This window comes from Pan paniscus, chromosome 4, assembly GCF_029289425.2.
Source record: "Pan paniscus chromosome 4, NHGRI_mPanPan1-v2.0_pri, whole genome shotgun sequence".
NCBI lineage: Eukaryota > Metazoa > Chordata > Mammalia > Primates > Hominidae > Pan > Pan paniscus.
The window spans coordinates 76,045,583-76,189,761 of NC_073253.2; the positions used below are offsets into that span (position 1 = coordinate 76,045,583).

At 37.1% G+C, this 144,179-nt stretch overlaps 1 protein-coding gene and 1 pseudogene across 1 annotated transcript; one reads left to right on the forward strand and one right to left on the reverse strand.

Annotated features, from left to right (window-relative positions):
• Nucleotides 1–53,873: 53,873 nt before the first annotated feature.
• LOC103785458 (beta-glucuronidase-like) lies at nt 53,874–107,164 on the forward strand (annotated as a pseudogene).
• LOC129397790 (putative POM121-like protein 1-like) lies at nt 75,009–87,846 on the reverse strand. The gene is given in 2 exon segments (XM_055112461.2): nt 75,009–78,763; nt 78,766–87,846. Coding segments are annotated over 2 exon segments (1,887 nt in total). The 5' UTR covers nt 80,617–87,846; the 3' UTR covers nt 75,009–78,727.
• Nucleotides 107,165–144,179: the final 37,015 nt, after the last annotated feature.

Consider the following 144,179-nt stretch of genomic DNA (forward strand, 5'->3'; position numbering starts at 1 on the left):
TCACAGATGCATACAATGAAACCTAGAGGACATCATGAAGGCAGGTCCATAAATACAACACCTTTCCAAATACTTGATCTCTTGTCTCATATTCTCACTTTTTAATTTCAGTAATTAATTAGAACATAACTTTAACATAGGTGCACCAACTGAAGGCTGAAAGCACAAAGAGCTATTTTCAGGAAAGACTCAGAATATTTATTGCCTTCTGCACTGTTCCACTTTCTCTTGCTGTTGCTTTGTGAATAGAAAAAAATTTGTTTTAATGTTGCAAACATTTTAATAATATTTTCTTCACAGGAGGAATTCCGGGACATAGAATAGATGGAATTCATAGTCATAGGAAAAATTGGCAAGAAAAGATTCTTTATAGCTTTTGACAGCATGGGAATGAGAAATTAGAAGGAAAACAATGATGACCAAAAAAATGCTGCTTATTCTTTAGTAAACATGGGCAGAGTGCTGCATAATTGATGCCTATGATTTAAATGTGGAAGAAGAAAATAATTCTGCCAATCCAATCTTTGCTAATTTCATCTTTTTGCTTGGCTATACTTTTAATGAATAGTTAACCTAAATTATAATCTTAGAAAAGCAGATAAATGCAAAGACCAAATGCTCTTTTTTGTGCTAAATCCATGAACCTTAGCTAAAATCCCATATCATGTAGAAAAGTATCTATGGTAAAAATATGTCCCTCTGCCACTTATTTGTCCAGATAACCTGTTTACATATTTTTGGGTGGTATTTAGACAATTTTACAGGTTTTAACTTTATCTTCCCATTTTTATAATTGAAATAATTTTAATAAGAATATATATAAAGCAGATAAGATAATCATTTTTTCTCAGTGTCTATTGATTCAGTTATGTATTTTACTATTCGTATTTATTCACTTTTTACTGCTTATTTTATTTTTTCACTTTAGAAACAGGAAAACAACACTCTTTGGATGATGTATTCAGATAATGTAACATCAGAAGCCATGATGATCTGCATAAACTTCATTATTTTATATAAATCATTTTATAATCTACAAGAAAACTTTCATTTTCAGATTATTACATAAAATTATTACACTTGCTAAATCAAGGAAACTTCTAGGTGATTTATTCTTAAAGTTACCAATAAATTCAGTCATCAAATTAGTTCAAGATAACTTCCTAAAACTTTTCTGTGATTATTATGTCCTTATATAAGAATACCCTTGAAGTTAAATTAATAATCTCAAACATTCATAAACATTTGACAAAGATATAGCTTTTTAATTTTTTGGATAATGTGGATTGAGATGTAGTTTGTCCAGGTTTTATATCCCAGAACAATCCATATTTAAGTCAAGCTTTAGAAGAAAATTAGGGAAAACTTCTTCAAGATAACATTTTGTGCCTATGGAGTCCTATGAGAATTTAGGGAAGAGATGCCTGTTTAATTTTCTTGATCAGGTTGGAATCAGGAGCACTTATTGAGGGTGAAGTTGTAGAGATATAGAGGAATCTTGAAGTCAGGGGTGACATTTTGCATTTGTTTTTCTTCAGACATTTGAACAAAATGGTAAGCAAAGTCTAAAAGGGGAATGTCAATGGTTCAAGTTATTTTGGAGATCATGACTTTGTAGTTTCCCATGTTATAGACCTGGAGTGGCCTTTTCTATCCAATTCTTCCAGTTTCTAGGTGTATAAACAGGGATTCTGAATTTAAATATCAATCTGAAGAGGCTTTCTGTGAGGGTAGATTAGAGTATAAGAGATTAGACAAAAACTGGTGACAGAGAAGTTCAAATTAGAACCTGTGGTTCTGAACCTAAAGGGGCAGGAAATGTTGTTATAGAAAATGTGAGACACTTTGAAAGATAATAGCTGAGATGACAGAGAGAGAGGGTTTTAAATTTAACATACTGAAGTAGAAAACCCTTGGGTGGTTATAAGATTTATAGTGAGAAACATTGTAAAAATAACTAAAAGGGAATGGAGATGAAAATCACTTGAGTGAAAAATAATTAAGATTAGTCACCTAATTGTAGGGTTATCTCATTTTTTTTTTGACATTGAAAACTTATGGTACTGTTGAAGTATTTACAGTGAAAAAGAAGGAAGAGAGTTGGGGATGAAATAACAAGGAGATTGTCTTAGTTGTTTTCACACTGCTATAAAGAACTTCCTTGAGACTGGGTAATTTATAAAGGAAACAGGTTTAATTGACTGACAGTTCTGCACAGCTGGGGAGGTCTCAGGAAACTTAAAATCATGGTGGAAGGGGAAGCAGGCACCTTCTTCACAAGGTAGCAGGAGAGAGAGAAGGACAAAAGAGGAATTTCCACAGAGTTATAAAAGCACCGGATCTAGTGATAACTCATTCACTATCACGAGAACAGCTCGGGGGTAAGCAGCCCCATGATCTAATCACCTCTCTCCCTTGACATGTGAAGATTACAAGTCCCTCCCACAATAGGAACACGTTGGAATTACAATTCGAGATGAGATTTGCAGAACCAAAATTTATCAGAAATCAAAAGCGTTTTAACCTGGGAAAAAAATATGTTATTTTATCCTTAAAAGGACATAAGACATTTCTGGAGAAGGCTGAAATAGTATCATTTTGAAAACGCAAGTGATAAACCGTGGGAAGTTATAGGCCTTCTTCGGTGAAATCAAGATGACACAGGGTAGAATGTGTAGTTTAAAATTAGGTAAACTACATGAAAATAAGATGAATCTTCAGAAAATTCTAGGATTCAGCTAAGAAGCTGGCACTTATGATACTCTAGGTAAAAATAATACTTTGATTGTATTTACAATTGAATAAAGTTAACAGTGGGGATAGCATGGTAAGTTATAGGTGGAACCTATTTATATTATAAACCAATTACACTTAATCTTCCAAAGGAATAATATATTTCTTATACAACTAAATGATTTTGTACATCCAAATAAAAAAATTATGCTAGAGAGGTAGAAAGAGAATGTTGGGAGCCTTCATTTGATAGAAAAGTAATGTTTCCAATCAAGTTGTAGAGTGGACACAGATTATTACAGGTAGTTAGATGGCATGAGCATGGCAGGAAAGGGCTCTGACCCCACCCACTAGGTACATCAGGTGATGGTTTGACAATTATCACACTACTTCTTCAAAGCCAGGGAGAAACAATCTCCTGATGCTCCACAGCTGTTAACACTAAATTATTGATTGAATGCAGATTCCAGGGAGAAGAAACTTCCTGGGTATGTGCACTAGGAGACAAGATGGTGACATATGACCTTCCAGGGACACTCCACTAGAAAAAAAAAAATGAAGAAAGCCTCAGATAGGCATGCACACAAATTTCTAAACATACTGTGTGTGTTCAATTCCCAAAGGTAGGAAGGACACTGCGCATGAGGGAAGCCCACCTTAAGGGAAGAATCATGGTAAAGAGGCAAGCCTATAAAAGCCCTAGGATCAAGGTTAAATGCCCCTTTTCTTTCTTTGACCTTCAGGTGCCCTCTTGGATCTCTTCCAAGTAAATCTTCCTTTCTTTCCTATTCTAAAGCTTTTTACATAACCTTCCACTTCTGCTCTGAAACTTGCCTTGGTCTCTCTGCTTTATGCCCCTCGGTCGAATTCTTTCTTCTGAGGAGACGAGAACTGAAATTGCTGCAGACCCATAGGAATTTGGAGTCAGTAACTCAGGGTAACTCAGATCTCCTACACCGGTAACAAGATGACATTAATTCCTTCAAATATGCTTTGCTTAACTCTTCCACACATTTTTTTCCCAAGTAAATTTATAACAGCTTCAAATACTTCTCTGGAATAACTTTCCACATTTGCCCATAGCTCTCTTTAGTATTTTGCTTACATGAGGCAGCACAAAAGTAACCACAAGGCAATCCAGTAATCTCACCTTAAATTATCTCTCACCTTTGAGGTGGTTTAAAACCACGTAGATTTATGGACTCCATCCCCATTTCCCAGTTCATTGGGACATAGAATAAATATCACAGTGAGCATTCCACATTGCACATCAAAGCTTAAGCCCACTGTATCAGTGGCTTATTCCTTTTTTCTTTCATGTTTTTCCTATTCCTCTTGAGATTACTGTGATGAAACAACTAATAAATAAACCCTGACATTTTTATGGGCTCAATATCAAGTCTTCCTGAGTAGTTCTATGGTATGAGGTTCATTGTTTTATGAAGTTCATTCAGTAAGAAACAGGGAGTTTCCACAGTTGTGTGAGAAATCTTGAGAAATAAGCAGGTCAAAGAAGATAGCTCAGTGGTTACATCAATAGAAACAGATTGAAGAGAGAAAAGAACAGCAAAGACAGCAGTTAAATTTAATGTCTGTAGCTCAATAACATGAAGAGAAGAAACCACTCTAAGAACTTTTTGTGAATTAAAGAATAAATTGATTCTAATTTATCCCAACATGTTGAAAGAAGTAAATGGGAGAAAATATAGGATGATGACCTGGAAACAGTTAAAATAACTACAATGGTTTGTTGCTGAGATGGATGATATCCCTTAATTCCTTTCACAGTTTAAATCTGAGTCTCTGATGGAGGTTCTTACTTTATCTAATGCACAGTGGTAGCCAGAGAAGCTACTAGGGAGAGTAAAAGAAACAGAAAGACATGGGAGCATGAGCACAAAATATGTGTGTATTAATACAAAAGTTATTATAGGTCACTTTTTTTTTTTTTTTTTTGAGACAGAGTCTCATGCTGTCACCCAGGCTGGAGTGCAGTGGCGCAATCTCTGCTGACTGCAAGCTCTGCCTCCTAGGTTCAACGTTTCGCCTGCCTCAGCCTCCCAAGTAGCTGGGACTACAGGCACATGCCACCACGCCCGGCTAATTTTTTGTATTTTAGTAGAGACAGGGTTTCACCATGTTGCCCAGGCTGGTCTCGAACTCCTGAGCTCGTGATCTGCCTTGGCCTCCCAAAGTGCCAGGATTACAGGCATGAGCCACCACGCCCGGCCTTAAAGGTAACTTTTTATTGGAAAGTTTGCATTACATTGACTACTTCTAATGAATAAATTAATTTTTAAAATACAACTCTAGTTAGGTGAGTGTTAGGGTATTGATATTATAAATATGATAAGCAATATAGAATGTTAGTGCAATTTTGGAAGTGGGTTTTATGACAATTAGTTCACATATATTAAAATTTTATTTGAAGTATTAAGAGAATCACAAAGGTCTGCAGATAATGGAATAAAGAACTGGAGTTTGGGGGTGGTCAGGAATATTTAGGATTGGGGAATAAGGAAGAATTTATTGGGAGTGGCATCTGAACTGTGTTTTGACTTTAGGTATGTGTAATGGAAAATCGAAACCAATCATGGGGCATAAGGAGGAATATTACATAGGTCAGATTTAAAGAATGTCTCTGAGGGAAAATAGTGGAAAGTTCTAAAGGAAGGTAGGTTAGATTCAGAATTGTTTACTTAAATGACACAGTAATGAATTTTAACTTCATTCCCTACACTATGATATAAAACTACAAATAGATTAGCCTGTACACCACCTACCCTCCCATTTATGAATGGTTATACTTTAATATAAATTCTTTATTTCTAGCAGAGATACAATGAAAGACATTCAAACTTGAAATCTGTGTATTAGAAAATGTGTCTGTTATGTTCTTCAATATTTGTATCAGATAATGAACTACATTACATTTTTTTTGAATTTAGTGAAATGAAAAATGTCTCTGGAAGATCATTTATAAATTATTTTTCTTAAAATAAAGACAAGCATTTGGCTTTTCAGCCATGGCTGAATTCCTCTTCCATCTGATTCTTTAAAAAAAAGGTTTTTAATAAAAAAGGATTTTTTTTCCATTTTATTGATTTCAGAGAGTTGTTCCCCAAAGCAATTATTGTGTATGTAAATTTTTTCAGATAGTTGTTTTCTCTCACCCTATACACTGTGCTTTTAATTTATGCATTTTTCCTCCTAATGCATGTAGATAATATATACCAAATTCATAGACTTAGGAATGAAGAAGTATGATATAACACAGAAAATTCCACAGAAATAATTCTGGCTTTGTGGTTTTTATAATTCTAAATTTTGTCTTGAGGTAAAAGATGTAGAAGAGTCATGGTTATTTTAGTTGATTTCTGCTCATGTCTGGATACAAATAGAAAAAAAAAATGTACTAGGGAAGAGGTTAGAACCATTACTATTGGTGGATCAATTAGATATACCTTACAATACAACCTAGATAGGTGGGGATCTGAGAGCAGACTGTGAGTTGCTCAAAATTAGAATTGAAAAAGCAAATTCACTCATACCACCATGTAAAAAATTGGTGACAATTTATTTATTTTTTATATTGAGCTGACATGCAATAATTGTACATAATTGTGGGTTACAGAGTGATATTTTGAAACAAATATACAATATGTAATGATCAAATCAGGGTAATTAGCATATCTGTCAACCCAAGTACTTATCATTTCTTCATGTTGTTAACATTCAAATTCCTCTCTTCTAGCTTTTGGAAAATATACACTAAATGATTGTTAACAATGTTTACCTTACACTGCTACAAAACACTGGAAGTTTTTTCTTCCATCTAGCTGTAACTTTGTGTTCATTAACCAAATTCGTCTTATAATCCCCTCCCACTAACTTGCCCAACTTCTAATGACCACAATTCTATTCTCTATTTCTATGAGCTCTTTAAAACAACAACAACAACAACAACAACAACAACAACAACAACAACAAAAAGACTCCCATATCCAAGTGAAAACATGCAGTGTATTAGTCCTTTTAACTGGGGTGTGATGATTTCTCATTGTGGTTTTTATTGCATTTCTCTGATGATTAGTGATGTTGAGCATTTTTAATTTACTTCTTGGTCATTTATATACCTTTTATTTTTTTGAAACGGGGTCTTGCTCTGTCCCCTAGGCTGGAGTGCAGTGGTGCGATCTCGGCTCACTGCAAGCCCCACCTCCCGGGTTCACACTATTCTCCCTCCTCAACCTCCCGAGTAGCTGGGACTACAGGCGCCCGCCACCACGCCCGGCTACTTTTTGTATTTTTAGTAGAGACGGGCTTTCACTGTGTTAGCCAGTATGGTCTCGATCTCCTGACCTCGTGATCTGCCCGCCTTGGCCTCCCAAAGTGCTGGGATCACAGGCTTGAGCCACTGTGCCCAGCCTATATGCCTTCTTTTGATAAATGTTTATTAGATCCTTAGCCAATTAAAAAAATCTATTTTTTCTCTCTTTTTTTGGCTAAGTTGTTTGACTTACATGTATATTCTGGATATTAGTCCCTTGTCAATGAATAGATTGCTTGTGTTTTCTCCCATTTTACAGGTTGTCTCTTCACTCTGTTGTTTTCTTTCCTGTTTAGAGCTTTTTAGTTTGATGTGGTCTCATTTATCTATCTTAAGTTTTGTTGCCTGAGCTTTTGAAGTCTTACCCATAAAATCTTTGCTTAGACCAATTTTCTGAAGCATTTCCTCTTTGTTTTCTGATACCAGATAATTTCAGGTCTTATGCTTAACTCTTTAATCCATTTTGAGTTGATTTTTGTGTTGAGATGGAGATCTATAATAGTTTCACTCTTCAGCATAGGAATATTTAGTTTCTGTACCACCATTTATTGAAAACAATGTTCCTTCCCCAAATCATGTTCTTGGTAGCTTTGTCAAAAATCAGTTGGTTAAAAAGCATAGATTTATTTCTGGGTGCTCCTTACGTTTTATTGGCCTGTGTGTTTGTTTTTCTACAAAAACCGTTCTTCTTTGGTAACAATAAATTTGTAGCATATTTTGAAGTCAAGTAGTATGATGCCTCCATCTTTCTTCTTTTTGCTCAGTATTGCTTTGGCTATTCAGAATCTTTTATGTTCTCATAGGAATTTAGTATTGTTTATTTCTGTGGAAAAAAGTAGATATTTCATAGGTCTTTCATGTAATCTGTAGTTGCTTTGGATAGTGTGTTCAATTTATCAATATTAATTCTTCCAGTGCATGAGTATGGGATGTTTTTCCATTTTTTGTGTGTATTCGCTTCAGTTCCTTTTCATCAGTGTTTTGTAGTTTCTGTTGTAGAGATCTTTCATCTCCTTGGTTAAATTTATTTCCAGTATTTCATTTTGTTTTGTAGATATTGTAAATGTGATTGCTTTCTTGATGATTTTCATTATTGGTTTACAAAAATGCAAATAAATTTTGTATGTGATTCTGTTTCAGGCAAATTTACTGAATTTGTTTATCAGTTCTAAGAGTTTTTTGCTGGTCTTTAGGTTCTATGTAAACGTATGATGTATGAAGAGGGAAAATTTGAATTCTTCTTTTCTAATTTGGATGCTTTTTTATTTCTTACTTTTGCCTAGTTGCTCTGGCTAGCACTTCCAGTACTATTTTGAATAACAGTGGTAAAATTGAACATCTTTGTTTTGTTGCAGCTCTTGAAGAAAAGGCTTTCAGTTTTTCCCCATTCAGTATGATGTTAGCTTAAGTTGGTTATATGTAGCCTTTATTATGTTGAGGTATATTCCTTCTATACCAAATATATTGAGAGTTTTTATCATGAAGTGGTATTGAATTTAATCAAATGATTTTTTGCATCTATTGAAATGATCATATGCTTTGTGTCCTTTATTGTATTGTGATGAATTACATCTGATATTTATATGTTAAACCATTCTTCCATTCTTGAAATAAATCCTACTTGATCATGGTGTATTATCTTTTTGATGTGTTATTGGACTTAGTTTGTTAATATTTTGTTGAGGATTTTGCAGTTATGTTCTTCAGGGATATTAGCCTTCAGTTTTTGTTGTTGTTGTTCTGTCTTTGTCTGATCTTAGCAATGGCAGCCTCATAAAATGAGATATGGATAATTTTTTAAAAATAGTTTCAGAAGAATTGGTGCAAGTTCTACTTTAAAAGTTGGGTTTAATTTAGCAGTAAACCCCTGTGGTCCTGGCATTTTCCTTTTGGGGAAACTTTTTATTATGAATTCAATCTAGTTACTGGTTATTGTTCTGTTCATGTTTTCTATTTCTTTCTGATTTAATCTTGATAGGTTTCACGTGTACAGAAAATAATTTTCTCTTGGGTTTTTAATTTTTTGGCATATAGTTGTTCTCACTAGTGTCTAATGATCCTTTGAATTTCTGAAGTATCAATTGTAATGTCCCTTTTTTCACTTCTGATTTTATTTATTTGGGTCTTCTCTCCTTTTTTCTTAGTCAAAATAGCGGTTTGTCTTTTTTTATATATTTCAAAAACCAACTTTTTGTTACATTGATTTGTTCACATTATATGTTAGTCTACATTTTGTTTAGTTCTGCTCTAATCTTTATTGTTTCTTTCCTTGTACTAATTTTGAGTTTGGTTTATTCTTCCTTTTCTAGCTTCTTAAGGTGCATTGTTCACTTATTTGAATTATTTCTGCTTCTTTGATGTACATTTTTATTGCTACAAACTTCCCCCTTAGCACTGCTTTTGCTGTATCCCATTAAGTTTTGAAATGTTTTGTTTCTACTTTCATTGATTTCAATCAATTTTTTTATTCTTTTTTGATTTCATCATTGAAACACTGAACATTTAGGGACATATTATTGAAACTTTCATGTGTTTATACAGTTTCCAGAGTTGTTCTTGTTATGTTATTAATTTCTAGTTTTTTAAAATTGTGGTTTGAGAATATACATTTTATTAATTTAAGTTTTTAATGTAATTGAGATTTCTTTTGTGGTCTAACATATGGTCTATGTGTGTTTATGAGAAGAATGTGTGTTCTGCAGCTATTGGATGAAATGTTCTGTACTTGTTAGGTTAATTTGGCCTGTAGTGCAGTTGAAATCCAATGTTTCTTCATTGATTTTCTGTAAACATGATCTGTCCAATGCTGAAAACGGGGTGTTGCAGTTCCCTACTATTTTGTAGTTTGGTCTATCTCTCTCGTTTGCTCTAAAAATATTTACTTCATATATCTGGATGCTTCAGTCTTGGGTGCATAAATTACAGTTGTTATATCTTCTTCCTGAGTCATGCCCTTTATCATTGCATAATAACCTTCTTTGTCTCTTTATTGTGGTTTTTGCCTTAAAGTCTATTTTGTCCAATATAAGTAGAGCTCCTACTTTATGCTGCTGTTTTCTGTTTGTGTGGAGTATCTTTTTCCATTCTTTACTGTTGCTCTGTCTGTCCTTACATAGAGAGAAATAAGTGTCCTGTAAGCAGCTTATAGTTGGTTCGGTGTTTTTCATCCACTGAGCCAATCTATGTATTTTAATTGGGAATGTCAATCATTTAAATTTTTAATTGTTATTTGTAGGTGAAGACTTACTTTCATCATTGTGTTAGTTGGTTTCTGATTTTCTTTTATATCCTTTATTTTTTCTTCCTCTCTTATTGTTTAGTGTTGTAATTTGGTGGTACTTATAGTGATAACATGATTCCTTCCTGTTTTTTATTTGTGTATCTGCTCTAAGTTTTACACTGTCATGTTTACATAGTGATAGATATTGTCCTTTTGCTTTGAGATGTAGGATTCCCATAAGCATTGTTTTGTAGGTCATGATAATGGTGATGAATTCTTTGTTCTTGTTAGTCTGAGAAAAACTTTATTTCTTCTTTATTTCTGAAGTTAATCTTTGCGGTGTATAGTATTTTTAGTTGACAGAGGGTTTTTTTTTTTTCTTTTTTCCACAAATACATTATGCCATTCTTGCCTGGCCTGCAAGGATTTTGCTGATAAAGGCTGTTAGTCTAATGGAGATTCCCTTATATGTGATTTGATACTTTGTTCTTTGCTGTCTTTAGAATTCTCTTTGACTTTGAAAGATTGATTATAATGTGCCTCACAGAGGAACTTTTTGAGTTAAATCCATTTGTAAGTCTTTCATCCGTATTAGTCAAAAGCTGCATTAGCCCCTAACAAGAGAGTTAGCTTATCCTTTGAAGTTTGAAGTTAGGTATTCACTTCTCTAGCTATGAAAGTTCTAGATGGCATCTTCTTCCAATAAAAGGCCGTTTTGTCTACGTTGAAAATCTGTTGCTAGTGTAACTACTTTCATCACTTATCTTAGCCAGATAGACTTTCAGGATAACTTGTTGTAGCTTCTACATCAGCATCTGCTACTTTGCTTTGAACTTTTATATTATGAAATGTTTTTTTCCTTGAATTTTATTTACCAATCTTTGCTAGCTTCAACTTTGTGTTTGCAGATTCATCACCTCCCTCAGCATTCAGAGAATCTAAGAGAATCTGTTTTAGCCTTCTACATGCCTTCCTCACTAAGCTTAATTATTTCTACCTTTTGATTTAAAAATGAGAGATGTTTTAATTTAAAAAATGAGAGATGTTCTTTGTTTCACTTGAACACTTAGAGGCCATCACAGGGTTATTATTCAGCATAATTTTAATTTTTTTGTGTCTCAGTGAATAGGAAGTTTTGAAGAGAGGAAGATATAGGGGAATTGCTAGTCAGTGGAGCAGTCAGAATACACACACTCTTTTTTCAATTAAGTTCACCACCTTATATGAGTATGATTCATACTGCCCCCAAACAATAACAATAGTAACATCAAAGACACTAATCATAGATTCCCACAAAATATATAATAATAATACAGAAGTTTGAAATAATGTGAGAATTACTAAACTGTGGCACTGGGACACCAAGTGAGCACATACAGTTGGAAAAGTGGCAATGATAAACTCACTCAATGTGGGGTTGCCATAAACATTCACTTTGGAAAAAATTAAATAACTCCATGGTGCAATAAATGAAGCACAATAAAACGAGGTATGGCTGTACCAGCTAACTGTGGTCTATAGTTTAGTAAGTTGGGTGATAAAATCTTTGAGAAGCCATGCTTTTCATTGGAACTACAACCTACTCCAGACAGAGAAAGAAGATAATAAACTTCTACAAAATACAGATATAGCCAACCACTTATGCTGAAGAGGATGACATAGAAAAAAAGGCAGATGGGGAATTAAAAGTTTTTGTTTATTTTAATCTTTCCTTGTTCATCAGTAAATCAAATGTAGAAGATACTGTTAGAATGTGCATATGTCAAGAAATGAAATAAAAACAGTTGAGATAGTTGCAGCATCCCCACTGTTCTTGTAGTTAGCTCATTGGATCTGATATTGCATGATACAAATGAATGATAAAATCCTTGGTAATAATTCTAATTTAAATTTTCTTTACTTACAATTATATTAAATAGCTAAAAAATTACCATTATAAGGTTAAGAAAGAGAGACCAGGATATACATTTAAAGGTTTTATATTTTAGTATATTTAATGTACTTTTTCTGCTTTTCTAGCTTTTTAAAGAGATCTCAATTTTTAGTTAGCTTTGGTCCCTCCAAATTGTATAATGAACTTAGTGTCACATGAATGTGTATTTTAAAAGATGAGAAAAATATTTGTCTTTTTGATCTTTAATTTTTTGTGCCAATTGGATTGAGTCAAGTAACTTCAGAGTAAACATTATTTCCGGATGTGTCCATAAGGGAGTTTCCCAGTGAGAGTAGCATTTGAATCAGTGGACTAAATAAAGGTGGCCTCCCTGTTGTTGGTGGGTATTTTTTTTTTTTTTTTGAGACGGAGTTTAGCTTTTGTTGCCCAGGCTGGAGTGCAATGGTGCAGTCTTGGCTCACTGCAACTTCCGCCTCCCAGGTTCAAGCAATTCTCCTGCCTCAGCCTCCCAAGTAGCCATGATTACAGGCACTCGCCACCATGCCTGGCTAATTTTTGTATTTTTAATAGAGACAGGGTTTCACCATGTTGGCCAGGCTTGTCTTGACCTCCTGACCTCAAGTGATCCTCCCGCCTCGACCTCCCAAAGTGCTGGGATTACAGTCATGAGCCACCATGCCCAGTCAGTGGTTATTTTTAAGGATCTGAATATAACAAAAGACAGAGGAAGGAAAACTTTGCACTTTTCTCCTGCGTAATTGCTTGAACTGAGTTACCTCATCTAAGATTTACATCATTTGTTCCTTTGTTTCTCAGGCCTTTGAGCTTATACTGAATTATACCACCAGCTTTCCTAGGTCTTGAAGCTTACAGACAGCAGATCTTAGGACTTCTCAGGCACCATAATCAATCATGTGAGTCAATTCTTCATAATACAGTTGACCTTTGAACCATTCAGGAGTTAGGAGCACTGACCCCCAGCACAGTAAAAAATCTGCATAATAATTTTGACTCCCCCAAAACTTAACTACTAATATCCTACTGATTACCAGAAGCCTTACTGATAACATAAACAACTAACTCATATTTTGCATGTTATATATCTATTATATACCATATTCTTACAATGAAGTGAGCTAGAGAAAAGGAAATGTTATTAAAAACTATGAAAAAGAGAAAAGATATTTACTATTTATTAAGTGGAAGTGGATCATCATAAAGGCCTTCATCCTCATATTTTTCACATTGAGTAGGCCGAGGACGAGGATAAAGAGGAAGGATTTCTCTTGCTGTACTAGGGGTGGCAGAGGTAGAAAAAAAATTGCATATAAGTGGACCCATGCTGTTAAACTCATGTTATTCAAGGGCCAACTGTACATCAATAATGTATATGTATAGGTATTATATATAATGTTATATATGATAAACTATTTGTGTGTGTGTGTGTGTGTGCTGTGTGTGTTTTCTGTTTTTCTAATGGACAGTGACAATACAAATTTTTGGTTTGGTTTCTCTGAAAAACCCTGACTAATATAGTCCAAATATGAAATATATATTTCTAATTAACAAAAACTTTATTTCAGCAAACAGAGAAACCATATTTCAGCAAAACCAAGGGAATTGATTTTCCTATGAAATTATAATATAATGGCTTAGGATAGAACTTTTGTAAGAATTACCTAGAAAACACAGAGGTAATAAAATTGCGGTGGTATATTTACCTGTACTTTTAAAAATTGCCATTCTTTCAAGCAGCAAAAATCCCCCACTTTACATTATATTTCATTAATCTCTTTCTAAAAAGAACTTGAAATACATCAATTGCTTTAGCAGAATGTTATACATGGAATCTAGAGGATTATTTGAATATATTCATATAAATTTGTTCATTTATTTATGCTTTTGTCAACAATTGGTAATAAAATGAATAAGCAATCTTATATTAGTATCCCAGTTGTAACAATCAAATCAAATTAATAGATGTGGTTCATATCACCTCAATTAAGATAGTAACATAGAGTATTGTTCACATACTAAGACTTCATTGCCAAGGTAAGGAAATAAGATACCTTGATATTGTTTTTGAATTTTACCCAAAAGATATACAATTTTCTCATGTCCTAGATAAAGAAAAATCAAAGTAAGAGACCTATTCGAGATTTACAGAGGAAGACAATCTTTTCTTCTCACCTTGGTACCAAATAGACAGTAAAAGTCTGCATAAAGATGTTTCCATTAAGTCTATTGAAATCAATTTTGTTTTAAAGTTTAATGTGTTTTCTTATGTGATAAGATTGTTGACCAGTGATAAGATTTTCTGGCAGAGTAAAGTTTTAAGAAAAACAGGTATTGACTTTCAAAGACTCTTCCTGGCTGTCTTCTATTGTATGAGTATCTTCACGTAGAATCTCAAAGATAAGAAGAAAAGAAGCAATTATTGAAGATATAGTAGATTTTTTTAACTAGCTAACAAGCTGTGCAAGTAGTGGAATATCTCAAAACTAACAATGAGAAGAGGAAGTCATTATCTGAGATAGCTAATCAAAGTGACCACACTTCTAAACTGACCACGCTTAATTAGTTATGGAAAGCATATTTTTCAACCCGCTATGTTAACTTTTACAGAAAAAATATCATTGAGTTAGGACCCTATGGCACATAAGAATATTTTTTACAATAGTTAAACAAAGCATCTAGTAAAAGTAAAATTGCATAAATTTTGTAGGTTTTATTACTGAGGGATAGCAGGATAATGCAGTTATAATGTGAATTTGTTACAAGAGGGCAAATGTAAAATTGTTGAATATATACAGAAATAAACGATTTAATTATCATCTTCACTTTTTGTTTTAATTTGTATTTCATATGTCTTTTCTAACAGAGATAAATGATCCAATGATTCGGAACTTGAAAAGTGGTAGCTTTATGAATTCTCCTTAAGAAGAAACCTGTGCCCTGATCTTGCCTACTCACCCAAAGGCACTGTGAGGTAAAGAACAGGAGTGTGGATGGAAAATCAATGGAAAGTGAAAAGTATGGAAATTATAAAACCTCAAACACATTTAAGAAAAATACTAAGTAAAGGAATATGGGTATTTGGTCTAGGGACACAGACATGTAATTTATTTCAATATTAAAAAATTCACTTTCCCATGCATGATGTATAGTGACCGCCATATGAGTTTTTAAAAAGGTGCAGGATTTTTTTTTCTTGGCTTGATATACAGAAGAAAAGAGAACAAAAATTATGATAACCTTCTGATGCTAATTGACTGTTAATAATAAGCTTGTATATCAGGAAATTCATTCCACTCTTTTTGTGCTTAGAAACACAGAAAAACCACATTCCCAACACTTCTTTGAAGTCAGTTTGCAGGCCATGCAACCAAGTTCTGGACAATGGAATATAAAGAAAAGTGAAGCAAGTCACTTCCAGTTGGGCCTTTAGAAAATTCTGTGTGCTACCTCCGTTCCCTTTCCCCCTTCAAAGCTTCCTTGGAAGCACTGAGTTAGATGGTAAAGTTACAAGAAGGAAGAAGTCACAGAATCATCATTTAATGGAGAAAGCTGTGGAAAGCTGTGAAGTGATCAACAAATAAAACATTAATGAGCAAAGACACAGGGATTTAGCAGTTTATTGCCACAGGATAGTTTAGAATATTCTGATCATGAAATAACTTTATACAGGAGTGAGGTGCTACACCATGAAAAATCTAACTTACATTGCAAAACATTATTTTCATGTCTTATATAGGAAGGCAGCAATTATAAAAGGGACTGCAAGTCAAGACATGTAAGAGACTGACAAATATAAAGACAACCTACTGTAAATTGGGAGGCAGATGACATACTTACAAAACAGAGAATTAAGAAAAATGATAGTATGTATTTGTAGCCATTGGTGAATTTTTAAATATATGAGAAGAAATATTAGAGAGACTCCAGAAATTCAAGGCCTTCCAAGAGTAAGAGAGAATATGTCTGACATAAGATTTTATACAAAATAGGCCAGTAAAAGAATCTTGGTCTAGTAAAGTGACCCCCAATGAAAGATCAAGTTAATGATGGTCCTCCTATCTTTTTTTTTTTTTTCCAGATAGCATCAAAGGAACAGCTAGTAAGAGACACAGAGCCAGAAATCAGGGAAGTAAAATACACTTGACATCTACATTCGGAAAGAAATTTTAGGAGGCAGAAGCAAATGGATCAGAAGCTGCTTATATTTTTGCAAGATTACCAAAGAAACCATTGGTGGAGAAAGTTCTGTGACCAACTTGTCTGAGTCTAGTAAGATTGAACGCTCACACACAAGTTTCATGAAGTGGGTTTGATACTTACAGATAAGCAGCAAGGACCAACAGAAGCTGATGATCTATGGTGAACTTTTTCCCAAGGCTCCGGAAAGCTGCCTAAAGTAGATGGAGTCTTCTCTGTGTGTGCCCCACTGGTCCTGCAGTTGAAGGATCCGGTAAAGCAGCCTGCCCTGGGTTTTATACTCCAGAGGAACGTGATTTGCTGGACTAAAGCATTGAAGTGCATCCTGTTTCCGGGGGGCACTGGAACAGAGCCTGGTCTGTTCTAGCCAGTCCCTTTCTATTTCAGGATGTTGCATTCCCAGTACATTCTACAGTTATTCTTGAGAACTATAATCAAATAAGCAGGGAGAACTGGGTAAGTCCAAGGCTTATCTATACAAGCCTTTACATATTCAAGACCAAAAAAAAAAAAAAAAGCCTTGGTTCTTATCTTTCTTTCAGGAAAGCAGAGGCTCATTGCGGAACCCTCAAGGAGCATGTGGTCGTCTTCATCCCTCAGTTTATAAATGGCCAAGGAGAGTAATGCAACAAAAACTTCTCAGAGTTAAGAGCCAGAGTTCCTAAAGAACCATGGACAAAGGGTTCTGTCTAGTGGGCAGAATTCATCCAGCGAAGGTGCTTACTGCACTCCCAGCATGTGCTTGGGAACTTTATTAAAATTCCTTCCTATTGAGATTTAAATTGCTGTCCAGAATTATACAATATAATGAATGGGGGCATTCATTATGTGTATTCTATGCCTTCTCCATCATTGCATATTCAGTCCTCGTGCTAGAGAGAGGCAGATAATCTACCTTTTAAATTTATAGGTCTCCTAACTACAGAGGGTCACATCTGGATCTGATGGCACCTACAGAACTTGGACTCTGAGCGACAATCAGTGACCAGGTGTGACTTTATATTATCTCTGTCAGGGAAGGGTGAGAGTGTTCAATGTGTGAACATAGAATAAAATGGTCTGGTGACCAAAAGCCTCTATTAAAGATAATATGAGATGTTCAAAACACTGGCTATTTTCTTGGGAACAAAAGTTGAACTTCTAAATCTTTCTCACAGATTGTAGACCAAAGGAATGAATTCTGATTGGCAGAATATAAGCCTACGTAATATAAAAAAGACTTCCAGGTTTGGCCCTCTGAGTCTTGACTCATTACACACCATCTCACAGCCTTATTTTTCCTTTCAGCAGGAAATTTGGAACCTAGGTTTTCCCAACCTACATCTACAAAATGGAATGGGTCTGATTCGCAAGTTTTCAGAGAAAGAAGCCAACCTTAATCAGACTGTGATATGATGAGGAAATAAAAATTGCTGTGCTAATCAACTGATACTGGGAAGCATGTTTATTATAATAACATAGTCTATGCTTAACTTTTCTAAGAAACTAATGATCTGGAATATCGATAAAAAGAAAAAAGAAAGAAAGCAAAAGGACAGAAAGTTTTAGTGAGAATATGTCACTAAAAGAAAAATACAAAAATCTCCAGGTAATTGTTCTTGTCTGTCACTATAATCAAAGTGGTATTTCACCCCCCATCAGTTGTCCCTGCTTTGATGAGTGAGAATAGAAGAGCAGTTCCTGGTTACATGTTGGCAACAGGAGGATATAAATATCAAATTGCCTTAAGCACTGGCAAAGGCTTAAGAGTCCATCCTAAATTGAGGGATTATCCAGTACCCTGTTTAGAATGGAAATAAATCCTTGCACAGTACTTTCAACTCAATAACTGAAAAAATGCAGACAGCAAATTCAACAATTTGTATTACCAACAGCCAGCTGAGTCCAACTTTCTAAATCCATTGGAAAACAGAAAAGCAGAAAAGCGGAAAAACAGGCATCAGTAACTGCCCTAAAAAGTGAAGGACTCAGGAGGCTGAGGCAGCAGAATCACTTGAACCCGGGAGGCAGAGGTTGCAGTGAGCCGAGATGGTGCCACTGCACTCCAGCCTGGGCGACAGAGCGAGACTGTCTCAAAAAAAAAAAAAAAAAAAAAAATGTGAAGGACTGAGGGAAAGAAACAGAATAGACCATAATGAGTCAGATGCGAGATAAGAGAAACAGGGCCCGGAACATATGCCCTCAGATAGAATAAGAACAATATCAAAGATGAAAATCCAAGAAAACACCTTGAGGAAAATAAGATGATAGTAATACTAAATATATATGTTAAAGGACTAATTTTAATGAGATACATTCACATAGGTAGAAAGAAAAATAAATTCAATGTGCAGATATTCCTTATGTATATACCAATGAAAGTAAAGAGACAGATAAAATAAGTCAGGCAAATGCTAACATAAGAAAATAGAGTCACATTATTTATTTTGTAATTTGATATCTGAATATTAAAAACTTACACTTTCTAATGTTCTATAATAAATTCTAAAGTGCAGATATAACTCCCATGAATGTTGACACACTAAGTAACAGTAAAATACATTAAGCAAATTAGAACTGTAAGAAAAAGGAAAGCAACACAGAATAAAAACAAGACTCAGTAGGTGATCTTTATCTAGAATCAGAACAATTAAAATAAAATAATGACTGGAGAAAAACTGAAGTAAGTACTATGTTTAATGCCTGTAAGCAAATATACGTATTTTGAATTGTGACATGATTAAAAAATAACATATGATTTTCAAGTGTTCATATAACACATTGAAAAATTAAGCATAAACTCCCCGAAATTCTTATACCTAAATGTCATAAAATAAGTACCAATCATACCAACTACTTTTCTGAACATAATGCAATGAAATCTATAAAACAACTGATATTTTGTGGCTGTTTTTTACTGCATCAAAAGAAGACTAATAAAGCAATGTATTTACCCTGTGAATGTATATGTTCAAATAATTTATATAGACTGTACACATAATATTCTTTTAATTTTCTTTATATTTCTTCTTATATATCCATTTTCTAAAATAGTGAGTTATGCTTTTATTCACTAGATTTTTTCTGTTTAAATATGTTTAGGTATTATATTTGATATTTTATTAATTTCTGTATTGATGTTTATCATTTACTTCTTCCAGTTTTCAAATATTTTATGATTAAAATTGTAGATCATTGTTTTAAGACCATCTTATGTAAATAGCAAAGGTTTGATTTGTAATGATTTTATAAATATACATATTTTAATATAATCAAATTGTTAATATGCTGGTCTACACATTTGCCTTTAGTTTCCATTTTTACCCAAGATATGCTAGACAAATATTTTCATGTTATTCTAAAGATTACAATTTTTATTTTGCTATCAATAGCTCTTTAATCTCTTTCATATGTTCTATCTACCTATATCTCTGTGTGATCTTTGTTAAACCCATATTCTGAGGTTTAGATTTCCCAACCACCCAATACTGGTGGAAATTCTGATAGTTTTTGAAACCATGTCTCAAGACTTGTCCCATGGAAAATAAAGGGAATCTCTATTCTGTCATTGGCTGGGAACTGCTCTAGGGTGTTTACATCCCTGGCAATTTTTATTTTTCTCATGTTGAGCCTGAAAGAAAGTCACCGATCATGAAATGCGAGCATGGACAGGGACAATTAGTCCAAAGGGAAAAATTAGAGACACTGACTGTTCCATTACACATAACTATATACCTACTCACTCAATATAATGAAGAGTTTCATAATTAGTCAAAATGAAATTGAACCATATTAACTCTACATGGAACAATTCAAAATGAATTTAGTCTGGGTATAGATGGTAAAGAGAAAAAGTGAATTTAATTAGAACACAATTTCAATCAAATTAAGTCTTTGCATGAGTTATCAAGGACACAATAAATAATTGAACAATTCCAAAGAGTTACTTTCATAGTAATTTCAAATAATGCTCTAATTATCTCGAATATGTGTGTGCCAGATAAAAAAACCTTCAATTTTCTAGAGGAAGAGTTGAAAATTGTGAGAAGAAATATTCAGAAAAAAAAATGTTGATTTATTTGCCTTAACAATTTAAGCTTACATAAATAAGTATGGACATAAAAATAGAGTACCACACTGGCCATACACAGCATGCTTGAGATCAATCCATAAGGATAAATATATACAGGTACTGTATTCCTTTCATTGCTATATGTTACTTTTTGCATCACCTCATTTTATGTATTTAAATTCATTAGCCCCTATGAAGTTAATGTATAAAATAACTAATTTTTTATTTCTCTAAAAATACTTTATTGAATAATTTATAATTTCCCCTTATATTTATAGTGAAACCACTGTTATTTGAAGTTTGTATATGACTATAATTCTCCTCTGATTATATCTGGTTTTCACTTTTTAATTTTTAATTATTCTTGTATCCCTCAATGAACCTCATTTAGTCATTATGCATTCTTCTTTTTTTTTTTTTTCTGAGATGGAGTTTCGCTCTTTTTGTCCATGCTGGAGTGCAATGGCACTATCTCAGCTCCCTGAAACCTCTGCCTCCTGGGTCCAAGTGATTCTCCTGCCTCAGCCTCCCAGGTACCTGGGATTACAGGCATGCGTCACCACGCCCAGCTAATTTTGTATTTTTAGTAGAGGCAGGGTTTCCCCAAGTGGCTTTTACTGATTCTGACACAGGCCAACTCTAAGCTTGAGACAGCAGTGGAAGGGTTTCTGTGGGTGAAACAGGGGTGTCTCAGGCTTGTCAGCCAGGTATGACAAAATATGTCTTAGGTTTGATTCTCATATGCATGATGACTATAAATATTTTTGCAAATGTCAGTATTTTAACTTCATATATAAACATAAAATCTTCAAAACACTAACACAAATTAGAGTTCTTCTATCAATGCTCATAGCTAAACATACTAGAGTAAAGATTTTGCATCAGCCTCCTTTTTTGAGTAAGAAGAAAAACAATCAAACAAGCAAATACATCTCAATCATCAATAAAATGTTCTTTAGAAGTCAACCATGACCACTAGCCACAAACTATGAAGAAAGACTCACTAGTGCAGTGAAAATTAAGTGTTGAAGTAAAGCATGGTCTCATACTTGTACAGACCTACAGCAGTGCAAGTGCTCTCCAAAGGTAGGCTATGCATTATGAGGAGTCAAATTTAAAAAATCTCTTCCTTCCTATGCCAGGTAGATGTCTATTAAAGACTTTTGCTAACATAAGCAGCACTGAATGAGAGCAACAGGCAAACAAACATTCTTTATAGATACAGCTATGATAAAGAGAGGATACAGAGATTATGGTCAACAGTGCTGCACCAACTAAACTTAGTCAACTGAACTAAATTTACTGTTAATTCACAAAAGTAATGCTGAAATATGTATTTGCTGGAAGAAAAAAGACTTCTTATCCAGAGCAAAACCAGATTATATAGGCTGAGGTAGGGTGTTGGTGGAGAAGCTTTGGTCCATAATTAATTCTCAGTGTGATCACTAGAAAATTATCTGCAGAGAACCTAGGTGAATTCATAGCTTGAAAATGATATGAAGAAAAATTTGGATAACAAAGATGAAAATGTTCAAAAGAGGTTAATTATACCACAAACTATATAAATATTAACATACATTTCTGCAAGCTATCAAAGAAATAAAGGAACATTTTGGCTTTTTAAACATAGAATAAAAAATGATGTGAAAGTGGTGTTAAAAATGTGAAATGGCAACATCAAGGAAGAAATAGAAGATATCCATAAAACTATTACAGAAAGAAAAAGTCTAAGTAAAACAGCAGATTGTCATGAATAAGGAGGTAAATAAGGAGAAAAAAAATGAGTGCAATGAAATTATAAAAAGATGAACACGTTTAAAACAAGATCCCCTAGTGTTATCATACATATGTATAATATGAGACTTGGATGAAGAGAATAGAAGAAATGTCTACTAATGGGGAAAGGAGGGCTAATAGTGCAGACTTCTTCTTAAATACGTTTGTAGATCAGAGGAGTAAACTGAATACACCACTACTGAGTGACTGATCTTCTAATGTGAGATTTTATTATTTTTATCATTTTTGCAAGTAACCAAAAATGTTTTGCTTGGTTCACATGAAAGTTTGATATATGTGTGGTTAGTAAGCTCCATATTCCAACATTTGTGTTCAAGCACAAGATCAAATAAATTAATATAAATAAATACAGTGTGAATTCATTAATCTGTGTAGATGCCTGACTGATTATTGTGCAAAATAATTCAAATGGATGTTCATTTTTAAAAGAATGAATATGCTAGAATTTGTTATGGAATTACTGATGTTTTTACTTCTGATTATATTTTGTTTCTAGGCTGGAATCCAATCAATAGCATGTCTTTCACTGCCTGATTCAGAACATCACAAGAAAAAAACAGGAGTTAAGCAAAAGGAAGATTAAATTAACATTCTAATGTTGATAAAGGAGATAGTGTGTAATACGACAATAATGAAGTTCCCATGACAGCACGTCAATATTGAATATAAATCCAACCACAGCCATTGGCATCACTTACCAACCCCACAGCAGGCCACCTTCCCTGAGGCAGAGACTGTAATAGCTTTTGAGACACAGAAAGTGTGTCTCCAGCAATCGAGCAGGTTCAGCAAAAGAGAATAGGATTCCTACATTCTCAGTTCATCTCCACAAACTCACGTATTAAAACAATCATTCAGTTCTGGGACAAGGTCCACCTGTATTCATTTAGTGAAGCCCCTCCACATATTTGCTGTTACAAGATTAATTTTAAAGAATGAAGTTATATTTACATGTGTTTTTCAAACATTTAGATAATGGTGATAGATGTGTTTTCACTGAGATCATCAATATATATCTTAAATACATTGCCCCAAATAAAGCATTATTTCACAGAAAATATAGAGATGTTTTCATGTAAATAAATGCAAGTCACAACTTATATAATTATATATTTTTGTTTAATAATTAAACCATTGGGAATTTATGGATCACATAATTCAAATTCCTCTGCATGGTCAGGAGAAGCTGTGTCCTGTCCTTCCTTACCTTGGTTTTTTCTATTCTGCCACATGCCAAATGCACTACTCCTGACTCAAGGCTTTATAAGTCTTTTCCTGGAATAGCCCAGCCATAGTCATATGCCTCATCTTTCCCTTCAGTGTAGGCCTCAATTACTGCCTTTACTGCACCTATTTAAAATATTCTCGTTATTCTCTATCTACTTACCTGAGTTTATTTTTCTTTATGACATTTTTAAGATCAGACATTATACACTATTTTATTATTTGTTTTTTATTAATCATTAGAATAATAATCCACAAAGGCAGGAAACTTGTTTTGTTTGCCTTTCTATCCCCAGAATTTATATAGCAGCTACTATTGTAAAGTAGATGCATAATAGCATAAATGAATGAATAAGTAGTTGAATGCATGAACAAAGGAATGAGAAAAAAAATTCTAGTTAACATTTTATTAATGTGGGTGTGTGTGTATGCACATTTCTTGTTTTCCGGGCATTATTTCATCATGCAATCAGGATATATGTAAAATACTCCACTTTGTTTAGGGTGATATAGTGCTTCAGAGTGTTAATTAAATTTAGATAGACCCATGTTCAAACTTCAGCCATACAACTTATTTTTTTTTTCTTTTTCTTTTTTATTATACTTTAAGTTTTAGGGTACATGCTGCTGGAGAGGAAGTGGAGAAATAGGAACACTTTTACAACTTATTATCAATCACATGATATTGGCTGAGAAATAGTCTCCAAATTTGCTTATGTCTTTAATGATGAGAAAAGGCTCAATAGACATTCTCTTTTATCAGTGTTATCGTGAATAAAGAGACTTGACCATAGAAATGTACCTACTTTAGAGAAATGGAATCTATCACTAATTTTTTCTTGAAGACAGCTGATGAAGCTTACTCTGTAATTAAATAGAAGGCAGTGTATTTTTTTTTTTTTTTTTTTTTTTTTTTTTTTTTTTTTTTTTTTTTGAGACGGAGTCTCGCTCTGTCGCCCAGGCTGGAGTGCAGTGGCGCGATCTCGGCTCACTGCAAGCTCCGCCTCCCGGGTTCACGCCATTCTCCTGGAAGGCAGTGTATTTTAACATTTAACTTTTCCTCACTCTAATTTTTTGGATAGAACCTATGTTGATATTCATTCTTAAACTCATTGTAATTTAAATTCCAATATCCCTGGCTTAAATATAAGAAACGATTCAAGACATTATAATTTTGTTATAGAGACAATAAAAATATCTGCAATACTAATTCGTTGTATGTATATGTAATAATTTTTATTTACCATCATAATATCCAGTGTTTTGCCTCATGACATAGTGCAGGCTTGGCTTTTTTTATTAATAGATTTTTTTTTAGACTGGTTTTAGTTCACAACAAAATTTACCCAAAGCTGTGTAAAATACCCATAAATTACCCTGCCTAGACAAATACATAGCCTTTTCCATCTCCCACTAGAGTGGTACATTTTGTTACAATTTTTGAACTTGCATTTACTCATCATTATCAGACAAATTTCACGTTTCCAAACTGCATTTAAACAAATGTAGCTCTCATTTTAGTTTCATGCGGAGTAGATTCACTGCGCTAAAAATCCTCTGTGCTCTGCCTATTTATCCCTCCCTCTCTCTAACATTTGGCAACCATTCATCTTTTTACTGCCCCATCATATGGCCTTTTCGAGAATGTCATATGGTTGGAATCATACAGTGGATTTTCTGTTCACTTAGTAACAAGCATTTAAGTTTCTGCCATGTCTTTATAGCTCATTTCTTTTTAGCTCTATATAATATTCCATTGTTTGGATATTCCTCAGTTTATGTATCCATTCACCTACTGAAGAACATCTTGGTTGCTTCCAAGTTTTGGTCATTATGAATAAAACTGCTATAAACATCCTTTTGCAGCTTTTTATGTGGACATAAGTTTTTAGCTCCTTTGGGTAAATACCAAGTAGCACGATTGCAGAACCATATGGTAAGTGCTATAGTTTGAATATACTGTTTGTACCCACCAAATCTCATGCTAAAATTTGATTCCAATGTTAGAGGTCGGCTAAATGGGCAGCATTTGAGTGACAGTGGCAGATTCCTCATGAATAGATTAATGCCCTCCTTCAGGCGTGAGTTCTTACTCTTAGTTCCCAGGAGAGCTGATAAACAAGAAACTGGCACCTTATCCTCTTTCTCTCTCTTGCTTCCTTTCTCACCGTGTAATCTCTGCACATTCCAGTTCCTCTTTGCCTTCTACCATGAGTGGAAGCAGCTGGAGGCTCTTACAAGATACCTAATCTTGAACTTTTTCAGACATCAGAAACATAATGCAAATAAACTTGATCTTGGTAAATTACCTAGCCTTCGGTATTTCTTTATAGCAACACAAAACAGACTAAGACAAAGGATGTTTAGTTTTGTAAGAAATTGCCAAACAAAATGTCTTCCTAAATTGCTGTACCATTTTTCATTCCCACCAGTAATGAACATAGTTTCCTGTATTTCCACATACTTGACAGCATTTGGTATTTCCACATCCTTAACAGCTTTTGGTATTGTCAGTGTTCTGAAATTGGACAGTTCTAATATGTGTGTAGTAGTCTCACATTGTTTTAATTTGCATTTCCCTGATGACATAAGATATAAAACATCTTTTCATATGTTGTTTTCCATCTGCGTATCTTCTTTGGTGAAGTGTCTGTTAAGGTCTTTGGCCCACTTTTGCATCAAATTATTTGCTTTTTTTATGGTTGAGTTTTGTAGCTCCCCACAACAAAGAATTAAGCCACTTCAACAGCTAATAGTGCTGAACTTGAGAACGCCGCTCTTGGTGGACAGTTGCATGGTGTCTGTTTTTGACAATAATGAATAAAGGTACTTGTGCAAGCCTTTTTGTAGACTTATGCTTTTCTCCCCCCTAGGATAAATGCCTAGGGGTAGAATTGGTACATGTAAGGTAGATTTAGTTATCCAAAGTAGCTGTACTGTGTTACACTCCCACCGTCAATGTATGCAAACTCTAGATTCTGGTTTCTTGACATCTATGCCAAATATTGGTAACACAATTTTTAAAACAGTAGCTTTTCTAGTAGATGTGTATAATTATCTCATTTTATTTTTTATTACTAACGATATTAAGAAATTTTTCATTTGCTTATTTGCTATTATATCATTTTTGTGTAGCATGTTAGTTTTTATAGTTCTCTTGTTTCTATGTTGTACATTATATTTATATATTCTTGCTCTTATTCATAATAAATAGTATATATAATTGTGTAATTAAAAATAAACATTAAAGTATAAATATATTTATACATTTCTGTAGTTTATCATTATATAATTATTGCTTTCTGAATAAAAAGAAATTTCTCCACAGTTTGGACAAAAAGAAATGCTTTCATGTAGTTTACTAAGACATTTTCTGTGCTTTATATTTGAAGCCTATGCTTTCACTTTTACACATTGTTCCATAATATATTTTGGACTCATTTAATTTTGAGCTCATTCATGCTTTTGTTGTGAGGAAGGACTTGAGGTTTGTTTTCTTCACATTTATCTCGTAGTTCTGCACACTTTGTTAAATAAAATTATCTTTCCCCTTTGAATAACTGCAGTATTTTTGATATTATATTATTCATATAAGCATGGATCTATTTGTGAACTCTATTCCATTCCATTACTCTAATTGTTTATCCATATACTAATAACACATTCTCTTGATGACTATAGCTTTAAGTTATTGCATGGTGTTAGGAAGTGTGAGTATTCCAACTTTTTTCTCAGCTTTTTATCATTTGTTTTTGCTCTCTTGATGTACATTTTTAAATCAGTGTGTCAATTTATATAAAAATATCTTTTGTGATTATGGTGAGGATTTCTAGAATGATTAATTTGGAAAAACCAAAACCTTTTACACACTAAAATTCATTGAACTTTCAAGCCATGATTATTGTATTAGTTTGTTCTGGCATTGCTATAGAGAAATACAGAAGATTCAACAATTTATGAAGAAAAGAGGTTTAATTGCCCCACTGTTCTGCAGGCTATACAGGAAGGATGATGCTGGCATCTACTTAGCTTCTGGGAAGACTCAGGAAACATACAATCATGGCAGAAAGCAAAGGGGGACAGGCACGTCACATGGCCAGAACAGCAAGAGAGTGAAAGGGGAAGGTGCTACACACTTTTAAATGACCAGATCTCATGAAAACTCACTCACTCACTATTATGAGAACAATATCAAGAGGGATGATGCTGAACCACTCATGAGAAATCCACCCCATGATCCAATCACCTCCCACCAGGCCTCACCTCTAACATTGGAGATTACATCATATCAGATTTAGGCAGGGACACACATCAAAACCATCAATTATTGTATGTGACTCCATTTATTTAGAACTTTCCTACATCTCCCAACACTTTTGCTAGTTTCCTATTTAGAGAGATCTTGCATGTAATTTGTTAAAATCATATATACATATTTTATTTTTATTAGTATTTTACACGAATTTGATTTTTATCATTAATTGCTCATTGGAAATATATAGAAATAAGTTAATGGGTTGACTTATTTTTTCTATGATGTGGCTAAAATTACTAGTTTATTCCAGCAGCTGATTTTTACAGTCACTAGAAGTTTATGTATAGGTAATGGAGTTGTTTAAAAATTTAGAATTGTATTTTTCATTTCTTAACTGTGTATGTTTTACTTATTTATTTGATTTGTCTCACTGGTTAATTCCTCCCATACAGTAGAGAGAACAATAGTGAAAGAGGACACTTTGTCTTCTTCTGGATCTTAAATGAATAATTTATTAGTTCAAACTTCAGTGTGATATTTCCGTAGATGCCTTCTATTTGCTTAAGGATGCTTCTTTGTATTCTATTGGGGCGAGATATTTTTATTATAATTCTATCTTGAAAATGCCAAATGTTTTTTCTGCCTCAGAGGAAGTTTATATATTTTTTTCATTTTACTCAGTTAATGTGGTGAGTTTGAAAATTCAAAATACTTGAAAAATCACGTTCCCATCAAACACTGCCTCTTACTGTGCCTTTCTAAGAGGACTACCTTCAACTTGGGCATTTAGAGGATACTTCCCTTCCTATAGCTCAGGGTTTTTTTGTATTTTTTTTATGTTTAAATTTTAGTGATATTTCTTTTATGTGTTTTAAAAATATTTTATGGGCTATTGCATTGATCCATTTGTTTCAACTTTACAGCTCTAGTTAAATATAAAAATTAATAAAATGTCAACACTCAAGTATTACATATATCCCTTGATCTGGTGATTTAGGACTATGAGAAAAATGCTCAATTTCCCTCGATAGAAGGAAGTATCAACTTTATTTATTTATTTATTTATTTATTACTGTAGTCTCACAGCCTAAAAATCATTAGGTCTCCATTGATCAGCAAGCAAATGATCATGATTGTTTTTCTGAATTTTTGACAATTTCAGAATAGGCAAGAAAGCTAAATTTTAAAAATAAAATGCCAACACCAAGAATTTAAAATCAAATTCGTCACAATGAATCCCAACAGGAAATAGTTCTTCATTTTATGATTACTCAGAGATTTTGCTTGTTGTAGTGGTCTTCCTTCTGGCTCATAATTTTTTGCTACTCTGCAGCAGAAATAATAAGAAATATTTTCCCAGTCCACAGCGGTGAAGGAGAAGAAAACTATAAATCAAAAGTAGCATATTCTGTGGATCATTTATTGAAATAAACACAGTGAGTACAAGATGGGTAATCTATTTGCATAATCAAAGACACCCTTCATCTGTGTCTATTTTTTTCTTTTCTTTCTTTCTTTTTTTTTTTTTTTTGAGACAGAGTCTCATTCTGTTACCCAGGTTGGAGTGCAGTGGCATGATCTTGTCTCACTGCAGACTCCGCCTCCCGGGTTCCAGCAATCTTCCTGCCACAGCTTCCTGAGTAGCTGGGATTACAAGGTATGGGCCACCATGCCCGGCTAATTTTTGTATTTTTATTAGAGATGGGGTTTCGCTATGTTGGCCAGACTGGTCTTGAACTCCTGGCCTCAAGTGATCTGCCCGCCTCAGCCTACCAAAGTGCTGGGTTACAGGCATGAGCGACTTGCCTGGCTATGTCTATTTTTAACATAGTTATAGTGAACTATAATTATTTTTACATAAAAACTATTCTTACAAATGTTATATGTATTTTAAGAGCATACAAACTTACGGGTTTTTTTATTTAATAAAAACCAGTGGCAGATTGATAATGCAGAATATATTATTTATAAAAAATCATTTGTTGTCATACAAACATATATTTTATTTGAAAATTATACTTTTGAATAGCTTTTTGGAAAGTTAAAGTATTCTCATTTATTGCATACATTTGTCACCAAAATTATACGAAAGAGTGTTTGATTCAAAATGTGTGTGTGTGTGTGTTCCTATATAGGACCCGGATAACACATATATATTAAATAAATAAATACATGTATATATCATGCACACACATTTAAATATAATGTAAATGTGTGTTTGTGTGTGTATGTGTATGTGTATGCAGATGCCCCTCTGGAAACAGATTTAAAAAGAATCCCCTCTTTTGAGTGTATAAAGAAGTTCCTTTCTTAAGGAATGGATAACAGGGGTTGGTACTTTGGCTGAATTCCTCTTCCTCTTACTTTCATTAGACTTGGCACTGTTGCATAGAACACAATTTTCCAAAATGTAATGTCTGTGTTATGCCTGCAAATGTACCATACATAACAATTTGTCATTTTCTGTAATTACATACTGACCTATTTAACATTTATCTAACCACTTATATATCTTAATCAAAATAAATCAACCCATGTAAATTGTTTATTTCTATTGTCTTTCTCAGTATAATGCACAAGATACCTTTCTATGTCTATATGTATTTGTCATTTTCATGTCTGTCCCTAAATGAATTGACTCTATTTTTCTATTACATAGATATGTGATGTTAGTACAATATATGTTAACTAAAAATGGATGATGCAACCTTTTAAAATTATGACCATCACAGTGAAAATTATGTCTCTAAAACCCAATGACCACAGGGACATTCCAGTTTTTAGAAAAATATCAGGGGCTTAGGTATTTTCAGATTAAATTTTGAAAAATAGAATATCTTTCCAAATATTTCCAAATGGGAAATTTATGTGGGCAAATTTCCCATTTGTTCACATTAAATCTTAATGGCATATTGCCTAAATCTTTCTCAGAAAAGCTTAGCCAAATTGCCTAGGACGTTTCCTTTCTCCCATATTACCATCACTGTATACCATCATATTTCTAATAATTTTAATTTTGGAACATGAAAATGGTATTTCAGTTTAAATGCATAGTTTTTCTATTTGCAAAGAGATTAAACATCTCTTCAAGTTTTTAAACTATATGCAGCCCTTCTTTTCTGCTATACCTGTTCATTTCCTCAAGCTATTTTTCCATCAGACAGTTTTATGTTTTCTCATTGATTTGAAGCTTCTATTAAAGTATTGCATACACATGGGTAAATGCACATAAGTTTAAAGCTTAGTGAGTTTTAAAATACTATGATCATCCAGAATAAGAAAATGTAATAGTCACACACCTGATTTCCACCCATCCCTCTTAACATAACACTATTCTAACTTTTACCAGTAAGGAATCAAATAGTGTGCGTAGTGTTTTGAACCACATTTTTTTGCTTAATATTTTATTTGTGAGACTAATTGATTATATGACCTGCAAATGAAACTATTTACATTTATTTCTCTAATATTTTATTAGGTGATCATATTACAACTTATTTGTTTACTGTACTCTTTATAAGTATTTTAGTCCACTTTTGGCCCACAGTTTGGGGTTATTTTGGTGTTATTCTGAAAAGTGTTTTCATGAGTACACATTTTTTTTTAGCTATATATATGCATGCATTTCTGGAGAAACCATCTTTACAAGTAGAATTTTGGGGCCTAATACATATCTTTATCCAAATTATTTGAACTAAGCTATGCCAATAACATCAATTTGAGTGTTCTAATTAGTCAACATTCTCATCAATACTTTGCATTTTCTCTTCAACTTAGAATTCTAAAATATTCCTTTCAAATTCAGGATTCTGAATGACAAGTACTTACATCTCATTGTGGTTTGAATTTTTTTTTCAGATAACCAATATAAATAAAAACCTTTTAATAAGTTCATTGGTTATTTGAGTATTTTATTTTTGAAGTGTCTAAAATATTTTCTTTTTAATCCAGTCCAGTTATTTTTCTGTGGTTTGCTTCTTGTTGTCTTATTGAGTTCATTGCCTTTTTAATATTCTTTTCCAGTTAACATTTCCCCCTCATTGATCTGAAATGTTTTCATTATATACCACCTTTCCATATCTGTCAATGTCTTGATTTTCTATATGATCTTCATCTATCTGTATTTATAACTCATTTTAATCATAGAAGCTTTAAGAATTGCTTAACATTTTGTATTGACTCCAAATTCCATTGATTTTATAGGATATTTCTAGCTATTCTTGCTTCTTTATTCCTCCAAGTAAATTTGTCTATTTTTCTAAATCTGGAAAAAGAAATTCTAGAAAATATTGTTTTGTTATGACATAGAAGATATAAGTTTATTTAAAGAACTGGCACATTTATGATTATAAGGCTTTTTCAAGAGCATGGAATTTCTTTCTCCGTGCTCAAGTCCAAATTTGTGCCATTCAGAAGTGTTTTCTAGTTTTTTTTATATATAGGTTTTAAACATTTCTGGTTAAGTTTATGCCCTCACATTTTATTTTAGTTTGGTTAATGACGTTTTACATGTGTGAGTTCCTCAATTATTTCTTTTAAATGTTCTGATTCAATAGGAACACTCTCCTTAGTATCCTTAACAGAAATGATTCTTGTTTATAGAATTGCTAAATAAGTAAAGAAATTTTAAGTTAAATCATGGCAAGGAGTTATAATTACACTAAGCTTTTTTGTTCCTAGAGATTTTGGCTCACTCATATGGTAATCTATATGAAAATTTTTCTGTGATATCCAATATTAGAAAGATCCTCAATGATAGAATAGTGTTTCTTCCTAGCTGATTCATACATCTTTCTCTGCCAACATTTTGTTTGTTGAAGTGTTCCCCAACATATGACTCATTGCTTACTAAATCCCTATTGAGCAGCCAAAGCCCTGGTGACTAATTATGTCATTAATTTGGGAAAGTCAGAGACAATAAGACTGTCAGTTGAAACTCTGTAGGAGGTAAAAAAGTCACTGCTGTCAGCTGCAAAGATCCTTAAAATGGTCTTTAATGAAGTCAAATTTTGTGACAATAATTATTGCATCAAAGTCGGGGAAATACCTCTTAGATCAAATAAGATACATTGAAAAGCCAAAAATTATTTTTATCTCACTTTGTATTCTCATAAGGTCTATCCACTGTTATTTGGATATGAGACTTAACAAATGGAAAAGAAGACAGGGGTACTATCACACTGTATTTTCCTATGGCCTAACGACCACAATGGTTGATGAACTGCAGTAAAGTTTCTATAATATTTTCCATCTATTCATTTGCTCAATCACCTTGTAATGGTTATGTTGGTTAATTCCAGTCTTTCATGTGTAAGCAACAAAATGAGACTTATTTTGAAATATCCAGTATTTTTCTATTCTTACAAATAATTTTCAGGATCAATGCATTGAGGATTAGGAATGGCAATGTGTATTACTACTTTGATACCAACTATATCCAATCTAATGTTGGAATTTGTTTGACAAAGTGTTGTGTATTTGAAAATAGGTAGCACTGAATAAAAAGAATATGGGCAAAAGAAAAATGGAAGTGTTTTGAATGGAAGTCTAAAATATTTATTGATCAATGCTGAACTGAGTAAGCAGGAGATGCCTGTACATAAATGACATTATCCTGATCTAGTAACAGGGAGAAGCAGAATATCTGAAAGCTGTTTATTAATTTGATAATAATAAGATTAGAAACATGCAAATCAAGATTAATAGTATTCACTGCTAATTGGGTTTAGGTAGACTTTGACTATTTTGCTTCTGATGTTCTTATATTTTTAATTTTCCATAATGATCATATAATATATAATATTTTCATAATATTAAACACTTTAGAATTAAACTCCATTAGAGTGTATCTTTCCTAAAATAATATAAACATCCAATCTTGTCCTTAACAATTCCGTTCTCAAACATTAGCCTATTCCCTCAAGCCAATGTTGCTTTCGACCCATATTGTCCATCATTTCAATTTATCTCAGTTTTTTATTGCAACAATTAAATGCTTTGAATGATACCCAAGGCATAGTTCTATTTCAATAAAATTTCAAAGTTAATAGTTACATCAAATTTTGTTGGTGCTCATTGAATTTGATTATTAAAACCATAAGTAGTATGTTTTATGCTGACTGAGGGAGATAAAAGTAGTAATGTTTAATATTCAAACTGTGATGACTGAAAAAAAAAATTAGAGGCCTGTAAAATCTTATTTAATGTCAAATTTTAATTAAACAGGCTTAGCAGACCAAAATTAAAATCTCAATTATTTTTATATTATTAATGACAGACAACTAGATTGAGTGAACACTGGCATCTCTTTTCAAATAACTTAGTTTAGTGGATGAGTTAAACATAAACTAGTTATTATAATGCAGCGAAGTATGTGAAAAATTTAATTTGAACCCTACTTAGCTTAAAATCCTGACATTCTAGGATGCAAGTCCTGCAAACTTTCCATATGTAATCAACAATTTTCTAAACATGCATGCTGTATCTCTCCTGTGTGACTTTGCATACATCATTCCCACATTCTAGATTATCCCAACCCACCTTAAGTGACTGCTTTTGCATAATCTCCCTTAAAATTCTAACTCAAGCAGTGCATCTTTTGAGTCCTTCCCTAACATCTTAACATCTTCCTTCTTTCATTCATCATTAACTATAGTTAGTTATTATATCACCTGTTAGCACTGTAAAATTATGTGTGTTACACAAGTATAACATGCAGACTAAGGTCGTGTATTACCTAGCCTCATATCAGCGTCACCTAGAACAGCAAAAATGTATGCAGATTAATCACAATATATTTGGATGTACAAAATATATTGAGAGCAAAATATGATGGAAATTTAGGTGATGCTCTTTGAGCACTGCTTCCATTTTCCAATAATGTAACCAGGAATCACTGTTCACGTAATTAAAGAACAATAAGTCTATGTGAATCAAAATATACATATACATGCAAATGTTAAACCTCAGTAGGAAGAGGCCCATTCTCTTGCTTGCTGATATATATATATATATACATATATATATATACACATATATATATATGTTGTGTGTATATGTGTATACACACAACAATCTATAGGCTTGCTTTTTAAAATAGTATAAGCAACAAATTTTAAGAGAAACAATAATGAGTGTGTAAAACATTAGATATGTGTATGTACCTTTGCTATTATTTGTGGAAATGGGGCTATAAAATAAGCTCCTTTATTTTCTTTTGTAAAACATTTCTTTAATATGAAGTAATGCAATACGTATTTATGTTCTAAGTGTTTTAATTTCCTTGGATATAAAATAATATCTTGTTCCTTTGATTCTCTTACATATAAGTGTATTTACTCAGATATTACTCCAAATACACCAGATATATTCAAAGTTGAAAAAATATATACTTTGGAATGTATTATCACCTTATTTCACATTAAGAAATCAAAATCTCTGGCATCCAAGTGCATTCCAGCCTGAAAAAAATTATGCAATTGTGAATTTAACAGAAAGAAAATTGCTCACATATGGAGTCAACGTGAAGCTATATCAATATTTATTAAAAGTTTATATATTACTTTTGATCCCCTGGAGAGAAATACAAAATTCAAATAATTATTCTATTTTTATATCCCAATTTGTAATTATGAAACTCTAGCATTTTAATTTTTCTCTTTCAAGTTTACCTGAAGCTTCACAAAATTCTGTGAGGAATCTATTATAACAGGTATTTTGCTTATTTCCACACAAACAGAAGGAAATGTGTATTTTCTATGCCCTGAAGAATTTACTCTTTTCTGTAAATGACATATGGCAGTTAATTCTTTTTGGTAATAAAATATTCCTGTTTTTATGCCGAACAGCCTTTTCATTTTAATTCAGGGCAACATATCAAAGCTTTGCCGTAATAATACAGAGTAATCAACTAAAGTAATATAGAATTTAAATAACAAAGAGTTTAAACAATTTAATATGTCTTCTATTAATTTCAAACTGAAATTTTACAGAAATTATTTGGAATATGCTGCCAGAGTACACACACACACACACACATCACACGCTCACATCACACACTCACACCCAGCTAAAGGAAATTACCACAGCTATAATGATTTCATTAAGTATCTGAAATTAAAGTTTCTTTTGGACTTTCAGCTGAAGCTCATAGTAAATAAAAGTAATATGATCATTGTTGCATACTGTGAATCAACAGCACACAGAAACCTTAGACTTTCTATATTTACACAGCTTAATTATCCGAACTGAAACCTGAGGCCATCTGTGTCAACATGATTTCACAATTCATTCCAGAAAAGTATTTTTCAGGAAAGTAAGGCTGCAAACCAATAAATAACTTATTGTTTGCTTCAGGAAATTTCTGCAAATCAATTTATGTCAGTAAGCAACTCTCCTCTGGGCCAACAGATTGCTCACCTGGGCAGGTAGCAGCTTGTGTAAATAACAGTTTACTTATGAAGACTTCTGTCATGGCCCTTAACTCACAGTGTCCCCCAATCCTAAACTCTATGTCCTGAATATTACCTATTCTTATCAGTCATTGGTCTTGAAAGGCCCCAGGCAACCATTTGAGCCCAGACTTCAATACTCTATCAATACCACCTTATCATCTACTTTTCTAACATAACCCCTCAAGGTGGTGACCCCACTTACAGTCGTATTTTATTGAATTTAGCTTTCCCTAATCAACATGCTAGTCTACTGGATGCAGTGTCAGAGGCAACAATCACAGAGGTTCTGAAAGCATCAGCCCATGGTTTTCTAAACATCATGGTTCAAGACCCTTAACACGAAACAGAAAGTTTCCCCGAGGCGCCGTAAACAACCCGTTTGGGCGCTTCCCTGGTAATTATAGTGAAATCTGGCATCTAATTTTTTTTGGTGGACTCTCAAATTTTATATTTATGTTTTGATTCCTAGAAATAAAAAATTTTTTATAAGGAATTCTTTGATCGTTTATGTTTTATTCTTGATAGAAACCTACTTTATAACTTCGAACATTATTGATGTTCTTCCTGTATTTCTGAGAGGTGACAACTTGCTGGCATCCCTCGCTGGCTCTCGGCGCCTCCTCGGCCTCAGCCCACTCTGGCTGCGCTTGAGGAGCCCTTCAGCCCGCAGCTGCACCGTGGGAGCCCCTCTCTGTGCTGGCTGAGGCCTGAGCGGGCTCCCTCTGCTGGCGGGGAGGTGTGGAGGGAGAGGCGCGGGCCGGAACCTGGGCTGCCTGCGGTGCTCACAGGTCCAGCGCGACTTCCGGGTGGGCGCGGGCTCGGCGCGCCCCGCACTCTGAGCGGTCGGCTGGCGCCGCCGGCCCTGGGCAGTGAGAGGCTTAGCACCCGGGCCAGCAGCTGCAGAGGGTGCACTGGGTCCTCCAACAGTGATGGCCCGCCGGCGCCGCGCTCGAATTTTCGCTGGACCTCAGCCACCTCCCCGCGGGGCAAGGGGGCAGGGCTCGGAACCTGCAGCCTGCCATGCTGGAGCCCTCACCCTGCTCCCCGCCCCCGTCCCCTGCCCCCCGCCCCCCAACCGCGGGCTCCCGCGCGCCACCCCGAGGGGACGGGCGCCACCTCCTGCTACGCGGCATCCGGTCCCGTCAACCGCCCAACGGCTGAGGAGTGCGGCAGCGCGCCAGAGACTGGCGGGCAGCTCCGCCCGCGGCCGGGATGCACTAGGCAAAGCCAGCTGGGCTCCTGAGTCCGGTGGGTACTTGGAGAACTTACTACGTCTAGCTGGAGGATTGTAAATGCACCAATCAGCATGCTGTGTCTAGCTCAAGGTATGTGAACGCACTAATCAGTGCTCTGTGTCTAGCTAATCTGGTGGGGACTTGGAGAACTTTTGTGTCTAGCTAAAGGATTGTAAACAGACCAAGCAGCTCTCTGTAAAATGAACCCATCAGCTGTCTATGAAATGGACCAATCATCAGGATGTGGGTTGGGTGAGATAAGGGAATAAAAGCAGCTGCCAGAGCCAGCAACAGCAACGTGCTAGGGTCCCTTTCCACAGTGTGGAGGCTTTGTTCTTTTGCTCTTTGCAATCTTGCTGCTGCTCACTGTTTGGCTCTGCGCAGAGCTGTAACACTCACCAAGAAGGTCTGCAGCTTCACCCAAAGATATTCGAAAGATACAGAAAACTATATAGAGACATTTTGTATAGTTCTAATAGCATATAATCCACAGGTCCCTGATCTATAATATGGGTTTTTTATAAAATTGGTTTTTTGTATGCTATGAGGAATTTTACTTGTTAAAAAGAAGAGGTGGAAAGGCAGAATATGAAAACTATGAAAATGACATAAGAGACTATGAATTAGGTGAGAAACCAGAGAGATTTAGAAACCTGTAGACATTGTGCATCCCCCAATGCCTTTCCCCTTAAAAAAATATTATATTCTAATCCAGTCCATCAAATAAAGTCTACATTCATTAGAAACATATTCTCTTGGTTTTTATAATTTCAGTTTTTTTCAGACACAGATAGTGCATATGCAGATTTGTTACTTTTGTACAGTGCACCCTGGTAGTGAGCATAGTACCCAGTAGGTAGTTATTCAGCCCATGCTCCCCTCTCTCCCCCACCCCCATAGCCTGCAGCATGTCTTGTTCCCATGTTAAATGTTCCTGTGTGCTCAATGTTTAGGTTCCACTTATAAGTGAGAATGTGTGGTATCTGGTTTTCTTTTCCAGCACTAATTTGCTTAGGATTATGTCCTTAGCTCCATCCATGTTGCTGCAAAGGACATAATTTCATTCTTTTTTATGGAGGCATAGTATTCCATAGTGTATATGTACCACATTTTCTTTATCCAATCCACCGTTGATGGGCACCTAGGTTCATTCCATGTCTGTGCTATTGTGAATAACATGCTGATGAACATACGAGTGCATATATATTTTTCTGGTAGAATAATTTATTTTCCTTTGAATATATACCCAGTAATGGGAATGCTGGGTCGAAGGGTATCTCTGTTTTAAGTTCTTAGAGAAATCTCCAAAATACTTTCCACAGTACCTGAACCAGTTTACATTTCCACCAACAGTAGTGTATAAGCATTCCCTTTACTCTGCAGCCTGGCCAACATCTAATTTTTTTACTTTTTAATTATAGCTATTGTGACTGATGTGAGATGGCATCTTACTGTGGTTTTTGCTTGCATTTATTTATTTGATGATTAGTAAGGATGAGTGTTTTTTCATATACTTGAGTGTCTTCTTTTGAGAAAATATCTGTTCATGTCCTTTGCCTTTTCTTGATTTAAATTTTAAGTTCTGGGGTACATGTGCGGGAAGCGCAGTTTTGTTACATAGATAAACGTGTGTGGTGGTGGTTTGCTGCACCTATCAACCCATCACCTAGGTATTAAGCCCAGCATGCATTAGCTATTTTTCCTGATGCTCTCCCTCTCCTCAACCCCCTACAGAAAATTATAGTGTGTGTTGTGTGTTGTTCCCCACTGTGTGTTGTTCCCCTCCCTGTGTCCATGTGTTCCCATTGTTCAGCTCCCACTTATAAGTGAGAAGATGCGGAGTTTGATTTTCTGCTCCTGTATTAGCTTTGCCCTTTTTAACTGGGGTTGTTTTATGCTTGTCATTTTTTCTTCCTTATGGATTTGTTATATTAGATCTTTATCAGATGCATAGTTTGCAAATATTTTCTCCCATTCTGTAAGTTGTCTGTTTACTCTGTGGATAGTTTCTATTGCTGTGCAGAAGCTTTTTAGTTTGATTGACTTTCACTTGTCAATTTCGTTTTTGTTGCAATTGTTTTTAGAAACTTAGCCAAAAATTATTTGCCAAGGCCAATGTCGAGAAAAATATTTCCTAGGTTTTGTTTTAGAGTTTTCATAATTTGAAGTCTTACATTTTAACCTTTAATCCATCTTGAATTAATTTGTGTGTATGGTGGAAGGTAAGCATCCAGTTTCACTCTTCTGCCTATGGCTAGCGAATTATCCCAGCACCATTTATTGAATAGGGTGCCTTTTCCCCATTGTTTGTTTTTGTTGGCCTTGTCCACGATCCAGATGGTGGTAAGTGTGCAGCTTTATTTTTGAGTGTTCTATTCTGTTCCATTGGCTTAAGTGTCTGCTTTTGTAACAGTATCATGGTTAGTGTACACTTATAGTATAGCTGGAAATTGGGTAGTATGATGCCTCTCTGGCTTTATTATTTTTGCTCAGAATTGCTTTGGCCATTCTGGCTTTTGGGGGTGTTCCATATAAATTTAGAATAGTTTTTTCTAATTCTGTGAAGAATGATGTTGGTAGTTTCATGGAGATAGCCTTGAATCTACAAATTGCTTTGGGCAGTATGGCCATTTTAACAATATTGATTCTTTTAATCTGTAAACATGGAATGTTATTCCATTTATTTGTGTTATCAAAATTTCCTTCCTTCCTTCCTTCCTTCCTTCCTTCCTTCCTTCCTTCCCTCCTTCCTTCCTTCCTTCCTTCCCTCCTTCCCTCCTTCCCTCCTTCCCTCCCTCCCTCCCTCCCTTCCTCCCTTCCTTCCATCCTTCCTTCCTTTTCTTATTTCCTTCCTTTTTTGAGACAGGGTCTCACCCTTTCACCCAGGCTGGAATGTAGTGGAGTTATTATAGCTCACTGCAGGCTTGAACTCCTGGCCTCAAGCCGTCAGGGTAGTTAGGACTACAGGCATGTGCCACCATGCCTCACTATTTAAAAAAAAAAAAAATTTGTATAGATGAGGTTCCACTATGTTGCCCAGGTTGGTCTCAAACTCCTGGGTCCAAGCGATATACCTGCCTCGGCCTCCCAAAGGCATGAACCACTGCATCCAGCTTCAGATTTCAGCTGTGTTTTGTAATTCTCCTTGTGGAGATCGTTCACATCTTAGGTTAGTTGTATTTGCAGGGATTTTATTTTCATCCTAGGTGTTGTAAATATGATTGTGTTCTTAATTTAACTCTCAACCTGGATGTTGTTGTTGTATAGAAATGCTACTAATTGTTGTACATTGATTTTGTATCCTGAAACCTTGCTAAAATCCTTTATCATTTCTAGTAGACTTTTGTTGAAGTCTTTAAGGTTTTTTAGGTATAGAATGATATTGTTGGGTGAAGACAGTTTGCCTTAATCTTGACTTCCTATTTGGGTGCTTTTCTCTTTTTCTGTTGCGAGATTGCTCTGACTAGGATTTCTGGTACTATGTTGAATAGGAGTGGTAAGAGTGGATGTCCTTGGCTTGTTTCATTTCTAAAGGAGAATGCTTTCAGCTTTTGCCCATTGAGTATTATATTGGCTGTGGGTTTGTTGTAGATAGCTCTTTTTTATTTTGAAGTATGCTTATTTGAAGCCTCAACTGTTGAGGGTTTTTTTTGTTTTGTTTTTTCATGAAGGGACACTGGATTTAATTGAAAGCTTTTCCGGCATCCATTGAGATGATCATATGGTTTTTGATTTAATTCTGTTTGTCTGGTGAATCACATTTATTGATTTGCATATGTTGAACCAGCCATGCATCCCAGGAATAAAGCCTGTATTGTCATAGTAGATTAATTTTTTGATATGCTGCTGATGGATTCAGTTTGCTAGTACTTTGTTGAGAATTTTTGAGTCTATGTTCGTCAACAGTGGTCACCTGAATGTTCTTTTTTTTTTCGTCTCTGCCAGGTTTTGGTATTAAGCTGATTCTGGCTTCACAGCATGAGTTAGGAAGGAGTACGTTCTCTTCAACTTTTCTGGAATAGTTTCAGTAGAATTGTACTAGTTCTTCTTTATACTTCCGGTAGAATTTTGCTGTGAATCCATATAGTCCAGGGCTTTTTGGCTTGGTAGATTTTTTATTACTTATTCAATTTCAGAGCTTCATATTGGTCTCTTCAGTATTTCAGTATCTTCCTGATTCAATCTTGGAAGATTGCCTGTTTTCAGAAATTTATCCATTTCCTCTAGATTTTCTAATTTTTGTGTCTAGCGTTATTCCTAGTATTCTCTGAGGATTATTTTGTATGTCTGTGGGACCATTTTTAATGTCGTTTTTATCATTCTGATTTATATATTTAGATCTTCTCTTTTTTTTCTTTGTTTATCTAGCTAAAGGTCTATCAATCTCTTTTTTTTAAATCAACTCTTGGTTTCATTAATCTTTTGTATGGATTTTTGCATCTCAATTTCATTCAGATCTTCTCTATTTTAGTTGTTTCTTTTCATTCCTAGCGTTGATGTAGGGTTGTTCTTTTTTTTTTTCCCTAGTTCCTTTAGGTGTAGTGTTAGATTGTTAATTTGAAATATTTCTAACTTTATGATAAAGGCATTTAAACGTTCCTCTTAACACTGATTTAGCTGCATCCCAGAGATTTTGGTAATTTGTGTTCCCATTTTCATTAATTTCACTTGCTTAAAATTTCTCCCTTAATTTTGATTTTCACACAGAAGTTATTCAGGAGAAAGTTGTTTAATTTTCATCTATTTGTGTAGTGTTGAGAGATGTTGATATTTATTTATATTTTGATTACATTGAGATCTAAGAGTGTGCTTGATATGATTTCATTTTTTAAAATTTATCCAGACTTGCTTTATGACCAAGCATGTGGTCAATGTTAGAATATGTTCCCTGTGCAGATGAGAAGAATGTATATTCTGTGGTTATTGAGTGGAGTGTTCTGTAGATGTCTTATTGGGTCCAAATGGTCAAGTGTGAAGTTTAAGTACACAGTTTCTTTCTTAGTTATCTGCTTTGATGATCCAGTGCTGCCAGCGGGGGTGTTGAAGTCTCCTACAGTTATTGGGTGGTCGTCTGTCTTTTTGTAGTCCAAAAAGAACTTGTTTTATGCATCTGGGTGCTCCATGTTGGGTGCATTTATATTTAGGGTACTTAAGTATTCTTGTTTGATCATATACTTTCTCATGACGTAATGCTCTTCATTCTTCAATTGTTCTTTTTAATTTTGATTAAAGTCTGTTTTATCTGATATAAGAATAGTTACTCCTGCTTTTTTGTTATCATTTGCATGGCAGATTTTCTCCATCCCCTTATTTTGGGCCAGTGGCTGTCATTACATATGAGATGAGTCTCTTGAAGACTACAGATGGTGAGCCTTGCATTTTTATCCAGTTTGCCATTGTATGTCATTTAAGTGGGGTGTTTAGCCTATTTACATTTATGGTTAATGTTGATACATGAGATTTTGATCCTATCATCACGTTTGTAGCTGGTTTTTAGGTAGACTTGATTGTGTAGATACTTTATAGTGCCTGTGAGCTATGTACTTAAGTGGGTTTTTGTGGTAGCAGGTGTCATTCTTTTTACTCAATGTATAGCACTCCCTTAAGGACCTTTCATAAGGCTGGTCAAGTTGAAATTGATTCCCTCAGTATTTGCTTATCTGAGAAGAAATTTGTTTCTTCTTCACTTAGGAAGTTTAGTTTAGTGAAATATAAAATTATTGCCTGGAATTTATTTTCATTAATGATGTTGGACATAGGCCCTTAATCTCTTCTGGCTTGTAAGGTTTTTGCTGAGATACTTACTACTAGCCTAGTGGAGTTCTTGCTTTATGAAAACATGACCTTTCTCTCTAGCTGCCTTTAAGATTTTTTTTTCTTTTGTATTTACTTTGGTGAATATGATGACTATGTGCCTTAGGGATAGTCACCTTTTATAGTACCTAGCTGGGTTTGCTGTATTTTTTGGATTTACATGTCACTCTCTCTAGCGAGGTTAGGAAAATTTTCATAGACTCTATTCTCAAATCTATTTTCCAAGTTGCCTTTTCTCTTTCTTTCTCTTCTAGGAATGACAATGAGTCGTAGATTTGGTCTCTTTATATAATTCCATATTTCTTAAAGCTTTGGTTCATTTTCTTTTTTTAATTCTTTTTTAAAATTTTCTTTTGACTCAGTTGATTCAACGAACCAGTCTTTGAGCTCTGAGATTCTTTCCTTAGCTTGGCCTACCTTCTGTTAATATTTCTTATTGTATTATAAAATTCTTATACTGAATTTTTTGTGCTCTAGAAATTCAGTGTGGCTGTTTTTTAAAATGGCAATTTCATCTTTCAGCACTTACTTAGATTGCTTTACTGGATTACTTGGATTGGGTTTCAGCTTTCTCCTTAATGTTCATGAGCTTCCCTGCCATCGAGGTTCTGTATTCTATGTCTGTTGCAATTATTTTAGACTGATTAAGAACCATTGCTTGGTAGCTAGTGGGCTAATTTTGAGGTAAGAGGACACTCTAGCTTTTTGAATTGCCAGAGTTCTTGCACTGATTTTTTCTCTTCTGGCAGGGTTAGTGTTCCTTTAACTGTAGTGTATGTTGAGTATAGGCAATTGGTTTTGTTTCTGGATGCTTTCAAAGGGTCAGGGCTTTCTCTGTCCAGGATTTTTATGTATGAGTAATTCTTGTGTTTGGTTTCACAGGTGTATATGTAGCAGGATAAATTTTGATGTTGTAGTTTGGGATGTGATCCAATGCATGGTGCTTAAGAGTGATGGCCAGTGGCTAGCCTAATACCCAGTGGCATGGCTGTTTTATACTTCCTTTTGTTTGCAGGTGTGCTCTATAGTGGGGGTGGGAGAGATGCCTCCATCACCAGATCTGCTCCTGGGCCCTGGGGGAGTCTCCTGCAATCACTGTGTTTCTTGTGTTAGGTGTTCTAGGCCACAGGTCTCTCTCAGGCAGAGGCCCTTTCCTAGGAGCCATTCTGGGGAACTAGCTGTAGTGTTTGGGTTCCCTGCACAGGCTTCCTCCCTCTTCAACTCAGCTTCATTGCTGCCTCTCCATCCACTCAGCATTTTCTCTCTCAAGATCTGCCTAAATTACGGTGGTTTACTCCATAATTTGGTATCTCTCAGTGGGGGTGGTGCTTCCTGACCATGTCAAATTGACCATCTATTGTCCCAGAATGAAAACCTCTTTGATAGACTTTGTAACATTTTTGAATATTACATTCAGGAGTAAAATCTTATGCAGTGTGATCCCAGCTATCTCTTCACTTTTGAGAATAACCTTAAGTAATTAAAGGATAATTAAATATGTAATTAAAAATTGAAAAATAGAACAGCTACACTTCCAGATCTCAACTTCTTTCAGAAAATTTTAAAATCTCTTTAAAGAAAGGTAAATTGAGACCAAAATAGACTAATAGCTTTATAAAAATAAGTGCTCAAGGAGGGTGTTACATGTGAAAATTAAACTTGGAATTTGTCATTTTACCCGTAAAATTACTGAGAGTAATTTCCTTGAAATGGAAATAACTTTACAGATTTTTAATTAACAAAAATGCTAAAATATTACTCCGCTTACCTTTATGTAACCTCTTCCTTGAAAACAACAATTTACTCATCTGGTGTGTGACTCTAATAACCTTCAATCATTCTCTATATCTGACACCATGACTAGTAACTTAGATCTTTAACTAAGCAACCTTTCTTTCCGCCTTTGTGATACTATATCTAGTAATTTAATAACAAACAATCTATGTTGCAAATTAAACTTCCAAATTGAATACTAATTTTCAAATCCCAAGGACCCATTTCTTCTGCCTCAATCTTAATTAGGTCTTAGTTAATAGAAAAATTAACTGACTGGGTGCGGTGGCTCATGCCTGTAATCCCAGCACTTTGGGAGGCGAAGGTGGGCGGATCACCTGAGGTCTGAAGTTCGAGACCATCCTGGCCAACATGGTGAAACCCCATGTGTACTAAAAACACAAAAAATTGGCTGGGTATGGTGGTGGGTGCCTGTAATCCCAGCTACTCAGGAGGCTAAGGCAGGAGAATCACTTGAACCTGGCGGGGTGGAGGATGCAGTGAACCGAGATCCCACCACTGCACTACAGCCTGGGCAGCAACAGTGAAACTCCTCAAAAAAAAAAAAAAAAAAAAAGGAAAAAGAAAAAAGAAAATTAACTAAATCAAGCCTAAATAAAACATATTCACAAAGTGGCAGACTTTTTTAATCCAAAAATTTAACTGTATTAATGTCTCATTTATAGAACATTATTTTACAATGAGGTTTTACACATCAATCAGTTGAGTCACTTCTTTTTCTTCTTCTTTTTTTTTTGAGATGGAGTCTCGCTCTGTTGCCCAGGCTGGAGTGCAGTGATGTGACCTCAGCTCACTGCAACCTCCACCTCCTGGGTTCAAGCGATTCTCCTGCCTCAGCATCCCGAGTACAGGCACTACAGGCACGTGAGCAAGAGAAGCTGACAGATTCAAATGTTCACAAACATTTATGTTCTATTTTGATAGATACATAAACTATATTTCTCATTCTTATATACTTTATATTAGGGCATGGGATTAAAGTCAAAATAGTGGAAAATTAGTAGAAATAACATATTTTATATCCAATTTAGTCTCCAAAATCCCAACATGCACTCTTCTGTATACGTTTTTCAGTATGCTTGACTGGAATGGCCAATTCTACAGTAGTCTTGGAAGCAACATACTGCGGATTAAATACCTTAGTAGCCTATGTTCTTGAATGCGGACATAAAGGAGCAATGCTTTTCCTATCTTAAAAAAACAGTTTATATGAATGAAACTTCTGTTCTGTTTAAGATATTATATGTTGTTGAGTGTAGTTGTCAAAGCAACTAGCACTATTCCAAGTAATATAGAAATCACCAGCTTGAGTTGGGTCTGCTATAACAGAACCTAAAACATATCCACTAAATTAGTATTAAATGGACAAGTAAACCAAACTCAGAGGGTTGAAATGAAGACTTGTAATACCCAGTGAAAAAAAATTATTGAAACTACCATCTAAAATTAATTGGAAGCTTAATATTACCTCTAGGAAAGAGTGTGGGAAATGAGGAAAGGCAAAAGGTAATGTGTTCATGTTTGTTCTGTTCCATAATCCAAGAAATAGATAAACACAGGCAAAAAAAAAAAAAAAAAAAAAAAAAAAAAAAGAAATATCCTGTCTTTAGAGTGGAAAGAAAGTGGATAGAGTTGAGTTGCTAAACCTTAGCATTATTGACATTTTATGCCTGATATTCCTGCATTCTGTGGGAGGTTATTCTTTGCATTGTAGGATATTAATAGTATCTCTAGGCTATATCACCACATACCAGTAGCATCACCACCTAATCATTATAATTCAAAATGTCTCCAGACACTGACAAGTGTTCTATGGAAACAGAATTATTCCTTGTTGGAAACCACTTGTAAACAAAAAGTCTAGTAATGGTGGAATTATACAGTGACAGACAAGCTCAGGTTTTTCTGATTAGGTTGAAAAAGCTGCTCAGAAATTAAATCCTACTGTGTTCATAAAAAACAAGGAACCCAGCCCTGAAGCAAAGAACTAATCAGGGAAGTTGTTTTCTCTTTCAAGTCTGTGATTTCAAATGACCTTAAAGTGGTCATCTTTACAGTCAGAGAAGCATATGTGTGTTGGGGAGGAGAGAAAACAAGGAAATGAGGCAGACTTTAGAATTATACCTAGGAAAGAACTGTATGTTTGGTTATAAACTAGATCCAATAAATAAATAAATGGTTTCCACATAACTACTTGGCAAAGGTATAATAAGCCTATTGTGAGAAAAAAAATTAAGGCTTAAAATATCCTCAAGCATCCCAAATTGCACTAATCAGTGCAATTGATTAGTCATGCTGAGAAAACACTCATTGTTCTAATTTAAGATGGAGGCATGGAGAATAAGAGAAAATGTAAATTACCTCAGAAAGTAAATCTATGAGCCACAGGGACAATGGACCTTAAAGTTATTTCCACAGGACATGTTTATGGTTTCATCAAATAAATATTTGTACTGCTCAGAAATATTTTTGTCAGTGCTCTGCAGACTTCTTTGTCTTCTGATAGGAGCTTCACCATGGTAACTTAGATTTTACAGATAATTTGTCTTTTGACTTTATAGGACACTAGTCCTCGTTAAGTCATATAGTGGCTTAAGGGAGAGATCTGCACGTCATGAAACATCCTGAACTCTAAGTTGTAGGCAGTAACTGGGCAAAACTTTAAGTTGTTTACAGAGTGAAGAGAAGTGAATTTTTCATATATAAAGAAGTGTGCAAATTGTATTTCATGAGTAGTCTTTTGTCTTCTGGAATGGTGATATATACAAAGTAATCTGGGAAGATACAATTTGGTAATAGTAGATCCTTCATTAACTTGAATTATTTTTTGCAGGAAAGATGTGTCTTTAGCCAAAATTACTTATGGTAAACTGATATGTAAGCAAGAAATCACCTTCTACTTGGTTTAAGCTATTCAGTGTACTCTCTAGATAGATATGACACAAAGCTAGCATTATAATACAGTAAACCAAGTGTTAATGTAACGTTATGTTGATTTTGACTACATTCTGAAAATAATAAAAGTCATTTGATATTTGGGCAGTATGGCCATTTTCACGATATTGATTCTTCCTACCCATGAGCATGGAATGTTCTTCCATTTGTTTGTATCCTCTTTTATTTCCTTGAGCAGTGGTTTGTAGTTCTCCTTGAAGAGGTCCTTCACATCCCTTGTAAGTTGGATTCCTAGGTATTTTATTCTCTTTGAAGCAATTGTGAATGGGAGTTCACTCATGATTTGGCTCTCTGTTTGTCTGTTGCTGGTGTATAAGAATGCTTGTGATTTTTGTACATTGATTTTGTATCCTGAGACTTTGCTGAAGTTGCTTATCAGCTTAAGGAGATTTTGGGCTGAGACAATGGGGTTTTCTAGATATACAATCATGTCGTCTGCAAAGAGGGACAATTTGACTTCCTCTTTTCCTAATTGAATACCCTTTATTTCCTTCTCCTGCCTAATTGCCCTGGCCAGAACTTCCAACACTATGTTGAATAGGAGTGGTGAGAGAGGACAAATCAAAACCACAATGAGATACCATCTCACACCAGTTAGAATGGCAATCATTAAAAAGTCAGGAAACAACAGGTGCTGGAGAGGATGTGGAGAAATAGGAACACTTTTACACTGTTGGTGGGAATGTAAATTAGTTCGACCATTGTGGAAGTCAGTGTGGCGATTCCTCAGGGATCTAGAACTAGAAATACCATTTGACCCAGCCATCCCATTACTGGGTATATACGCAAAGGACTATAAATCATGCTGCTATAAAGACACATGCACACGTATGTTTATTGCAGCACTATTCACAATAGCAAAGACTTGGAACCAACCCAAATGTCCAATAATGATAGACTGGATTAAGAAAATGTGGCACATATACACCATGGAATACTATGCAGCCATAAAAAATGATGAGTTCATGTCCTTTGTAGGGACATGGATGAAATTGGAAATCATCATTCTCAGTAAACTATCACAAGGACAAAAAACCTAAGACCGCATGTTCTCACTCATAGGTGGGAATTGAACAATGAGAACACATGGACACAGGAAGGGGAACACCACACGCTGGGGACTATTGTGGGGTGGGGGGAGGGGGGAGGGATAGCATTAAGAGATATATCTAATGCTAAATGACGAGTTAATGGGTGCAGCACACCAGCATGGCACATGTATACATATGTAACTAACCTGCACATTGTGCACATGTACCCTAAAACTTGAAATATAGTAACAATAAAATAAAATTAAAAAAAAAAGTTCGTTTTTAATTATAGCACTACACCATGCACTGAATCACTGAGGGTAAAAATGCACACTGTTAATAAGAAGGAGGGAGTCAATCTCATTAGTATTATAATATTTATACTGAATGAGACTCCATTCCCGAAATTCACAGAATTAAAATAATAAAAATAAAAATTTATTGCTAGCCAATTTGCAGCAAAAAAGATTCATTCTCATATTCTGCTATGAGAAAATATATGAAATTGAATTTTAAAAGACATTTTTGGAAAGCCCTTTGAATTAACCAGAAAATTGTTAAATTCGTAGTTTTTTTGACTAACATTCTTCTTCCACGTTAACAGAATTTATATATAAGTGACACTCATTGCGTATACTTTTAAGGGGTAAAATAATTACTAAATTTATGTACACTATGAATACTTCATTTTATGAAATTGCATATATACCCATATGCAAATGTGCACAGAATCAATAGGGTAACCATAGACATAAAATGATCAGTGCAGGATATTTTATTTTATTTATGCATTTTATATATAATATACTTTTCATTTAATATTTTTGCTAATTTTATTGAATTGAATATTTATGCCTTGGTTATAGAACAACTAAATTTATTTTCAAAGAAACTCCATTATTATTGTCTGCAAGAGTAAAACTTATAAACAATCTAAAAATTCAACCAAATACAACCATTTACAATTGTGCCCTAGTTGAATATGTAATCATAGGAGAAAACACAGGTGTTGAATTTTTAGAATTTCATTTAAAAAATAATTGATACAATCCCTAAGGTATCATATAAATTAATTGAATTGTTATTGTCTTGGGTTAACAATTATTTCTAGAGGTTTTTTTCCCCTAATATCTGATTTTTTCCATTAACATTACTTATTTGGATAATCACAAAAAAATCAACATTGCCAAAAGATAGGTAATACCACAAGCGAAATATCTATAATAATGATAGGAAAATGCTTTGATTCAGGCTGAATGAGAATTAGTCTAGGAAAACAGCTTGGACCCTCTCATTCCTGTTAATGTCATCTCTGTGTTTAGCACTGCTGCTATTCCTCAGCCCCTAAGAAATGCTCTATTGCTGGGCATGGCATATGGGAAGCCAAGAAAAATGACTGGCTGCTTGGTGACAGCTCTCTAGTCCTCATGCCAAGTTCTGCCAGTGATTTAAATATTAAGTAATGGAAAGAATGTTGAAATCCAGGATGATTAGAAAAGTCATTTTCTACAAAACTGAAGCATTGTCTTTAGAGATTAAAATCTATGAAAATAACATTATTGAAATACTAGACTTCAGACTATTTTTCTGAATTATTGTAACTGTTGAAATAGGTCTTTCAGCCCATTAAGATAAACACCACAGTTTTCTCTTCATGATCTTCAGCTGTAATTTTATAGTGAAAGGTACTTGCATAAAAGAGTTCACACTATCTGAAAGATGTCACATGTAACATTGACTGGCAGCCATTTCAGAATGGCAGACAGCCAATAAATCATTCAGAACTATGTGTCACTCGTTGTGGCTTTAAAATTGTATTCCTTCTCCTTTGATAAAGAACATTTCAATGTCAAATAGTTTGTTCTATTTAAACTTATACATCAACCAGAATATTGAGATACACAATAAAATTAAATGATTTGGTAATACCTTTAGAATTTATCTAAAAACAGCCATATGTATTTGCATGACAGATGTGGTTCACAAACCAATCAAGTTGTTAGTATCAAAGGCATGTTTTAGTGCTGATTTATGTATAGATAAATTTAGGAAATTACATAAATAGAAATACTTCTTTATAAAATTCCTTGACCTTGTGATATCTTGGTATTAAGAATCTTAAAGGAATCATTTAAAAAAATTCAAAAGCAAACAATTTCGATTTTACAAGAGCTAAGAAAAAAACATTTTGCTATGGACGCAGATCGCTCTTCAAGAAAAGATTTCTTTCCCCCTTGGCTGCTAGGAGCGATATTACAAAGCAGCCTTCAGCTCTCAGCTCCTTCAAAGTTTGCCTCAGCTGTAACCATTGTCTGACTCAATGTTAGGTCATCCTGGAGCACTGGACATGCAAACATGAATGGAGATGAGGTATAAAGCCCGGCCATTTTGACCCACCTGAGAGGATTCTGACAGGTCCTTCCAGTGCCTGAGAAACCCAGGGCTCACATGCTTTATATTCTGATCATTCTGTAGGGGTTGTTCCCATGGGTGATAGAAGCTGCCAAATATAAAGAGGCAGCCATGCAAATTTTTAGGAATTATTTCCAAAACTCTCATAACAACATCATATATATTTATTGGTTGTTTAAGTAGATTTCTGAGGAGTAGATAGCAACGATAGAAGTGAAAGAAAGTAAATGCAGTTGTTAAAGGATTAGTCTTCCCATACTTAGAAAGTACACAAGTTGCATATACACTATGTTCCTTCCCTAGAGCAAGTATTTCAATGCAGTCGTGTGTGTGTGTGTGCTTGTGCGTGTGTGTGGTGTGTGTGTGTGTGTGTGTGTGTGTATGCTAACTGAACTCATTATAGATTTTATTGGATCAGATATATGAAGAGACTTGGAAGACTTGGGTTTGTCTGGAATTGGGTGAAATAGAGAAGGACGATCATTGACATAGAAAGCTCATTACTTTGACCTTTGAGTATAAATAGTCTTACAATAAAATGGCATCTCCACTGTCTAAAACACATTTTTACATTTGCTCTCCTTCTGAAATTATTTATGTGAAATTAACAAATCTACTTATTACCTTAGAAACAAACGATCCCTAATTTATATTATTTATTGTATATTTGTAGATCCACTTAAAATTGATTTGCAATGTAAGGAAAAAATGCATTTTATAAGTTGTTTGCTTTGTGTGGTGCATCTTGTTAACCGTAGGACTACTGTTGCATTGAAACAAAATAGAATTAATCTGTTCAGGTAAATAGAACTGGAAGTGAGATTTGTTGTCACTCCTTCTCCTTCAAGTACTGACCAGTCTTTTAATTCACACATAACTAACACTCTGTGCAATAATATTTGTTTGTTCTCTGTCTTTTCAAATAGAACTCAAGCTCCATGAGGAGATGTTTCATTGTCAGTGAGCACATTCTTGTCAATTAGTTCCTTCTTGTTTATTAGTATAGCCCTGTGTCTAGAACCTTTCCAGGTATTCAGTAGCCATTTAAAAATTATTTGTTGAATGAATTGTTATTTTAAAGAACATCCACAAGTTTTGCCTGACTGGGCATGGGAATACATGCCCATCTTTGGACTGAATGTCCATTTTTCCCTTCTTTTATCAAAATATTGGTTAAATGATCAGGACCACTGTTAGAAGGAATTTTATATCTAAAAATAGTTTACCTTCTTTGGATGTAAAAAACAGTTGTAGTAGTTCTGGCTTTTATATTATTCGATGTTTCAAAGTGGTTTTTTTTTTCCATCACAATATTCTACGTTCTTGAAAAGTAGTTCATGTGACTGCTATCATTTATGCTTTGCAGCACGTAGATACAGGAGAGAAGATAAGGAAAATGCTTACCCTGTGTCTCCTTCCCTGTAACACAGTTTTTTTTTTTTACCATATTGATTCTCCACTTTCTACTCCCTAAGTAAAATTTTGCAACAGGCATTTGGGAAACTCTGGATACAAGAAAAAAATTTTAATATTGTACAAAGAGACAAGAGGTGACTTCTTTTTTATTTTTCATTTAGAGTTTATAGTTTAATTAAAGAAAATGCACATATATCTAAAGATAATCATGGATACTACACTCATGTAATTACTACTTTCAGTGGTTGTAACAACAGCCAAAGCACAAACAGAAATGAGAAAGGATTATCAGCATTATGCAAATACATATCCTCTTTAAGAATTCCTGTTATAGTGAAAGCATTAAAATAATTGAACACGTACAGAGACCATATACTTTGTGATCTTTTAAAAAAAGTATTCAAAATATATTTCTGTATGCAAAACATCTTCATAATGATCTTGTTTAAATGAAAGTATTTAGAATAGCACATTGTAAAATTATGCTGCAGAGCACAAGTATTTTTCTCTTTAGAAGACACATAATAAAATAGAATCATCAGTGTTTTTTCATAAACATGAATCTTTAGAGTGTTACTTGATCCTGCATAATAAGGGTACTTTTTTGCTTAATGTAAGCATAGTATACTAATTCTTTTAAAATTCAGAAAGCATATTTACAGTCTAGGCAGATGGGACATGAAGGTCACACAGCATGGGCAGTGAAATATCATTTACCTAGAGTTCTAGAGAGAATTTTAGGAACTCTTATTTATTATCAGTGCATAAACAAGAGTAAACTATACAAAACTGTTTGCAAAACTCTCCTCTTTCTACTCAGAAGGCTTTCCCTAGAATAATCATTATGGAGTCTGTCCATCCTTTACTCATTCACTGCATGGGGACAGGTGTTAGTTATGAGATTGGTGAATTTAGAAAGCTAACCAATTTCATACCTATTTTGCGATTCTCAATTCACAAACTTTTGTGCGTTTCTTAATTGTTTCCTTTCTTTTTCTTGTAGAGAGCAGTCATGATGGCCTGCACTCCACACAATGCAACAGAGTGAAAGAGCAGGTTCTGCTTCTTTGGTGTAGTCCTGAAGCTTCCTAAGAAACTTCACATCAGGTGATGGATAGGAGCAACCCTGTAAAACCAGCCTTAGACTATTTTTCAAACAGTAAGTAATAAAGGTGACATTTTGATCTTTATCTGCTTAATTACTTCTGCTATGATTCTATTGATTCTAACATTGAAGGAGCAGTAAATTTATATGTATTATCAAACTATAAAACAATAAATAAATGATATATCAAATACATTATCACATCCTTATGTTCTTATGATAATATTGTCCTTTTTTAACAGTTTTTATTCTTATTTGTTGATTGGTTTGTCTTTATGTTGTCCTTTCTACTATCAAACTGAACATGTTGAGGTCATAGGCTATCAAAACTGTACATTTCTGATGCTAACCATAGAGACTTAACAACAGTAAATAGGCCAAAATGGAATGTTGTTAGCCATAGTGTGTATTACTATTTCTTTTATACATTTGGTCACTGTTAGAGGAGTTTATCACTTTTTGCCTAGATTAATGACACACAAACCATCTACAAACGAATCATACCTTATTCCCTCACTGCAATTTTTAATGTTGCTATTTTTGCCTGTTAACATTCCATAGGTTTATCACATTGCTTAAAGATTTAATTTAATTTCTGTATTGTATATGTCATGAGAGATTGCTTTTAACCTTCCAGTGTTCATGTTTTCATTTTCATTAACATAATCCCAACTTTAGCTGCGCACAATACCACATTTCCCAGCATTCCTTGCATCTGGATATAGCTGTATTAAAATAAGCCGTGTGAAACTTCTGGGATGGCTCCTTAAGTGCAGTTGACTCATTAGGGAGGTATGTCTTTTTTATTTTTCTACACTTTCTGCTGCTGTCCTGGAGTACAGACATGGTGGCTAGAAGCATGAAATCACCTTGAAGATAGAAGTCATGCATTGAAGTTAGTAAAAGAGAAATGTAAGTGTATAGGTTCCTGATGAAAATGGGAAGCTTATGTACTAGCAACAGAATGCTTATTATGCAGGCTTCCTATATGTAAAAGAGGACAAATTCTCATTTTATTAAGTTTCTGAAAGTAGATTTCTAAATGCTGGTTCTATTTTTTATTGAAAGTAGTGGCAAAAAACGCAATGCCTTTTGTACCAACCTAATAGTTAATAAACATATCCTCAAATGAAATGTCTTAGAATTGTATTCATCAAGTTAATATTAATAATTTATTAGAATAGCACTCTAAAAGGTTGCAGCCTATGCATGAAAACACTTACAGACTACTACATGATAATCAATTCTTTTTGGCAAGACTGCTATTTACATGGACACAAGAGTTATTATAAGAATGTTGTATGTATACATGAATAGTGTCTGTTAAACACTGGAGATAATAAAAACAATAATTTTTCTGTTAATTATAAAAATCTGAACATTTTTGTGATTATATTTCACAAATGACACACCATTTTATTTGCAGATTTTTCTTGTCCCCAAAGTTTTTGTTAATTTATTACCAACACAGCACACAATTCTAGTGGCAATGCATTACCTCTGCAGTTGATTTTGAAGTAAGAAGGCCTATTTATTGCATTCATTCCTGCTTAGATGACATCTTAAATTCGTTAATTGGATTATTATGCTCTATTCTGTACATTTATTGATTTATAGATTTTGTGGACACAAATTTCAAAACATATTCGAAAATTTAGTGATAGCTTTTTAGAATCTATTCTTCAACATAGTTATTGAAAATGAACAAGAACGACCTCCTCTAGAGATTAGGTTGAGAACCACTTCTTAGATTTGTTAAATATGTGTACATGGGTACCATGTGGCTTTATTATGAGGAGCCACTTAAGTGGCTGAGTTACAATTCACAAAACATTGTCACAGGGAAAACATCAGGACAAATTTTCAAGTCGCATGCCAAGAAAAAAAATCTTTCTAAATGCTTATAAGAAATACCTTAATTAATGGGAGCCCTTCAAAGTACACAAAACATCATAACTAGGAGTTGCAACACAACCAGCAGTTTGCTGATTGAAATGCATTCATTCATTCTGACTTCACCTGCTGAATGGAATATTGTGCTGTACTGTCCTTAGCTATGGAGAATTAAGGAATATCCCCTTCTAGTGTTCAACAACAACGAAAGAGCAAGAAAGATATATTCCTAATTTTTAAAGAAGAATGTAGAGATACTTAAACAAGACAATGAAGGTGGTAGAAAGATTATTACCATCCCCAAAGTGTTTGCTCATTAAAACATTTTGTGATTTTCTCTGCCAATATCTACCTGTATGGATAATTGTTTTACTATCCACACAGTTATGAGAGTGAGAAGATGGAATATAAAAGATGGAACAAGAGGGAATCCGTGTGGTGACCACAGTAATCACAGGCTGGTTGGGATCCTAAACTCGGCCACAGCACAAAAGCATGTTCAAGTTTAAAGTCATGAGAGAGGCCTGGCATAGTGGCTCACACCTATAATCCCTGCACTTTGGGAGGCCAAGGTGGGAGGATTGCTTGGGGCAAAGAGCTCAAGATCAGCCTGGGCAACATAGTGAGATCCCATCTAAAAAAATGTTCTTTAAGTTAGCCTTATGTGGTGGCATGTTCCTGTGGTATCAGCTACTCAGGTGGCTGAAGTGGGAGGGTCACTTGAGCCTGGAGGTTGAGCCATAATCATGCCACTGCACTCCAGCCTTGGTGACAGAGTAAGACTCTGTCTCCAAAAGTAAAACACAAAACAACACAAAAAGTAAAGTCACAATAAAATGAGATGCTATTAAGGTTGTTTTATGTTGATTTTCAACTAGACCAGCATTTAGCCTGTACAAAGGTATATACAAAATAAACCCTAAACCTAAATGGGATTCAGCAGCAGCAGTGTGGGTTAAAGAAGCCACCAGTTCCCTGGAGGCCAGAACCACAGGCCTGTGGCCTTTTTTATTGTTTTGACAGGGAGGTGGAAAGCAGGAGTATAACTTCATTCAAGTGTCTGCTCTGTTGCTGTATGAGAAAATCCGTGCTGTAGCACATCAAAGTTTTTCCAAATTTTATTTCTTAGGACATCTTTGGGGTTTATGTAAGTATTTAATAGAGCTCCCCTAGCCCAGGCTTACACAGGACATATGTCTAGTGTCATAGGTCTGTATGCTTAATTATAGCAGAAAGTTTGCTAAAATTTAAGTGAAGTAATGTTGAAGGTTGAATCATTTGAAACAAACTACCTGCACCAAAATATTCTTTAGTGTACTGATTTCTATCCCACCCCTAATGAGGCTGAATTTTAATCTTAACTCTGCTTGTAATTAGGTATTTATATGTGTCTATTATTCATTTTTTAACAAGATGTCTCTTCAGAGATAAAATGAGGGTAGCAAAAAATAATTTTAATAGCCATTTATATGGCTTTGATAACAATTGTCTGTTCTACTTATTTGACTGATTCTAAACTCTAAAGGTTATTTTACAGTTAGTAAATTACATAATTTTTATGCAACAATTTGCCTGCCAGGATTCCTATAATACTTGTCAGCTATCAGTAGGTATAAGCCTGTTAGCCTCTAATGTGAAGATAATATCTCTTTAAGTTATAATGCATTTACAATTGTTACAGTTTCTAAGGTCTTTTTAAGTTAGAGGTGCATCTGAGGATGATGGTTTTCAAGGAGATAGCTCTTTGACAAAAAATGACAATATGGGACTTAGTGTTATATTAATTTACACATTATGTTTTTGCTATAAAGAGATAAAAGGTGTGCTATACTACCTATAAATTACTGTATGCCACATTTTGTAGAATTGTTTTCCATATTATTGTAGAATGTGGCACTTAAATAGTATCATGAAAAAAGTTTATTCAAGAAATAAGTAAGACATTAATGAAATATAATTAATATATAAAGACTATATTTAAAAATAATTATGTATTTCTAATCCTAAACTTTTTAAGGTGACATTTTTTTTTCTGTGATATAATTTCAGTTTAGAAGAACTTTAAATTTTAATAAGATTTTAAGATGATTCAGTAATGTTAACATACTTTTCTTCTGTAAATTTTGTTTGTTAACAATTTAGCTGCATTAATTAAATATTTATATAGCTAATTTTAATACTGATATTTTAATACAATTCTTAATTTTACTCCTGGCTTTCAATCATTCATATATGTTTTTAAAAATTGCTTTTTCCATTGCTTTACTTCTTAATTACTTTTATCAAAGTCTTAATTGTGTGTGGTTGATTTTAAAAGTTAAATATTTCTATAAGATTTATAAAGACAAACTGGGTACACTGACTCACACCTGTAATCCCAGCACTTTGGGAGGCCGAGGGGTTAGATCACTTGAGGTCAGGAGTTCGAGACCAGCCTGGCCAACATGGTGAAAGCAGTTTCTACTAAAAATACAAAGATATGCCTGGTGTGGTGGTTGGCCCCTGTAATTCCAGCCACTTGGGAGGCTGAGGCAGGAGAATTGCTTGAACCTTGGAAGCGGAGGTTGCAGTGAGCTGAAACCATGCCATTGCACTCCAGCCTGGGCAGCAAGAGCGAAACTTCATCACACACACACACACACACACACACACACACACACAAAATATATATATATATATATATATACACACACACTATATATATGTATATATACATATATATACACACACATATATATGTATATATACATATATATATACACATATATATATATACACACACACAATAGAAATGTCCTGGCTATATCTATATTAATAGGTTTTGCACATTTAAACCAAAGTCACACATATGGTTTGATTCTAATTAATTCTAATGCATCTTGCAGGTTACAAACTGTATTCTATTATGTAATTATCTGCTGATCCACTCTGTATCCTGTTGTGTAAGTTGCGATGATTAACCTCTGCCTTTATGATGTAATCCAAATGTAGCATATAGACCTCAATGATAAGATTGATCATGGTGCATTTAATCATTAATTTATTATTAATCTCTTTTATCCTGGTACTTAGAGTGCAGATTTTTCTCAACAAATATTTACGCAATCATTAAATGAAATATAGCCTTGTGTCACTTAGCAATGAGGATATGTTCTGAGAAGTGTGTGGCTAGGTGATTATCTTACTGTGCAAACTTCATAGAGTGATCAATCTATAATGGTGATAGCAATTTTTCAACCCTATTATAATCTTAATGAGCCATTGTTTTACATGCTGTCTCTTATTGATGTAAGCGTTGTTATGTGGCACATGATTATATAAAAGATATTAATCCATTCATTATTTGTGCATTCATCCATTTGACCTATGGTAGTGTTCTATTGAAAATGAGTCATCGTGATATAGAAATCCACTCTTAGTTGTTTTTACTTTCTCTCGTTCGTGGGGAAGAGTGGGTATTGATTTTAAAAGTCTAAAGAATGGGGTATTGTGAATAGTGCCACAATAAACATACGTGTGCATGTGTCTTTATAGCAGCATGATTTATAATCCTTTGGGTATATACCCAGTAATGGGATGGCTGGGTCAAATAGTATTTCTAGTTCTAGATCCCTGAGGAATCGCCACACTGACTTCGACAATGGTTGAACTAGTTTACAGTCCCACCAACAGTATAAAAGTGTTCCTATTTCTCCACATCCTCTCCAGCACCTGTTGTTTCCTGACTTTTTAATGATTGCCATTCTAACTGGTGTGAGATGGTATCTCATTGTGGTTTTGATTTGCATTTCTCTGATGGCCAGTGATTGTGAGCATTTTTTCATGTGTTTTTTGGCTGCATAAATGTCTTCTTTTGGGAAGTGTCTGTTCATGTCCTTTGCCCACTTTTTGATGGGGTTGTTTGTTTTTTTCTTGTAAATTTGTTTGAGTTCATTGTAGATTCTGGATATTAGCCCTTTGTCAGATGAGTAGGTTGCGAAAATTTTCTCCCATTCTGTAGGTTGCCTGTTCACTCTGATGGTAGTTTCTTTTGCTGTGCAGAAGCTCTTTAGTTTAATTAGATCCCATTTGTCAATTTTGGCTTTTGTTGCCATTGCTTTTGGTGTTTTAGACATGAAGTCCTTGCCCATGCCTATGTCCTGAATGGTAATGCCTAGGTTTTCTTCTAGGGTTTTTATGGTTTTAGGTCTAATGTTTAAGTCTTTAATCCATCTTGAATTAATTTTTGTATAAGGTGTAAGGAAGGGATCCAGTTTCAGCTTTCTCCATATGGCTAGCCAGTTTTCCCAGCACCATTTATTAAATAGGGAATCCTTTCCCCATTGCTTATTTTTCTCAGGTTTGTCAAAGATGAGATAGTTGTAGATATGCAGTGTTATTTCTGAGGGCTCTGTTCTGTTCCATTGATCTATATCTCTGTTTTGGTACCAGTACCGTGCTGTTTTGGTTACTGTAGCCTTGTAGTATAGTTTGAAGTCAGGTAGCATGATGCCTCCAGCTTTGTTCTTTTGGCTTAGGATTGACTTGGCGATGCGGGCTCTTTTTTGGTTCCATACGAACTTTAAAGTAGTTATTTCCAATTCTGTGAAGAAAGTCATTGGTAGCTTGATGGGGATGGCATTGGATCTATAAATTACCTTGGGCAGCAAAGACTTGGAACCAATCCAAATGTCCAACAGTGATAGACTGGATTAAGAAAATGTGGCACATATATGCCATGCAATACTATGCAGCCATAAAAAATGATGAGTGCATGTCCTTTGTAGGGACATGGATGAAATTGGAAATCATCATTCTCAGTAAACTATCGCAAGGACAAAAAACCAAACACCGGATGTTCTCACTCATAGGTGGGAATTGAACAATGAGAACACATGGACAAAGGAAGGGGAACATCACACTCTGGAGACTGTTATGGGGTGGGGGGAGGGGGGAGGGATAGCATTAGGAGATATACCTAATGCTAAATGAGGAGTTAATTGGTGCAGCACACCAGCATGGCACATGTATACATATGTAACTAACCTGCACATTGTGCACATGTACCCTAAAACTTAAAAGTATATAAAAAAAAGGGGTATACACACAATCAGGTATCAAGCAGTGGCACCTCGTGCAAAATAATAAACTCATCTAAGATCCTAGCAGTTCATTCAGAAAATAAAGCTAGAAATATATCTTGGATATGTAAAATGTGAGTGTAAAAATTAATGAAACTAAGCAATGGGAATATGAGTAGTAAATTATTTGAGAAAATATTATAACATTTACTTTTTTAAATTTCAAAACTATACTTCCTTATTTAAAACTGAAAATTTTTGTGTACATATATGAAACTAATTGTGTCATTTTTCTTTTTGTTACAATATAGAGTGATGTTTCAAAACACAAACATAATAGGTAGAGTCAATTACTTAGGGGAGTTTAAACCTGGAGGTAACATTAGAAATAGAAATAATAAAATGCAGTGTTTTTGGATTTGTCTGTTAAGATTATTTTAATCCAAATCATATTTAATGGTTTACATAGTTGTATATCAAATTTGGTTTCACAAATAAATTATATAGTAAATTAAAAAATGCAAAAAATGTATATTGTTATACATTCTGTAACCTATGAATCCATATAACTTGGGCAAGAAAATTATATAATTAAAAATAAAACCTTTCTGTTCTGAATTATGTTTTAGGGACAGCTATATAGTTCACACTCACAAAGGAATCATAAAAACTCTATGTATAATCTTGGAAGTAAAAATATCTGTTGTATCATATTTATGAAGTATACAATTGATTAAAAATGATAATGTCTGTCTTCTATCCAATGGCAATAACAGAAGATAATGGCATATAAGTAGGCCTGTCTCCTTTTTTTTGGCATTGATTTATATATCTTTACTAGCTTTGTTGTTTTAACTCCAATGAAAGATTATTTAGTAAGCCAAAGCAAAAAAAAAAAATCCTGTGAGCAGCCACAAACTGAAAGACTACGATTTTTAGTCAGTGTCCTAAGCAACACAGTAATTTTAGGTTAACCAATGTGTCAAAGAGAATGAGGAAAAATTATTACAAAAATGAATAAATAAACTGGTCTAGGTCAAACCGTACTCCTTCTAAAGAGAGTAGTCAACTGATATTAAAGCCTATGACGTAGTATGTGCCATATTGAGTATGCAATATCAAAATATTTCTTTTTTTTCTTTCTCCAGCTACTGCAAACCCTAATTATTTCCTTATCCGATCACTTTAAAGTCATTCAACAAATCATAATTATGCCATTGTTAACATCAGAAACTGAAAACCTACTGTCAAAAGTGAGCTAAAATATCACTATTTGGATTTATTTATAAATTTAATTTATTTTATAAAAAGATTGACTTTCAATTTGAGAATAACATAAAAAATCAATTCATTCCTCTGTGCATCAATATTGTATCATTGGTAGTTTAAACTTTTCATCTAATATTAGACTGCATGCAGGATTTTATATCTAATTACTCTGGCAGATGTCCTTTAGAAAATTCAAAAATAAAATGCAGCAATTCATATTGGCAGATTTACTATTGAGACCAATGCTTTCTTAACTAAAAGGTTTTGTTTAAAATCGTTAGTTTAGGAAATCTGATAAAGATTTTTGAATATCAGAGCGTTTAAAAGAGATTCTTACTTTACATCTGGCATATTTCTTGTGTTACATATTATAATTTCATTGAACATGGCTGTCTGTAAAACTATATATATGATCCGGAAGAGACTCAAACTAAATTAAGTTTTAACAGCCATCAATTCATTTTAAAATGACACAGGCATGAAAAATGATCTGTCAAGGTTTGTAAATCTTATTCTGTTAGCTATTGCTAGAGATAGTCTAAAGATATTCTACTTGGAATTTGAGATCAAGACAAAGATTTTCTATTAGTAATAATATTCAGATTATTTTTATTTTAATGTATAAATTTAAAATTCTTAGAATATTTTCAACAATATTTTCCATTTCTAAATTTATTTTATTTCTAAACAAATGTAATTACTTTATTTATTAATTTTTATTTTCAGTTCAGGGGTATATGTGCAGGTTTGTTATATAGGTAAACCTATAGGTAAATAGGTATACAGATTATTTTGTCACCCAGGCATTAAGCCTATGTGCGTTAGTGAAAAATGTTATTGCTTTAAATATCCAAATTATTCAGCTGCATTTGATCTCATTCTTTAGTCCAATGTAAGTAAGAGTAAAGCAATGACATTTAAGGCCACCAGGCTATTCTCATTTTTGGAAAAATGCTGGATTACATTACCAGCATATTAAATGAGAATATCAAGGTGTAATATCTCCCTAGAAATTGTCTCACCTTCAATACTATTGACATTTTTGGACCTGATAATTTTGTTATGGGCTCTAGCCTCGTATTATAGGAGGTTTACCAGTTTTCCTGCCCTAAACTTACCGGATGTGAATAGCACACTCCACTACCTACAGCAGTAAAAACTAAAATTGTCTCTAAACATTGACAAATTGTCCCTGGTAGTGAAAATCACCCCTGGTTGAGACCGTGTTTTTGAAAATAAAACAAAAACTTTCACATCAATAAATATGTTAGGCCGTGTATGTTAAGGATTAACATTAAGACAATATGGAGCAAGCACTACATGAAAGCAGTGACGATTGGGAATTAGTGGCACATTATCCTAATAGTTAATATAGTGACTGTAATATCTAAATATCATCATATAGAGTTTTTCTTAGATTTTTTCATTAGTATAACAGGATGTTGTGTATGTTACACTGTATATACTGTTATTTTGAGAGACAATTTTGGGAGATTTTGCCAAGGTATTTTCAATTATAGGTCTTTAATACATTCTAAGCAAGTGGGTCTCAAAAATGGGAATTTTACACCCCACATTCTTCTTCCCATCCGGTGGACATTTGTCAATGTGTGCAGATATTTCTGATTAAAAAAAAAAAAAACTGTGAAAGAGAGAGTGTGCTACTGGCATCTGGTGGTCGAGGCTAGGGATGTTGCTAATCATCTTACAGTGTACACGATAGTTCCCCACAATGACTTTGAGAAACCCTGCTCTGACACTACTGCAGGATGAATTTTAAGCACAATTATAAGAGAGGACCTAGATATTGAGTTTTAAAAGGAGAAAATATAAGTACAAAAGAAGAATGAAGATTGTTATAACAGGGGCAAGTAGAAGTTAGAAGAAAATGTGATAAAGTAAATCTACATTTTAGAATAGTACTGGAAGTTATTATCAGGTGTTACAGACAAGTTTGAGACTTCCGTAAGTGACCTAAAGAAATTATGGACACTGCAAGACTAAATAATCATTCATTTAGGAAGGAGCTTAAATGCACTTTCTCAAGGCCGGGCGAGGTGGCTCACGCCTGTAATCCCAGCACTTTGGGAGGCCAAGGTGGGCAGATCACGAGGTCAGGTGATCGAGACCATCGTGGATAACACGGTGAAACCCCGTCTCTGCTAAAAAATACAAAAAAAAAATTAGCCGGGCATGGTGGCGGGCGCCTTAGTCCCATCTACTCAGGAGGCTGAGGCAGGACAATGGCGTGAACCCGGGAGGCGGAGTTTGCAGTAAGCCGAGATCCCGCCACTGCACTCCAGCCTGGGTGACTGAGTGAGACTCTGTCTTAAAAAAAAAAAAAAAACTTTCTCAAGCATGCTAAGTCACAAAATTTGAGTTATCCTGAGCTTTTTTTACTTTAAGCTATCAAGCCATTGTTTGGAATCTTCAGAACCTCTTTAGAGTTTGGGATTTAAGAGTCAGTAGGTAGATAGTGAGCTTAAGATGCCAAACACAACATATAAAGCTATAAAAATCCATATGATCTTGAAAGATTAAATGGAAGCCCAGCACAAAACAATTGCTGAGTATATTATTTACATTATCTGAAAGTATGCCAAACAGACACTTTATATGTTAATAAAGATATGAGAAAGAAAATTCCAAAGAGTTTCTAAAAAGTGAACAACCACAAAATTTCAATAGCTTGCAACAAACATTTTCTTCTCACTCATGTTACCTGATGGAAAATCAAATGGCTGCCTGGAGACAGCATGGAGGGAGAGACTGATTACTGAGGTGCACAAGAAAACTTTTCATAATGATGGTTGTGAATGTAGTGATATTTCTAAAAGTATATACATATATATATATATATCTCAAATTTGACCACATCACACATTTCAAGTATACTGAATTGACTGTGCATCTCTTATTATACCCCAGGAAAGTTGAAGATATGACAATGAAAAAAAAATTCTTCCACCGACTACCCATCAATTTTCTTCTCATTAGCCTCACAGATTTCACAGTTAATTAAAGGGAAGATGCAAATATGTTCAAACTGTACATATTCTGAGGCGCATACCTTGCCATTAGCTCAATAAAGAGAGACATTGTCCCTGGCATGAAAATGAAAAACTTGCACACTCCCTATGTGGCTTCTGGACACTCTTAAGACATGAACACACTTCAGGGGCTCACCCTGTCAGGCTTTGCTCTCAGAGCTTAGATGAGAAAAACACAAAAATAAAACCAAAAGGTGACATTTAGATCCCCATCAAGAAAGATGTGTTGGGAACTGGACAGGTCAGGGCTTTAAGTACTGTATCTTACTGTATGTTTAAGTACTGTATGTTACTGTAGAAACTTACCCATTTTCCCCTCAGAACAACTCTGTCTCAGGAGGTGAGTCTGAGAGCTACTGTTTCTTTGTAAAGATTTTATCTGATCAGGCCCACGGTCACCACGTCAGCCCCACTGCCCCTAAATAGTTTGAATCTTGATGTTTTGATTTCAAAGACTTCTGATTCTAGCTACATAGCTTTGTCCATTTCCCACCTTACCACTATTTACTTTGAATTTTGTTGCATGCCGAGACCAGTGACTGCCACAAATGTGACTGTTCTAGAATCTGCTTTCTGCTCTGATCTTTAGTCACTGTGCAGACTCTAACATAAACTCCTTTCTATCGTATTTTCTTGAGTCCAAGAGCCCATAGATTGTATAATGCACTATTTTATGTCCCGTTAAGCAAGTAATTCGCATTGTGGCTAATTAAACTAAGACATACCACTGAATTGTAAAATGCATTATATTTTCAGGAGATATTAAAATATGAAATGTATAGGTCTTGGAATAGATGAATTGTGACAGTATCTTTGGAAAGCTAATTCAGTTGCAGTATTGCTTAAGATGTCTTTAAGAGCTGACTTCCTTTAGTTGGAATACATATGTAAATTATTTGCAGAGGAGATTTACCTCTTTTATCTCATTCATTTGTTTATTCAGTCATTTATTGATATCAATATGGACTAAGGAAAATTACATTTTTGGGTATAATCCAAATATAATACCAATTAATGTATTGTGTTGCTAAAATTATTCTAGAAATTGAAAGACCTTTCACTTGGCCCCTGTGCTTGTTTGACATATCTCACAAATAGATTTTTGTTAGTATTTTCATAATTTCTGGCACTAGAGGATGTCCCAGGCTCATCTTGTGTATTTTCTTCCCCATTCTTAGAATCAGCCACTTTCAAAGACGCCCTGCTTTCTATATATGATTAGAATCAGCCACTTTCAAAGACGCCCTGCTTTCTATATATGAAATCAATATTTAAGTGCTAGCTGTGCCTATAGCTAAGGGAGTATCAATTTTTTCATAGCTCTCTAAGATGAGAGAGCAAAGAAACAATGTATATTCTTACACATATGTAGACACATATCTTTAAATATTTCTATATGTAAACATCTATATTAGTCCATTATCCCATTGTTATAAAGAACTACCTGATCCTAGGTAATTTATAAAGAAAAGAGCTTTAATTGCCTCACAGTTCCACAGGCTGTACAGGAAGCAAGGATGGGGAAGCCTCAGAAAACGTACAGTCATAGCAGAAGGCAAAGAGGAAGCAGGCACATCTTACATGGCTGGAGGAGGAGGAAGAGAACTAAGGGGGAGATGCTACACACTTTTAAACAACCAGATTGTGTGAGAACTAAATCATTATCACAAGAACAGCAAGGAGGAAATCTGCCCCCATAATCCAATCCCCTCCCACTAGACCCCTCTTTCAACACTGGCGATTACAATTGGACAAGAGGTTTGAGAGGGGACAAAATGTAAACCATATCACCATCTATGTCTATATTAAGCTAAACATGGGTTCTTACTGATGTCACTACCTCTAACCTAGTCCCGCAAGCATCAATGCCTTCCTGTATCTCTAAACCCCCACTCCAACAATAAAAATCCTGACTCTTATTTTGTGACATCTATTTAGTTAATTGTTCACTTCCAGTATATGTATATAGCTGTACCAGAATTGATAACCTGCCCTTAGTAGAAGAACATCTTTATCAACTAAATTAAATGCCTTCGTACAAGTTTCTTTTGCCTTTCATCTTAAGAGACTGCACTCACTTTCAATATCACTTTGACTAGCACCCTTTCCCTTAAGTCCCTCACTGAAGTTATTTTGTATGGTTCATAATAGAGCTAGATAAATAAATTTGTAACAGTCTGCATTCCATCCTGAGATTCTACAACCTTTTAATTAATTTTTAATTAAAAATATAACTTTTATTTTGGTAAATATTAGCACTTCTGTGCCACACTACTATATATAAATATCAAAAAAAGGTCCAGAAAGCTACAGAAAATTTAAGTAAAGTGCTGAATGTTGAACCTAACAATAACTGGGCTAAAGTAAGTACAGAAGGCAATTTTTTATTTATGTAAATTTATGGGATACAAATATAATCTTATTACCTCCATAAAGTACATAGTATTGAAGTAAGGGTTTTAGAATATACATCACCTGAAAAATGTACATTGTACTCATTACATAATTTCTCATCATCCCCTCCTCCCACCCTCCTGAAATTTCCAAGTCTCTGTTGTCTATCATTCCACATTCTATGTCCATGTGTATACATTATTTAGCTTCCAGTTATAAGTGAGAACATGCAGTATTTGTCTTTCTGTGTCTGATTTGTTTCACTTAAAATAATGACCAGTTACATCCATGTTGTTACAAAAGACATGATTTTATTCTTTTGTATAGCTGAATAGTATTCTATAGCGCATATATGCCAGATTTATTAATCTAATCATCCACTGAGGGACACATTGCTATTGTGAATAGTGCTGTGATAAACATATGGGTGCAGATACCTTTTTCATATAATTATCTGTTCTCCTTTGGGTAGATCTCCAGTAGTGGGATTGTTGGGTGAAATTGCGGTTTTATTAAGAATGTATATTCTGTAGTTGCTGGGTAGAATTTTCTGTAAATGTCAGTTAGGTCTATTTCATCTAAGGTTGAATTTAAGTCTTAGGTTTATTTGTTTTCTGTCTTGATGATAACATTTAATGCTGTGAGTGAGATGGTAAAGTCCCCCAGTATTATCGTATTGCTGTCTATTCCTTTTTTATGTCTAGTAATATTTATTTTATGAATCTTGGTGGTCTAGTGTTGGATGCATACGTGTTTAGAATTGTTATATCCTCTTGCTGAATTGATCCCTTTATCATTATGTAATGACTTCCTTTGTCATTGTTATACTGTTTTAGATTTAAGTTCTGTTTTACTTGATATAAGTATAGCTATTCCTGCTTGCTTTTAGTCTCCATTACATGGAGTATCTTTTTTCACCCATTTACTTTAAATCTGTATGTGTCTTTACTTTTCAGTCTGTATGTGTCTATATGTTTCTTGTAAGCATAATATTTTTGGATCATTTTTTAGTTCATTCCATCAATCTACCTTTCTTTTTTTTTTTTACTTTTAGATGGAGTTTCACTCTGTCATCCAGATTGGAGTGCAGTGGCGCAATCTTGGCTCACTGCAAACTCCATCTTGCAGGTTCAAGCGATTCTCCTGCTTCAGCCTCCCAAGTAGATGGGATTACAGGTGCCGGCCACCACGCCTGGCTAATTTTTGTGTTTTTAATGGAGATAGGGTTTCACTATGTTGGCCAGCCTGGCCTCGAACTCCTGACCCTCGTGATCCACCCACCTCGGCCTCCCAAAGTGCTGGGATTACAGGTGTGAGCAACTGCACCTGGCCCAATATCTATCAATCTATATATTTTAAGTGGAATGTTTAATTCATTTACATTCAAGGTTAATATTAATACATGAGGTTTTCTTTCTGCCATATTGCTATTTGTTTTCTACTTGTTTTATAAGTTCTTTGGGGTTATTTTGTTGTTGTTTTTTGTTTTTCTTTCTGTCTGTCTCTTTGTCTTTGTGGTTTGGTGGAAATCTGTTGTGTTGCTATTTGATTTCTCTTCCTACTTTGTGTGACTGTTTTACAAGACCTATGAGTTTGCCACTTTCATGTGTTTTGATGATGATGAATGTTGACCTTTCATTTTTGTGTTTGGGACACCTTTGAGTATTTCTCATAGGACTCGTTTAGTGGTGACGAATTCCCTCAGTGTGTGCTTGTCTGGAAAATACTTGGAATCATTTCAAGAAAATGAGCAGTGAGTTATGTCAATCAAGCCATTGGTTTGTATTTGGTGGCACATTTACTCTGTATTATTTCACACTAGAACCATCTGAGTTAAGTTTTATTATTTGCTATATGTTGCAGATGAAGAAACTGAAGCTGAGAGAGGTTTAGTGAATGACTAAAAAGGTTGTCAGGCTGCAGGGAAAAAAAAGAAACAAAAACTGTATGACTAGCCTGCAATGCTTCCCAAAGTATGCAGCTTATTATTATTGGTCACTTTTTGAGTACAAAATGCTGTGCTATGTAACAAAATAATACAATGTACATATGTATAAAAGTTAACATATACATATCAATTAACATAAGCATAACTGTAATCACATATACTGATAAATAAAAATATAAAGTAATATATGGTAATGACCCAACCATTTGCCTAAGTTTCATGTATTACAGAAGTTTTGAGGAGGGACTTCAGCTGTATGCGAATCAGCAATTCGGGTTGTACAGTTGATTACCCATTAGTTCAGAATTTTAATAATTTAAAATATATTTATTAAGAACCTAACAATTGGAAGACCTTACAATAGGTGGGAAAATTCGACAGATGAATAATGCTTAGGAGATATCAGCATGTTTTGGAAGGATATTCCCATGAAGAGAAAAAGTATTGTGGGAAGTGTGGGAAGTGTTATGGTGCGAGAGTAATACAGGTTCCAGCGTGTGTTTACATTATTCTGTTGGAGGTGTTGGGGAACCTTTCATGGAAGGTGTGTGGTAGACTGTTGGACAGGTTTCGTCAACTTTCGTTCCACTCTTTGAAGAGGTTAGAAAATTAAAACAAAACAAAACAAGCAATGCAGCTTCCCTTGAGCCAGTTTTATGAATGCAGCTTAGACCACTTACCCATTGTTTGCATAAGAATCAGACTTAGAAAAATGGAAGAGATCAAAGCCTGTCTTGCTATTGTTGATTCTGGCAAGTGAAATCATGGAGACAATAGTTCAGAAGTAGTGGAAGTGGTAGGATTCAATATCCTCGTGCCTAATCCCCAGTTTCATGGGCATAAGAAGCTTAAAGTTTTAATAGTAGGAGCATCTTTTTGACCCAGGATTGCAGAAATGATTGCGTGCCTTTGAATTCAAGAACTCAAAACCTTCCTCCATGCCACAGCTACTTTAGTTATTTTAGCTCTTCCTATTGTATATGTATGAAATGCACTTTCTGCTTAAGATACCTATTGCGGTTTTTATTTCCTTATTAAAACCTTGGAAAAATATAGCACTTAAATTATGTTTTGTAGAAATTCACTAAGCAAATAAAGCTAAAGGGGGAGAGAGTTAACCTTCTCTGCCCCCTTTTTATCAGAAGTTAGTTGTAGAAGAAATACACAATTTTTGCGCAATTTTAGCACCATCTAAGTTTTGTAGGTCTGGAACACAGACTGGTTAAATGAGCATTTCAGGAGCACTATAGTTGCAAAGTTAAGCAGTCACCACAATTTTATGTGTCTATACAAAGATTTTTAACTTTATGTTTAAGCAACGAGCCTAGAAGCAAATGGTATTTCCATCAAGAATTGTCTCATATAAAGTAGAGCGTTTTGGAAAATGAAGTTATTAATAGATAAAAACATGTTTATACAGTTGGTTTCTAAGTATGACAAACCTATTTCTTGGTAAATTGCAAGTCCATTCCACCTGTGTTTGTAGGCTCATTTGCCTCAAAGTCTTGGGATTTTTTCTGATGATCTATTAAATTTTCTTTCTGATTATCTTTTCTAATGCTGTAATAGCATTTCTAACACTGTAATGAAAGAGAACAAAAGTACACGCTTGCTCATCATTTACTAATTCTAAAAATATATATTGAATACATCTATGTAGCAGGTACTGTGGTAGGTGTGGAAGATAGTTGAGACAGGTAACAAGTCCAACATTATGGAGCTTAGCATCACCACATAGAAGAGTTTTTAAAAAACATAGATAAGTGAATAATGATTATAAAGACAAAGAGATTCTTGCCATATAATTACATATAAGCAAATTTAGGATGTGATGAAAGATTTTGATATTGGTCTTCTGATTTGGCTGTAGGATGAAGTGTTTATAAGTCATCCCAAGGAAGAAACAATTCAGATGAGAACTATTCAATGGATTTGCAATAACAATCCAAAGATGGAAGAAAACACTTCTGGGTAGACAAAATTGCAAGTATAGAGAATCTAAATTAAGAGAGAGCTTAGCTAGATGAATTAAAAGATTGTGGTGATCAGAATGTAGAGATTGACGAGAGACGAAATAAAACTAGAAGGACAAGTAGAGATTTGTGGGTCAAGTTTTTTAATTTTATTATAAATGCACTGATACTGTTCTGAACATTTTCTTACGCATGGAAATTTAATGATTATGGCTATTGAAAAATGTAACTCTTCATTTATATTTTTCCGAGAATGAAATCTGTGGAATTGCTGGGGGGTGAAAATGTCCAATGCGAAACAGGAGGCTAATTTAAGAAGGGATACTGCAAAATTGGTCATGATGGCTCAAACTGCTGTTCATAATAGAAGAAAATGGATAGAGTTACATATGGATGAGAGTAAATTGACAAGGCTAAATGCTAAAACGTGGGTAGTGACAGAAAGTAGGTGTCAAAATAGACTTCCAGGAAAAGAAAAAATGGGTCTACAAAAGAGCCAAATGCTGATCTGGGTTACATGATCCTGAGCAGATGCAGATGTAATTGGTTAAGTAAAGTAAGTTCTTAAGATAGATTTGGCCTGGCGCTATACATTCTAGAGCCCCTGAATATAAGTGGGATATAAAACCATGGGAATGACTGTATTTGTCTAAGGAGAGAATTTGGCAGAAGAAAAGGAGACATAAGATGAAATGCAGAGGAAATTCAAATTTAATTGGCAGGTGTAGGAAGACAAGGAGATGACAAAAGGAACTGGAAATGAGTAATCAGAGACAGAAAAGTAAAAGTAAGAGTAGAATGTCATGGAAGGCAAATAATTGGAATGTTTCAAGAACAGGGAAATGGGCAATAAAGAGAAGAAAAAAATAGTGACCAGAGGGTATAGTAATGTGTAGAAATTCATCCTGTGTTAGGTTTGATTGCTTAGATGTTTTATATAAAAATCTTTCCCAGAGAGTAATAAAACAGAAGTGAGGTTAGAGAAAGAACATACGATTTAGCCAAAAGGTGGGAAAAGAGGAAATGAAGAATAAATATGTTTAAAGATAATGTAATGGCTACTCAATGTACAACCTCTTTTCTTTCATTATTTTTAATTGTGATATTTAAAAATAGTAATTACCACTTTTAAAAATTGTCTTATTATTTGTTACATAAGAAAATGCATTAATTCAAGCCACATAGTATCATTTATATTATGACTGTCGAAACATTACTAGAATTACTAGAACTATTAACCTAATGGCCTGAAAATTTCAACTCACTTCCCTAGCTGTCCTGATGATCATTAGTGAAAGGAAAGACTCCATTAAATAATGCTTACTTATAGAGAACTGGTTATATCTGTCTCATTTCCATACATATATCTATATAAATTAATTTGATTAATAAAACAAACACAAGGCACAAACAACAAAACACAATTTATAAATGTCATTGAAAAATGCATGCCTGTACAATTTGGGTATTTGTAATTGTAAATTGATATACTTCATTTTTTATCCAGGAGTTACTTAGATTGAAACTTTACCTAATGTATGATAAAATAATAAGTGATTAAATTTAAAAACATGATGAATTTATTTAAAATTGGCTTCAATAATGTCAGAAAGTAATAAAATAAAATGATTCCTTCAAAGACTGCACCTGTTTATTGCCTGAGATGATCTCTCTTGGCCACAAATCAATATTACTTTCTTTCATTCATCAGTGATAAAGCTTTTCAATAATTCTAATTTTAAAGGATGATTACAGCAAGTATATAGTCATTGATTGCTTAAAGGTTGCAGCTAAAATGAACACAATGGTAATTTTATTTTTAATAAATGAGCCCTTTTGAAAAGTCAAGCATTTTTCCTCTCACAAAACTTTGTGTAATAAGATTATAGATTTGATCATGTATGAGTTTGCACTGTGTGTGTGTATATATGTGTGTGATTTCAGCGATAAAGTTCACTGTTCCACAGCTGGCAATTTCTTCTGCTTAATTGAAAATTCCGTTTTAAAATATTTCTTTAAAGTTCTAAAATGGGTTTAAATGGGTTCATGAGCTGTAATACTGTTAAAAAAATATACATCTACATATTTGTTGATTCTTCTCAGTTTAAGAAGTGGAGCTTCATACTCCTCCCCTTGAAGGCAGGCTAAGCTGAGTGACTCCCATCTAAGAAATAAAACACCACAGGATTGGAATGTTACCTTCTGAGACAAGGTCACAAAGGCTAGGGTTTTAATTTTGAGTGAACTAATTTGCTCCTTACTGGTGTTTCTCTCTCTTTCTCTCCTTCAACTCTTTACGAGCCCAGCCACCGTGCAAATAATTCCAAACTATCTTTTCTAGAAAGCTCACATGAAGAACCGAGGCATCCTATCTGATATCCAGCCAAATGATTAAACATTCTAGAAGCAGACTATGATGCACTGAATTTGTGAAATCCTAACCCCCAATGTAATGATAGTAGGAGGTGGAGCTTTTGGTAGATGATAGTCTGTCTTCATGTAGGGGATTAGTGCCTTGATCATTATTTTTTTTTTTTATTTTTATTTTTATTTATTTATTTATTTTTGAGACAGAGTTTTGCTCTGTTACCCAGGCTGGAGTGCAGTGGCGCCATGTCAGCTCACTGCAACGTCTGCCTCCTGGGTTCAAGTGTTTCTTCTGCCTCAGCCTCCTGAGTAGCTGAGGAGCTGAGACTACAGGTACGCACCACCACACCTGGCTAATTTTTGTATTTTTAGTAGAGACGGGGTTTCACCATACTGGCCAGGCTGGTCTGGAACTCCTGACCTCGTGATCTGCCTGCCTCAGCCTCCCAAAGTACTGGGATTACAGATGAGAGCCACGGTGCCCAGCCGGGGATTAGTGCCCTTATAAAAGAGACCCCCAAAAGCGTCCTTGCCCCTTCTGCCATGTGAGCTAGAGGACAGTAATCTATGAACTAAAAAATGGGCTCTGACCAGACACCAAATCTGCAAGCACCTTGATTTTGCACCATCCAGCCTCCGGTACCATTAGAAACATTTCTGTTGTTTATAAGCTACCCTGTCTATGGTATTGTGTAGCGACAGTGCAAACAAACTAAGACATGGACCTTCCAACACAAGTTAAAGGCTTCAGGGGATGCTGCCTGGGTCAACAACATGACAGCAACCTTTACTCATGTGAGACTTCGACTCAGAACCACCTACCCAAATCCATCATTTCCCTGACTTCTATAAATTGTGTCATACATATTTGTTATTTTAAGCCGTTAAGTTTTAGGGTAATTTTTAAATGGAAAAAATACATGATCATAGGTAAAACTATAATTAATAGAAAAATCTAATGCCAATAATATTTACCATTGATTGACTGTAAAAACTCCATTAATTATTTGCTTTCCATTTATATTTATTTTGGGATTTCTTTTTTAAGAGAATGGCACCTGTGACAGCATACTGTTAATATTACCCTTGTATCGTACTTTACCATGCCATCTCTGAAGAATATTACAGACCATTTTGGAGCATGGTGAATAAGAAATTTTTACCTTAGGAGTTCACTTGAATAGTCATTTTTATATTTGTGACTGCAAGTCACTTTTAGGGGCTGTACTTCCTTAGTACTGGTAGCATTATTATCCAATGGACTTTTATAGCTTTCATTAGGTTTTCTTTTGTTTTTGTTCTTTAAAGAACATTTTACTTAACTTAGTATTTCATTTTTCATCTATATTATGAGGCAGTAAGAGTCTTCTGTTTTTCCAAAGTTGAGACTGCTTTATATTTATTTCATATTGTCTACAGCTGTAGTGTTCAATACATTAGCCACTAGCCACATGTGGTTATTTAAATAAGATAAAATAAAAATTGGCCGGGCGTGGTGGCTCACGCCTGTAATCCCAGCACTTTGGGAGGCCGAGGCGGGCAGATCATTAGGTCAGGAGATCGAGACCATCCTTACTAAGACGGTGAAACCCCATCTCTATTAAAAATGCAAAAAATTAGCCGGGCGTGGTGGCGGGCGCCTGCAGTCCCAGCTACTCAGGAGGCTGAGGCAGGAGAATGGCGTGAACCTGGGAGGCAGAGTTTGCAGTGAGCCGAGATGGCACCACTGCACTCCAGCCTGGGGGACAGAGCGAGACTCCATCTCAAAAAAAAAAATAAAAATAAAAATAAAATAAAAATTAAGTTCTTTAGTTGCACTAGCCATATTTCAAATACTTGATGGATACATGTGGCTAGTGGCTAACATAAGGGATAGCACAGATATAAAACATTTCCTCATCATATAAAGTTCTATTGGATAGTGCTGGTCTGTAGCTTATAGGATGGTATCTTAGTCTGCTTCAGCTGCTAAAACAGAATACCGTAAATTAGGTAGCTTAAACAGTAGATATTTTGACCAGGCGTGGTGGCTTATGCCTGTATTCCTAACACTTTGGGAGGCCGAGGCAGGTGGATAACTTGAGCTCAGGAGTTTGAGACTAGCCTGGGCAGCATGGCAAAACCTTGTCTCTATGAAAATTAGCTGGGCATGGTGGTGCACGCCTGTAGTCTGAGCTACTTGGGAGGCTGAGGTGGGAGAATTGCTTGAACCTGGGAGGCGGAGGTTGCAGTGAGCCATGATCGCACCACTGTACTCCAGCCTGGGTGACAGAATGAGACTCTGTCTCAAACAAAAAAACAAACAAACAAAAAAAAAACAAAGAAACGGATATTTCTCACATTTCTGGAGACTGGAAGTGCAAGATCAAAGTGTTGGCAAATTACGTTTCTTAAAGAGGGCCTGCTTCCTAGATTGGAAATGGCCATCTTCTCTCAGTATCCTCACATGGTAGGGAGAAAAGCAGCTCTAGTGTCTCTTCTTATAAAGGAAGTAATGCCACCATAGGGGCTCTATTCTCATGACCTCATCTAAACCTAATTCTCTCCTAAAGGCCACGCCTCCCAGTATCCTCACCTTGGGGGTTAGGGCTTTATCATATGAATGTTTTTTTTTTTTTTTTTTTTTTGAGACAGAGTCTCGCTCTGTCTGTCACCCAGGCTGGAGTGCAGTGGCACAATCTCGGCTCTCTACAAGCTCCGCCTCCTGGGTTCACGCCATTCTCCTGTGTCAGCCTCCTCAGTAGCTGGGACTAAGGCGCCCGCCACTGCGCCCGGCTAATTTTTTGTATTTTTAGTAGAGACGGGGTTTTACCATGTTAGCCAGGATGATCTCGATCTCCTGACCTCGTGATCCACCCGCCTCGGCCTCCCAAAGTGCTGGGATTACAGGCATGAGCCACCGCGCCCGGCCTATCATATGAATTTTGAGGGAACACAAACATGCAGTCTGTAGCAGATGGTAATAGGCTGATATATTACACTTGTTGATGTAAATCTGATAGGTTTCTTTCTCTCCAAGGACAGCTTTTTAAATATTTAACAGTATCAATAATTTTTCAGGTTCTGTGAGAATTTTATAATTTATAATTTGCAGACTTAATGTATAATCTATTTTGTCCTAACAATTACAAATATATTTTTTATTTCAGATTATATATATTCCTACCAGATGGAGATAATTACAGCTTTAAAAATTTTTATTTTTTCATTTTATTTCACATATTGACATTAAATTTTTATTGACACATAATAATTGTACATATATATGGGGTACAATGTGATGTTTTAATACATGTACTCAATGTGTAATGATCAAATCAGGGTAATTTGCATAATGATTTTTCTGTAGGGAGAAAATTCAAAATCTACTCTTCTGGCTATTTTCAAATATATAATATGTTATTGTTAACTATACTCATCCTACTATGCAATAGGACACCAGAACTTATTCCTGGGTTCTACATCTGTTAAGCCAACCAAGGATTGGAAATATTGGGAAAAAAAATTCCGTCTGTACTGAACATGTACAGACTTTTTTCTTGTCCTTATTCCTTACACAATATAGTACAATAACTATTTGCATGACATTTACATCGCATATTATGAGTGATCTAGAGTTGATATGAAGTATATGGGAGGATGTGCAAAGGTGATGTGCAAATACTATGTCATTTTATATCAGGGACTTGAGTATCCTTTGTTATCCTCAGGAGATCCTGAAACTAGTCCCCCATGGATACTGAGGGCTGACTGTATAGTCCTATCCTCACGGCACTTTCATTCTAATGAGGGAAGACTGACTATAAACAAAATATATGTAATAGGTGGTGGTAAGTACCGTGGAGAAGTAACAAATGGGGCAAAGTGAGTTATACAGCTCCATTCTTAGAAACCTTGGAGTACTTTTCTTAGTTTATACTCGTGGTGGTTTCCTTTTGTCTCCTTTATTACATGGGACTCTGACATGTGCCCATAGCTAGGGTGGCAGTAGGATCTACCCGATAGTAGGGTGGCAGTAGGATCTACCCGAAAAGCGTCCTGCTGATACAGGACCAAAGCATCCTGTTGTTCTTGAGCCTATAAAAAGAGCTAATGGTCTTGCTTCTCTTAACTGTGGCCTCCTACACTGTGTTTTGGATGATTGGTGATGTCTTGGATATTCTGTTTCTTTGGAACTTGGAATATACAACACTTTACTAGGGAATTAGCAACGGAAGCAGAGCAAAGATGTACAGAGGAAAGAATGCATAACTCTGATGGAATTGAAGTCATGAGGCAGCAGAGAGCTTAAATTACAGCTTTAAAAATTTTTTATTTTTTAGAGGGAATTTAATTGAGACTAACAGCAGTAATAGTTAACGGAGCCAGAATGCTTGAGTCATATAATTGCAAAGCAGAGTTGGGAGCAACAGATGCTAAAGAGTAGTTGCTGTAGTTCCTCTTTGGGTCGTAGGAGCAGTTGTCATATTACTATATAGCTACTGAATGAAGAAGAGTTCTTAGTGAGGCCTGGGTGAACAGCTCTTCTTAGTATTCTGTGTGACCCCATTTGACCTTTTAACAAATCCCTAACTAAACAAATAGCCCCTAAGGTAAACTAAGTTTTTCTCTGCTATTTTTTTGCTTGAGAGAGCTATAACTGTAATAGACTTATATTTCTGAACATTTTAGTGCTTGCCAATATTTGGTAATATTTACGTTTCCTATATTTGTAATGAACATTCTTCTTCCGGTACATTTTTTGTTAAATTATTGTTTCATGCATAAAAGTTCACCTTTTGTTGTATAAAATTGACTCAGATTAATTTATACACATTGACAATGAGTAAATAGAATTTTTCAGATTATTAAAAGCTGAAGGAAGCCCATGTAAGCAACAAAAAAAAAGAAAAAACCAACAAAAATAAACCCAAACCCCTCAAACAATTTCGAACACAAAACATTCTTCTCATGCCGGCATCCCTGCTTGCAGGTGTGAAGGGGGCAGGAATCAGCGAGGTGTCCTGGGCTGAGTCCCCGGAGTGGGAAGAGGTGGCAGGAAGGGGATCTGAGGAGGAGAACAGGGGTCCTGGTGGTCTGTGCTTCTTCCCAGACACGGGAGCTGTAGAGGAGACCTCTGCAGCAGATGCTAGGGGGGCCACTAGGCCCAGGCAGTCTTGGGACTTGGGTCTGTCCTGCTGTGCATCCATAGTGGGTGCTTTAGAAAGGGGAGGCCCACCCGAAGCCCCTGTTGCAAGTGAGGACAAAGTGTGGGAAGGCCGTGAGGGTCTGCAGTCCGAGATGGCCTTGTCCTCAACGTGCAGTGCACTGTTGATGCGGGGCCTAGAGGCCTGGGATCTGGGGGAGCCACCCCTGGGGGCGAGTGTCTGCCCTGGTGCAGTATCTGCCTTTTCCCAGCGGGTGTGACCCGAAGAGACAGCCTGAGGTCTGTCCTCACTCACTGTGTTTGAGGAACTGAGGGCCAGCTGGCAGTGGGATGAGGCTGGCCCCCTCTTCCGCTTTAGTTCCTGGAGGCCTTCCGTAGAGCTGTGGGAGCTGCAGCTGGCATTTCCTTGGAGGCACGATCTGGTCCAGGAGGTCTGGGATCTCTGGTTATATCTCACTTCTGACCTCTGGGCACGTGCTGCAGCTGTGGCTGAGGCCAAGAAATGTGCGGGGCCTCCATCCACTGCATTGAGTAGTGACCCCGACGTGGGGTTCAATGTGGAGGGGGGAGGGGCTGCTGCTGCAGCTGCAGGAGCCGAGGTGCCAGGCCTTGTTCTTCTCATGCCGGCATCCCTGCTTGCAGCTGTGAAGGGGGCAGGAATCATCGAGGTGACCTGGGCTGAGTCCCGGGAGTGGGAAGAGGTGGCAGGAAGGGGATCTGAGGAGGAGAACAGGGGTCCTGGTGGTCTGTGCTTCTTCCCAGACACGGGAGCTGTAGAGGAGACCTCTGCAGCAGATGCTAGGGGGGCCACTAGGCCCAGGCAGTCTTGGGACTTGGGTCTGTCCTGCTGTGCATCCATAGTGGGTGCTTTAGAAAGGGGAGGCCCACCCGAAGCCCCTGTTGCAAGTGAGGACAAAGTGTGGGAAGGCCGTGAGGGTCTGCAGTCCGAGATGGCCTTGTCCTCAACGTGCAGTGCACGGTTGATGCGCTGGAATGCCTCCTCTTTTTCCAGGTGCAGGTCTTCAGCCGTGACCCGGTACCCCAGCTCTAAGGGAGGTGTCAGCATCAAAGGCTCCCCTCGCCTGCGTGGCAGCAAGGGAATCTTGCGTCTACGGGGTCTAGAGGCCTGGGATCTGGGGGAGCCACCCCTTGGGGCGATTGTCTGCCCTGGTGCTGTATCTGCTGCCTTTTCACACCGTGAGTGACCCGAAGAGACAGCCTGTGGCCTGTTCTCACTCACTGTCTTTGAGTAACTGAGGGTCAGCTGGCAGCGGGATGAGGCTGGCCCCCTCCTCTGCTTTAGCCCCGGCAAGCCTCCCGTGGAGCTGTAGGAGCTGGAGATGGCATTTCGTTTGGTGCTCGAGCTCGTCCAGGATGTCTGAGATGTCTGGTTATATCTGATTTCTGAGCTCTGGGCATGGAGGTCTGTCTGCAGAGGCCCGGGCCTCGGCACAAAGGGAGAGAGGCCTCCATTGTCCCGCAGGGGCCAAAATGCAGACCGTGCATCCCCGGTGACCTCGGGGACCGTTCTCTGATCATCAGGATTTTCTTGGACTCTGGGGTCCTTGTCCTGCTCAGGCATCCCTGCCCTGCTCTCCTTGAGGGCCCTCAACACTATCTTCCCTGAACACAAGTCTGGGGACAGCCGGGTGTTGTGGACCCCAAAGGGGTGACTACCTGCTCCTGGGCCCCACAGAGTCCTTGTGCTCAGTGTAGTGGCTGAGCTGGGGGATGCCCTGGAACTCGGAGCACACAGCACTGGCTTACTGTGGTACCTGTGCAGTGAAATTGAAGACAGAATCACCAGGATGGAACACAGGTCTTGCAGGATGACGGAAAACCTTCTTAGAGTTGTCTTGACAGCACTGATGTCGAGTGTCCGGGTGTTTGTAGGATGGCCTGCCACTCAGTCCAGGGGCAGGAGCAACGGGGAGATCCCACAAGCAAAGTGAACTGGGGGATGGGCTGAAGGGGCTCCAGGCAACTGAGCCCTACTCGCAGGTCCTCGGCCTTGGCCCAAACAGGAATGAGGGGCACAGAGTGCCCGGGTAACCGCTCCTGGGAGCAGTGGGGAACTGTCGGATACTTGAACTCTCAAGAGCTGGGCTCTGAGCGTCCTCGTCCAGCTGCCAACTTGGCCAAAGGCTAAGCCAGCAGATTGTTCTGTTGCCGGGCAACGCACCTCCTAAACCTGAGGGAGTGGGCACGTGAGCACATAATGGCACCAGTGACAGAGCGACCATAATGGATTAATAAGCGCAGCCAGGTACCCGCGCAAGGCACTTGCTGGCAATGGCAGGAGGCGGACGTGGGGGGTCGTGCAATAGGTACTGGAGGGAGAGACGTGGGCCCAAAGGTCGCGGGAGGAACAGGTGCCCACAATGGCTGCAGATCTGCCCGTGGATCACTGAAGATTCCTGCTCTCCTGCTGAGGTGGAGACTGCAGTGAGCTGAGATCGCACCATTGCACTCCAGCCTGGGCAACGAGTGCAAAACTCATGTCTCCAGATAAAAAAAAGAAAAAGAAAAAAAAGAGGCCGGGTGTGGTGGCTTATGCCTATAATCCTAGCACTTTGGGAGGTCGGGGTGGACGGATCACGAGATCAGGAGTTGGAGGCCAGCCTGGCCAACATAGTGAAACCCCGTCTCTAGTAAAAATACAAAATTTAGTCAGACATGGTGGGCAGGAGAGAGCATGTGCAGGGGAACATCCATTTATAAAACCATCAGACCTCATGAGACTTATTCCCTACCATGAGAACAGCATGGGGGAAACTGCCACCATGATTCAGTTATCTCCACCTGGCCCCACCCTTGACACATGGGAATTGTTACAATTCAAGATGAGATTTGGGCGGGGACAGAGCCAAACCATATAATTCTTCCCCGGCCCCTCCCAAATCTCATGTCCTCGTATTTCAAAAGCAATCATGCCTTCCCCTAAGTCCCCCAAACTCTTATTTCAGCATTAACTCAAAATTCCATAGTCCAAAGTCTCATCTGAGACAAGGCAAGTCCCTTCCACCTATGAGCCTGTAAAATCAAAAGCAAGTTAGTTATTTTCTAGATACACAGGGATACAGGCATTGGGTAAATACACTCGTTTCAAATGGGAGAAATTGGCCAAAGCGAAAGAGCTACAGGCCCCATGCAAGTCCAAAACCCAGCAGGCAAATCTTAAAGCTCCAAAATGACCTCCTTTGACTCCATGTGTCACATCTAGGTGATGCAAGAAGTGGGTTCCCAGGGTCTTGGGCAGCCCTGCCCCTGTGGCTTTGCAGGGTACAGCCCCCCTTCTGGCTGCATTGAGTGTCTGCAGCTTTTCCAGGCACACAGTGCAAGCTGTCAGTGGATCTACCATTCTGGGGTCTGGAGGATGGTGGCCCTTTTCTCACAGCTCTGCTTGGCAGTACCCCAGTGGGAACTCTGTGTGGGGGCTCCAACCCCATATTTCCCTTTGACACTGCCCTAGCAGAGGTTATCCATGAGGGCCCCCCTCCCCCCACAGCAAACTTTTGCCTGGATTTCCAGGCATTTTCATACATCTTCTGAAATCTAGGCGGAGGTTCATGAACGTTAATTCTTGACTTCGGTGCATCTGCAGGCTTAACACCACCTAGAACCTGAAAGGCTTGGAACTTGCACCCTCTGAAGCCATGGCCTGAGGTGTACCTTGGCCCCTTTTACCTATGGCAGGAGCAGCTGGGATTCAGGGCACCAAGTTCCTAGGCTGCACACAGCAGGGGGTTCTGGACCCACAAAACCATTTTTCCTTCTAAGCCTCCTGGCCTGTGATGGGAGGGTCTGCTGTGAGGGTCTCTAACATGCCCTGGAGACATTTGCCCCATTGTCTTGGTGGTTAACATTTGGCTCCTCATTACTTATGCAAATTTCTACAACCCAGTCTCCTGAGAAAATAGATTTTTCTTTTCTGTTGCATCATCAGGCTACAAATTTTCTGAACTTTTATGCTCTGCTTCTTCTCGAATGCTTTGCTGCTTAGAAATTTCTTCTGTCAGATACTTTAAATCATCTCTCTCAAGTTCAAAGTTCCACAGATCTCTAGGGAACTCTAGAAAAAAATTCTTATTTTCACTCTTTCCCGCCTATCTTATGCCCGTTTCTAATACAGGTGCACAATGCCTGCAGTGTCTTTGCATAGTAAGAGTGACTTTACTCCATTTCCCAACAAATTCCTCATCTCCCTCTGAGACCACCTCCGCCTGGACCTTATTGTCCATATCACTATTAACATTTTGGTCAAAGCCATTCAACAAGTCTCTAGGAAGTTCCAAACTTTCCCACATTTTCCTATCCTCTTCTGAGCCTTCCAAACTGTTGCATCCTCTCCCTGTTACCCATTTCCAAAGTTGCTTCCACATTTTCGGGTATCTTTACAGCAGCACCCCACTCTACTGGTATCAACTTATTGTATTAGTCTGTTCTCACACTGCAAATAAAGACATACCTGAGACTGGGTAATTTATAAAGGAAAGAGGTTGAATTGACTCACAGTTCTGCATGGCTGGGGAAGCCTCACAATCATGGTGGAAGGCAAGGAGGTGCAAAAGCGTGTCTCACATAGTGGCAGGCAGGAGAGAGCATGTGCAGGGGAGCTCCCATTTATAAAACCATCAGATCTCATGAGACTTAGTCACTACCACGAGAACAGTATGGGGGAAACCATCCCCATGATTCAGTTATCTGCACCTGGCCCCACCCTTGACACGTGGGAATTATTACAATGCAAGGTGAGATTTGGGTGGGGACCCATCCAAACTATGTCAGTATGTTTTGACTTCTTGCTTGATTGCTAGGTTGCATAGAGGACAAACATGGAAATTAATGAAGTACCTTAATATCTGGCTTCAGATCTTAGACAGGATCAGAGGGCCAGCTCAAATTTGCAAGGAGGGGAGGTAGATCCCACCATTTTATGGGTGAATGGCAAAATCAAACAGAAATTATGTGGGATGGGAGAAACTGATGCAGGCATCTTTGGAAACATTCTACTTAGCTAATTTTATGCTAGGCTTTAGGTCAAGAAGGAGAGAGAGAGCTGACATGCTGTGGTACACACTTATAGTCCCAGCGACTTGGAAAGCTGAGGCAGGAGGATTGCTTGATCCCAGGAGTTTGAGGTAGTGTGCGATGATCGTTCTTGTGAATAGCCACTAGCCACTGAACTCCAGCTTGGGCAACATTGAGACACCCTGTCTCTTAATTAAAAAAAAAAAAAAAAAAAAAGGAGGAAATAAAGTGGTCTCAGTTTTTAATGTAAATATTTTTAATGGGATAATGATATTTTAAGATTAATGTATATTGTATATCAGTTAACTATAGGTCAATAATTATATAAAACTTAAGGTACGAAAAACATTTATTTTTGCTAACATATCTGTGAGTTGACTGTTCTTGGCTTGGTGAGGCTGCAAGCTGCAGATAGAGTCTAGGTATGTTTTCTGTGTGTTTGTTCCCCCTTGGATCAGTGGACTACCTGAGAATGTGTTTTTGTCACAGTGATAGAATCACAAGGAAACTCCAGTTCTGGAAGTACATTTTAAGCCATTGCTTCTATCATGTCCACTAACATTCAGTCAGCCAAAGCACATACCTTGTCCATGGCTAACATTGATAGTATAGATAAATATACCTGATCTCTAGCAGGAGGAACTGCATTGTCTTGGGGAAAGGTTTTAGATATAGGGAGGGGTGATGAGTTGGGAACAATAATGTAGTCTGCCACAAACATATTAAAATGTAACTGGATATGGTTGCTGCAGAATTTTGAACCTTTGTTTTAATTGTGATTTTTACTCTTTTCCCCCTATCTAGTGCCCTTTTGTAATACAGTAATTCTCATGATTTTTGTCTGAATTGAAATCTTCTGAGATTAGATTGTCTACGAAAATACAGTCGATCCTCCTTGTTTTCAGCTTTTGTATTTGTGAACTCACCTACTATTTTTTGTAACCCCCAAATCAGTACTCACAGCACTTTCATAGTCATGTGTTTGCGCAGAGTGTCAAAGAATTTGAGTTTGAACAGGATGATATTCTGCCTTCTTTTTCAGCTGTCATACAATAGTCAGGTATCCTTTTTGTGGTCTATTTAATGCCATGCTTTTCCTGTTTTTGTACTGTTTGTTGGTTGTTTTGCCATTTAAATTAACCCCCAAGCATAGTGCTGAAGTGCTGCTTAGCATTCACAAGTCCAAGAAGTCTGTGATGTGTCTTACAGAGAAAATACATGCATTAAATAAACTCCATTCAGACGTGAGTGCTGTAGTGCCATTGGCTGTGAGTTCAATGTTAATGAATGAACAATGTATATTATTTATTTATTCTTCATTTAATTAATTATTATTATTATTTTTTGAGATAGAGTCTCACTCTGTTGCTCAGGCTGGAGTGCAGTGGTGCAGTCTTGGCTCACTGCAACCTCTGCCTCCTGGGTTCAAGCGATTCCCCTGCCTTAGCCTCCCAAGTAGCTAAGACTACAGGCATGCGCCACCATGCCTGGCTAATTTTTTTTTTTTTTTTTTTGTAGTTTTAGTAGAGACGGGGTTTCACCACGTTGGCCAGGCTGGTCTCGAACTCCCGACCTCAAATGATCTGCCCGCCTTGGCTTCCCAAAGTGCTGGGATTACAGGCGTTAGCCACTGTGCCTGGCCAACAATATATATTAAATAAGCACACATACAACAAAAGTAGGTGTTGGTAAGCTTACAAAAGTGTGACCAGTAGCTTGCTGAAACCTAACTTTTTATTTGTTCATGGAACTTTCTAGACCGTAACTACACTGAATAATGAGAATCTGCTGTAATCTTTTTAGGTGCTATAGATGAGCCATTGGATTAAATTATTACAGTATGTTTCAGACTGCTCTGTTGAACCCTAGTGAAATGCCTCTCAAACCTTCATAAGGATCACAATCTCATGTCCTTTTTTTTGTTATTAAATGCCCAGTATGTGTTAGCGATTTAAACAAAATTCAAATTTTTTTTTTTTTTTGAGACAGAGTCTCGCTCTGTCACCTAAGCTGGAGAGTGCAGTGGCATGATCTCGGCTCACTACAACCTCTGCCTTCCGGGTTCAAGCGATTCTCCTGCCTCAGCATCCTGAGTAGCTGGGATTACAGGCACCCGCCACCACGCTGGGCTAATTTTTGTATTTTTAGTAGAGATGGGGTTTCGCCAGGTTGTCCAGGCTGGTCTGGAACTCCTGACCTCATGCGATCTGCCTGCCTTGGCCTCCTGAAGTGCTGGGATTATAGGCGTGAGCCACCATGCCCGGCATTGACTTTTTAATAATAACCATTCTGACTGGTGTGAGATGGTATGCCATTGTGGTTTTGATTTGCATTTCTCTAATGATCAGTGATATTGAGCTTTTTTTCATATGCTTGTTGGCCGCATGTGTGTCTTCTTTTGAAGTGTCTGTTTATGTCCTTTGCCCACTTTCTAATGAGATTTCTTTTTCTTGTAAATTTGTTTTAAGTTCCTTATCAGTGTTGGACATTAGATCTTTGTCACATGCATTGTTGCAAAAATTTTCTCCCATTCTGTAGGTTGTCTGTTCACTCTGTTGATAGTTTCTTTTGCTGTGCAGAAGCTTCAAGAAGAAAGGAATCCGATTGGTTCTGTGTCTGTCTCTTTTGGTAGTCTCAGAATTATGTAGTCATTCATATAGAAAGATGATTAGGAAAATAGGCCAAGAATAGCAGAAATCTACATAAAAATGTAGGAAATTAAAATTAGTTACCAGCATACAAAAAACTTCTATATGTTATAATTACATACTATAACTCACCCCTCCTTGCCAAATATTCTCTCTCTTTTGACTTCAAAATCATGGCTTATATGTACTTTCTCTATTTCCCAGATGCAAATATAATTAATTGACTTTATTTATCTAGGACATGTTACTGGTATCTTAATTGTAGTCATTGGCTTGAGTGACGGGTTTTGGTAATTCAACTACTATTACTTGAAAGTAGTAGATTTCATAGGATACTGTTATAAAATCTTTTTAACCTCTTTTGTGATTTCAGGAGTAATTAGTAATTGTGGTTTACTGGAAAATTCAATGAATGGGGTGTTAAAGGAAGCAATTCATTAATAATATATCTAATCTATTGGGAGACTGAGGCGGGTGGATCACCTGAGTTCAGGAGTTGGAGACCAGCCTGGCCAACATGGCAAAACTCCGTCTTTACTAAAAATATAAAAATTCGCCGGGCATGGTGGTGCATTCCTGTATTCCCAGGTACTCAGAAGGCTGAGGCAGGAGAATCACCTGAACTCCAGAGGTGGAGGTTGCAGTGAGTCAGGATCACAGCACTACACTCCGGCCTGGGTGACAGAGTGAGATTCCATCTCAAAAAAAAAAAAATTAAAAAATTAAATTAAAAAAAAGCGGGCTGGGCGCATTGGTTCAGGGCCGGGCACGGTGGCTCAAGCCTGTAATCCCAGCACTTTGGGAGGCCGAGGCAGGCGGATCACGAGGTCAGGAGATCAAGACCATCCTGGCTAATGTGGTGAAACCCCGTCTCTACTAACAATACAAAAGTTAGCTGGATGTGGTGGCAGGTGCCTGTAATCCCAGCTATTCCAGAGGCTGAGGCAGGAGAATCACTTGAACCTGGGAGGCAGAGGTTTCAGTGAGTCCAGATCATGCCACTGCACTCCAGCCTGGGCGACAGAGCGAGATTCTATCTCAAAAAAAAAAAAAAAAAAAAAAAAAAAGCAGCAGAAGCAAATGAGAGTGCCTGGGAGTGGTCATTGTGGGGCCTTCCCGTTTGTGTGACCCAGGTCATGTCCCTCCCTAAGCCCTGGTCTCTCTTGCCTCCTGCAGGGCTGGTGAATTACCAGATCTCCGTCAAGTGCAGCAACCAGTTCAAGTTGGAAGTGTGTCTTTTGAATGCAGAAAACAAAGTCGTGGACAACCAGGCTGGGACCCAGGGCCAGCTGAAGGTGCTGGGTGCCAATCTCTGGTGGCCGTACCTGATGCACGAACACCCCGCCTACCTGTACTCGTGGGAGGTAATGGTGGTTTGGGACTTGCTTAAGGGAGGTCTTTTGCCCCCATCTGGTAGCCCTGGCTTCAGCAGGAGCCCAGGACAGGTGAACGGGCAGGTGTGGTCCTCTGAGCTTTCTGATGTTTCCCACCCTTGGTGGGAGGCCCAGATTTTTTATTTATTTATTTATTTATTTTTTTGTGATGGTCTCACTCTGTCACCCAGGCTGGAATGCCATGGCCTGATCACAGCTCACTGCAGCTTTGAGCTGCAATCCTCCTACCTTGGCCTCCTGAGTAGCTGGGACTACAGGCACATGCCACCATGCCTGGCTAATTAAAAAAATTTTTTTTGTATGCCGGGCATGGTGGCTTAGGCCTGTAATCCCAGCACTTCGGGAGGCTGACGCGAGCGGATCACTTTAGGCCAGGAGTTGGAGACCAGCCTGGCCAACATGGTGAAGCCCCGTCTCTACTAAAATATGAAAATTTGCAGGGCATGATGGTGCACATCTGTAATCCCAGCTACTCGGGAGGCTGAGGCAGGGGAATTGCTTGAAACCAGGAGGCAGGGGCTGCGGTGAATTGAGATCATGCCGCTGCACTCTATCCTGGGTGACAGAGTGAGACTGTCTCAAAAAAAACCTCCTTTTTATAGAGTTGGGGTCTTACTAGGTTGCCCAGGCTGGTCTTGAACTCCTGGACTCAGGTGATCCTCCTGCCTTAGCCTCCCAAAGTGTAGGGATTCCAGGCATGAGCCACCTCGTCTGGTCAAGGAGAAGGCCTGATTTTGAAGGGCAGGTCCCAGGGTCAGCCAGTGAAGGGCAGAGCCTCTGGTTGCTGCTTCTCTGCAGGCCCAGAGGCGACTTCTGGGGTGCATGCACGAGGGGTCTTCCTGCTGTAGGGCAGGCCAGATGGGGCTCAGGCTGTCGGGGCGCTCACACCTGGCGCTTTGGCTGTCATAGGTGCGGCTGACTGCACAGAAGTCACTGGGGCCTTTGACTTCTACACACTCCCTGTGGGGCTCCGCACTGTGCCCGTCACCGAGAGCCAGTGGGTGAGAGCCAGTTTCATTTGCGGTAGAGGCAGCAGAGGTTGTAGAAATGCTCCTTGAGGCAGATGCCACACCCCAATTTCATGGAGTGATTTGGGCTGAGCCGAGTCTGCAGCAGGCAGAAGGCTCTGAGATGTTGTCCTAGCCTGGGCAAAGGACAATTCAGAGCTCGGGGGAATAGGGGTGTGCTCAGCACGACTGGGTGGACAGGCCCTTTGTTGTGAATCGTACAGGCTTCCAGGAGCGGGTGCCTGAGGCTTCCAGACAGGCTTTGGGAGGTGGCCAGAGGAGATGCCTGTTTCCGGGGCAGGAAATGGAGGGAGGGCCCAGGCTGGAGAGGTTCAGCCAGGCTGTCACAAGGCTTTGAAGCTTCCCATCTGAGAGCCTGGCTATTGGAGAGCGTGGTTTGGAACTTGAGGCTGGGAGGTTCTATTCTGTCCTGTGCCAGCCACAGCCTTCGGATGGGCAGAGCAATGATGGGGGGAAGATGTAAAAGAAAAGAACTGAGGAAAGAAGAAGAAAACCAGCTTCAACAACGGTCTAGGCCGGATGCGGTGGGTCACGCCTGTAATCCCAGCAGTTTGCGAGGCTGAGGTGGGTGGATCACCCGAGGTCAGGAGTTCGAGACCAGCCTGGTCAACAGGTAGTGAATCCTGTCTCTACTAAAAATACAAAAATTAGCTGGGCATGGTGGTGGACGTCTGTAATCCCAGCTACTAGGTAGGCTGAGGCAGGAGAATCGCCTCAGGTGAACCAGGAGGCAGAGATTGCAGTGAGCTGAGATAATGCCACTGCATTCCAGCCTGGGCTACAGAATGAGACTCTGTATCTCAAAAAAACAAAACAAAACAAAAACACAACAGTCTGTTCTGTGGAGGCCTTGGGCAGATGCTGGGAGCTCTGAGCACGGACTGGTCCCTCTGTTGGGAGCCTCTTCCCTTCATCCCTCCTGGTTAACTTGACTCAGCGTAAAGGCCATTTCTTCTAAGAGCCTGTCCCTGACTCTCCAATCGGGGATGTGTCTGTTGTCTCATAGAGTGCCCAATTCCTGCCACCACTTGGCATTTCCATTCGCAACATTTCTTTCATTGTTTGTTTTTCAGAGTCAGGGTCTCACTCTGTTGCCCAGGCTGGAGTGCAGTGGTGCAATCATAGCTCGTTGCCATCTCGACCTCCTGGGCTTAAGCGATCCTCCCCACTCAGCCTCCCAAATAGCTGGGACCACAGACGTGCGCTGCCTTGCCAGGCTAAATTTTAATATTTTTTTTCCCCACGAGTCAGAGTCTTGCTCTGTCTCCCAGGCTGGAGAGCAGTGTTGCGATCTTGGCTCACTGCATCCTCTACCTCCTGGGTACAAACAGTTCTCCTGCCTCACCCTCCCGAGTAGCTGGGATTACAGGCTCACGCCACCATGCCCAGCTAGTTTTCTTCTTTATTTTTTGTTGAGATGGGGTTTCACCATGTTGGCCAGGCTGGTCTCGAACTCTTGAGCTCGTGATCCACCTGCCTTGGCCTCCCAAAGTGCTCACAGGCTTGAGCCACCATGCCCGGCCCTAATTTTTAAATTTGTTGTAGAAACAAGGTCTTGCTATGTTGCCCAGGCTGGTCTCAAGCGCCTGGTCTCAAGTAAGCCTCCCAAAGTGCTGGGGTTCTAGGCGTGAGCCACCTCGCCTGGCACTTGCACCGTTTTTCTGTGCATGCGTCTCCACTCCCACTGCCCAGGACCTGTGGACTTAGATTTGAGTCATTACTGAGCACCTAGCACCCAGCCTCATGCCTACCTCCCACCTCGCACTACCTGTTTGCTTGATGCATTAATAAATATTCCACCTGAATCCACAGTCCATTCACTTCTGTGTTCAAGAGCTATTTCAGGAAGTGAACCTCATTTTTGGCAGTGTTCAGTCCAGTGAGCTCAGCTCTGTGTACCTGGCAGGGTGGCTACGCCTCTGGGGGAATTGGATTCAGGGGTGGGGGAGAAAGAGTGTTGTTAGAGAGCTCGGTCTAGGACTAGAGGAACGTGCCCTTATGTAAAATACATCTCAAGTTAGGGAAGAAAGCAGCGGCTCTGTGCTTTGTTTTTGTTTTTTTTTCTTTTCTTTCTTTCTTTTTTTTTTTTGTTTGTTTGTTTGTTTGTTTTGGGGCAGGGTCTTGCTCTGTGGCCCAGGCTGGAGTGCAGTAGCGTGATTTCGGCTCACTGCAACCTCCACCTCCCGGGTTCAAGCAATTCTTGTGCCTCAGCCTCCCGAGTAGCTGGAGTTACAGATGCGTGCCACTATGCCTGGCTAATTTTTGTATACTTAGTAGAAATGGGGTTTTGCCATGTTGGCCAGGCTGTTCTTGAACTCCTGACCTCAGTGATCTGCCTGCCTCAGCCTCCTGAAGTGCTGGGATTACAGATGTGAGCCATCATGCCTGGCCCCCAGTTGTGTTCTGGCAGGGGAAGATGGGACAGAGAGGATGGGAGGGTGTCTGAGCCTTTCCCGGACTGACGGAACCTGTGTCTTCTCTCTTTTGTGGACAGGATGGTGATTGCTCACACCAAAGCCTTGGACCCCTCCCAGCCTGTGACCTTTGTGACCAACTCCACCTACGCAGCAGACAAGGGGGTGAGCCTGGGGGTCCCCACCCCATTTCTCCCTGCCTTTGCCTGGGCTTGTCCTGAAGCCTGCTCATGGGAACAGCTGGAAAGAACCATGTGCTGCCAGTCTGAGCTTTTTATTTTGTTTTACTTAGAAAGATAGAGACAGGGTCTTGCCATGTTGCCCAGGCTGGTCTCGAACTCCTGGGCTCGAGTGATCCTCCCGCCTCGGCCTTCCAAAGGGCTGGGGTTACAGGCGTGTGCCACCGCACTCAGCCGCAGCCAGTCTGTTTTCAAAGATGGTCTTTGGGTTAATGACAATTCTCTCTCTGCTTACTCTCCAGGCAGTGTGGCTTTCTGAATCCAAGGAGGCTGGGCATAGGGAGATGGGATTTGTTTGCCCAGTTTGGACTCAGCATTTTTTGTACTCGATTTAATAGACTCATAAAATGTCAAAGGTTTAAGTGAGCTTAGAGTTCATCTGGCCCAAACCTGGCTGATCAGAATCTCCAGGGGAAGTTTTATTGAAATGCCAGATCTCTGCATTCTGAGATCCTGATTTAGTAACTCCAGGGTTGGAACCTGAGTTTTTTTTTTTTTTTTTTTTTTTTTTTTTTTTTGTGAAGGCAAGGTCTTACTCTGTTGCTCTGGCTGGAGTGCAGTGGTGTGATCACAGCTCACTGCAGCCTTGAATTCCTGGGCCTAAGCAACCCTCTTGCCTCAGCCTTCCAAGTAGCTGGGACTCCGGGTGTACACCACTGTGCCCGGCTAATTTTAAATGTTTTTGTAGAGATGGGATCTCACTATGTTGCCCAGGCCAGTCTCAAACTCTTGAGCTCAAGTGATCGTCCGCCTTAGCCTCCTAAAGTGCTGGGATTACAGGCATGAGCCACTGTGCCTGGCTGATACTAGCATTCTTTTTTTTTTTTTTTTTTAAAAAGATAGAGTCTTGCTGTGTTGCCCAGGCTGGAGTACAGTGGCACAGTCTCAGCTCACTGCAACCTCCGCCTCCCAGGTTCAAGCAATTCTCCTGCCTCAGCCTCCCAAGTAGCTGGGATAACAGGCACATGCCACCACGCCTGCGCTTGATCGTGGGAGGCAGAGGTTGCACTATTGTGCCACTCCATTCTAGCCTGGGCAACAGAGCGAGACTCTGTCTTCCAAACAAAGTGAAAAAGATTATCTGCGAGAATGACTGCATTGGCCCCTTGGGTGGGAGGGCTTCTCCAGGGCAAGGTGAGGGGATGCCCAGTGCTGGGAGTGCTGCCTGGAGAGGAGTCAGTTCCAGTGGCGGGGGCCCTGGGTTTTGGCTGAGGACTGCGTGTTGGCAGCTGCTCTGCCTCTCACAGCCCTTCCCAGCTGCACACGTCGTGAGCGTCAGTGTGCAATCACAGGCCTGCCTCCTTTGGGCCACTTTGTGACCATGTTTTTTGCTTGTGGGGCAGGGTAATTTCAGGATCTAAATTGGTGCAGTTGGATGTTCTCAGCCCCGAGAGGCAGCTCTTCCCATTCTAGGCTTTTGTTTTGTAGAAATGGAGTCCTACGATGTTGCCCAGGCTGGTCTCAAACTCCTGGGCTCAAGTGATCCTCCCACCTTGGCCTCCCAATGTGCTGGGATTACAGGCATGAGCCACTGTGCCGTGCTAATTTTCTTGATACTATTTTTTGTAGAGCTGGGGTCTTGCTGTGTTGCCCAGGCTGGTCTCGAACTCCTGGCCACAAGCCACCCTCCTGCCTCAGCCTCCCAGAGTGCTGGGATTACATCCCCTTCTTACCTTCTCTGTCAGAGGAGCCCCCACAGCATGTGAGTACTGAGTCATGCGGTCTTGTGGTTGCTGAACGGGCTCTGCTGCTCTGGTCCTAGGCTCTGTATGTGGATGTGACCCATGTGAACAGCTACTACTCTTGGTATCACAACTATGGGCACCTGGAGTTGATTCAGCTGCAGCTGGCCGCCCAGTTTGAGAATTGGTGTAAGACATCACAATCCCATTATTCAGAGCGAGTATGGAGTGGAAACGCTTGTAGGGTTTCACCAGGTAAGCGGTGTTGAACTTTCTGCTTGTGTATTCTCTCTGGGCAGAGATGCCACTTGCCTCCCCCACCCTGCCCTGCGCCCACTGCAGTTCTCCCCTCTCTTCAGCTTTGGGCCCACCTCCCGCTACCCTGTCCATGTTCACTTCTCACCAGCAGGCAGGCCTCTGCCCCACTCGCTTGGTCCTCAAAGGTGGACTCCTTACTGGCCTTGTTTCCAGACTGCCTCCTATCACCCGTGCCCAAGTGGTCTTTCTAACGAATCCCAATTTTTGTTTCTTTTTGAGACCGCCTCTCTCTATGTCACCCAAGCTGGAGTGCGGTGGTGCGATCACTGCTCACTGCAGCCTTAACCTCCTGGGCCCAAGTGATCTTCCCACCTCAGCCTCCTGAGTAGGTGGGACCATAGGCACAGGCCAACATGCCTGGCTAATTTTTTTAGTTTTGTAGAGATGGGGCCTTGTTGTGTTCCCCGGGCTGGTCTTGAATTCCTGGGATCAAGTGATCCTCCTGCCTCAGGCTCACAAAGCGCTGGGATTACAGGTGTAAGCCACTGGGCCCGGCCACAAATCAAAATTTTTGAGTCCTATCATTGGCTCCCCCAGGCCCATAGGACAAAGTCCTATCCCCTAGTCAGTACACTCAGTGTCCTCTGCTCTCTCCTGGGTTTTCATCCTCTTCTCTTCTCACTCCTGGCCACTGATCTGTTTCCACTGCCCTCATTTGCTCTCCTGCTCTTGCTTGAGCTATTCTTTCTGCCTGGAATGCCCATGTTGGCACCATAATCACCAACTAAAAGATCCTTTTCTTTTTATTTTTTTAGAGATATGGTCTTGCTGTGTTGCCCAGGCTGGTCTCAAACTCCTGGACTCAATTGATCTTTTTGCCTTGGCCTCCCAAAGTGCTGGGATTAACAGGTGTGATCCACTGTGCTAGCCTTTTTTTTATTTTTTATTTTTTTCCTGACAGGGTCTTGTTCTGTTGCCCAGGCTGGAGTGTGGTGGTGTCATCATAGCTCACTGCAGCCTCGAACTCCTGGGCTGAAGCAATTCCCCTGCCTCAGCCTCCTGAGTAGCTGGGACTACGGGCGTGCACCACCATGTGCAGCCTAGTTTTAAAAGTATTTTGTAGAGATGCAGTCTCGCTATGAGGCTGGTCTTCATCTCCTGTCTTGGACTCCCAAAGTACTGGGAATACAGGCATGAGTCACGACACGTGGCTGAAAAGATTCCTATTTGGCGTCTGAGTCTCCTCATAGCTGTCCCCTCTGTGGGGAGGTTTACCCCGCCTGCCCCAGGCGGAGGGAACCTTCCCCATGCTCTGCCCTGTTGCAGCCGGAACCTGGCTCTCCCAACATTCTCGCCAGACACCGTTGTTATTTCTTTGGCTTTCTCTTTGATCGGACTGTGGGCTCAGGAGACAGGAGTCCTATTTATCGTTGTTTCCCAGGTACTCTGCAATAGCTGACACAGCACATGCTAAATAATACCTATTGAGGGCATGGGTGAGATCTTAGAGCCATGTTTAATCACTCACTTTGTCTTTTTTTTTTTGTTTTTGAGATGGAGTCTCACTCTGTCACCCAGGCTGAAGTGCAATGGTGTGATCTTAGTTCACTGCAACCTCCACGTCCTTGGCTCAAGCGATTGTCCTGCCTCAACCTCCCAAGTAGCTGGGATTACAGGCACCCGCCACCATGCCCAGCTAATTTTTGTATTTTTGTAGAGGTAGGGTTTTGCCATGTTGGCCAGGTTGGTCTCGAGCTCCTGACGTTAAGTGATTTGCCTGCTTCGGCGTCCCAAAATCCTGGGATTACAGGCCTGAGCCACCATGCCTGGCCTGTCCTCATTTGTTTATCCATCTCATTTTTTGTCCTTCTCACCAAAGATATGTTGCTTTGTCTTGTGGGTTTTTTTTCATGTGGATTCCTGAACCCCATCCAGCCCCTTGTCCCCTCCTCAGCCAGCTCACACTCTTTTGTCACAGCTCCTGGGACTCCCGTTGACACACAGGGAACAGCCACCCACAGTGGACTGCACTGTTCTGTTTGCACCCTTAAATTTATCGTGCTTACAGAATGACACTTGTGCAAACTAGTCAAGTAGGGGGAAATGGTTTGTGGATATGCACCCTTGTTCATTCTCTTTGAAAAGGTAACCAGCTCTGAATTCTTTCTCCTTTGAGGAGGAGTTTCACTTGTCACCCGGGCTGGAGTGTAGTGGTGCAATCTTGACTCACTGCTACCTCTGCCTCCCAGGTTCAAGCAATTCTCCTGCATCAGCCTCCCAAATAGCTTGGATTAGAGGCATGCACCACCATGCTCACCTAATTTTTTTTTTTTTTTTTTTTTTTTTTAGTAGAGATGAGGATTCACCATGTTGGTCAGGCTGGTCTTGAACTTTTGACCTCAAGCGATCCACCTGCCTTGGCCTCCCAAAGTGCTGGAATTACAGGCATGAGCCACCATGCCCAGCCCCAGTTCTGAATTCTTAAGAAACTCGAGAGGGTCTAGGTGAGCATTGATAGAACCTCTGCAGTGCTGGGTGTAGTGGCTCACACCTGGAATGCTAGCCCTTTGGGAGACCGAGGTCAGAGGATCTCTTGAGCCCAGGAGTTTGAGACCAGTCTGCACAACATGGACCCCATCTCTACAAAATATTTAAGATGAGTTGTGGCTGGTTGCAGTGGCTGACGCCTGTAATCCCAGCACTTTGGGAGGCTGAGGTGGGTGGATCACGAGGCCAAGAGTTCAAGTCCAGCTTGACCAACATGGTGAAACCCCGTCTCTACTAAGAAAACACAGAAATTAGCTGGGTGTGGTGGCATGTACCTGTAATCCCAGCTACTCAGGAGGCTAAAGCAGGAGAATCGCTTGAACTGGGGAGGTGGAGGTTGCAGTGAGCCGAGATTGTGCCACTGCACTCCAGCCTGGGCGACAGAGCAAGACTCCGTCTCAAAAAAAAAAAAAAAAAAGAAAAAGTTGGGTATGGTCGTGCTTGCCTCTAGTCCCAGCTACTTGGGAGGCTGAGGTAGGAGGATTGTTTGAGCCCTAGGTCAAGGCTGCAGTCTGCCATAATTGCACCACTGTACTCCCACTTGGGTGACAGAGTGAGACCTTGTTTCAAAAAAAAACCTTTGCAATGATGGAAATGCCCCATGTCTGCACTGTCTGAAATGGTAGCCACTAGCTACATGTGGCTATTGAGGTCTTGATATATGACTAGGTTAACTGAATTTATTTGGTTTAATTAAAAAAAATTTTTTTTTGAGACAGCCTCACTCTGTTGCCCAGGCTGGAGTGCAGTGGCATAATCACAGCTCACTGCTCAACCTCCTGGGCTCAAGTGATCCTTCCTCCTCGGCCCCCCAAGTAGCTGGAGCCACAGGCATGTGCCACTACACCTAGCGAATATTTAGCCTTTTTATAGAGACTGGGTTTCACTGTGTTGCCTAGGCTGATCTTGAATTCCTGAGCTCAAGTGATCCTCCTGCCTCGACCTCCCAAAGTGCTGGGATTACAGACCTGAGCTACCATGCCCAGCCTGGTTTAGTTTAATTTCATTTTTCATTCATTCATTCATTCATTCATTCATTCATGAGATAGGGTCTTGTTCTGTCACCCAGGCTGGAGTGTAGTGGTGCAAACACAGCTAACCACAGCTTTGACCTCCGGGACTGAAGCAGTCCTCCCACCTCAGCCTCCCAAGTAGCTGGGACCACAGGTGTGTGCCTCCGTGCTTGGCTAACTTTTGTACTTTTTGTAGGCTAGTCTTGAACTCCTAGGCTCAAGCAGTCCTCCCACCTCCGTCTCCCAAAGTGCTTGGATGACAGACATGAGCCAGCACGCCTGACCTAAAGACATATTTTTCCTTCTAGTGTAGTTCAGCCTTAAGACTGTATCAGCAGATAGAGACGGAAAAGTAAGAAAAATTGAGTATCAGATTATATTTATAAATAAAGCAGTTACTAATTGATGTTTTTTTTTAAAACCTCCTTTTTAATTCTGGGTTACATCATTCCCTGGCTGTCTTTTTTTTTTTTGGAATTTTTTTTTTTTATTATTATACTTTAAGTTTTAGGGTACATGTGCACATTGTGCAGGTTAGTTACATACGTATACATGTGCCATGCTGGTGCGCTGCACCCACTAACTCGTCATCTAGCATTAGGTATATCTCCCATTGCTATCCCTCCCCCCTCCCCCCACCCCACAACAGTCCCCAGAGTGTGATGTTCCCCTTCCTGTGTCCATGTGATCTCATTGTTCAATTCCCACCTATGAGTGAGAATATGCGGTGTTTGGTTTTTTGTTCTTGCGATAGTTTACTGAGAATGATGATTTCCAATTTCTCCCTGTCTTTACCCTAGCATCAGTGAGTCCTGCAGTCACTACAGCCCCCAGTGAGGACAGATATTTTGGTCACCATCAAGTGGATCTTTATTTTTATCTAACATTTACAATTCTGCCAGTTCTTACTCTTAATTCTCTTTGCCTTGATCCCAGGATCCACCTCTGATGTTCAGTGAAGAGTACCAGAAAAGTCTGCTAGAGCAGTACCATCTGGGTCTGGATGAAAAACGCAGAAAATACGTGGTTGGAGAGCTCATCTGGAATTTTGCCGATTTCATGACTAACCAGTGTAAGTGGCAGTTTAGCGCATGGGATAATGTACCCGTCCTCATTTTTTCAGGTTGCCTTGCCCATTCTGGACATTTTGGCTGTAAGAATATTGGAAACAAAGGGGGGAAGCTGGTTTAATCCATGTAGGTTGTGTTGAGAATTTCCTAGGAAAAGTAAGTTGTGCTTAGGAAGTAGGGAAGGAGTCAGGCCCCCGCTTCCCACATACGGTCAAAACGCAAACATGAGAGTCTGCTATAGTGAGATGGAAATGGCTAGCTTGCCTTTTTCTTGTCTATTTCATAGCCAAGGATGAAGGAAAAACTGGACCTCATTATGGATTTACTTTTGGGATACACTCATTATTCCAGAGGAGGGTAAAGGCTGAGAAGCTTAAGGTATTTCAGTCTGTTTTATGTTACTCATTTGCGAAAAGCAGGCTCATCGAATACAGGTGAGTTTCAACGCGTCTTGAATATGGCAGCATTTAAAAGTCTTCAGACCAGGCATGGTGGCTCATGCCTGTCATCCCAGCACTTTGGGAGGCCAAGGTGGGAGGATTGCTTGAGGCCAGGAGTTCGAGACCAGCCTGTTCAGCATAGCAGGACCCCCATCTCTACAAAAACTAAAGAGATTAGCTAGGTGTGGTGGTGTGTGCCTGTAGTCCTAGCTGCTTGGGAGGCTGAGGCAGGCGGATAGCCTGAGCACAGGAGTTGGAGGCTGCAGTAAGCTGTGATTACACCACTGCACTTGAGCCTGGGCAACAGAGTGAGACCTGTCTTTAAAAAAAAAAAAGGAGCTGGGCACGGTGGCTCATGCCTGTAATCCCAGCACTTTGGGAGGCCGAGGCAGGCAGATCATGAGGTCAGGAGATCGAGACCATCCTGGCTAACAGTGAAACCCTGTCTCTACTGAAAATACAAAAAAAATCAGCTGGGCGTGGTGGTGGGCGCCTGTAGTCCCAGCTGCTGCTCGGGAGGCTGAGGCAGGAAAATGGCGTGAACCCAGGAGTTGGAGCTTGCAGTGAGCCAAGATTGTGCCACCGCACTCCAGCCTGGGCGACAGTGAGACTGCTTCTCAGAAAAAAAAAAAAAAAGGGTCTTCAAAGACAATAAGATCTGTGCTCTCACGTAGGGTGGATGAGGGGCTGCCAAGTTAGCAATGAATGTTTCCCATTTCTTCTTAGTTTATGGACTTTCCATAAACTCAGGATGGCAGTTTGGTTGGTTGGAGAAGGATATGGTGATAGCGGGAGTTACAATACATTACTTATAGGGGAAGATAGGCTTTTGAAAGGTTAAAGCTTAAAAATGAGAATGGAAAAGGGATGAATGAATGAACATGATGAGGTGAGAGGGAAGAGGTAAAGGGAAAAGGAGAACAAGAAACTCTTCTCTGCGTGGCACCTGGGATGAATGGTTTCTGGGGACATCCCTGATGGCAGTTTTGTGGAAAGGTGCAAGGCTTTATGTGGTAAGAAATGAGCTGTAGGCTCAGTGCAGTGGCTCACGCCTGTAATCCCAGCACTTTGGGAGGCCGAGGTGGGTGAAAAGAAAAAATGGGCCGGGCGCAGTGGCTCACGCCTGTAATCCCAGCACTTTGGGAGGCCGAGGTGGGCAGATTATGAGGTCAGGAGTTCGAGAGCAGCCTGGCCAACATGGTGAAACCGTGTCTCTACAAAAAAATAGAAAAAAAATCCCTGCGTGGTGGTGAGCACCTGTAGTCCCAGTTACTCAGGAGGCTGAGGCATGAGAATCGCTTAAACCTCGGAGGCGGAGGCTGCAGTGAGCTGAGATGGTGCCACTGCACTTCAGCCTGGGTGACAGAGCTGGGTGGTGGCTCAAGATATGTTTTGTAAACCTGAAGATTTGAGATCATATAAGCCAAATCGAAACTTAATTGGCATTCATAACTTTTGGTTCTAGAGACTCCATGATCAACTAAGAGCCACCAAGCATTTCCCATGTAGACTATTTTGACCATGCTGACTCTACTGACACTTTGGTTACTGAATTCACTTTATCTCTAGAAATTAATTCTTACTAATGGATGTCTGTCACTGTAAGATCCTTCTATCCTCTGAAATAAGGAGAACATTTTAACTTCAGTAGTTTAAACTAGTGTCCTAAACTATAGCATTCAAAATGAGATAATATGCTAAAGTAATACACAAACCAAAAATCCCAGTGGCTAACACAAAAAGTTTTTCTTACTCATTTTACTCATTCTTACTCATTTTCCATATCCATACAATAGAAGTATATGTCTTTTGAATAGCTTTTATTTTATACTAGTTATTTTATAATACATTCACTTCAAATTTTGGTTTAAAGTGTTTGTCATAGATAAAATAAAACAAATGAGAAATTGATTTTATGGTCTTGAATGAGACGATTATATTAATCTAGCAAATGAGTTAAATCAACAACAGAATTTTGAAAAATATGTAGTGGGTAATAGCTAATAATAATGTTTTTATGTGTAACTGATTTTATAACATTCAACCAAGTTTGTTTTTGTTAGGCCTGATAATATCAGAAGTAGTATATTTGTAATTTCAGTGTTTATTACTAATATTATACATCCCTCAATTGGCATAATTATAATATTTTAACTAAAATATACTGTGAAATTGTACATTCTAGGCACTGTGCTGGGCTTCTGGCAAAATTATAAAGTTGCTTTACTAAATTCATACATGCGGAAATCTAATATAAGTTTTATACATATATTTTTTATCATAAGAGTGTATAGTATTTCTTAGGGAATTTCAATGAACCTGGAAAATCTTATATACTTTAGTGCAACTGTAAGTTACTACACTTGGAGAAAAAAATTCTTGATATTTTCATAGTGCAAAAGTATACATATGTGCTAGTCTGAGCATCTAGATTAGAAGTCCACCCTTGAACCTAAAATAAAAGTTAAAATATTTTTAAAAAGAATCTGTCCTACAGAAGTAAAGGCATATATGTGATCCTCGATATACAAGAATGCTTTCACAGCATTGTTTATGATGGCAAAATAAACCGGAATTAAACATGAGTTTCTTCAACAGGTAATTGGTAGAATAGTTTTTGTATCCTTATAATGGAAAAATTTTAAGATATTAAAAGATAAGTTAGTTTGCATGTATTTACCTGAAGCTATGTCTGCACCTATATGCAAAATAGGAGTTTGCAAAATAATATACATGATATCATTCACTTCATACAGAGTATTGGTTAACACATTAAAGAATTTTCTGTGTGGGACCAAGTTAAGGAATTTACATGCTTTGGCTGATTTAATTCTCACATAAATCAGCTGATAGAGCAGTTTTATCATTCTCATTGCATCCCTGAATCTTAGGTGCATAGAGGTTCAATAAATTGCCTGGAGTTACACAGGGAAAGAATAAAGTTACTCAATTATTAGGATTTTGAGAACTTCAGAATAAAGAAAGCATGTTTAGTTCCCCCCGCGCCCCCCCCAACCCCGGGTACATGGCTGTTTTCCCTGGTTTCAGTTAACCAGCATTCAACTAAGGTCTAAAAATAGGTGAGTGTTTAATAACAAGATATTTTGAGAGAGAGTAAAAGACCACATTCATCTACTTTTATTACAGTACATTATAAATGTTCTATTTTATCATTTTTATTGTTGTTAGTTTCTTACTATGCCTAATTTATAAATTAAACTTTACCATAGCTATGTATGTATAGAAAAAAAATACATAGTACAGTATATATAGGATTTGAACTACCTACAGTTTCAGGCAACCACTGGGGGTCTTGGAATGTATCCTCTATGGATAAGAGGGATTACTATATTTCCTAAGTTTCATAATGGCATTCTTTTGGAATAGATTAAATGTCATGCATGGGCTTTGAGCTTATTAATTTTATTATAACATTTGACAACATCTCATGAAATTCTGATGCACACATAGAAAATATCAAACCAGATGGAAGTATTATGTGCTATATACTTGGTTGAATAAATATACCCACAATGATTAATCAATGGGTACATTTATGGGTAGTTTGAAAGGAAAAATAATATACTTCTGGGTTCTATTACTGGCACTATTGTGAATGCAAATGTTATCAATCATGTAACTATTAGGCTGCTCACAAATACTTTAGTTTTTCTCATACTATACAAATAATAAGATGGCAGTATTTTATCCTGCTTGAAGGTAAATGAAACCACTTTACTTGTTTTGACCAATGTCATTTGAATAGAAGGAATTTTTACAAGGCCTTCCCATGGTCCCTTATGAGCTGTATTAGCATGAGTTGTGACAGAGTTTTTATCAGCTGTCTTCCTAAATGACTGTCTCCTTGTAAACTTATTATAGAGACTGAATTGGTTTTAGATGTGAAAGTTATTACTGAAGTATAGTATAGGTCATCTTAACTGATACACATAACAAAATGGAATGTTTGGTTTAGAAATATACAAATGTCCCTACCAGGGGAAATTAGACAATTCATTTAATAATAAAACTAGTATTTAATTTCAGGAATTCAGAATTTATAGTATATAATATATTTATGTATATATATTATACTGTAGATATATTCACAATGTTAATTTTTGATTAATAACTTACAGAAAGCTCTGCACTTGAGATTTATAAACTTGCTGAAAAAAATTTAGTAAGAAAACTCTATTTTAGTATATGCTTAATGAAAATATCTTGGTGGAAACCCTAAACTCTAAAACTACCCTGTGGTATTCAGAATGAGTCAAGCAAAACCCATAATAAATGACTTTATAGGTAGCTTTTGGATACAGCTCTAGGTTTAAAATTTGAGAATAAGGTTGGCAGATTCTATTCTTTACAAAGGAAGGGCTGTCACAGCAGGGTGTGCCTGGAACCCATTTTAAATAAAGGAAAAATTGAAGAGCTGGCATTTTAACCATCATATGTCTAATACATAATGATGCTTCATAAGTTATTGAGACCTCCCTCGATCTCTGGGATAGTTGGAGCAATGGCTGAATATAAACTATCAGAAAAATTGAATCTGTAATTCTGTCAATAAGTGAGAAAATATTCTAAGTTTCTTTAAATTTTAATTCTGGGTTTTTGAACACATTGATGTGTAAAATATAACAAAATAAGGTGGACACTGTTTAACTGCAGTTGGTATCAATTCTTATGTACTGAATTTAAGGAGAGAGATGTTATCACCGTAGGAAATTATACCAACTAATGACTGCATACCATTAATATATTTTCTGAAGTTTGAATTTTCAGTTAATGCACTTTCAGTGATATTAAAGAGCACTTTATTAACAGCTATTTGAAGGGTAATTTATATACAGAGAACTGCACATATTTAACTTGTATACTTTAATGAGTTTAAACATATGCAAACACCCCCGATACTGTCACCACACTCACTTGGATATGATTCACATAAACATATCCAAGATGCCCCGAAATTTATTTTAAACCCCTTATGTGTGTATGTGTGTGGTGAGAAGACTGAATTTGAGACCCAGCCTCAACAAATTTTGACATGCACAATATAGTATAAACTATCGGCACTATATTGAACAGCTGCTCTCTAAAATGTATTTATCTTGCACAACAAAGTTCATATTCCTTGAAAAACTTCCCATTACCCCACAACAGAGCCTTTGGAAACTACTGTGGTCTTCTCTGCCTCTGTGAGTTTGACTATTACAGATACCTCGTATAAGTGGAATTCTGCAGTATTTGTCCTCTTGTGACTGGCTTATTTCACTTAGCATAAGATCCCTTAGGTTCATCAATATTGTCACCAATGGCAGGATTTTCTTCTTAAGACTGAAAAATATTCTATTGTATGTATATACCTCAATTTCTTTATCCATTCATCTGCCAATGGGCATAGACATGGGTCATTTCCATATATTGGCTATTGTGAAAAATGATGCTATAAATGTGGGAGTGCTGATATCTCTACAAGATCCTGATTTTAATTGTTTTGGATATGTATCTAGAAATAAGAGTGCTGGATCGCATGGTAATTCTATTATTTTTAGCTTTTGGAGGAACCTCCATACTGTTTTCATAGTTGCTGTATCATTGTACATTCTCAATGTACAGTGTACAGGGGTTCCAAGTTCCCTACATCCTCACCATTTATCTTTTGGTTTTTTGAAAATCAACATCCTAACAAGAGTGAGGTAATATCATTTTGATATTACTATTTGCAATGACTTTTTGAATATGACATCAAAAGCACAGGAAACAGAAACAAAAAATAGGCAAGTTGGACTATATCAAACTAAAAACAAACAAGAAAAACAAAAACCAAGCAAACTTCTACACAGCTAAGGATACAATCAACGGAACGAAAAGGCAATCTATAAAATGAGAGAAAATATTTGCAATCCATATATCTGATAATGGATTAATTTTCAAAATATATAAGAAATTCCTACAATTTAATAGCAAAACATGCATAATCTGATTAAAAAATGGGCAAAGGATTTGAACAGACATTTCTTCAAAGAAGATATGCAAATGGCCAACAGGTACATTAAAAAATATGCTCAACATCTTTAATTATCAGGGACATGCAGATTAGTAGAACTTTCAAGTAAATAAAGAAATAACTCTACTTCACAGACTAACCTATAAAATGCTGAATTTTGTTATGTAAAATGTTACAGAAATAATTTCCTCACAATTGTGTTAATTCGTTTGTGCTACTATTACAAAATATTTACTACCTGGTCATTTATAAAGAACAGAAATTGATTTTTCACAGTTCTGCAGGCTGGAAATCCAAGATGAAGTCACCTGTAGTTCAGTGTCTGCGTCTAAGAGAGCACTTTGTTGCTGCACCCGCCAGAGGAAAGAAATACTGTATCTTCTCATGAAGGAAGGAACCGAAGGTGGGAATAGGGACCAAACTCCCTCTTTCAAGCCTTTTTGTAGTGACATTAATTCATTTATGAGGATGCCACCATCATGACATAATCATTTCCCAAAGGCTTTCACCTCCTCCCACTATTGCATTGGGGATTAATTTTCCAACACATGAATTTTGAGGGACACATTCAAACCATAGCAACTGGTATATAGTAACTAGGTGGCCCAATGGGCTTCATAATAAAGTTATATTTTACTTTAGTATAAAATAAAAGGTCAAGGCTTGTAACTGTCATGAGACTGCTTCATGTATATCTCCCCTAGTGACTATCACAGTTGACTGACAGCTCCTGGGGTTCATCTTTGTATCCATCACTACCTATAGTCCAAAATCCCCATCTCACAGCTGTTGTCAGCCAATGACAAAGCATAGTGAGGTGCTGTTCCTGCTCAATATGGAGGAAAACTTTGGCTTGATAACTCTCCATTGGCCTGCCAAAATATGTTAAGTATTGTGCTACTATCTGAAACTCATTTTGCCTAACCTTTTTTATTTTCTTTCCTCCTTCATAAGGTTTACAAGTATTGTGGCTGAAGGCTGTGTCTATTCCTGCTTCCTCCACCTCACCTTGCAAAAGTGTTTATCCAAATAAATCCCTCACACATCTAATCCCATTTTGGCAAATTCAGTTTCAGAACTTTGCCTTCACTACTAGTCTCAAGGAAAATATATTAATACACACACACACACACACACACGCATGCACACACACACGTATATATTTCCCAATCTATTATAGGTAAAATATACTCTTATCACGAATAAATCCAAATTGTGAATGCTTAAAATATACTTTACAGAATATTAAAATTTAAAAGTATCACAGGAAAAATATTAATACTGTTTACAGAATTTCAATATGTGAATAATATTTACATTACAGTTTCATATGAACCTTTTACTTCTCTATTTAGTATGCCATCATGTCACTGCAGAGGTATGAAAAGGAGAGCTCTCCTAGTTGTGAAGAAAGAAACATGTTTTATTGGGAGCTAAGTGGAAGGTTGAACATGTGGGAATATCTGGGCATGCACTGAAGACACCTTTTGCATCTCCCCCATCCACATAGCAAAGTGAATGTGGTTTGTGTCCATTTATGCAGGATACTCTGGAAAACCAAACTGAAACAAGGTTAACATACATTTTTAAAAGAAAACTAAAGGAAAACAACACACACTTGATTACCTATCAAAGTAACCACTTCATTGTATTTTAGTGGAAGCTATTATTTATTATCGAATTATTTGCTTTGGCAGGAGGATACAGGGTTTTTCCATTTGGGTTGTATATGTTCCTCATGAGAAAAGCTGAAGACAAAATCTTACCCTTCTGCCCAAAGTCAATTGAATCAACATGTTTACCTTGTTCCACGGAGCTGCTAACCTACTGGCTGGGTGTTGTGTGGCTTGGCAATGGAGTTCTGCATGACAGGAACAATGGTTTTTAAGTGGACTAATCAGAGCTGTTAATGCATATGCAGTGAAGGCAGGAACTTTGCTACATGCAGGGCTTATCATTTTGCTAATAACAATGCCAGGCACAGATTAGCAATTTGTTGAAATAAAACATATTCTGGGAGATATAAGATAGAGAAAGAGAGCAGCATGTAGTAGAAATAGATGTCGAAAGATGAATTAAGATGATGCATTAAGCTTGAAACGTGAGGCAGAGAAAGCTGTACATAAGTTGAAGGCTTTGAGTTAAAAGACTATAGGAATTAGATGAGTGGGGGCTATGGAGAACGGAGAGAATTTAGAGTGTGGACAAGCGTTCTATGAGCAGAGACTGGGACTAGCCAAAACGTGATGATGGGCTGCTAGCTTGGAAAGAATGCTTACAACGTGAAAATTATATATTTACAAAAGGCCATTACTTCTGTTAAAGACCAATAGACCCCAGTGAAAAGAAAGGAAATTGAAAAATAGAGAAAATGTGGAGAAAACTAGAATCTCTATAGACAGCATCAATGCAGCATCAATTATGTGAACCACTTTTGAGCACAAAGAACTATTGTTTTGACCTTGGAGGCAATTTGGTCTTCATTAGGTTTAGCTGTAGGATAGTTGATGTTCATTATTCCCTATAATGCTTGTGATGGCAAAACCTTCACAAATTTATATGATCTAGGTATGTTTTCAATCCTTACAACCCAAGTAACCGATCATAACTCTCACTATGTCATTTGAAAAAAAAAATGATCATCAGAAGTGTAATTCAATTAGCACGTATCAGTAGTAGAGTATAAATTATTGGTTAATACTAAGCATGATTGAAAAATCATAGTAGATGGAAATATGGGAATCTTTATTTTGGATGAATAAACTTTATGCCTAAAACATGTTTATAAAAAAAATACTTTGTGAATAAACCCATTGTCTAATATTTAAAAGAGTTGAAGTATGCTATTATAAGACCTTCCTTAATTGATGAAATGATGCAAAGCCAATAATATTGCTCCACTTACTGAAGTATAGAGATGAACAGAAACCTTTTTCTTTATTCCATGTTCTATATAAGTCAAGAACTAGAGCTCAAGATTAAGTTTTTTGTTTTTTGGTTTTATTTCCATTTCCCTGGGAACAGAGCAACAGTCTCTCTGGGTCTAAAACATCCTTTTTTTGGTACATCCCACAGCATCCTATAGAAATATGTTGCAATCAGTTGCCAAGTCACATCCTAGCTTAATGTCAGCAATTTTCTTTCTGAACCAATTTTGCACCCAGCATTAAGAGGAAATATTGAAGGGAGACATACCTTTTATGTTTGTAAAATTTATACTTCTTAAGATAAAAAGGCAACTATATCATTGTCGTGAGATCTTGAGAAGAAATAAGAAAATGAAATATTATAGAAAATATTATATTATTTAATTGTCCTGTTCTAAAACACTTTCTAAGCCTGCCTGTTTTTTTGCCAAATTAAATCAATATTTGGATGTAGACAGCTTTTCAGAGTGGCAGTATCATAGTCAATGAAGATGACCTGAGGCACAATTATTGCTAATTGGACATAGAAACCACCTTCACTCATATATAAAAATTATTATGTGCTATACTAGATATTTCAGGAGAATTGATAAAAGAAAGACTGTTGTATTCATATGCTTGTCTTCCTGGCTAGAGGATCTGTTTTAATTAATCAGCTCATGGAGTTTGGAAAATATTTATAGTATACATAGCTGAGTGTTCATGTAAATTTTGAATACATTCATACATCTTTTTTTTTAAAAAAAGATTGAACTTCAAAACCATTTTCTTACATACTCAGTAGAAGTTGTTATAAGCCAACATGTTTTGTGAGCTATACTATTTTAAACATCTAAAGTAAATTATTTGACATATAAAAAGACTTCTTCATTTAAAAATATATCTTTTAAAAATAATTTTACAAGTGATGGCATCTCATTTTAGAAGAAGAGGCATCAATGACAGCAGTTACAGTAACTCGATGCTGAATATGTTTTTAAATACCAGATGCTGTGTTCAGCATTGTACATACATTATCAAATTTTATTCTGATAATATGCTGCATGATATATTAGGCTGGGTTCTCTCAGACAGAACCTACACGTATACATATATATATACACACATGCATATACCTACACATAGAGAGAGAGAGAGAGAGAGAGAGAGAGAGAGAGAGAGATGTACATTTATTATAGGAATTGGATCATGCGATTATGGGGGCCGAGAAGTTCCAGGATAGGTTGTCTGCAAGCTGGAGAACCAGGGAAGAGAGTAGAGTAGCTTTCTCCAAGTCCTGAAGCTTCAGAACTAGGGAAACTGATGGTATAACTCTCAGGCAGAGGCCAAAGGCCTGAGAACTCAGACAGCCACTTTGCAACTCCTGGAATCCCAAGGCCAGACAGCCTGGAGTTTGGATGTCCAAAAGCACCAGAAGGAGGGTGTCTTAGGTCCAGGAGAGAGCGAGCTTTCCTATGCATTTTTGTTTTATCCATACCCCTGACTAATTGGATGGTGCCCACCCGCATTAAGGGTGGGTGTCCCTCTATTAAATATTTTAACTATAATTTTAACTGTGATATAGGCACTGAATTCTCGTCGCTAATAATCTGGTAAGATCCATCTGAACTATGAAGTGAGTACCTGGAGGAACTCCTACATTTTAGGCTTTCAATGGTTACAGGCTTTTCGTGTGTGTGTGTGTGTGTGTGTGTGTGTGTGTGTGTTTTGAGAAAAATGGAATTGAAACACTGTGATTAGAATGTATGTTTACTTATATAGAATTTATGAATGAATATATATAATAATAATTACTGTATATAATTTTAAAATATAATAAAGTCTCTTTATCCATGTGGTGTTAGTCTGTCTCTTCCATTTTGTTTTTCTTCCCTTCTTGAGCACTCCTTGCTTTTTCACCCATGGCCATTGTTCGATAATGAACATATTTGTAGCTTCTCATTTTAAGTCCCTTTCGACACTTTCAGAGACTTTACCCTGCAAATTTGGAAAGGTTTTTCTTTTCCATAATATAATTTTCCAAATGTTGGCTACTTGTTTAATTTTTTAAACATGCAATTGTTTTGCTTGTTTGCTTCACCTGGCAGCTCTCTCTAAAACCTGAGTCACTATTCCTTTTGAACTCTGCTAAGAACATTATCATCTTCTCCAGGAGCTGAGGTGAAAGATGATGTTTTATTCTACTGCTTTAATAGGAAGAGCCACATTATTGTCTAATTCGAGTGCAAAATATCTCGTACCATTGATCATTTTTCTGGCAATAGACATCACAGTCTGCTTCCTAACCATTTCATCTCAGGCACTGTGCTGATTACTCCTTCAGGACTCTGGAGTCCACCGTTTTGCTGTAATTTCTTTAACCACCTGCCAACTCACTAAGGGCATTTGCTTAGTGTTTAATGTTCGCCTCCCAAATCAGTCTTTTTAATTGAATAGGCTATTTTTTTCACATTTCATATTCAAGCTTAACTTCCCTTTTGTAATATAGGCAGATGTTAAGATCACGTCAGCACTGCTGTGCAAAGGTTTATGGTAGATATTATTTTATATCTTTGTTCCACTGTCTGTCCTAAAATAAAAATCAATTGGTTTTTTGTTTGTTTTCTTGTTTTTAACATATCAACACAAACCAAAGTATTCTGTATGCTCCATTGATACCATCTCGTTGTTTGGATAGGCAAGATAAACATGTCTTAAGTTTTTAAAGGTTACAGAAGGGTTGAAAATGATGGAATCCAATCACTGATTGAAAATGTGTGTTTACTAGGTAGTATTTAAGAATGAATGCATATAATAATTATTGTTATTTTCAATTTGAAAATATAATAGGGACCTTTTATCAATGTGGTGAGAGTCTTTCTATGTCCAGTCTGGTTTTTTGCCCTTCTAGAGCACTCCTTTTTACCCATAGCCTTTGGATGATAATCAACAACATATATGTTGCTTCTCATTTTAAGCACTTTTCAATACTTGCAGAAACTTTAGTATATCACGGACATATATGAAATTGTGAGGACTTTGTTATTGAGATTTTTAATTAAAATAAAATTATCATAATCATAATAAAATACATTTTATAGTAAAATATTAAAATACAAATATAATAAGGCAAAACTATAGTAGCATCTTTGTCTAGATTGCAATTTAAAGAAACATTGACTTCCTAATGTTGGAATCAATCTTTTTTTGTTTGTTTGTTTGTTTGTTTGTTTTTGTTTGTTTGTTTTTTTGAGACGGAGTCTCGCTGTCGCCCAGGCTGGAGTGCAGTGGCGCGATCTAGGCTCACTGCAGGCTCCGCCCCCCGGGTTCAGGCCATTCTCCTGCCTCAGCCTCCCGAGTAGCTGGGAGTACAGGCGCCCGCCACCTCGCCCGGCTAATTTTTTGTATTTTTAGTAGAGACGGGGTTTCACCGTGTTAGCCAGGATGGTCTCGATCTCCTGACCTCATGATCCGCCCGCCTCGGCCTCCCAAAGTGCTGGGATTACAGGCATGAGCCACCGCGCCCGGCCGGAATCAATCTTTTTAAAAAGTTTATATTTTAGGTTTACGGGTACATGCGAAGGTTTGTTATATAGATAAACACATGTCATGGGGGGGCTGTTGTACATAACATCACTCAGAAATTAAGCTCAGAATCTTTTTCTTTCATTTTTAGCTATATTATTTCCCTTATGTTGGACCATAAATCTAAAATTGTAATTAAATGTCCATCCTCCAAAAATGGAAATGCAAGCGTGTACATGTCTTTAAAGGTAAGACACAGAAGCTGCCAATGTAATTTGTACAGAAGTTATATTTTTAATCCGTGTGTGCACATACAAGGTGGAATGCCCATTGTATGAGGAACATTCTATACATTGATTATGTGTAATTGAATGCAAGAAGTTATACAGAGGTACATTAAGATGAAGAAACATGTTTATCTTGTTCTCTCTTCTCTGTAGCATTGAAATTTCAGCTGCAAAGAAAAGGGTAGGCAAGTCAGGGCAATGTCAATTTTTCTCAATTAAAACAATTTTAAAATCCAAATGAATACTAAGGGGAGAAAGAGAGCCAACTACCCATAAGTATTTATAATTTGATTAAAATTCTGTTTTGTTGAACTCTTCACATTATTTAATAAGAGGTAGTGAGCTTAGAATAGCTTACCCTGCTCAGATAAACCATTACAAGCTTTGCAGTTTACTAATCATCAATCTAAAACAATTTTCTGTAATATTTTAGCCCCTCTTCACTGATACATAAAGAGAACTTGCATATAAAAACACTAGAGGAATTCAAGATGCTATACATTTAAAATCTCAACTGTAGAAATGATTTTCTGCCATATCTAGTAATTCAGAGCTAGACAAAACCATTAATTTAATTATATACCTGCTATGGTTTGAATGTGTCCCCCAAAGTTTATGTGTTGGAAACCTAATTCTCAATGTAATGGTGTTGGGAGTTAGGGCCTAATAAGAGGTGATTAGATTATGAGAGTTCTGCCCTCATGAATGGACTAATATCATTTTCCTTGGAGTGGGTTAGTTATTATGAGAATGGGTTTGTTATAAAAACAAGTTTGGCCCATTCTTGCTAGCTTGCTTTTGCCTACTCTTGACCTTCTGCTTTCTGCCATGGGATGACAGAGAATGTAGGCACTCACCTGCCATTGCTATGCATTTGAATTTCCAGTCTCCAGAACCATGAACCATGGTTCATTATAAATTAACAAGTCTGTGAGAGTCTGTTATGAGTATAAAATGAACTAAGTCCCTAATGTGCAATATGAAAAAATGAATACAAGATTAATCTCTCAGACTACCTTTCACTATCCAGTGTAGAGAGAATCAGTCCAGGGTAAAACTAACTTTATGTAATGAAGGATAAAAGGAAGAAATCAAATTAACGAAAATTGATGCATGGATTAGAAAAAAAAATCGTTAAAAAAATTAAATGGTTGTACCCAAAGGAGACACAATGCATGGTTTAAGTGGGAAACCTCACTGACCATGACATTTATTTTTAATTAGCAATTCAACTAATGTATAGCATCAGTAACATTGTCAGTAATTATCTCCCAAGCTTTGTCATTGTATATAATTTATAGAACTCTCCATATATGTTGTTTTTTCATACATTTACAATATTTTTAAAATTTAAACCAGTAGTCTAATGTAATAAGAACTATTTCACTATGAAAGATAAAGAGTGTAATAATTCCTGTCAAAAGTCCAATGGACATTGTCTAGGTAAGCAGAATCCAGATAGTTCACCTGAAAAATAGTAAAATGTCCAAACAGCTTCATAAATAAATAGACTATGTTTAATCTTAAAAAACTGCTAATATACATATTTGATATTAAGAATTTTAAAATTAATTTCACTGGAGTTTGAGACTTAATTTAGAGAAAAATGTAACATTTTATATATACAGTTTTTGAATTCAATTTTTTTTAACAATTGAAAAACCATACCATGCTAAGAATTTGCATTTGAACACTGAAATATTCTCTAAGTGGCCTGTTAGTGTATTAAAATTTCCTCTTAAACCTTTTTATTTTTATGTTTTTTTAAAGCTCCTAGTGGAAGGTTTGGCTACATAAAATGTATTTCATCAAGTTCGGCTCTGAAGCATAATGCCAATTGCACAGTTGCCCACATTGAGCTATGAATGGGCAGCGTTTGTAACCATGGATATGGTGAACTTAATGTGAGAGCCATATTCATCTGAGGCTTGCAAGGGTTGGACAGTGCCCTACCTAGATATTCTTTACTGGGTCAGTGAGCGATCTCCAGCTGCCAAGTGATGTCAGCTCACTCCAGAGAATTGGCCTTGTCTGACAGAAGTATGCCCAATAAAATGTATGCATATGAATCACTGTCTTAAACTCTACTTCTAGAAAATCCAAACTATGAGACTCTTATTAAGAAAAATAAGCAGTATTTTTCTGAAATTCTTATTCTTTCTTTTTTTCCCCAATATAAAAGGTTTTTTTTTCTTTTGCTAGTAGTGCAGATTTTGTTTCACATAGCATTCTTTCTCTCTCTCTTTCGCTCCCTCTCTCTTAGTCTCTCTGTCAGTGGTCAGGGATTATTATCAGTCTGTCATCGGTCAGGGATTATTTGATTTAACCTTCACAGTGGTTTTAGCAGATAGGGAGCATTATCATAACTGGTTTTGTTTTGACAACAGTTGGAGTAGCTGTAAATTGGATAATATAAATATTGGCCAAGGTCACACATTTAGTAAGTGGTGGAGTTGAGATTGCAATCTGGTCTGTCTGACTCTAGAGTAACGGAACTCTTAACTGCTACGCCGCACTGCATCCCTTTATAATTTAGGGAGCCCAGTGTTGGTGAACGGTAGGACCTATCACCAGCTCCCTCATAGTCCAATTAGATGCTGATCAAACATCCTTTTCAAATATTCAGGCACAGAGAATTGGGCAAATTATAATTATATATGTAGAGAGAATGTATATGAATATGCTTTACACGTCCATATGATTTAAAGAAATTCATCCAGGTATGTTCATTTGGGGCAATATCCTTGTGAGGCATTGTGGAAATAAACTAATGATTTCAAACAGAAAGCAAAAGAAAAACGGGATGGTAGGAGTTCTGTTAGACAGGTATTCTGTCCTTCGCCTACCTACTAACTTAATGCAACTTTGCAAATCTATAGTAGGTTTTCTTTAGGACTACACTGCCCTGGTCCTTTGTTTATGTTTTTCTCTCATCCATTGTGGATTCTAATGCCCTCAGTACTGAATAATAAACACAAGTCTGATGGTAGGGGCTACCTAATGAACTCTATACCCTATATCTGCATTTGTATATTTTTTCTCAATTTATGTTAGCTTCTTTGGTCTAAAGATAGGAACTTAAACTTCCTAATATTTATTTTCACTTGCGTTAATGATCTTTTGTTTAGAATGATTTATGTACTCATAATATTGCTCCTTAATGTATTCTCAAATGTGTTACTTGGAATCTTTCTCACAGAACTTTGGCATGTTTCTATGTTTATACTTCTGGTTTTTTTAAAAATTCTTTAATTATCTGAATTTTTAGTATCTGAATTATTTACTTTTGTATATATCTTTTATTCTCATCAATGTTTACCTGGAGTAGTACAGGGACAAATTCCAATATTCTTACTTATCACAGCATATTACTTGGCAAGTCCTCAGATTTATCAGTATTATATTTGAAGATAAAGAACTATCTAATAAAATAGAATAAAGACATTCAAAAGTTAAATTTTAAAAATTTCATCAGTGGATTTTAATTGGGAAATATGCATGTTTCAATAAACACTATAAATTGTTTCTGGAACCTGTGCATCTTTCTTTTGCCAAATTGCATTTGGAACATTTTTACAGAATTAATTGTACAACCTTGTTAATGAGTATTCTTTTTTGCAGCTCGTCATAATTTTTAGAGGTCATTATGATTTTGTCACGTTATTTTAATCACTTATTTGCATATTATTTGTATAATTTGGTAAAAAGGAGACATTAAAATAAATAATGAGGAGATGAAAATTAGTTTCTTGGAAAAAACATCTCTCATTCCTCTGGAATGAGTTGCATGTCTTTGTTCAAGTTTGTTTGCTATTATTGTATGTTTTTTAAATCGTGATTAATACATAGTAAACAACATTATAGGTTTATTAATTTCAAATACACAGAGTTTTTCCTGAAATAAATATGATCAGATAGTAGACATTGATTTGATAAATTTAAACTGAAATATATAGTTATTTAAAATCAAACCTACAAAAATTCTAAAGAGATACAGAAGGCACTGACTTATTTGGTGTTTTTAAGAACAAATGTGAAAATGCGACTGATAAAATTATTATTTATACACTGTGTATGTGTTACACACATACGTATGTTTATAAATATATATATATAATTGTTTGTGTCTGTAAGTATATTTCTCCTAAATCCCTCACTTCAGTCTTATTTCTTCTATAATCTAGTGTCAAGAGGTGAACATTCGTAATATATCCATGGTTGTAACCAAAATCTCTGATTGTAATTAATCCATATATTATTTCTTTGTTTTTTAGTAGATTAACAGAAAAAATAGTCAAATAAATTAGATTATTCCCTAAATGGGTCAGAATTATTTATATAGAAGGTCTTATGAAAAATATTTAGGAAATTCAGGTTTGGAATTTCTGCATTCTATGAATTTCCACATATGAAATCAGATAATGGTCATCTCAAAATAAATTATTTTAAGAGAAATTAAATTGGCTCTAGGAAACTACATAATTATTATATGAAAAGATGTAAATTTATGCATAAATGACCACCTGGTAAGTAAAATCACTTTACAAGAAACTTAATTTTTCTGAAATATAGACACTAATTCCATATAGGCAAGGTTTGTATGTTTGTAAAAAATAAGAGAAATCACATCACGTTTGAAAATTGCCTTGGCCACCTGAAAAAGAGCAGGCTTGGCTTGGCACAATGGCTCAGACCTGTAATCCCAGCACTTTGGGAGGCCGAGGCGGGTGGATCACTTGAGGTCAGGAGCTGAAGACCAGCCCAGCCAACATGGTGAAACCCCGACTCTACTAAAAAAACAAAAATTAGCCGGGCATGGTGGCATGCACCTGTAATCCCAGCTACTCGGGAGGCTGAGGCAGGAGAATTGCTTGAACCCGGGAGGGGGAGGTTGCAGTGAGCTGAGATCACACCACTGTACTCCAGCCTGTGCGACAGAGGGAGACTCTGTCTCAAAAAAAAAAAAAAAGAAAGAAAAGCAGCCTTTGCCCAGATTTAGTATGCTCTTAGATTGTTTAGTTCCCATACTTTGTTTTATCTGAACAATATATGAGTAGATGGAGAGGATATTGGTGGTAAGGTCCATTCACAATCTGGATCCTGAAAGGTAATAATACATTGAAATGTAGATTTTTGAATAGCTGAGGCTTTTGAGCTGTGTATTATTTTTGTATTGCTGAAGTATTGAATTACCACAAACTTGGCAGCTTACAACGAGAAAAGTTCATCATCTTACAGATCTATAAGTTAGGAGTCCAATATGGGTCTCACTGAACTAAAATCCCAATGTTGAAAGGGCTGCAGTGTTCCTCTTTAGAGGCTAGAAGAAATAATTTATTTCCTTGACTTTTTCAGCTTCTAGAGGCTATCGACATTCCTTAACCCTTGGTCCCCATCCTGCATCAAAGCCAACAAAGTTTTATCTCTCTGATCATTCTTCTATAGTCACATCTCTCTTTCTGACCACAGCCAGTAATGATTCTCTGCTTTTAAGAACCCATGGACTATATGCCAAACAGAATAACGAGGATAATTTCATCTCAAGGTACTTAATCACATCTACAAAATCTCATTCAACATGGCAGGTAGCATATTCACATATTTTGGGGACAACAATGCAAACATCTTTGGGGGCCATCATTCAGCTTACTACAATGTGTGATTTCAGTAATAGAGCTACAGATTCATAGTAGGGTCTTTCTCAATAATGATTTTGTTCATACTGCATCTTTTAAAAGAGGAGAGTCATAAAACTTGATTATTTAATCATGATTAGGAAAGTTTGGTATATAACACAGTAGCCATATTTTATACAGTTGTGGCTACTGTGAAATAGGAAGCTCAGCAGCAGCCATTGGGAGCGTGCATGTCTTGGCCGTGAGTAATCTGAGTAAATTCTACAAATATGTTTCAGTAATTGAAAACAGAAGACATTCATATGAAATTTGCCGAAAGTCCTATTCCCAGCGATTAAGTAATTATCTGTTATCAATCAAAATTACTCCAATAGTCATAAAAATTATATATTTATACAGCTAAACTCTAAAGTTTTGATTTGAATAATGCTAACCAATTGTAGCAAAAAGAGGTTTGGAGAGGAAATCAACAACTGTAACATAATTTCACTATTACCACTTTCTGAAATTGTGACTAGGAACAAGTAATTTAGCAATTCTATTTCAGAGTTTACTCACAGAATGAGTTTCCTAGGCCAGACATGACTATCTCATTCAAACAATTAGAAAAAAGTGATATAAAAAGTGACTAAGACCACGTATATATTCCATATTTTTTCTCATCTTCAATTTCTTCCACAATGAGTTTTATTAAATGTTTTGCTTTTGTTTGGGTTTATTGTCAATAATTTTCCCCCACAACATATAATATCTAGTAACATCTATGTGTGAAGACATATGTCTTAAATCTATATTAGTAGTTAGAATTTCACAAATTCTAACTGTGCAAATAAAGTAGGGAAATGTCCATTTAGGTTTCTGTCACTCCCATAAATAGATTTATTTCTCATAATATAATTACATATTGGGAGAGTAATTAGTTAACCACATAGTATTAGACATGCTATTGCATTAACTGACCAGTTTTTCTGCATTTGAAATTACAGAGCAATTAGAAAGAATAATCACAGTATAAATACTATGATTTATTCTTCAGATTTTTTATGAAAGACTGTTATATAAGATTTGGAAGCCGGGCGTAGTGGCTCATGCCTGTAATCCCAGCACTTTGGGAGGCCGAGGCGGGTGGATCACCTGAGGTCAGGAGCTTGAGACCAGCCTGGCTAACATGGCGAAACCCCATCTCTACTAAAAATACACAAATTACCTGGGCTTGGTGGTGGGCGCCTGTAATCCCAGCCACTGGGGAGGCAGAGGCAGGAGAATCTCTTGAACCTGGGAAGCAGAGGCCACAGTGAGCCGAGATCATGCCACTGCACTCCAGCCTAGGTGGCACAGCGAGATTCTGTTGCAAAATAAATAAATAAATAATTTTTAAAAATTTGGAGAAATCAAACTCCTCATGGTATAGTCGAGACATCACAACATGGAGATGGAGAGACATGATGACTTTGTGCGTGAATTCAAATGTCAGAGAAATTAAAAGTCTATTGCAATATCAAAAAGCAAAAAGTAAGCTAAATTAGTTTGACTTTATTATCATATTTAAAAGTATTTTAGTACACAGGTTTGCTCATCCCTTCTTTTATCTCAATGTCACTTAGGAGCCATATTTGTTAATAATAATGGTTTAATATATTGGCGTACTGTACCATATTCATGTAAAACAACAGTCAAGATTTGTAGTTTCTTGAATAATTTGTTGATTAAATGAAAACCTACCACTTCCATATATTTAGCAAATATTTTTAGATTTTTAAAAATCTTCCTAAGAACAATTCAAAATCTCTTTGTCTCTTCCAATCAAGGCAAACTGATGTATTTCCTGCTCTGCTGACTTTTTTAAACTAACTTTTCTGCTGGAAAATTCTATCTGTCAATAGAGTTCTTAAAAGGATTTGTATTAAGCCTTCCACAGATACTCTGATATTAAAATCAGGTCTGAGTAAACAGGTACATTCTGTGTAGTTAAAATTAAATACTGCTATAAATATGCCCAGTGGGGTAATCCAATTTACTAGTCACTTCAGAGCTGATATGAAGGTCAGAAGGTACTTGGCAACATCGTTTGGAATCGGGATTACTTGTAGGTTATTTATCCTTAAGAAGTAATGTCTGTGTATAAAGTGCATTATTCGTTAGAAACTGCCTCGGGCAAATAACACAGGCTTAAGATTCTCATTTTCTGTCCCTTTATGCTGTGTACATGCAGAGTCAATCCATTGTTATTACACAGCCAATGATAGGACCAAAACATAATTTGCATTTCTTTTCTCCTTTTTAGTCATAATCTTGATGATTATAGCCAAGCTCTATTTTGTAATTTTAAAGAAATCCCCTAAATGTACTTCCACAAGCCATTTTAATTATTCTCATGATGTCTGTGGTAGGTAGGTGAAAATAGTCACTAACAGCCATAAATGATAACTAAGAAGTATGTGACCATAGCAGTGTGTTAGGAGACACATATTTACGGGATTTTTATTTAAATTGATTAGCATTGCTTCATGCATACACCAGTGGTTCTCAACTGTCCATCAGACTAAGCTGGCAAGATTGTTAATAGTTTAGATACTCAGGTTCATGCCCAGAGATGGTTCTCATTTTCTATCTGTCTCTATCTCTACCTGATGCCCAGAGATTGTTCATGCCCAGAGATAGTTCACTTTCTCTAAGTGTATCTCTAGCTCTCTCTCTCTTTATCATGTCCTACTTCCAGATGATACAAATTTGCAGCTAAGGCTGAGAAACGCTGATCTAGATGAGAATGCACCAAGCAGAAAGATTAAGTGAATTATTAATGCCCACAAAGTCATTTCAAATGTGTATTTATTTATTCAATTGATTTGACTGAAAACTAGTTCTCAGCATTTTAACAGATTTTCCTCTAAAGATGTAAGCCATTGGCTGACTGACTTGACTGAAAACTAGTTCTCAGCATTTCAACAGATTTTCCACTAAAGATGTAGACAGAGTTTGCATTTTGAGACAAGGACACAGGGTAACATTTAATCAATCTGATTAACAGCAAGAAATAAATGGGTATTACCCACTAGATTGTGATCCTCATTAAAAAAGGACTAATGCCTATTTTGAAAGCTTTACAAACATATTTGAGTGATTGAATAAATAAATACACATTTGATTTTGTACATCCCAGATTCAGTACATTGCGATGAATTATAAAAAGAAAAAAACTCGTTATACTTTCCATTTCCAAAATATGTTCAAAAGTAAAAATATTAACAAATTTCAATTTCCGATGATTACTACTACTTCACAATAAATGCAGGAAAAATTCCATAATAATTCACAAAAGCTCTATACTTAATAGGAAACAACTCTCATTGGTATTAGATAGATAGACCTTGCATTATTTATACCAAATGACATTTTCTTTTTTTTATTTTGCAGGTTTAATAAAGTATAATTCAAAAATTATGTGATTAATCTATACTATCTAATTATTTGGTATGTGTATATTATGTGAAATGATAACAAGTCAGTTAACACATCTATAATCTCACCTAGTTAGTTTGCTTTGTTTTGCTTTCGTTTTTGTTTTTAATTTCAACTTTTAGTTTAGATATGAGGGTACATATACAAGTCTGTTACACGAGTCTGTTGTGTGATGCTGAGGTTTGGGGTATGCATCACATCACCCAGGTAGTAAGCATAGTACATGATAAGTAGTTTTTCAATTCACACCACCCTTTTTTTCTACCCCATCTAGTAGTCCACAGTGTCTTTTTTTCCCATGTTTATGTCCATGTGTGCTCAGTATTTATTTCCCACTTATAAGTGAGGACATGCCATATTTGGTTTTGTGTTCCTGCACTAATTTGCTTAGTATTATGACCACCAACTGCAACCATGTTTCTGCAAAGGACGTGATTTCGTTCTTTTTTCTATGGCTCTGTAGTACTCCATAATGTATTTATACCACATTTTCTTTACCCGATCCACCACCACTAATGAGCACCTTAGTTGATTCCATGTCTTTGCTGTTGTGAACAGCATGATGATGAACATTTAGGTACATGTGCCCATTTGGTAGAATGATCTGTGTTTCCTTTGGGCATATATGCAATGATAGGATTGCTGGGACAAATTGTAGCTCTATGATAACTTCTTTGAGAAATCTCCAAACTACTTTCCACAGTGGCTGAACTAATTCATATACCTGGCAACAGTGTATGCGCATTCCCTATTCTCCACAGCCTTGCCGGCATCTGTTATTATTATTATTTTTTTTACTTTTTAGTAATAGCCATTGTGAGTGGCATGAGATAGTATCTCATTGTGGTATAGATTTGCATTTCTTTGATGATTAGTGATGTTGAACTTTTTGGCCACTTGTATGTCTTCTATTCAGAAGTATCTGTTAACGTCTATTGCCTATTTATTGAGATTCTTTTTTGTTTCTTGATTTGTTTAAGTTCATTATAGATTCTGGATATCAGACTTTTGTCAGATACAAGGTGATTGGTATATATTTGCGAATATTTTCTCCCACTCTATAGGTTGTCTACTTTGTAAATAGTTTATTTTTCTGTGCAGAAGCAATTTAGTTTAATTACATCACACCTGTCAATTACTGTTTTTGTTGAAATTGCTTTTGGGGACTTAGCCAAAAATTATTGGCCATGGCCACCATCAAGAAGGGTATTTTCTAGGTTTTCTTCTAGGATTTTAGTTTGAGGACTTATTTTAAAAAGCTTTAATCGATTTTGAGTTAGCTTTGTATACGGTGAAAGTTAGGGGTCCAGATTCATTCTTCTGCATGTGACTAGCCAACTCTCCCAGCACTACTTATTAAATAAGTAGTCCTATCCCAATTGCTTATTATTGTCCACCTTGTTGAAGATCAGGTGATTGTAAGTGTGAGTCTTTATTTCCGGGTTTTTTGTTCTGTACCATTGATCTACATGTGTGTTTTTGTACAAGTATCATGCTATTTTTGTGACTGTGGCCTTACAGTATAGTTTGAACTTTGGTAGTACAATGTCCCTGGATTTGTTCTATTTACTTAGAATTGCATTGGTTATTTAGGATCTTTTTAGGTTCCATATGACATTGGTAGTTTGCTAGGAATAGTGCCGCATCTTTAAATTGCTTTGGGCATTATGGCTATTTTTATGATATTGATTCTTCCTATCCATGAGCATGTAATGCTTTTCCATTTATTAGTGTCATCTTCTTTTTCTATATGGATGCCTTTCATTTCTTTCTTTCACTTTATTACTCTGACCAGGACTTCTAGTATATGTTGAATAGGAGTGGTGAGAGTGGGCACCTTTGTCTTGCAGTTCTTAAGGGGAATGGTTCCAGCTTTGGCCTATTTGGTATGATGTTGGCTGTGAGTTTACCATAGATGGCTTTTATTATTTTGACCTATGTTTTGTGATGCCAACTCTGTTGGGAGTTTTTTATCATGGAGGGCTGTTGGAGTTTATCAAAAGTCTTTTTTTTTATATCTGTTGAAATAATCATATGGTTTTACTGTCTAATTCTGTTTATGTGGTGAATCATATTTATAGATTTGTACGGGTTGAAACAACTTTGCATCACAGGAATAAAACCTTCTTGATCATGGTGAATTAATTTTTTGATGTGCTGCTGGATACAGTATGCTAGTATTTTGTTGAGTACTTTTATGGCTATGTTCATCAGGGATACTGGCGGGAAATTTTGTTTTTGATTTTTTTTTTTTTTTTCGCTGTGTCTCTGCCAGATTGTGGTATCAGGTTGATGCTGGTTTCATAAAATTAGTTAGGAAGGAGTCTCCCTCAATTTTTTGGAATAGTTTCAGTAGGATTGATGTCAGTTCTTTTTTATACATATGAGAGAATTTGACTGTAAATCCATCTGGTCCAGGGCTTTTTTTGGTTGGTAGGTTTTTTGTTACTGATACAATTTCAGAACTTGATATTGGTCTATTCAGGATTTTATTTTTTTCCTAGTTCAATGCTGAGGTATTATCTGTTTCCAGGAATATATCTATTGTCTCCAGATTTTTGTGCATAGAGTTGTTCATAGTAGTCTGAGATGTTTTGTATTTCTGAAAAATCATTTGTAATATTTTCTTTCTAATTTCTGATGGGATTTTCTTCTTGTGCTGTTGTTGTTAATTCAGATAGTGCTCTATCAATCTTATTTGTTTGAATAACCAGCTCTTGGTTTCATGTATCTGTTGTATGGATTTTTGCACCTCCATTACATATAGTTCTTCTCTAGTTTATTTTTATTTTATTTTATTTTATTTTTTGAGATGGAGTCTCACCCTGTCACCCAGGCTGGAGTGCAGTGGCACAATCTTGGCTCACTGCAACTTCTGCCTCCCGGGTTCAAGCAATTTTCCTGCCTCAGCCTCCCGAGTAGCTTGGATTACAGGCACGCACCATCACGCCTGGCTAATTGTTTGTGTTTTTAGTAGAGACGGGGTTACACCATGTTGGCCAGGCTGGTATCAAACTCCTGACCTCGTGATCCACCTGCCTCAGCCTCCCAAAGTGCTGGGGTTACAGGCATGAGCCTAGTTATTTTTACTGATATTTGAGATCTTTCTAACTTCTTGATGAAGGTGTTTAGGCCTATAAGCTTTTCTCTTACCACTGCTTTAGCTACATCCCAGAGATTTTGATAAGATTTGTCCTTATTTTCATTAATTCCAATGAATTTTTTATTTCTGCCTTAATTTTGATGTTCTCTGAAGAGTTATTCGGGAGTAAATTGTTTAATTTTAATGTATTTGTGTAATTTTGAGAGATTTTATTCATATTCACTTCTTTTTTTTATTGCATTCTGTTCTGAAAGTGTGGTTTGTATGATATCTGATTCTTTGAATTTATTGAGACTTGCTTTATGACTGACCATGTGGTTAATATTAGAAAATGTTCTGTGTGAAGGTCAGAAGAATGTATATTCTGTGGTTGCTGGGTGGAGTGTTCTTTGGATGTCTATTAGATACATTTGGTCTAGTGTCAAGTTTAAGTCAAGTGTCAAAGTTAAGTTTCTTTGTTAGAGTTCTGCTTTGATAATCTGTCTAATGCTGTCACTGGGGTGTTGATGTCTTCCACTATTAATATGTGGCTAAATAAGTCTTTTGGTAGTTAAAGAGGAACTTGTTTTCTCAATCTGGTTGCTCCAATGTTGGGTGCATATATATTTAAGACAGTTAGTTATGTCTTCTTGTTGGATTGTATCCTTTATCATTACGTAATGCCTTTCTTAATTATTATTGGTTTTAAGTCTGTTTTATCTGATACAAGAATAGTGATTCTTGCTCTTTTTTTTTTTTTGTCGTCCTTTTGCTTGGTAGATCATTCTCTATCATTTTGCTTTGAGCTCGTGGATTTTATTATAGGTCTCTTGAAGACAGAAGGCAGTTAATTCTTGTCTTTTTATCCCGCCTGCCACTCTGTGTCTTTTAAGTGGGGTGTTTAATCCATTTAAACTCAAGTTTAGTATTGATATGTGAGATTTTGATCCTTTCATCATGTTGTTAGCTGAGTGTGATGTAGACTTGAACATGTAGTTGCTTTACAGCGTCTGCGGGCTATGTGCTTACGTGTGTTTTTGGAGTAGCAGGTGTCATTTTTCAATTTCACGTTCAGCATTTCCTTAAGGACCTCTTGTAAGGCTGGTCTAATGGAAACAAATTTCCTCAGTATTTGCTTTTCTGAGAAGAATTTTATTTCTTCATTGATGAAGTTTAGTTTGGTGGGATATGAAAGTCTTCATTGGAATTTCCTTTTTTTAAGTTGCTGAAACTAAGCCCAATCTCTTTTGGGTTGTAAGACTTCTACTGAGAGGTCCATTGCCAGCCTGATGGGGTTCTGTCTGTATATAATATATATGACCTGACTCTTCTTTCTGGCAGCCTTTAAGATTTTTCCTTTTGTGTTGACCTTGGTGAGTCTAATTTTGAGCCTTGGGGATGGTTGACTTTTACAGCATCTGGCCAGAATGCTCTCTATTTCTTGAATTTGCAAGTCAATTTCGCTAGCAAGATTAAGAAAATTTTCATGGCCTATGTCCTCAAGTGTATTTTACAAGTCTTTCATTCTTTCTCCTTTTCTCCCAGGAATTGCAATGAGTCATATATTTGATCTCCTTATAGAATCCCATATTTCTCTAAGGTTTTGTTCATTTTAAACTTATTTTGTATTTATTTTTTGTCTAATTAAGCCTGGTTTAAAGGACCAGTTACTGAGCTCTGAGATTCTTTCCTCACCTTGGTCCATTTTGCTGTTAATACTTCTGATTATATATCTTGTAGTGAATTTTTGAGCTCTAGAAGTTCAGTGTGGTTCTTTCTTTAAAAAGTTACTAATCTTTCAGTCCTTCCATCATTTTACTCTATTCCTTGCATTCCTTGGATTGGGTTTTAATTTTATCCTAAGTCTTGATGTGCTTTCTTGCTATACAAATTCTGAATTCTATGTCCATCATCTCAGTCATTTCAGACTGGTTAAGAACCATTACCAGGGAGCTAGTGGACTCCTTTGGAAGTAAGTACACACTCTGGCTTTTTAAATTGCCAGAGTACTTGTGCTGATTCTTTCTCCTCTGAGAGGGCTGGTGTTCTTTTAAAGGTGACTAAGTTGAGTATGGTCAGTTGGCTTTTCTTTTTGGGTGTTTTCAGAGGGCCAGACCTCCGTACAAGGTCTTTATTTGTGGCTGAGTTCTTGCTCTTGGTTTCACGGGGAAGTATATTAGCAAAAGATATTTGATGTTTTAGTTTGGGCTGTGATCCACTAAATGACACGTAAGAGTAATGACAGTAGATAGGCTCTTTACTCAGTCACACAGCTCCTTTGTCTTTTCTTGCATTTGCAGCCATGCTCTGCAGTGTGAGAGGGAGAGAAGTGACCCCCTCAGCAGGTCAACTTCTGGTCCTTGGGGGAGCTCCTCTCATCATTGGCACTGTGCCTCTGTGTCTTTTCTTTTCTATTTTTTTTTTTTTGAGATGGAGTCTCCCTCTGTCACCCAGGCTGGAGTGCAGTGGCACAATCTCGGCTCACTGCAACCTCTGCCTCCCAGGTTCAAGCGATGCTCCTGCCTCAGCCTCCCAAGTAGCTGGGACTACAGGCACGCACCACTATGCTCAGCTAATTTTTTGTGGTTTTAGTAGAGACAGGGTTTCACATGTTGGCTAGACTGGTATCGAACTCCTGACCTCAGGTGATCTGCCCACCTCGGCCTCCCAAAGTGCTGGGATTACAGGCATGAGCCAGTGCGCCCAGCTGCCTCTGTTTCTTTTATTAGATGTTCTGGACCATGGGGCTCCTTTGGGCAGATGCTGTATTATGGGGATAAGCCACACACTTTTTGAACTGGCCCTGTCAAGGGGGACATAACCAGTTCCTGTGCCACCCCATCAATCCCCACCTATTCTGAGTGTAGGCTCCTCCCCTGCTTGAGTAATGGCCACAGATCTTGGCTCGGCACTCCCAAGCTGCATGCTGAATTCCTGGGACAACAAGACTGGCTTGTGGCTCCATTCTCCAGATCCTTGGGTTGGCTTCTGGGTGCCCTAGGAGATCTGAAATGCTCTCAGGCCACCAGGAAAGTACTCAAATGCAAGAAAGCACCCAGACACTCTGAGCTTTTGGTGTTATAACTGCAATTTATACCATTTGACTGACACCATCTCTTTGTTATATGTCCATGCCCCTAGTAACCACCATTCCGCTGTCTACTTCTGTAAGTTTAACTTTTTAAGATTCCACATATAAATGAGATTCTGCAATATTAGTCTTTTTTTGTCTGACTCCTCATCAGGGTAATGCAAATCAAAACCACAATGAGATAACACTTCATACCTGAGATGATGGCTACTATCAAAAAAGATAAGAGATAGCACAAGTGTTGGCAAATATGTGGAGAAACAGCAAAGATTGCCAGAAAACCACTAGAAACAATGGGAAAAGCATGAAACAGGTTCTTCCTCACAGCCCTTAGAAGGAGCCAACCCCGGGCCCAGCGCGGTGGCTCACTCCTGTAATCCTGGCACTTTGGGAGGCTGAGGCAGACAGATCACGAGGTCAGGAGATTGAGACTATCCTGGCTAACACGGTGAAACCCCATCTTTATTAAAAATACAAAAAATTAGCCGGGCCTGGTGGCAGGCGCCTGAAGTCCCAGCTACTCGGGGGGCTGAGGCAGGAGAATCACTTAAACCTGGGAGGCGAAGTTGCAGTGAGCCAAGATTGCGCCACTGCACTCCAGCCTGGGCGACAGAGTGGGACTCAATTTAAAAAAAAAAGAAGAAGAAGGAGTCAACCCTGCCAACACATTCATCTTAGACTTCTATCCTCTAGAACTAAAAGACAATAAATTTCTGTTATTAAGTCCACTCACTTTGTCATGCCAGTCCTAGCAAGTCAGCACACAAGTGACATAATTCCTTTATGAGTCTATGTCCATTAACCAAAAATGGACATTTATGGAGGTCAGGAATTTATAATTGACAAGCATTGTAATTATGACCCAAGCAACATATTGATTTATTTGTTTTGTTTTCTTTAGAATACAGTTTTCCTAAAACATTATTAGAGTGCTACAAATTTTCAGTTTGTGAAATCATTTGAGTCTGTGAAGTTGAAAGCATGTGTGTGTATGCATGTGTGTATCATCTTTCCAATCTAAAGCACATTCGCTAATACCCTGCGGGTGAGAAATCTATCATGAAAGAAGAATTTTTTTAATTTTACCACCTCTTCAAAATGCAGACTTTCTAATCCCCATAGGGATGTCCTGAGAACACCAAATAAAGTTATCCATCCTAACAAGTGTTCACAATTTTGACCAACAAACATAACCACCTACATATATCATCTCTAGTTGTCTGACTTATTTCTCATACGAATATTTATCAATAATTTATCATCTTTAACAAGTTTTATTCTTAATGTATTGGACAGTGTTAATAACTTTGGAATTAATAATATTTCTATATTCTCAAACAAAATTTATGTCATCCTAATGCTGTTTAATCTCCTTTCCTCTCTAAGAACTCAGAGTCCTCATGATTCACTCTGAGGACAATGGGACAGTATTCTTTAGAAAAACCCAGATGATTTCCCAGCTGGCTCAGACTGGAAGCACACGCATCTCCCAAACAATATTCGTGAATTACTGATACAGTCTGCCAATCCTAGAATAAAGATTCTAATTCTTCCTTCTGCAGTGACATTTTTATTTCTCCTTTCATTTCATATAGCTCTGGTTCTCCCAAAAGAAAGCTCCTCAAATCTTCAACTCTCCGCTGAGTCATAGGTATTGCTCACAACTTCAATGGCTATAGCCTCCATTGTGACAGTGTGCCCTGAATTCTTTGTTGAGGATGTGCTGGTGCAGAGAGTAAAATCAGCAGGTGTCTGTACTTCTATATTAAGCTATAACCAATAATGAATATTGACATTTTGTTCTACTAGATTTATGTCCCAGCTTTGGTCTGTGGTGTCCAGTTTAGCAAGTGTAAGCACCTACGTGATTTGCTCATTTTCTGACCAGAAATAAGACGGTACTTCAGATAATCATATTCTTTTCATTTATTAATGTTAACCCATTTCAACAGACTCCAATACATCACTGGATAATCAGATCTTGCTAATTTCTTTTAATTTTGGGTGCCTAGGATCTCCTAGATGATGCAGAGAGAAATAGTGATTCTAGGTCAGTTTATCGTACTCTTTAACTTAATGAGATTAGTTCTATCATTTTATTTCTGAAGCGATGTTAAGTTTTAGTTGATGCAGTTTGTCAAGTAAAAAAAAAAATATTGTTTCTAGTAATCCAAACATTTTATACCAAGATCTGTATAGAACTTTATCAAAGGATATTTTCTATGATAGTTGAATTGATTGTATTTTTCCTTTTAATTGGTTAAAGTGGTTAAGTTCATTATTTCCTACTCTATCTATGAAGATCTCAAGAGTAATTTAGGGATTCTACTAATTTTGAGAAGGGAGGATAGGGTGATGAAATTTTGCTATGTTTTTTATGAAGTATACTTTAATGTGCTTAAAGAAGTTGGGTAAAATACTTAAATTTACTTTAAATTATTTTTTAATATTCTATAATATTTTACTTTTAACTTATCACACTTCTCCAAAATGTATCATGATTACATAGAAAAATAAGTCCGTGTGTGTATGTGTAAGTATATATAAGCACACATATATGTATGCATATGTGTATATATATACACATATTTACATTCAAATATATGTATACATATGCTTATATATTATGAATACCTTCATATATAGAAATGTGTACAATATGTATATACAAACATACTTAGATACATACAATATGTCTAAGCTTCATCATTTGGGAATCCTCCTTCAGGCTAACCCTTCTTAAAAATATTGTGTGACACTTAGAAGCCTTGGTTTAGAATTTGAATAATCCCTAGCATTGGTTTTGTTGATTACTAGTTTTGCAATCTTAGGCAAATTATTTAATTTTCTGAACCTTTTGTCTGTAAATTAGGAAGACACAGGTATGATGCGTGTGTTGTGATGCTTAAAACAATGATGCTTGTGTTGTAACTAGCATAAGACTTTATACACAGGAAGTGCTCAAAAAAAGTATTTTTTTCAAAAATTATGTAATGTGACTATTCAATACAAAAGGCACTCTATAAAATAAAATCAAATTGATTAATGTACCTCAAAGATTCAGCTGTGTGGGTAATTATTTCTCAGTTTTTCTTTTGGTGATTTTATTTATTTTAAATTCACACCAAAAAAATTCATGACAGGAAAAGTAAAATTGTCCCTGCCAACATCATAGAATTCAAGTGAGAGATTAATTATGTCATATATAAAGCATCACTTTGAACTTCAGAAAGTCAATTAAATTTAAATTTATAAAAAAAAAAAATACTCAAACCTTTCTAGGTTTCAAGTTTCTATCTAAGCTGTAAGAAAAAGTTACAATATAGTCGTATGTTAAAGTACATGAGTCAATGATAGTGATATTTTTCTGTAATTTATGGAGTAATTATTTTATATGTTGTATATATTATTATCTGTATATAAGGTAATAGGTACCAGGTGGAAAAAAAATAGTGTTCACGTTAGTATTACTATGCTTGTTAAGATAATTTTAATTCAAAATCTATTAAGCACCACATATTATTTTACCAGGGCTGCCACAACAAAATACAAGAGACTGGATGGCTTAAACAACAGCAATGTATTTTCCCACAGTTCTGGAGTTGGGAAATCTGACATCAAGGTGTCAGCAGGTTTGGTTTTTGCTGAGGCCTCTCCTTGGCTTGCAGATGGCCGCCTTCTTGCTGTATGTTCACATGATTGTCTCTTAGTGTGTGCATTTGTCTGGTGTCTCTGTCTGTCTTAATCTCTTTTTAAAAGGACACCAGATATATTGGATTAGAACTCATCTTATTGACCTAATTTTTACTTAATTGCTTCTTTAAATATCTTGTCTCCAAATGGGTTGCATTCTGTGGTACTCAGATTTAGGGATTCAATATATGAATTGGGGGGATCACAAATCAACCAATATCACATGAATTCTTTTTCTAGCAAAGAAAGCATCCATTCTATTAGGAGTCTTCCTTTACTTAATAGAAAACCAGCAGAACAGTACTATGTTTATACAAATGTAAATTAATTTACTTCTTCCTGTATGAGAGCACTCATAGGTGTGTGCATGTGAAAACAAAAGTCATAAAGTCACTATATATCTGAACACATGAATTTTAGTGTACTTTTAAGAGGATTGTCTTCCAAAGACTTAGAAAATCATTTTAAGTTTTCAAATGGAGTTAGACTAGACTGCTGGTTGCCCACATATAGTGTTTTGTATTTTGTGATGAATTATTTCAGACTTTGAAAAAATACTGTGATATTCTCTGGGAGACCTGGAGATTGAATGATCCACAGCAGATAGGAGAGAGGACTTCACACATAAATAAATGGATATGTGTGCTGTGTCTAACTTTTGAGTGGTAACAATCCTTGAATTTGAAGGAAGACGACATTTTCATGACTATTGAAGCTTTTGGAATCAGGACGTAGAAATGAAGAATCTGGTGAACTAAGGCATTAAGGTTAAAATAAAACCAGAAAATTTTGATAGATTGTGATTAAGTAGACCTTGAACATATGAAAACTTTCAGGGATCCTGATATTTGTCTTGGACCTTTGGGCCCTGAAAGTAATCACCTTTGTTACTAAGGGAAGTCACTTTTTTTTTTTTTTTAATTATACTTTAAGTTCTAGGGTACATGTGCACAACGTGGAAGTTTGATAAATAGGTATACCTGTGCCGTGTTGGTTTGCTGCACCCATCAACTCGTCATTTACATTGGGTATTTCTCCTAATGCTATCCCTCCCCCAGGCCCCCACCCCCCAACAGGACCTGGTGTATGATGTTCCCCACCCTGTGTCCAAGTGATCTCCTTGTTCAATTCCCACCTATGAGAGAACATGCAGTGTTTGGTTTTCTGTCCTTGTGATACTTTGCTGAGAATCATGGCTTCAGCTTCATCCATGTCCCTGCAAAGGACATGAACTCATCCTTTTTTATGGCTGCATAGTATTCCATGGTGTCTATGTGCCACATTTTCTTAATCCAGTCTATCATTGATGGACATCTGGATTGGTTCCAAGTCTTTGCTATTGTGAATAGTGTTGCAATAAACACATGTGTGCACGTGTCTTTATAGTAGCATGATTTATAATCTTTTGAGTATATACCCAGTAATGTGATTGCTGAGTCAAATGGTATTTCTAGTTCTAGACTCTTGAGGCATCACCACACTCTCTTCCACATGGTTGAACTAATTTACCCTCCCACCAACAGTGTAAAATTGTTCCTATTTCTCCACATCCTTTCCAGCATCTGTTGTTTCCTGACTTATTAATGATTGCCATTCTAACTGGCGTGAGATGGTATCTCATTGTGGTTTTGATTTGCATTTCTCTGATGACTAGTGACGATGAGCATTTTTTCATGTGTCCGTTGGCTGCATAAATGTCTTCTTTTGGGAAGTGTCTGTTCGTTTCCTTTGCCCACTTTTGGATGGGGTTGTTTGTTTTTTTCTTGTAAATTGGCTTGTGTTCATTGTAGATTCTGTATATTAGCCCTTTGTCAGATGGGTAGATTGCAAAAATGTTCTCCCATTCTGTAGGTTACCTGTTCACTCTGATGGTAGTTTCTTTTGCCATGCAGAAGCTCTTTAGTTTAATTAGATCCCATTTGTCAATTTTGGCTTTTGTTGCCATTGCTTTTGGTGTTTTCACTTCAAGGACTTCCATGAAGTCCTTGCCCATGCCTATGTCCTGAATGGTATTGCCTAGGTTTTCTTCTAGAGTTTTTATGGTTTTAGATCTAACATTTAAGTCTTTAATCCATCTTGAATTAATTTTTGTATAAGGTGTAACGAAGGGATCCAGTTTCAGCTTTCTACACATGGGTTGCTAGTTTTCCCAGCACCATTTATTAAATAGGGAACCCTTTCCCTATTTCTTGTTTTTGTCAGATTTGTCAAAGATCAGATGGTTGTAGATGTGTAGTATGATTTCTGAGGGCTCTGTTCTGTTCCATTGATCTATATCTCTGTTTTGGAACCAGTACCATGCTGTTTTGTTTACCGCAGCCTTGTAGTATAGTTTAAAGTTGGGTAGCATGATGCCTCCAGCTTTGTTTTTTGTTTGTTTGTTTTGTTTTGTTTTTGCTTAGGATTGTCTTGGCAATGCAGGCTCCTTTTTGGTTTCATATGAACTTTAAAGTAGTTTTTTCCAATCCTGTGAAGAAAGTCATTGGTATTTTGAGCTTACCAACCAAAAAAAGTCCAGGACCAGACAGATTCACAGCTGAATTCTACCAGAGGTACAAAGAGGAGCTGTTACCATTCCTTCTGAAACTATTCCAATCAATAGAAAAAGAGGGAATCCTCCCTAGCTCATTTTATGAGGCCAACCTCATCCTGATACCAAAGCCTGGCAGAGACACAACAAAAAAAAAGAGAATTTTAGACCAATATCCCTGATGAACATCAATGCGAAAATCCTCAATGAAATACTGGCAAACTGAATCCAGCAGCACATCAAAAAGCTTATCCACCACAATAAGATCGGCTTCATCCCTGGGATGCAAGGCTGGTTCAACATACACAAATCAATAAACATAATCCATCACATAAACAGAACCAATGACAAAAACCACGATTATCTCAACAGATGTGGAAAAGACCTTCAACAAAATTCAATAGCCCTTCATGCTAAAAACGTTCAATAAACTAGGTTATTGATAGAACGTAACTCAAAATAGTAAGAGCTATTTGTGACAAACCCACAGCCTATATCACACTGAATGGGCAAAAACTGGAAGCATTCCCTTTGAAAACTGGCACAAGACAAGGATGCCCTCTCTCACCACTCCTATTTAACATAGTGTTGGAAGTTCTGGCCAGGGCAATCAGGCAAGAGAAAGAAATAAAGGGTATTCAATTAGGAAAAGAGGAAGCAAATTGTCCCTGTTTGCAGATGACATGGTTGTATATTTAGAAAACCTCATCGTCTCAGCCCAAAATCTCCTTAAGTTGATAAGCAACTTCAGCAAAGTCTCAGGATACAAAATCAATATGCAAAAATCACAAGCATTCCTATACACCAATAACAGACAAACAGAGAGCCAAATCATGAGTGAACTCCCATTCACAATTGCTACGAAGAGAGTAAAATACCTAGGAATCCAACTTACAAGGGATGTGAAGGATCTCTTCAAGGAAGTCACTTTCTGTATTGTACTTCGCTTAATACTTAAGCCTCCAGGAAAGTTTTGTTAGATATTGCAGTCAGGTCTAGGCTAAGTATTTTAAATTTTTTATTTTTATTTTATTTGGTTATAAGCGGTGTTCTGATCAGTGACAGAAGTGACTTGGGTCCACCTTTAACAGAACGTTGGTGTAGAGCAAATCAGCACAGTCTTCTCTATGAACATGTGTGTTGACTCATGCATACTCAAGAAACCCTGTGAAGCAGCCTTGAAAAGAGATTTTTCTGGCCAAGGTGATAAGCAAATACTTGTATAGATGTTATGACTGTGCAAATGGTTTGCAAGGAGACCTCAGAAATGACTTGCAGAAGAGAATTTTGAAAAAAAAATTTAATTGGCTCTAACACAATAGAAAGCCAGTCATTAATTGTAATAACTCTTTAGTGTTGATACTCTAAGGTATGAGCATACCTCGGAATTAGGACCAGTTCATATTATACTAAAAAATAAATATTGTCTTAAATGATATGGTGTTATTAGGTCACATTAAAATGAGGAACACTCATTTTGCTTCTGTTATAATTATCATCAAGTCATTCACAGCTAAAATATCTGGAATTGGTTCATACAGATATTTACATTAGTCACCAAACACTCACTCATTTGGATAGTCAGCTGGGCTAAAGAAAAATATGTATTATAAAGATTACCTTAATTACTGAAAACACATCCTGGAGTATTTCTGCTTTCGTGAAACGAACAGCCAATAAAAAGTTTCTGGATTTTGAAAGGCCCAATTCACTATGGTATTGTAGTCCATAGAGAAAAGAAGCCCCTGGCATTTCCTTCTTTATCATAATTATGTTGCATTTCAATTATTATTCTAATTAATCATTAAACAGGCACTTCAGGCTTTGCTATGATGGTAGAATTGATTTCCACATTGCTTTGATGTCCCATGAACATGACCTCGTCAGTGTAACTCTAACCTTGAGATGCCTCTTCGTTTCCTTTTAGTAACTAGAGACTAAATCTCTCAGACACATTCTGGAATCCAATGCTCTATATGTCTAATGTGTTAGAAGCTCCATTAGGATGTAACAAGATTTTAGCCACATTCCCCGCAGCACTTTGGGGTACTGCTGCTTCATGAGATTTTTCTCTAAAGTAACCTTTCAAAGTCAGCCACAAAACCTCTTATTCTAGATCATACTGGCATCTGACCTTTGTAAACTTACAAGAAAAAATAGGAAAAAGGAAGATGCTAAGGGAGACACAGTTATCTTTTTCAAAATGCAGCTAAACCCACAAGCTACAGAGATATCATGACCTATAAAGTTCAGAGCTGTGTTGATTCTTTCTAACAATTACCCACAGCTATTATGATTTCCTCCCATCACTAAAACTGTCATTGCTAAGATTATTGCCCCAGTTTGAGAAGGTAGAAGATTTAACAAGTAACTAATATGTAAAGGATAGAGAGAAGAAGGGGAGAGGTTGATATGATCCCTGTCCTTTCACACTGTTAATATGCCGGGTGATAAAATGTCTCATTCACTCCGAAACATTATCACTATACAGGCACTCCTTACAGTGTTTGTTCTCATATATGTCTTCGTATCTTTTTTTCCTTTTAAAGTGGCTCTGAGAAATGGCTAATGCACAATCTAATTATGTGATAATAAATGTTAATGACAGTATTATCAGATGATAACTAGGCTTCATTAATGTGTCTCATTATGATTCTCAGCCCCTTGTGGAAGATTGTGAAGAAAGGACCTTAGATATTCCAGATTATATTTGAATGTAGTAGTTACAGAGCCCATATCCAGGGAGAAAGGAAGATATCAGAGACACCTTTAAGCTCTTTCTCTAATTTTGCTTCTTCAAACCTAAGCATCCATCAATCACATCTCAAAATTTATCATATACCTTCAGCATAATGAAAATAGTAATTATAGTAATAGTAATAGTCCTGATATGACAAATAATATGTAAGATCATTTTAACTGTAACTGCTGATATATTTTGGTATAAGTATACAGGCATTTATGTCCCAAACATTATGACCTTGATTATCCATCAGCAAGTTCAAATCATTTAGAGAGGATACACTTATTTAAAGGTTTGCACCTGTTAAATTTTGGTTCTGCTACACCATATATATATATATACACATACATATATATATATATTTTTGTTGTTGTTGTTGTTGTTGTTGTTGTTGTTGTTGTTGTTGAAATGGAGTCTCCCTCTGTTGCCCAGGCTGGAGTGCAGTGGCACAATCTCAGCTCACCGTAACCTCCGCCTCCTGGGTTCAAGTGATTCTCCTGCCTCAGCCTCTCAAGTAGCTTGGATTACAGGCATCTGTCAACACGCCTGGCTAATTTTGTACTTTTAGTAGAGACGGGTTTCTCCATGTTGGTCAGGCTGGTCTTCAACTCCTGACCTCAGGTGATCCACCCACCTCAGCCTCCCAAAGTGCTGGGATTACAGGCATGAGCCACTGCACCCAGCCAGCTACACTATTCTTAATATTCAAAGTAGCACTGTCAAGTTATCACACAAGTCATCACAATTTTTATTATTTTTCTATATTTACCCTCTATTTTAACTATGTAAATTTATCGAATGTTTTAATATTTGAGAGGACAAATCTACTATCACCGTTATTTAATGTTTTGTATTTTTTCTTAATTATTATATTTTTTAAATTGACATGTGATAATTGTACATATTTGTGGGGTATGTAGTGATATTTTGATACATAAAATGAATAGTTAACAGATTCGTGTAATTCACATATCCATCATGTCAAAATTTATCATTTCTTTGTGATGGGAACATTCAGTATACCCCTTCTAGCAATTTGAAACTATATATTATTATCAACTACGGTCATCCCACAATGCTATAGAACACTAGAACTTATTTGTCTCTAGCTGTAATTTTGTATCCCTTGACAAATCTCTCTTTATCCTTCTCTCATCCCACCCTTCCCTGTCTCTAGTATATTCCATTCTATTTTTCCTCCTCTGAGATCAACTTTTTTTTAGTTTCCACATATGAGTGAGAACATGCAGTGTTTAACTTTCTGTTCTTAGCTTATTTTATGTAACATAATGTCCTCTTGATTTGTCGAGGCTGCTTCTTATAGTTTCTATTAGAAATATGTGTGCGTGCGCCTGTGTGTGTATAATGTAGGATATTTTAGGTAAACAACTAAATAGTTGTAAATAAGGCTGAACTGTATTTTTAAGGTTTTATTTGTGACTAATAATTTGTCTTATTAATAAAGCCTAGGTTAAAAAAATAAGTGGAAGACATATCTGTCACACACTATATCTTGGGAGTTTTGAAAAATAAAGTGTTGATTTCAGGCAAAATACTTAGTTCAACTGTAACTAAATCAGCAAAGATGTCCTGATTCCATAAGGGAGCCACTCTAAATATAATGTTACATGGAATATTTCATTATATTTTAGAAGTAGGGACTACTAGTTTGACATTAATGTTTTTGAGTATATGTGGTTGCATTCTTATATGTAATAAAATATTCAATTGTCTTAAACTTAACATTCTTAAGGCCTAGGGCAAGAATAATAATCAAAACCTATATAGTGTATGTTTGCATATTTAAAAGTTATAAATCAAGTTAACAAACTGTTAAATAAAGTGTGCTGCGTTCTCTCACTTTGACACATATACCTTCTCAATGAAATTCAGGTTTGGAACTAGAATTCTTGGGCCGTCAACATCCAGCACAGAATATGAGGACATAGAGAGAGCCAGTGCCCTGACCTGGTCTCACACCGTGAGAGGCCTCGTGTGTATACATTTTGGGTACCTCTGTTGATATGTTGAAACTCAGTCTACCACTGTAGCTCTAGCAAAAAGCTTCCCATTGGCCCACAGGGCCTCTAGTGGTGCACTCTGTATACGTGGTTCACCATGAAAGACAGAACTGGTGGAGAGGAACATGGATGCTGGAAGCAGTCTCAAAACCCTTTGAAGACAGAATTCTAAGTCTTTATGTTCTACAGCATGATCTAAAAGGTGGTAGGTGGGGGTGAGCAGCATCACCTCCAACTAACCTCATCCCCTTGGACCTGGTAAACTCCTTGTACTTTGGGGAGGAATGTGGCCAGAGAGAGGACCATAGTGGAGCCCTTGAAAGCACAGGCTCCAGGGCAAAGTGTTCTTTTGCTCAATTATATGGGCATTCTTCTTATGGGTGTAGTTATTTGCTTATTGCTATGTAATGATTTGGATTTAATAATGCTATATTGAAAGTGCAATGGCCTACAGAACTGAGGGATCGTGTTTTAGCTTAAATTCAATAGAAAAAAATGACTCCTTTATAAAAAAAAGTATTTAAATTTGTAAGTTGTCATCCCTATCCACTAAGGGATATTAAATGTATTAAATGCTGGGAAATATATATGCACATATATATTTATATATGTATGTATCTATGTGTGTGTGTGTGTATATATATAATAGTGATCAGAGAAAAAGACAAATGAAGACAAACAGCAATGAGGATAAAAATGGTCCAAACATATGAACTCCCAGATGCCATTTTGGAGGAAAATAAAAATTTCCATAGAAATCAATAGATAAGGAACAGATATTTAAGAAAATGTGCTTGGAACAAGTGCACATAAAATAACTAAAATTTAGTATAATGGTCCTGAAGGAAAAAAATGTTATGCATGAAAACAAGACATCATGGGATATGAGAAAATTAGATGCTGAAGAAAATAATTGATTGGACTAAAATTATTCCATTAGGCACTCTGATTAATACTCATTATTTAGTGGGGAGAAATATAGAGGTTGTTATTAGAAGACCCAATAGGCCCACTATAACCTTTATATATCATTATATATAATTATATTGATCAATTTTACAGCTTCCAGTTTAAATAAAGGTTCAGTCTCAGTAGATGCATTTTCTATATATTATAGGTATCTGTATATAATTACATATATGTGTGTATTATATTGAATATTGACAGATTATAATCACTTACATTTATAGGGTATAGAGTTATGCTTTAATATATGCATCCGATTTGGAATGACTAAATCAAGTTCATACCCATCGCCTCTAATAATTACCATTTATTTCTCCTGTCTCACAGAAATATTGCACTCTTTCAACAATATCTCTTCATTCCTCTCACTCCTAAATCTCTGGTAACTATTCTGTTCTCTACTTCTAGAATTCAGCTATTATAGAGTCCACATAAAAGTGAGAACATATGGTATTTGTCTTTCTGTGCCTGGCTTATTTCACTTAGCATAATGTCTTTGTATTAGTCCTTTTACACACTGCTGTAAAGAACTACCTGAGACTGGGTAATTTGTAAAGAAAAGAGGTTTAATTGGCACACAGTTCCTGAGGCTGGAGAGGCCTCAGGAAATGTATAATCATGGCAAAAGACAAAGGGGAAGCAAGACATCTTATATGGTGGCAGGAGAGAAAGTGTGAAGGGGGAAGTGCCACCAGATCTTATGAGAACTCACTCACTATCACAAGAACAGAAAAGGGGAAGTGTGCCCCCATGATTCAATTACCTCCCACCAGGCCCCTCCCCCAACATGTTAGAATTACAATTTGAGATAAGATTTGGGCAGGGACACAGAGCCAAACCATATTGTTCTGCCCCTGGCCCCTTTAAAATATCATGTTCTTCTCACTTTTCAAAGCCAATCATGCCTTCCCAAGAGTTCCCCAAAGTCTTAACTCATTCCAGCATTAAACCAAAAGTCCAGTCCAAAGTCTTTCTGAGACAAACAAGTCCTTTCCACCTATGAGCCTGTAAAATCAAAAACAGATTAGTTACAATGGGGTTACAGGCATTGGGTAGATAACTCCTGTTCCAAAAGGGAGAAATTGGTCAAAACAAAGGGGCTATGGGCCCCATCCAAATCCAAAACCCAGCAGGACAGTCATTAAGTCTCAAAGCTCTGAAATAATCTCCTTTGACTCCATGTCTCACATCCAGGGAATGCTGATGCAACAAGTGGGCTCTCAAGGCCTTAGGCAATTCTACTCTTGTGTCTCTGCAAGATACAGCCCCTTTGATTGCTTTCATGGATTGGCATTGAGTGCCGACAGCTTTTCCAGGCAGCCAGGGCGAGCTATTGGTGAATTTATCATTCTGGGTTCTATAGGACTGTGGCCCTCTTCTCACAGCTCCACTAGGCAGTGCCCCAGTAGGAACTCTGTGTGAGGGCTCCAACCCCACATTTCTCCTGTGCACTGCCCTCATAGAGGTTTCCATGACAGCTCCATTCCTGCAGCACACTTCTGCCTGGACATCCAGGCACTTCCATATATTATCTGAAATCTAGGTGGAGGTTCCTAAACCTCAATTCTTGTCTTCTGCGCACCTGCAGGCCCAGCAGTATGTGGAAGTTGCCAAGGCTTGGGGCTTGCACCCTCTGAAGCAGTGGCATGAGCCATGGCTGGAGCTGGAGCTGCTGGGACACAGGTCTTCACGTCCCAAGGCTGCACAGAGGACCGAGGACCTGGGCCCAACCCAAGAAACAATTTTTCCCTTCTAGGCCTTCAGGACTGTGATGGGAGTTGCTGCCGTGAAGATCTCTGAAATGCCCTGAGGACTTTTTCCTCATTTTCTTGGAGATTAACATCAGGATCCTCTTGATTTATGCAAATTTATGCAGCCAGCCTGAATTTCTCCCCAGAAAATGGGTTTTTATTTTTTTAACCACACGGTCAAGTTGCAAATTTTCCAAACTTTTAATGTCTTCTTTCCTTTTAAACATAAATTCCAATTTCAAACCATCTCTTTGTGAATGCATGTGACTGTACACTTTTAGAAACTGCCAGGTCAGGGCGTGGTGGTGCATGCCTGTAATCCCAGCTACTTGAGAGGCTGAGGCAGGAGAATCGCTTGAACCTGGGAGGTAGAGGTTGCAGTGAGCCAAAATCACACCACTGCACTCCAGTTTGGGCGACAGAGCGAGACTCCGTCTCAAAAAAAAAAAAAAAAAAAGGAAAAGAAAAAGAAACCACCAGGTCAAATCTTGAATGCCTTTCTGCTTACAAATTTCTTCTGCCAGATGCCCTAACTTCTCTCTCTCAAGTTCAAAGTTTAACAGATCTCTAGGAGAGGGGCAAAATGTCACCAGTCTCTTTGGTAAAGCATAGAAAGAGTGACCTTTACTACAGTTCACAATAAGTTCCTCATCTCTATCTGAGACTACCTCAGCCGGGACTTTATTGTCCATATCACTATCAACATTTTGATCAAAACTATTCAACAAGTCTCTAGGAAGTTCCAAACTTTCCCATATCTTCCCGTCTTCTTCTGAGCCCTCCAAACTCTCCCAACCTCTGCCCGTTACCCAGTTCCAAAGTCACTTCCACATTTTCAGGTATCTTTGTAGCAGTGCCACACTTTCCTGGTACCAGTTTTCTGTATTAGTCCATTTTCACATTGCTATGAAGAACTACCTGAGACTGGGTAACTTATAAAAAAAAGTTTTAATTGACTCATAGTTCATGGCTGTAGAGGACTCAGGAAGGTTACAATCATGGCGGAAGGCAAAGAGAAAGCAAGGTACATAGTGACAGGAGAGAGCACAAAACGGGAAGTGCCACACACATTCAAATAATCAGATCTCATGAGAACTCTATCACTATCATGCTAACAGCCAGGGGGATGTCCGCCCCCATGATTCAATCACCTCCCATCAGGCTCCACCCCTGAAATGTGGGGATTACAATTCTAGATGAGATTTGCATGGGGACACAGGGCCAAAGCATATTGGTCTTCCAGGTTTATTCATTTTGTTGCAGATGACAGAATTTCCCTCTCTTAATGCTGAATAATATTCCATTGTATATATATACCACCTTTTCTTTATTCATTCATCTCTGATGGACACTTGGTTGATTCCGTAACTTGGCTGTTATGAATGATACTTCAATATCTGAAGTGCAGATATCTCTTCATCATGCTGATTTCATGTATTTTAGACATACACTCAGAAATCAGATTGCTGGATCATATGGTAATTTAATTTTTGGCTTCTTGAGGAAACTCCATGCAGTTTTCTGTAGTGGTTGTACTATTTTACAGTTTCACACACAAAATACAAGCTTTCCCTTTTCTCCACATCCTCCCTAATACTTGTAATCTGCATTTTGTATATTTTTAATTTTCTGAGTTAAATAAAATGTATTTAATGCAGTAAATATATATTTGGATCAGATGATCACTTCAGAGCTATTGCCACCAAGGTTCTTATGCAAGACTCTTCTTGATAAGGTAGATTGCAGAAGTAACAAAAGAGGTTTCAATAAACATAACTTTGGCTGTGTGTACTTCCTATTACTCCAGCAATGCATAATGGAGGTAAATATTAGGACTTCATGTGGATAATTTATAGAATGTAAATTTGATGTATGTATATCCAATCCATTTCTAAGTATGAGATATTATAGGCAAACATTTACTTTCTGTCTGAGTAGAACATTTCTCGCTGACAAGGGAGATGATTTTTATGTCGTTATTTGCATTTGCAAAAGAACACTATCTTTTCTTTATCAAGATGTTCTTGATCCTGTGTAAAATATTTTCAGAAAAATTAAAGAGAAATTAAGCTTAGACAATTCCCTCTTATACACCTGAAGCAAGCCCCTTGACACTCAAATAGTCACATAATAATTCTTTCCTCTTTTTGTGGAAAAAGCCTATAATAAAAGCTAAATAAATTTAGTATTGACTATTAAAGTCAAGAAAGTCACAACAAATATTGTGTTTACCATTCTCAACAAAACCTATTTTATTTATTACAATATAAGAAATATGAAATGCATATATCTCTCGTGTGAAATAATTTTTAAATTTTTCTGTTGAATATTTCATGTCATTAATAGAAGTGAAACCTTTTAAAAATATATAAAAGGATGTAATCACTGTTCCTTCGTTTTGATTCATGAATGTTTAGAAATGTGCAGACAATGTGCTGTACTTTTGCAGAACACAGTAGGTCACATGCAAAACCAGTGGTCACTTGCCCTCCAACAGTGAGGTTCTGAAACTCCTCACAGCTCTACATAAGAAAATTTCCCCAGAAAAGTGTGAAACTCAGTGTGTTAAGATATAATATGATGCAATGTTTTGAATAGGAAATAGATAAGCATTGTAATAATTCAATGTTTGATCTCTTAGTTTTATAAAATGTATACTTTGTTAATTATTTTAAAATACTAAAAAATAGAAGTTACCTCTGCTTTTGGCAGGTACCTCATATAACTTATTGTTGAAGATATGAGAAGTAAATGGAGAAATATCATAAAATTTCCTTAGCTTATATGCATGGACCCTTGGGTTATATTCCTGAGAGCTTGCTGGAGCTGTGGAGGTTACGTATACAACATTTAGTGAGAGAGATGCTTAGCAATTTGTCATCTGGCCAACCCACTCATCACCCATCTCATTTTGCTGATGAAGATAGCTGAATTCCACCTTTTGTGGCTTTAAAAATGACTCAAAGGTAGAGAAGTTTTGTCATGCTTGCCTTCTCTTTCCTTTCTTTCCTCTCTCCATCACCTCTTGGAGTCAGAAAGGATAGAGGTGAGGCTGAGAGATTTGAGTCCATTTCCTCCCCTTCCTTGCCTTGTAATGGAGAGGGCCAACCTGAGAGTGGCGTATAGGAGATATCAAATCTCTATAGCATAAACCCATTTTTAGGATTCATGAAACTATAACAATTTAGTGGAGAATCAATCACTTTTGTAGAAGAACTTCTCATTTCTTTCCCCAAAATAGGTCAGATTACTTAAAACAAAAACTATTTGAGGAAGTCTTCCTCACTTGTCCTTGAATATAAAGACTGCTTAAGACAAAACAAAAATCCTAATCTGGTGATATAATTTGGATATGTGACCTCACCCAAATCTCATGTTGAACTGTAATCCCCAATGTTGGAGGTGGAGTGTGGTGGGAGGTGATTGGATCATGGGGGTGGATCCCTCATGAATACCATCCCCTTAGTGCTGTTCTTGTGATAGTGAGTGAATTCTCACAAGATCTCATTGTTTACAGGTGAGTAGTGCCTCCGCCCATCTCTTGCTCCTGGTCTCATCGTGACGGGCCTGGTCCTGCCTCACTTTCTGCCATGACTAAGAGCTCCCTGAGGCCTCTCCAGAAGCAGGTATCACTATGCTTCCTACACAGCCTGCAGAACCGTGAGCCAATTAAAC